Source organism: Solea solea, chromosome 20 (assembly GCF_958295425.1).
Source record: "Solea solea chromosome 20, fSolSol10.1, whole genome shotgun sequence".
NCBI classification, from domain to species: Eukaryota; Metazoa; Chordata; class Actinopteri; order Pleuronectiformes; family Soleidae; genus Solea; species Solea solea.
Window position 1 is genome coordinate 9,462,243 of NC_081153.1, and position 141,831 is coordinate 9,604,073.

At 39.3% G+C, this 141,831-nt stretch overlaps 11 protein-coding genes across 15 annotated transcripts in view; 7 read left to right on the forward strand and 4 right to left on the reverse strand.

The window, feature by feature from the left end:
- Nucleotides 1-8,115: 8,115 nt before the first annotated feature.
- LOC131446919 (major histocompatibility complex class I-related gene protein-like) lies at nt 8,116-22,346 on the forward strand. Its single transcript, XM_058618309.1, has 8 exons — nt 8,116-8,272; nt 9,038-9,298; nt 14,459-14,737; nt 18,859-19,158; nt 19,898-19,999; nt 20,647-20,664; nt 20,899-20,970; nt 21,255-22,346. Exons 1-7 carry the CDS (start codon nt 8,221-8,223, stop codon nt 20,943-20,945), a joined length of 1,059 nt encoding a protein of 352 aa, XP_058474292.1. The 5' UTR covers nt 8,116-8,220; the 3' UTR covers nt 20,946-20,970; nt 21,255-22,346.
- An 18,457-nt stretch (nt 22,347-40,803) lies between these two features.
- LOC131446920 (major histocompatibility complex class I-related gene protein-like) lies at nt 40,804-50,455 on the forward strand. Its single transcript, XM_058618310.1, has 8 exons — nt 40,804-40,980; nt 41,824-42,084; nt 44,912-45,190; nt 46,913-47,212; nt 48,001-48,102; nt 48,758-48,775; nt 49,007-49,078; nt 49,363-50,455. The coding sequence occupies exons 1-7, from the start codon at nt 40,815-40,817 to the stop codon at nt 49,051-49,053; spliced, it is 1,173 nt and encodes a 390-aa protein (XP_058474293.1). The 5' UTR covers nt 40,804-40,814; the 3' UTR covers nt 49,054-49,078; nt 49,363-50,455.
- A 1,938-nt stretch (nt 50,456-52,393) lies between these two features.
- Nucleotides 52,394-56,212, reverse strand: psmb8a (proteasome 20S subunit beta 8A). Its single transcript, XM_058618314.1, has 6 exons — nt 55,847-56,212; nt 55,177-55,318; nt 54,947-55,058; nt 54,409-54,538; nt 53,298-53,502; nt 52,394-52,783 (listed from the first exon to the last, which is right to left on the reverse strand). The coding sequence occupies exons 1-6, from the start codon at nt 55,991-55,993 to the stop codon at nt 52,695-52,697; spliced, it is 825 nt and encodes a 274-aa protein (XP_058474297.1). The 5' UTR covers nt 55,994-56,212; the 3' UTR covers nt 52,394-52,694.
- A 259-nt stretch (nt 56,213-56,471) lies between these two features.
- psmb13a (proteasome 20S subunit beta 13a) lies at nt 56,472-59,437 on the reverse strand. Its single transcript, XM_058618312.1, has 8 exons — nt 59,308-59,437; nt 58,999-59,083; nt 58,134-58,231; nt 57,906-58,046; nt 57,680-57,795; nt 57,399-57,457; nt 57,003-57,154; nt 56,472-56,720 (listed from the first exon to the last, which is right to left on the reverse strand). The coding sequence occupies exons 1-8, from the start codon at nt 59,367-59,369 to the stop codon at nt 56,609-56,611; spliced, it is 825 nt and encodes a 274-aa protein (XP_058474295.1). The 5' UTR covers nt 59,370-59,437; the 3' UTR covers nt 56,472-56,608.
- psmb12 (proteasome 20S subunit beta 12) lies at nt 59,394-63,745 on the forward strand. The gene is made up of 6 exons (XM_058618315.1): nt 59,394-59,534; nt 60,283-60,353; nt 60,722-60,853; nt 62,064-62,193; nt 62,340-62,484; nt 62,895-63,745. The coding sequence occupies exons 1-6, from the start codon at nt 59,487-59,489 to the stop codon at nt 63,020-63,022; spliced, it is 654 nt and encodes a 217-aa protein (XP_058474298.1). The 5' UTR covers nt 59,394-59,486; the 3' UTR covers nt 63,023-63,745.
- A 1,612-nt stretch (nt 63,746-65,357) lies between these two features.
- Nucleotides 65,358-67,551, reverse strand: LOC131447607 (PWWP domain-containing DNA repair factor 3A-like). The gene is made up of 6 exons (XM_058619492.1): nt 67,449-67,551; nt 66,685-66,835; nt 66,131-66,226; nt 65,864-66,049; nt 65,649-65,737; nt 65,358-65,551 (listed from the first exon to the last, which is right to left on the reverse strand). Exons 2-6 carry the CDS (start codon nt 66,739-66,741, stop codon nt 65,425-65,427), a joined length of 555 nt encoding a protein of 184 aa, XP_058475475.1. The 5' UTR covers nt 66,742-66,835; nt 67,449-67,551; the 3' UTR covers nt 65,358-65,424.
- A 294-nt stretch (nt 67,552-67,845) lies between these two features.
- Nucleotides 67,846-70,911, forward strand: psmb9a (proteasome 20S subunit beta 9a). The gene is made up of 6 exons (XM_058619317.1): nt 67,846-68,337; nt 68,636-68,703; nt 68,813-68,944; nt 69,613-69,742; nt 69,935-70,076; nt 70,616-70,911. The coding sequence occupies exons 1-6, from the start codon at nt 68,287-68,289 to the stop codon at nt 70,741-70,743; spliced, it is 651 nt and encodes a 216-aa protein (XP_058475300.1). The 5' UTR covers nt 67,846-68,286; the 3' UTR covers nt 70,744-70,911.
- A 721-nt stretch (nt 70,912-71,632) lies between these two features.
- tap2a (transporter associated with antigen processing, subunit type a) lies at nt 71,633-77,470 on the forward strand. Its single transcript, XM_058618526.1, is given in 11 exon segments — nt 71,633-72,236; nt 73,295-73,499; nt 73,501-73,640; nt 73,845-74,050; nt 74,303-74,500; nt 74,605-74,733; nt 74,984-75,172; nt 75,396-75,569; nt 75,827-75,986; nt 76,298-76,434; nt 76,818-77,470. Coding segments are annotated over 11 exon segments (2,244 nt in total). The 5' UTR covers nt 71,633-71,722; the 3' UTR covers nt 77,010-77,470.
- Nucleotides 77,471-83,911: 6,441 nt separating this feature from the next.
- On the forward strand, nt 83,912-96,241 carry brd2a (bromodomain containing 2a). The gene is made up of 12 exons (XM_058618616.1): nt 83,912-86,010; nt 89,219-89,525; nt 89,974-90,111; nt 90,512-90,653; nt 90,786-90,985; nt 91,075-91,677; nt 91,836-91,964; nt 92,058-92,249; nt 92,340-92,605; nt 92,799-93,118; nt 93,293-93,421; nt 94,245-96,241. The coding sequence occupies exons 1-12, from the start codon at nt 85,979-85,981 to the stop codon at nt 94,370-94,372; spliced, it is 2,586 nt and encodes an 861-aa protein (XP_058474599.1). The 5' UTR covers nt 83,912-85,978; the 3' UTR covers nt 94,373-96,241.
- A 1,296-nt stretch (nt 96,242-97,537) lies between these two features.
- On the forward strand, nt 97,538-102,616 carry hsd17b8 (hydroxysteroid (17-beta) dehydrogenase 8). Its single transcript, XM_058618617.1, has 9 exons — nt 97,538-97,813; nt 99,122-99,324; nt 99,771-99,887; nt 100,227-100,322; nt 100,634-100,719; nt 101,432-101,516; nt 101,890-101,932; nt 102,207-102,281; nt 102,439-102,616. Exons 1-9 carry the CDS (start codon nt 97,705-97,707, stop codon nt 102,456-102,458), a joined length of 834 nt encoding a protein of 277 aa, XP_058474600.1. The 5' UTR covers nt 97,538-97,704; the 3' UTR covers nt 102,459-102,616.
- Nucleotides 102,617-110,318: 7,702 nt separating this feature from the next.
- col11a2 (collagen, type XI, alpha 2) overlaps nt 110,319-141,831 on the reverse strand; it is a 43,363-nt gene continuing 11,850 nt past the window's right edge. The window contains exons 2-65 of one of the 5 annotated variants that reach the window (XM_058618278.1): nt 140,853-141,014; nt 139,015-139,225; nt 138,714-138,876; nt 138,106-138,228; nt 133,296-134,366; nt 131,917-132,036; nt 130,407-130,622; nt 129,307-129,360; nt 128,541-128,582; nt 128,268-128,330; nt 128,084-128,158; nt 127,775-127,861; nt 127,344-127,400; nt 127,131-127,184; nt 126,912-126,965; nt 126,602-126,655; nt 125,683-125,736; nt 125,535-125,588; nt 125,387-125,431; nt 124,685-124,738; nt 123,620-123,664; nt 123,462-123,515; nt 123,302-123,346; nt 122,578-122,631; nt 122,419-122,463; nt 122,178-122,231; nt 122,033-122,077; nt 121,418-121,471; nt 121,182-121,289; nt 120,732-120,785; nt 120,576-120,629; nt 120,385-120,429; nt 120,138-120,191; nt 119,852-119,896; nt 119,705-119,758; nt 119,562-119,615; nt 119,338-119,391; nt 119,015-119,212; nt 118,623-118,676; nt 118,366-118,473; nt 118,180-118,287; nt 118,029-118,082; nt 117,876-117,929; nt 117,679-117,786; nt 117,065-117,118; nt 116,921-116,974; nt 116,658-116,711; nt 116,500-116,553; nt 116,312-116,419; nt 116,157-116,210; nt 115,985-116,038; nt 115,839-115,892; nt 115,632-115,685; nt 115,304-115,411; nt 115,136-115,189; nt 114,761-114,922; nt 114,620-114,673; nt 114,444-114,479; nt 114,292-114,345; nt 113,922-114,207; nt 113,696-113,808; nt 113,343-113,411; nt 113,005-113,241; nt 110,319-112,741 (exon numbers count right to left, since the gene is read on the reverse strand). In XM_058618278.1, the coding sequence (XP_058474261.1) occupies nt 112,595-112,741; nt 113,005-113,241; nt 113,343-113,411; nt 113,696-113,808; nt 113,922-114,207; nt 114,292-114,345; nt 114,444-114,479; nt 114,620-114,673; nt 114,761-114,922; nt 115,136-115,189; nt 115,304-115,411; nt 115,632-115,685; nt 115,839-115,892; nt 115,985-116,038; nt 116,157-116,210; nt 116,312-116,419; nt 116,500-116,553; nt 116,658-116,711; nt 116,921-116,974; nt 117,065-117,118; nt 117,679-117,786; nt 117,876-117,929; nt 118,029-118,082; nt 118,180-118,287; nt 118,366-118,473; nt 118,623-118,676; nt 119,015-119,212; nt 119,338-119,391; nt 119,562-119,615; nt 119,705-119,758; nt 119,852-119,896; nt 120,138-120,191; nt 120,385-120,429; nt 120,576-120,629; nt 120,732-120,785; nt 121,182-121,289; nt 121,418-121,471; nt 122,033-122,077; nt 122,178-122,231; nt 122,419-122,463; nt 122,578-122,631; nt 123,302-123,346; nt 123,462-123,515; nt 123,620-123,664; nt 124,685-124,738; nt 125,387-125,431; nt 125,535-125,588; nt 125,683-125,736; nt 126,602-126,655; nt 126,912-126,965; nt 127,131-127,184; nt 127,344-127,400; nt 127,775-127,861; nt 128,084-128,158; nt 128,268-128,330; nt 128,541-128,582; nt 129,307-129,360; nt 130,407-130,622; nt 131,917-132,036; nt 133,296-134,366; nt 138,106-138,228; nt 138,714-138,876; nt 139,015-139,225; nt 140,853-141,014 (6,275 nt within the window). In that variant the 3' untranslated portion in view covers nt 110,319-112,594. Of the gene's footprint in view, nt 112,742-113,004; nt 113,242-113,342; nt 113,412-113,695; nt 113,809-113,921; nt 114,208-114,291; nt 114,346-114,443; nt 114,480-114,619; nt 114,674-114,760; nt 114,923-115,135; nt 115,190-115,303; nt 115,412-115,631; nt 115,686-115,838; nt 115,893-115,984; nt 116,039-116,156; nt 116,211-116,311; nt 116,420-116,499; nt 116,554-116,657; nt 116,712-116,920; nt 116,975-117,064; nt 117,119-117,678; nt 117,787-117,875; nt 117,930-118,028; nt 118,083-118,179; nt 118,288-118,365; nt 118,474-118,622; nt 118,677-119,014; nt 119,213-119,337; nt 119,392-119,561; nt 119,616-119,704; nt 119,759-119,851; nt 119,897-120,137; nt 120,192-120,384; nt 120,430-120,575; nt 120,630-120,731; nt 120,786-121,181; nt 121,290-121,417; nt 121,472-122,032; nt 122,078-122,177; nt 122,232-122,418; nt 122,464-122,577; nt 122,632-123,301; nt 123,347-123,461; nt 123,516-123,619; nt 123,665-124,684; nt 124,739-125,386; nt 125,432-125,534; nt 125,589-125,682; nt 125,737-126,601; nt 126,656-126,911; nt 126,966-127,130; nt 127,185-127,343; nt 127,401-127,774; nt 127,862-128,083; nt 128,159-128,267; nt 128,331-128,540; nt 128,583-129,306; nt 129,361-130,406; nt 130,623-131,916; nt 132,037-133,295; nt 134,367-136,359; nt 136,474-138,105; nt 138,229-138,713; nt 138,877-139,014; nt 139,226-140,852; nt 141,015-141,831 lie in introns of all 5 variants that reach the window. The other 4 variants (XM_058618280.1, XM_058618279.1, XM_058618281.1 and 1 more) reach the window with 4 other exon arrangements.

Below are 141,831 nucleotides of genomic sequence, written 5' to 3' on the forward strand. Positions count from 1 at the left end.
CTTAGATGTTCTCCCGTCCTTCGCCAACAATTAATAACAATTAAACTATGTAAACTCTCCGTGAAAGTATCGTTAATGTCGTGAACAGTCGGTGTTCCCACACAACCCAAAGTTACACGGAGTTATAAGGTCTGCGGTACAATGAATCAGGGGAAACGAAGTGTACAAACACGCTTGAAGACCTCAGCTACCATGGAAGCTAACCCTGCTAGTCCCCTGCGAAAAAGAGAGAGGGATACGATGGGAGGACTGCACACTCTCCATCTACGAAGATATGACCAAGGAGCGCGCCGATCAGCGAAGGCACTTCTCCCCAATAATGAAGGCTCTGTGGGATAAGCAGGTGAAACAAACGCTGGCACACCCGGCAATCCTGACGTTTACATGGAAGGGGGAGAGACTGAGCTTTACCGACCCGAAGAAGGCTGAGACCTTTGTTCGGGAAAATATCCAAAACACGGAGAACGACTGACTGTGTGATATGAACTTATGGGAGAGTGACACTTTATTTTGAAGATATGGCGGGGACGCGGACTATCGGGGCGCTGCTGTAACCGGACGGTTGGCGAGAGGAGTAGGAGGAACCGTCTACAGGACCTACACGGACCGGAATCACATCAGGCCTAAGGCTTAGTATACTGTCATGTTCTCTTTAAAGTGAGTAAGGCATTAATGTGTATTGAAGGAGTGAGGGGCAGATTTATGTTATGGATGAGGGTAAAAGGAGGCAGGTGTATATACTCTTTGGAAGCAATGGGTAGTGGACATATCAATATAGTAACATGGAATATTAATGGCTGCAGTACACCAATTAAACGTAGGGGGGGTTGTTATCCTTTTTGTTGTGTCAAATCAATTTAAAGACTCTCATGGACGAATTTTAGTTGTGGAAGGACTTATTAATGGAGTTAAAATGGTACTTTGCAACTTATATGCTCCAAGCAAAGAAAACACATCCTTTTTTCATGAGGTCAATAAAATACTAGAAAATGTAGATGGTCAGATTATCTTGGGGGGAGATTTTAATCAAACATTAGATGATCATATGGATCGCAGCCAAATCAGAATAGATATCTGGAGACTCATAAATCAGAAAGGACGGGAATACACATCTTATTCTCATTCTCACACATCTTATTCACAAATGGATTTTTTTCTGTGATAGACTGCAATATAGGAGTTATAGCAATAACAGACCATGCACCTGTTGAATTCCATATAGATTTGCGTTCTGATAAAGGTAAAGTTGGAAGGTGGAAACTAAATACAGGTCTATTACAGGATGAACAATTTGCTGCTAAACTTGGTGGGGATATTAAGGTATTTTTAGACATTAACAGGGGAACAACAGAAAGATTAGCTACTGTTTGGGATGCACTCAAGGCGTTTATCAGGGGGAAATGTATATCTTATAGCTCATGGAAGAAAAAGGACAATAAGAAAAAGGTACAACAATTAGAAGAGGAAATAGGTCAATTAGAGAAGCATCTAGCGGAACAATATGATGAAGAAGGTTTCAGGAAAATCTGTCAACTAAAATTTGAGCTACATGAAATATATTATAAAAAAGCAGAGTATTCACTATTTAGGCTCAAAACAAATTTTTATGAAAATGGGGAAAAAACTGGACGATTGTTGGCAAGACAACTAAAACGCTTGGATTCAAACAATACCGTTACAGCAATTAGAAAAGATGACAAACTATTTACATCAGCTAACAAAATGAGTGATGTTTTCAAAAAGCTTTATGAAGATTTGTATACGTCCACATGTTCGGCTAGTAATGAAGACTTGAACTCCTTCTTCCAAAAGGTGGAGTTACCACAGCTTTCCTCAGAGGAAAAGGATAGTTTGGATACGCCCATAACAGAAGCTGGAGTTAGAACTGCAATTAAGGGCATGAAAACCAGGAAGTCACCTGGTGTAGGTGGCCTCCCCGTGGAGTACTATAAGAAATATGTTGATATTCTTTGTCCGTTTCTCACAGAGGTTTTTCAAGAAGCGTTTCAATATGGTTCACTCCCAGAAAGTTTTAATGAGGCCATTATATCATTAATACCGAAAAAAGACAAGGATTCAATGGACCCAGCCAACTATAGACCCATAAGCCTAATAAATGTTGACTGCAAAATATTATCCAAGACACTAGCAATAAGATTAGATCAGGTTTTTTATTATTCACAAAGATCAAGTGGGATTTATAAAACATAGATCATCAGCTGATAACATGAGGAGATTATTACACTTAATTTGGATGAATAGAACGAACCCCCACCCTGTTTCGGCCATATCACTTGATGCGCAGAAAGCTTTTGATAGGGTGGAATGGGCTTTTTTTATTTGCTACTCTCTTAAAATTTGGGTTTGGGGATAGTTTTTGCAGATGGATAAGAGTCTTATACTCAAACCCTAAAGCTGCTGTCTTTACTAACGCAATAATATCTCAGTTTTTCAGTATTACCAGGTCAACTAGACAGGGGTGCAGCTTAAGTCCACTATTGTTCACAATTTTCTTAGAACCATTAGCTGCATTGATTAGAGCGGAGTCAAGAATTAAGGGAGTCATTGGAGGCGGCAGGGAACACAAATGATTTCTTTATGTTGACGATATTTTGGTACTGAGTCGAGATCCGACCAGTTCCGTGTCAGTCTTACTAGTAATTATTGAAACATATTCTAAGGTCTCTGGTTATTGTTTTAATTGGCACAAATCAGAAGCTATGCCAGTGTCTCAAACATGTTCATGCAGTCAGCTATCTGCCTTCAATTTCAAGTGGTTACCAAAAGGGATGAAATATTTGGGTATAGAATTAGATCTAGACATATGGGAAATTATGACAACTAACATGGAAAAACTATTGGATAAAATTCAAGTTAATTTGGACAACTGGAGTAAACTACGTCTGACTTTATGGGGTAAAGTAAATACAATAAAAATGGGTTGTAGCACCACAAATAAATGACTTAACTGGGATGATACCCACATGCATTTAAAAATTAACGAGATATGACAAAATGATAAAACAATTTCTTTGGGATGGAAAAAAACCTCAAATTTATATACATAAATTATGTGAGTCTAAGAAGAGAGGGGGTCTGTCATTACCGAACATAACATATTATAGTGTTGCCTTTGAGATGTCCAAGCTTACAAAACATTGGGATGAAATTGGTGCTGGTCTGGACTGGGTCCTGATTGAGCGGGAACTCACTTCCCCCTTTAAACCCATTGAGGTACTTGCACAAAAAGTCAAACATGAGAAGAACAAAATGATCAACCCTATTCTAGAGCATTCAAAAATGGTTTGGCAAGAGGTACATAAGAGATGTCAAATTTGTCAGTATACTCAAACATATGCACCCATATGGCATAATCCAAAAATACTATCTATTGGGCTCAGTGGTTAAGAAAAGGTATTAGAATTATAGATGATTTATTTGAAAATGGTAATTTTCTTTCGTATAGCAGATTTAAGGAAAAATTTCCTTTAGAGGGCGGAGGCCACTTTTGGAAATATTTACAAATTAGACACTTTATTAAGGAGGTTGTTCCCGCTGGTCAGGATAAGGGTCCAGTTGAGTGTTATTAGCAGCTACCTAAAATGCATCATAAAGCATCAAAATGGTATGAAATGTGTCCTTGGACTGGCAGTAATGGTTGTAGTAATCTCAAGCGGATATGGGTAAAGGATTTGTCTTGTACTCTGGATGAAAAAACATGGGAAGGGATTCTTTCCAACACTGAAAAATATGCAAGAGAAGCCAGAGGCAAATTTATACAGTATAAAATAATTCACAGATATTATTTTACCCCATCAAGACTAAATAGAGTGGGTTTGCTTAACAATGATCTATGCTGGAAGTGTGGGGAAAAATGTGGCACATTTGTACATGCATTATGGGAATGTTCTAAGATCTTCCCCCTGTGGGAAAATGTTTTAGATTTTTTGGAAAATGGCTGAATTGTGAACTTCCCAGATCGCCAAGACTATGTCTCCTAGGAGACCAAACAATGGTACCACACTTAAACATATTTTTGGAATCTTAGAAACTGACCTAATGACTTGTGCACGGACAATTTTAAGGTGTTGGAAGGAGCCTCAAGCTCCCACACTGAATATGTGGAGAACTCAGATGATGGAAACGGTTGCATATGAGAAAATGTTGGGGAGATTAAACAGTGAAAATGATATGATAAAGAACAGTGGCACAGTTTTGGTAAATGTATATCTAGAGAGACCAGCTAAATCATGTATGGATATTCTTAATTGTTTTGTATTGATATGTTTTACATTAAGGCCATACACTTTGCCTGAATAATGGATCGCCCCTCACATCCAAATGTATGTTATTTATTGAACTGCCTACCTACCTGCCTGTTTTATTCTTTTTGTTTGTTTAACGTTTTCATTTTCCTTCATTTTTTCTGTTTTACTTGTTCATATGTATGGTTGTTTGTTTCATGTTCATAATTGTGTAAAATAATAAAAAATTAAAAATTAAAAAAAGAATGTGAATGAAGCCACACTGCGTCTTTATTGAAGTGTGCAACAAAGGTAAAGTAAGGTTAACAAAACACGCAGGACAAAAGGTCCTGGATCACAAGATAAAACAAATGCTAACACAATAGCCTCAGACCTTGAGTTAAAGAGGCCTGCATCGTTAGAACAACGCAAGAAATGTAATATCAGAGAAAACGTTCCTTAAACTACAAATGGCGACAAGTGGCACACCATGAGGTGTTAACCATTGAATCTCGAGTAACACCAGTACACAGAGTTCAAAGGTCAATCACGTAAAACAACAACAACTCTCAGGTTTTTCTAAAGACGGACAAAGCGCAGCCGCCACCATCTAAAGCCAGCCCCAACTCAAGTCTCCCAGGCGTCTTTATACTGCAAGGCTGGTCATCGTCAGGCGTAGTTTGGCTGATTGCATTCCAGCCATTGATGGCTGAGCGTCCACAGCTGGACAACAGAAGCTGCAGCAAACCTAAACACACACATACACCCAGACACACACGTACATGTACACAACAGCTGGAACACACTGACAAAAGGCTGATGTGCTCAACTGCATCTGTTTAAGTAGATGAACCTGGTTGATTGGACTCAACCACTCTCTGACAGCCAGGGGGGTGTTATGGCAGCCTGCTACACTCCTCCTCAGATGAAGAAGACCATCTGTCCCCTTCAATTATCTATGGACTGGACAGAGAAGTATATAAGATCAGGCAGGAGATGCTTTGAGTGAAGCTTGGCTTGAAATGTTTGTGTTCAATTTAAGTTCTGTTAATGGTTGGGCTCATAAAACTGCAGTGTTTTTATGTTTTTTTCTTGTATTTAGTTTTTGACCTTGACCTGCTCTCATAGTTTACACCTATGGTACGGGGAAGAACTGCACGAGTATGGGCTGGACGTCCCAGGACCAAGATGGAAGACACCAACAAAGGTGGTTGACAATAATGAAGTCAAGACTTTATCCACACGGAAACAGAACTTTACCTACATGATCTTTGTCTTTGTCTTTTTAAAAGGTTTTCTGTCAACACGTCATTGTTTCAAGAAATGTCTTCATCCACATGACTGACTTTGTCCAAAATGACTGTAAATGCTGTCGTACATATGCTAGGCCTGTATGTGGCGCTGTGATGTTGCCACAGAAACACACCAAAAGTAAACATTACAAAGTATACAATTACAGAGACACAATGATCCAAACCAGGGCGACTAAGGAGAGAAAATGAAAGTTCTCATAAAGTCAAAGACCGAACCATTTGCAAACACAATCAGATGAAGATGAAAGCGACAGTGAATATAAGAGCAGGAGAGACGAGGGACGATGACGACGTGGTTGTTTTCCCACAGTAACCCAGTTACTCTGTTGTACTGGTTGTATCGCTCAAACTTCAAGTAACACACTGTAGGATTTGCATTTCTAAACGCATATATAATTATTTCACTTCATTGTTTCGTGGTCCTTGTGCAGCAGGGCATGATAAAATAATTTGATCTATAACTGCAGCTCTTAAGTATGTGATCCACTAGGACTGGGCGACATGGAGCTTTTTTTTGTCACCATTTACTTTGTTCTATCAAACAATATCGATATATATATATATATATATATATATATCACCATTAAATCACATCAATATTTCTGTCAAGCTTAGAGTTTCCCCTTTACTCTGAAGTGAAATGTCAATATAGGAAAAGGTTATTTTGGTTTAAATACGGTTTATTTTTGTACAAGTTGAGCGTGACAACAGTAACACGTTCTGCAGATGAATTTCTATAATAAAACGGGTATATAGTAACTCAAATCTTGATACTTACTTGCTTCAAAGCTTCAAAATGAATTCTTTGATCAGTTCTAAATAAAGTTAAATATCAGGAAGTAGCTTCATGAAAGCTGCACCAATATTCTCTCATGTCCAGCCTCTTCTTCTTTCACTCTTGTAAAGTGTAATGTTGTCGTTGTTTTTGTGGCACGGACCAGAAACCAGAGGTTCCATAGTGTCAATGCAGGTGATGCAGACCTGCTCAGGCTTTGACAGAGGTGACATTCACCCTGCTGTAAGTTCATGTAGCATCAAAATGATCTTGGAGACATTCTTTATTATTACAAGGTTGAAATCTACCTACATTGTGTGCTGCTGCATATCTCCAGTAGCAGGTTTGAACCAGTAGGGGGAGCACTTCATCCCATTTAATCCCCTCTGAAATCAGTGAAACCACATTTGGTTCATTTCTTTTATTTGCTTGTGTGTTTGTTTTTCTATGCTGGTTTGTAAAGAAAGTTATAAATGTGAACAGCAGCCTTGAGGGTTAGAGCAGAGGTGTCAAACAGGCGGCCCACGGGCCATAGGCGGCCCTCCAATCGCTTATATGCGGCCAGTCTTGTATAAAGTACCTAAAAGGGATACTTGAGTAAAAAAGAGCAAAAGTATCTTACCAGAAAATGACTTTGGTAGAAGTTGAAGTCACTTTTTATAATATTACTTAAGTAAAAGTCTTAAAGTATTTGACATTTACTGGACTTAAGTACCAAAAGTAAGTTGCTGATATAAAATGTATTTAAGATTTACAAGTAAAAGTAAAAGTATTAAAAATAAAAGTGAGGAGTTAGGATTGAGTCATGGTAGCTCAGTGGTAGGATGAGTTGTCTTTGAACTGGAAGGTTGTGGGTTTGATTCTTGTCTCTGCTCGTCTGTGTGTCCTTGAGCAAGACACTTAACCCCATGTTGAAGTGTGTGAATGTATGAAAGATGTGTGAATGGGTGAATGTCAAAACTGTAGTGTTTATTATTTTTGTTAGTGAGTAACAAAGATGGGAAATGTAGTGGAGTAAAAGTAACAGTTGCTTGAAATATAAGTAACAAAGTAAAGTACAGATACGTGAATTTTGCACTCAAGTACAGTAACAAAGTATTTGTACTTCATTATATTACAACATGCGGCCCAACACTTAATATCATGTTAGGAAAACATGGCTGAACCTCAGCTGCAGGGAGGCAATAGAATATAATACTAAATATATTCACTAGCAATGTTTTATAATAGTAATAAGACGACATCCAGGTGTAATCAGCAAGTTATTAAATGTATTATATTCAACATTAATATGTACATGAGCTTGTTTTGTGTTTTTATTACAGTTGTCCATATTATTATTGACCTCATTTTCTGTTTTTGATATTTATTCTTTCATTTAGCGTCATAAATATGTTGATATTATGAAGTGTTCATCATTCCATTTGAAAACAGACACTTTTACTTTGAAATAATGTGAAATGAATAACCTAATTGTGATCTCATGATGGAATACTGTGTGATAAATCTAAGCTCTTTTCCCACCCTTGTTGTTCCGCCTCCTCTTGACCAGACTCGACACTCATTGGCCCCCAGGTCATTTTGAGTTTGACACCCCTGGGTTAGAGGAAGGGTCAGGGTTGGGCTTATGAAGGGGGGCGTGTCCTGAGCAACTCCTAAAATAACGTGAGTTTGTAACTTTCACTTTCGTTCATAACCTGAGTGAGTCAGTTTCACCCGGAGTTTAGTGACGTTGAGGCTCATATTGAATTCTCATTGGCTCAGATGGAGGTTGATGTTCACGCCTCTCAGTGTTTTTATCTCAGTGTTTGTCGCTGGAGTCTCAGTTTGTCTTCTTCTGGATAATGACGCAGTTTCACCGTCACTTCAACAAACGGAGAAAATCACTATGAAGATCCTGCTTTTACTGGTTCTGCTGGGAATACACAGCGCGAGCGCACGTGAGCTTCTTTTATGTATAATGTTTGATCGATTGTAACAAATGTTTTATGTGTTTTTATCATGTACTGTTTGTATGAATGTGACGTCATTTGATGGTCCTGGATGTTTTGTTGTAGGACTCCATTCTAGATTCTAACAATGTCAAATATATTTAATTATATGATTTAAATCTTTCTTTCTTTCTTATTGTTTATTATTTTCTTCATCATACAGTCTAATGTGCACATATGCACTTCCACCATTTCACTTTTAGTTATTCATTACCTCATGAAGGTCTATAAAAAGGTGTGAGCTCCAAACGCGGAAAACAACTTTAAAACCTTTTTTAAGTGTATTTATTATCATCTGATATGATGAATAAACTTCATTTAGACGTATCTTACTGATAATTAAATCTTTTTATACAACATTCACAATAAAATATGAATCAGCAGCTAAATTGTGTATATTTTATCATTAAAAGTGACTCTTCTCATAATGATGAAATAAATAACAGATAAATACCTTCTTGTCAAATGAATTTGTGAATGATTTATTTGTACAACACATCATTTGGATAAAAAACTAATTCATAAATAAATAGTTATAAATACACTGCTAAGATATTACTAAAGAAAACATTAAAGACTAAACGTTTATAAATGATTTTTAATGAAGATAATTATTAAATAAAAAATCTTATAAATATACAGTATGTCTACTACAGTGATTTATAAAACTGTCATTCTGAAATCTTAAGTCTTGACGTTCACTGTCTCTCACAGGAATTCACTCTCTGAAGTATTTCTTCACTGGATCATCTGAAGTCCCAAACTTCCCACAGTTTGTGGCTTTTGGTTTGGTTGATGATGTTCAGATTGATCACTATGACAGTAACACAATGAGAGCAGAACCCAAACAGGACTGGATGAGGAAGATCACAGAGCCACATTACTGGGAGAGTCAGACTGGGATGGCTTTGGATTCCCAGCAGCGGTTCAAAGCCAGCATTGAAAATATAAAGCCACGCTTCAACCAAACTGGAGGTTTGTTTGTGTTTCACTTTTTACTGATAATAAGTGTATTAAACTACACACACACACACACTCATATTATTTATACACAGTCTACTTTAACTAATGCCTCTTTCTGAAAGTATTAAATAATATTTTCTTTTTTTAACAAAGACTCAGGAAATGTAAACATGTTTAAATCTTCATTCACAGCCTGAACAGCATTCACACTTTTTCACAGTGAGGCTGTGTCGCTCTGCTGTTACACCACCTGTACACTAGATGTCAGTGTAGTTTCTATGATTGAAAGTGAATGAATCATGTTGGAGAGATGGCGCCGCCGTGTGTTGCTGGCTGCCGTCTGCTCCTACAATGGCTGATATTTCTGTTGTTTATAACACTAAGCACTAATCAGATCGAGTCTCTGCTGGTGTATGATCGCCAGGCTCTTTTGGATCTTTGACATAATGTCGGATAACTATGTTCATTTAAGCGTAGTGGGCAGAAAACTGTGCCCCCGCTACTAGCGGGGATCCCGACTCACCTGTGCCGGGCTCCCGCTCCACTTCCTCGGCGGAAAAACTCGGAGGCTGGCTGGTGAACCTGAAAATCTGGCTGTTACAATCTTCGTCCGTTTCCCGGACAGGACATGGACTAATTCATCCCTTCGCCGTGCCTCGGCGTTTCCTGGATCCCATCGACGCCTAACTTGTACCTGTCACCGGCTCATTTGAGGGACTCCCCCCCGCCCTCCGCGACTTTCTCAGCGTGGCGTGAACCCCCGTCTTCTGAAGACACTGCCACGGGCTTCGCGGTCTGCCGAACCGAAGCCTCCGGCTCCTGCCAGGTTCGGCCTGGTGAACGCCAGATCACTGGTGAACAAAACGTTTATCCTGAGGGATGTCTACAACTCCCGCTGCCTGGACTTCCTCTTTGTGACAGAAACGTGGATCGGCGCTGGTGAGTGCAGCCCTCTGATCGAACTTTTACTGACTGGCTGTTCTTATTTTAACTCCCCAGGGTCGTTGGGTCTTGGAGGAGGAACGGCGACTGTTTATAAAAATTATTTTAACTGTAAGCAGCGCTCTGTCTCACCCTCCTTTTCCAGCTTTGAAGCAAATGTATTTGAGGTGGGTCGCTCTGACCCGGTGCTGTGTGCAGTCATCTACCGACCGCCCAAATACAATAAAGACTTCTTAAATGACTTTTCCGATCTTCTGGCTGAAATTATGCCCAAGTATGATCGTGTCCTCCTTGTAGGGGATTTTAACATTCATGTCTGTTGTCCTGATAAACAGTTGGTGAAGGACTTTTTAAGTCTTATTGACTCTTTTAATTTGGAGCAGTGTGTGTCTGCAAGCGTGAGGGAAGATCTTGAGGGAAGATCTATGTGCATACGCCTTGGTGGCTCTGAGTACTGCTCTGCTCCGCTGTAATATGGGGTTCCACAGGGTTCGATTTTAGGGCCCCTGCTCTTCTCTCTGTATCTGCTTCCCCTGGGTTCCATCCTGAGAAAACACGGCATTTCCTTTCATCTTTACGCTGACAACAGTCAGATTCATGTGCCACTGAAAAAGACAAATGCCTGTCTGAAGTCACTTCTGCTATGTCTTGAAGACATTAAAGACTGGATGTCTCTGAACTTCTTAAAATTCAATGAAAAGAAGACAGAAGTGATGGTGTTTGGTCCGAGCGGCTCTAGTAACCCCCCCCCCCCCGCTGACTTTGGCCCTTTGGCACAATATATGAAGCCAGTAGTCTCCAACTTGGGTTTTAAGATAGACAGTGATTTTAATTTGGACCGGCAAATTGGTGCAACAGTGAAGTCCAGCTTCTTTAACCTGAGGCAGCTGGCAAAGATACGATCTGAACCAATTTAGGGCACTACCACTAATGCCCACAAGGTGCTGCAAGCGTGACAGTAGAATGTTGTGGTAGTTAGGTCCAGCAGGACAATTTACACATACAAGGAATTTGACTTGGTGTTTTGGTACATTTAAATAGAATCAAATAAAATTAGAAAATAAAAATAAAGACCTAAAATGTATACATCATAGAGTTGTCACGATACCAAAATGAGTAACCACGACACTATACCAGACAAAGTATCACGGTTCTAGGGCTGAACGATATGGACAAAATTTCATATCTCGATATTCATGCCAGATATCTCGATATCGATATGATACGATATGACTACGGGTTCGGTTAAAACCAAGCATTTTTCAGAAAAATAAAAACATCATAATACAAAAGACTGTGGAAACTTTCCACATGGAAAGTGCAGTTTTATTGATGAGAACTCACTGTGAGACTGTGTACACGGGTACCATGTCTTTTGCAATGTGGTATGTTATAGCGTCTGTAACACCTTTATGTCTGGTGGACGTCGACTCATACGGTGTAACACTACTGAACGCATCAGTAAACACACTTTGCTTGGGCTTCTTTTGGGATGACTGAGAATTCCCCGGTGTTTCTCTCATTGTAATACACTCTTCGTGCAGCAGGCAATGGTGAAACATGTTTGTTGTGCTTCGTCGCAATTTTCGCCAAGCACGACCTGCATAACACCTCGCTCTGGTTGATATCATCCTTTTTAAATCCAAAATACCTCCAAATAATGGAGGATGATTTATGTTTTGGCACAAAAGCGCCACCGGCCGCATTATCTTCCGCACTCAGTCAGTAACAGAGTTTAATTTCGGGTGGCCAATCAGATCAGGCAGAGGTACAAAAAACGTCAGGCAAAAGGCAAGGTTGAAAAAGGCAGGCAAGGTTCAAAACACGAAAAGACTATGGCTGTGGAAAAAAGTGCTGGGATACTGGTAGTGAGACAAGACACAGAGGGGAATATATGCAGTGCTTGATTGGGAAGTGATTGCACGCAGGTGTGGGAGACAATCAGGGATCAGGTGCACACAGACGAGGAAGGGGGCCGGGCAGACAGGAACCTGAAACAGAGACAGGGATGAGTGATCGCAAAATAAAACAGGAAGACAAGACATGGAACATGAAGGTCAAAAACAGAACAAGATACTTAACAGAAGTGACAAACCATGACAGTCTGTGCTTTGTTTAAAGCCAAAATAGTTCCAAATGTGACTTTTGGAGTTTGGTTTTATGAGCAAAGTTAATGGTGCCACTGACAACGATGCTGCGGCAGCCTCGTGTTTGTGACTGTAAGCCGTGCGCGTGTCTGTGTTGAAGCGAATTTCTATCGAAGCGGAGCCGTCAAATTCACGAACAGCCAATCAGCTAACAGACGGCCGGAAACAACCTATCATATCCCCGGACGTCACAACAGGCAAACAGCCAATCATTCAGCAGCTGTGTAGTTTGGTTGCAGTAGTTGCCATGTGGGTTTGTTTACAAGGGAGTAGCATGCAGTGAGAAGCCGGGAGGCTATGTAGTGAAAACTGGCACCAGTAGTATAGTAATCCACGGTAGTATCGTTATGTAGAATTTCTAGTATAGTAGGAACCGTTACGATTTGGCACTGCGGGGTACCGTGGGTATCGTGCAACTCTAATACAGCAACACAAACCCAAAATATTTACATGAGGTGCAGTGGGTTAAAATAAATTGTTATTATTATTATTTTTAATATGTTTTGCGTTAATATGAGGCATAAATCTACATTTGTTATCATTATTATAATGTTGGCTTAATTGTGGGCTGGATCATGACAGTTTATTTTTATGTGGGGGGGTGTTTAGTCCAGTCTATGGTTCACACCAGTCTTGTTTAGTCCAGTCCGTGGTTCACAGTGAAGTGTTTATGTTGCTGCTGGTGCCGTTTGTTTGTTTGGTGTGAACACAGTCTGAGACCTTTGACCTTTAAAACAAATAACCAGACTCTGGTTCTCTGAAAAGAGTCGATCTCTGGAGCACGTCATCACTGGTTTAACTCCATGTGAAGCAATCACAGCAGCGTCTTGTGTTGTTTATGTTCCACATTTAACAATGTGTTTAACCAAAAGCACAAATGAATAAAGTGATTATTGAACATGAACCAAACTGCTGACCAATGAAAGTGATTCTAACACCAGGTGTGAACCAACTGAGGCTGTGACAAGTAATCTATTCATCAATGATGAATCAGTTACTAAATGAATCAACTGTTTCCATCAATATTCGTTTTTCTTAGTTTTAAAACACATTGTTCAGCTTCTTAAATGTGAATATTTTCTGGTTTCTTGTTACAAAGAAATGATTCAAAAAACGGATACGTTTTATTCTCTGGACAAAAGAGGACATTTGAAAACATCATTTGGAGGTTGATCAATATTTGTTGACGTTGTACAGAACAAACAGCTGATCAGTGATTAATGGAGAGAAGAATGAATAATGAACATAATGGTTAGTTGCAGCCCTGGCACCAACGCAGCAGACTCTCAGGTGTGAACACAGACTAAAGTGACGTGACGTCATCACACAGACTTATTCTGTGGAGTCGTCATGAAAGTGAAAACTGTGTGTTTGTGTTTGATGGAACTGACCTTACTTTCTAGCACATGTCTCTGCAGTGTTGCTCCTGCACATACACACTTTGAGATGACGCTGCTTCACAACAGTATCTTGTACTAACACAATTACAATAAGAAGGAAAACGGAATTCAAACATTGAGTCGAGTGTGACGTCAAAGTCAACTCAGCTCACTGACTCGTCCCACACCAGCGTCACAGGAAAAACTGTCTCACAAAACTCAAGAGAAGTGAGACAGTTGTTTAATGAAACTTAAGAAAAGGTGAATCAACAGTGACCAGTGAACATGACATGAGAGTCAAACCAGAGAAATTCTCTGGACAATTGTCACAGAACATTTTCTGATACATTACAGTTGAAACAGTGATTTAATGACATGATGAAAATGTCTCATCATAAATAATAAGATTTTAAGATAGAAAGTAGAGCAACACATGATATTACATTTATTGGGCAATAATGAACCACATTGTGTAGAACAAATAATAAATGACAGAATGAGACATTAGATTTAGTGTCAGAGCCATAACACTTTTTATTTAATGCTGATTAATATCAATGAATTATTGATCGTCGACAGTTTTGTGTGTGTGTCTGTGTGTCTCTGTGTGTGTGTGTCACTCCATCAAACCTGTGTGTTCTCTGTGGTAAAGAAGAGATGATGTGAACTCTCTCTCTCTCTCTCTCTCTCTCTCTCTCTCTCAGGTGTCCACGTTTTCCAGTTAATATTTGGCTGTGACTGGGATGATGAGACTGGAAAACTTAACAGTTATCAACAGTATGGTTATGATGGAGAAGACTTCATAGTATTTGACCTGAAGACAGAGACATGGATCGCTCCATCATCACAGGCTTTCTTCCTCAAAAACAAATGGGATGCTGATGAAGCTGTACTTGCTGAACAAAAATACTACCACACCCAGTATTGTCCTTATTGGTTGAAGAAGTACGTGGAGTATGGGAAGAGCTCTCTGCAGAGAACAGGTAAAACCCCAGAACCTGAATGAACATAATCTTCATATGTGTCTTTTATTTCTGATGATGTCTTTTACCACCACTGTGTTTCACACTGATGACGTGTCTCTCTCTGTCTCTTCATCTCTCTGTCTCTTTTACCGTCCACAGTCTTTTCTAAGTCTCTGTCCCCCAGTTCACATTTCTTCATTTGTCTCTTATGGCACATTTCCACCGGCTCTACTCGCCTCGCCTTGCGTCCCACACACAAAGCCAAACAGCGCCGAACTGTCGATTAAAACTACTTAATAATCCTAACAACGTGGGTTAATCTCCAACAACTACAGAAGTCTGGTGTAAAGTGACTAGTCACTCGTGTGTGTATGTGTGTGTCGCGTATAAAACGAAGTCACCGCAGTTTCATTCAACCGTGCAGTGATGTCTCCGCCCACGTTAAGTAGGTACTTTTTTGTAGTGGAGATGCAACCTAATCGTGCTGGGTCGGGATCCTATGAAGTCGACAATGATGTCTTTTGTCTTGTCAACATTCTGGAGCAGGTGACATCTGAACCAGTCCACCAGATGTCACACTTCCTCTCTGTAGGCCAGTTCGTTGTTGTCCTGAATGAGGCTCACAACTGTTGTGTCGTCCGCATATTTCAGGATGTGGTTGGTGTTGTACCTGGGACGACATCAGGGTGAACAGCAGGGGGCTCAGGACGCAGCCCTGTAGGGAACCGGTGCTCAGGGAGATGACACTTGAGGTATTGTTACCCACACGGACAGACTGGGTTCTGTCTGTGAGGAAGTCCAGCAGCCAGTTGCACAGGGGGGTGTTGAGGCCCAGGGGGCCCAGTTTGTGTACCAGGTCCTGGGGGATTATCGTGTTGAATGCTGAGCTGAAGTCCAGAAACAGCATCCGCACGTGGGTGTTCTTGTCCTCCAGGTGCTCCAGGCTCAGGTGGAGAGCAGTGGAGATGGCATCCTCAGTGGAGCGGTTAGGTTGGTACGCAAACTGGAACGGGTCGAATGATGGAGGCAGTATGGAGATGATGTGGTCCATAACCACCCGCTCGAAGCACTTCAAGATGGTCGTTGTGAGTGCAACAGGGCGAAAGGCACTAAGGCATGTGATGGTTGGTTTTTTGGGCACTGGGATGATCGTGGCAGACTTAAAGCAAGGGGGGACAACAGCCTGGATCAGTGACGTGTTGAAAATGTCTGTGAGCACGTGGGCCAGCTGGTCTGCGCACTCCTCGATCAGCCGTCCTGGGATGTTATCAGGGCCAGATGCTTTCCGTGCGTTAACTTTTCTCAGGGCTCTTCGTACAGCAGTGGTTTTGAGCCTGAGTGCCTGTTCATCGGGGTGGGAGGTGGCTTTCCTCGCGGGGGTGTTATTCAGAGCTTCAAATCTCCCAAAGAAGTTGTTGAGCTCATTGAGGAAGCTGATGTTGTGGCCTTGTAGTCTGTGACGGTCTTGATGCTCTGCCACAGTTGTCTGGTGTTGCTGGGGTCATGGAAGAAACCTTGGATCTTCTGGCTGTGGGCGCGTTTTGCTGCCTTGATGGCCCGGTTCAGATTGGCCCTCGCTGTTCTGAGTGCCACCGCTTCACCGGATTTAAAGGCAGCATTACGCTCCCTCAGTCTTGTGCGCACCTCCTTTGTCATTCAAGGTTTCTGGTTGGCCCGTGTGACTATTGTCTTTTCTACTGTGACCTCCTCCATGCGCCACTGAATGTAGCCGGTCACAGATGCAGCATACTCCTCCACATCTGTATGTTGATTGTCTGTTGCAGCCTCTCTGAACATGTCCCACTCATTGCACTCAAAACAATCCTATAGTGCAGACATAGCTCCCTCAGGCCACACTCTCATCTCCCAATCACAAACTCAATGTCCACAGAGCAATGACTGGAGACAAATGTAGCATTGTTACACCAGCTGTTATTAGTGTAGATGAAAATGCCACCCCCTCGGGTTTTACCTGTGAGAACGTGACTACTGTTGGCTCTGAATGTTGTTAGCCCGTCCAGGCTAATGGCTGCTTCAGGGACAGATGAGTTTAGCCACGTCTCGGTGAAAATGAGGATGCAGCAGTTTGTTGTTTCCCTTTTGGTGGTTAAGTCCAGCTTCAGGTAGTCCAGTTGGCTTTCCAGGGAGCGTACGTTGGCGAGCAGGATGGAGGGAAGCGGCGATCGGAACGGGTTAGCTTTTAGCTTAGCTGTAAGTCCACAGCAACAACCACGCTTCTGTTTCCTCCCGCACCGCCTCCGGTGTCTCTGTGGGCGGACTGTGCTGGTGGGAGACTCCGCTGCTTTGTAGGCCGCTGGGTCCGACTGGTGTAGCAGACCAAGGCTTTGTAATGTGATCCGCGTCTCTAAAATTACACAGTCAGAAAGACTGAATTTGCGAAAACTAAGCATGACCTGATGGTCCTATACCGTTTGTGCTCTGTTCCGCTGAGCAGACAGTAATGTAGATGGCGAATTAAGCGATGTATTGGCTGTGTTACCGGGAGCCGAAGCAGCCACTGCCGTACAGGGCGCCGCCATCTTGAGATTAGATTTAGTTTAGATTAGTTTTACTGGGTGAGTTACAGTTACAGCATGAAATTCAAACGACTGTGAAGTGAAGTGTGGCAGTGGGTAAAGAGTGAAAGTCCAGTTGGGGTTGATGAGCAGACCTGTCCCGCCACCTTTTCCAGTGGATCTGGGTGTGTGGGAGACTGTGTGGGCAGAGGAGAGAGCTGCAGGGGTGGCTGTGTTGGAGGGTGTTATCCAAGTCTCAGGGAGAGCAAGGAAGTCCAGGCATTGCTCAGTAGCAAAGCCAGAGATGAACTCAGTCTTGCGGGTAGCTAACTGGCAGTTCCACAGGCCCCCTGCAACAAGGTGTTGGATGTGTGTGGAGTGGGTAGGATAGATGAGTGAGGACAGATTACGGTGATGCTGTGAGTGAATGTGAGGTTTGTAATATCTACAAGAAGAAACATGAACAGGAATGGAAAAAGTGCACATATGTGAAAGGTAGAAAAACAATTGCAGACAGGTACTTAGCCTCATTAGCCTCATGTTAGACTCCGGTTTAGACTCCTTTGTCTTTGTCTTCCTGAGTCTGCCGCTGAAGCTGCCGCTTCAAAGTGAGTGCTGCTTTTTAAAAGACACCTGATTAGGGGCTGATTGGTTGCAGCTGTGTTGGCCACTCCCCTGTAGCCAATGAAACTTAATAGAACTCTATAGAAACTAGGTAAAAACAGCAATAGACAACAGCATTGTCTATTGTCTCCAGGGTGTGGTCTCACTGTCTTACAGCGATATGGCCTAAAAGTAAAATCCCCGATTTTTGTTTTTTCTTAATCCGATTTTCGATTTTAATCGATTTTCTTCTTTTTTTTTAAACAAACAAAAAACTACTTAAGGCAAAAATAATTATTTCAAATGTTTTTATTTAAATGGAAGAACAAACATGAATTTCCCTACAAGGAATAAAGTGATAAAAAAATAATAAACTTTCAGTTTCACCAGACTTCATTTGTAATATAAATAAATAAATAAATAAATTAAGGGTTGTGTGCAAATGAAGCGGCTAATGTTACCTGCCTCTGTGATGTTTGGGGCTACAATAAATCTAAGTATTAGATTAATATTAATAAAAAAGAAAACACATCTATTCAATTGAAATTCAATATATGTGAAAAAATTACACATTTTATATTTTATCTGACAAAACACAATAAATAGATTACAAAAATAAAGTAAAACATAAAATAATATAATTTTGCACTGCTACAACATCCATGTTCCAGTTTAAGATCAATAAATGAATTCAAAGTGTTCATCCATCATCAAAATAGAAACCATTTTAAAAGGTTTACAACATGAAGACAACAAATCATGTGAAATGAAGTCAATCAGTGAAAGAAAGAAAGAAACTTGTAACAATAAGTTGTTTCAGAGGATTTAAAAGAAGTATTTAAAGATAGTGAGTTAGTCAGTCTGATCTCATCAGAAAAAAGGTCCAGACTGAAAAAGTCCAGTCCTCAGATGTGTGAAAACCTCAATTTACAGCCAGACTCAGAAACGAATGCAGGATCAATGACAGCAAACAGGAATGTGAGTTATAATAAAGTGTCAACGTTTGTTTTCCTTCTCCAGAGCTTCCCTCAGTGTCTCTCCTCCAGAAGTCTCCCTCCTCTCCAGTGACCTGCCACGCTACAGGTTTCTACCCAAACAAAGCCGTGTTGTCCTGGAGGAAAGACGGAGAGGATCATCATGAGGACGTGGACCACGGAGAGACTCTGCCCAACCATGACGGAACCTTCCAGATGAGCACTGACCTGCGAGTGTCATCAATCCCACCTGAGGACTGGAGGAAGTATGACTGCGTGTTCCAGCTCTCTGGTGTGGAAGACGTTGTCAAAGTACTGGACAAAGACGCCGTCCAATCCAACAGAGGTAAAACTCCTAAACACTCCTTTAATTCACTGTAATAGTTCTGCAGGTCATGCTTGTTGCTTTTCATTGATTCATCAACACTTTCATTGTAGGTCTGTATTCAGTCCATGCTTGTGCTGCATCATGACATCATCATGTGACAAATCCATCAAAGAAAAGTTTTCTTTCACTACTTGTCTTCATGTTATGGTTTTATTTTATAAAACCTTTGATAAAGTTGATCTCCAGCTTAAATCATGGTCAAAACTTCAGTTCTTCAGTGATCCACAGATAAAATGTACATTCTTTCTTTTGTCGTGATGAATAATTACACCATGTGACCACTAGAGACAGTTTTTTATTCATGTCACTAATGACGAGTAGATTCACATGTACATAAATCAATAAAGGTCAAATTGATCGGTCAGATAAGTTCACAGTTAAAATGACATTTGGACACAATATTAGGATTTGAATGTAGATATATTTACTTATATACATATTTGGAAATAATGTAATTATGAGTCAAAATGATTTGATTTCCTCATAAATAACCACAAATAAATAATAAATATCATCAAATAAAGAGGTTATTTATGCCAAATTTAATCCTACGTGCATTTAAAATATGTTACATATATTAATGACTGATACAGTAAAAGATTGAACTACATATATTGTGTGTGTGTGTGTGTGTGTGTGTCAGCTGCTTCATGTGCACAGGTTGTGACTGTTTGTTTTTTGTGTTTTTGCTGAACAGAGAAGCCCATGGACACGACCATCATCATCATCGTTGCAGTGGTTGTTCTTATCGTCATCATCTTCGCTGCCGCTGCTTTCCTCTTGTACAGAAGATTCAGTGGTGAGAGCAACACACACACACACACACACACACACACACACACACTGACACTGTTGTCACTTGTTTTATTTCACACTTTGAGTTGATGCTTTAAAGTCACAAAGGTGAGATTTCTTCACACATGGATCATATTTGTAAACCTGTATCATCAACATCAACAATCCAATGATACTAAACCACTTTTGCTCCATTTATTTCTTCAGACCAGGTTGATTTTTGTTTTTTCAAAGGTTCACTTCTGACAGAGACACTCACACAAACATTTAGGCCAAATATTTACATGTATGCGTTTCATTTGCATAGAAACGTAGAAACTTCAAGTGACTTTTTTCAGTCAAACATGAAGGAAACAATTGAAAATGACATTTCTAATGTAATGTTTGTACATTGTGACTGATGAAATAGGAATGTTTTCACACTCAACAGATTTCTGCTTTGATTCCAATTTAAATAGACGTCAGTGTCACCATGACATCATCACTACAGCGTGATGATGTCATGGAGCAGGTTTAGAAAAAGAAATGATTTTTAATGTGGAAACTGAAGCTGGAAGTGATTTCTGTTTCACTTTGTGTGAGTTGAAGAGAAACAAATCACTGGTGACAAAATGATGTTTGGAATGATTTTCATTTTCTTTCCTTTTTCAGCCAAATCCGCCCCATCTCGTAAGTAAAGATTTGTATTTCCACGATTCATATTTAGAATTTAGAATTCTAACTTAGGTTGAAATGGACGTGGTATTGACACAGCTGTTATTCTACATGTTTACAGAACATGTCCAGGTTTATATGTGTTCATACAGACATATGAGAGCTTTGCTTTTCATGCAAAGACTTGAAAAAAGAAGGAAAGAAAAGAAAAGTGTGATCTTTGTTAACAATGTGTTTCTGACCCCACAGCTGCGAGCAGCACTGAGGTGCAGCAGCTGAACACTGAGAGAGAATAAATGACAAATACATCACCGTTCCTTTGTAAGTAAAACAAAATCACTGAATAAAAATAACTTGAAATGTTTCACCTCAGATTTATGAAACACTACAAGGAGTTTTCTGTCCATAAAGAAGATCAAATGAACGGCTTTCTTAAAGTGACATGAACATTTTTGTCACCATAAACATTTTGGTCATAATACCCAGCTCTAACTGTCTCACCAGTCTGAATCATCGCAGTTTCACGTCTCAATGACAATGTGTATTTATGAAATCTGTCTTTTTTCAAATATTCATCATCATTTAATGTTGTTTTCTTTCTGTAGGTTCACGGAATCATTTCATCCACTGGAACAAGGAGTGATGTCACCAAAGGGAAATATTGATTCTCAGTCTCATCAGAAATCACTGATTACTGATTGATCAACAAACAAACAACACTTATTCACAAAGTGGCAACATTTGAAAACATCAATGACAAATCTTCATCATTGTCAACACTTATTTCACAGTAAACACAAAGGAATCTGGTGAAATGTTGGCATTAAATCTGTCAATCAAATCAGGAGTTTTTCTCAAGTCAAACACAATGTTGACAACAATGAAAGCATCACAACTCTGTTTGCACACAAACACATTCTTGAAATCTTTGTGTGATCGTCCAAAACAAATCCACACATAGTTCCACTTTCATATTCCTGGTGTTGGGTATCGTCATGGAAACCATGAGAAATAACACAACTCTAAATACACATTGACTATATAGACTTTCTTTTCATTCTCTGGTTGTGTAAAATCACTGGGGACAACAGTGTAAGTCCATCAGCGTCGTTCAATCACACATTTACAACGTGGTATAGAGACTGTAGATTAGCTGCAGGTGTCATTGTGCTTTTATTTGTGGCACAATGTTTTGCCTCTTTACTCAACAAGAGAGAAAATGATTGGACACATTTCCACCTGGTTTGTGTTGCATCTCTAAACTCACTGTTAGTTCCATTTGCAGAAAATCTCTTTCTTCACTATATACACGATGCCACATGTTAATAATAATAATCACATATTCAGTGATGTATCGGCTGTAGATCCAAGACACAAACACACATTAAACAATAAGCATCAGTGCTCATCTGATTTTCCACTTGTGTAAATATGTAAATATTTCAGGCTCAGAGTTATTAATGTTTCTTTCTTTCATGATGTTTTGATTATATATCACTTAATATGAAACAAGCTTGTTCATGAAATGAGATTTGTGGGAGTTTTGAAGCTCGTCTACACACTGATGTTTCAGCTTTGGCTTCTTAAACATTTTGAAGATGTGTTTAAAGAAATGAAGTTGCACTGTTGTTTCTTTCCTTTTGTACTTCTACCTTGCTTTTCAAAATTCAATAAAGGCCCTGATTTGTTCAAATGTCTACACTCTGTGTTTTTGCTCATGTACAAAGACTTTGTGTAGCCACAGTTCTACATCACACTCTTGGAGCAGGCTCTGTAAACTCTGCTGCTCCTCTGCAGTGGCTCCTTGTAGCTTTGGAAAGAAGGAAATTCATTCTGTTATTTCTGTGTCATTTTAGTTCTACATTCACAGGAAACTCTTCATTTGCTTTATTTTTTTCCCCCCCAAATCATTTATTAACTGTTTTTACTGCCACACAGTGTTTCCCAAACTTTCTATATTAGAATCTAAATCAGGACAAGAAGCAGCAACTCATTTACGCCTAATATCAAACTTGAACTCAGATGTGTGGTAAATGAATTTCCCCTTCATTTTGTACACGTTATTGTAAATCGTGTACGCATAAATCCTAATGAACATGTCGGGAAATAGTTTGATCTAAAAGAATCACTGTGCTCTAGTTTGTGCAATCAGGCAATACAGGGGTGTAGTGGCGCCTTTACGCCACAAGAGGGAGTGTCCCCTCAAATGAGCAACTGTGTCAAGGGTAAACACAGCCGATGCACACAGTGTGTAACCTGCATCCGGCTGGACAGAAGCGTAACAATGCGTATTGCCATGTGTATTTTCAGACTGTCCAGTAAAGAATGTGCGTCTTTATTGAAGTGTGCAACAACATTTGGTGTCAGAAGTGGGATCAGCGGTGCTACGGAGAAGCAGTGTGAGATCGCAGACCAAACGCAACTATGGAGCTGGAGCGACTGCAAGATCAACTGAATGAGATCCTGGTGCAGTTCAAATTTGAGCAGCTACAAGAGGTGTGTTTGCAAGCTAAGATTTCCACTGAAAAACAGACCAAAAAGCACACGCTGATCAGAGCAATACATGAAGCCTTGGATAGAGAAGCTATCGTTTGTTTGTTTGTTTGTTTGTTTGTTTGTTTGTTCCATTGATTGTCCACAATGTGGAAATGTGTCTTTTGGTCTCATACAAACAACAAGCAGGACGGCAACAACAACACTTACACTCAAACATCTTCAGGGCAAAAAGCAGGACAGCAGTGGCAGTTACATTAAAAAGGCATCAACGGGACATGGTGTTCAGTGCTCCAATGGCATTGGGGATGAAGGGATTTTTAAAGATATTACGATTTGCCCTTGGTACTTTACAACGTCTACCAGAGGGAAGAAGTTCAAACTCCCTATTAAGTGGATGAGAGGGATCGTTTGCTATTTTGACAGCTTTTTTCCTCAGCACTTCCTCATACACACAACTTAATGGTTTCTGTCTCATACCTATGATTTTTCAGGCTATATTTACTATTCTCTGCAGCTTGCTTCTTCCTTTTATGTTTAGATTAGCGTACCACATTGCCATGTTCAAAGTTAAGATGCCCTCCATCAGGTTCTTCTAAACTGTTTCCATAATATGCTTGCTCACTCTAAAGGAGTTGAGCTTGCGTAGTAAGTGGAGACGCTGATTACAGGTTTAAAGAATGTAGTCAGTGTTTTCACTGACATTTAGGTTGCAATCAATATATGTACCTAAATATTTGAACTTGTTTACTACCTCTACAATTTGTCCCTTCATTATAAGGAGGCTGCACAGGGATCTTCTCATGAAAGACAAGTTCCTGTGTTTTTGTTACATTGATCTCTAAGAAGCTTTCATGGCACCACTTCAGGAGAGATGACACATGTGCTCTGTATACGTCCTCTCCCACTATGTCCCCCTTCTCCAATAAGGCAACCAGGGCCATATCATCCGCATACTTTAACAAACCAAACTTTTCCAGATCTAATTGGAATTTGTTTGTGTTTATGGAGAAAAGTCATGGGGATAAAATAGTCCCCTGCGGGGCACCAGTGTTAAGCACAATGATGTCGGACCGAGTGTTATTGACCAGAACCTGTTGAGGGCGGTCAGAGAGGAAGTCCCTAACAAGGTGGATGATACCACCGTTTACTCCTATATCAGTAAGTCTCTGCAGCAGGATGTCAATCTGCATGCTGTTAAAAGCAGAAGTGAAATCGATAAACAGGGCCCTAGCAAGATGGGAGGGGACTTGAAGGTGCTTTGACAGGGTGTGGAACATACTGACAGTTGCGTCATCAGTTCCTCTCTGACATTTATAAGCAAACTGGAGATGATCGAAGCTGTTAGAGACCGACGCTGTCATTTGTCTGCTTATAACTCTCTCAAAACATTTCCCCAAGATAGAAGTAAGAGCAATGGGCCTGAAATCTTTTAATAGGGTAGCTCCAGGCTTTTTGGGGAGAGGCATGATATAAGACATTTTCCACAATTTGGGAAGTTGTTAGAGAATTGAGCAAATACTGGAATAACTCCAACACAATACCTTTAAGTTCATGAACATTTTCGTTTATAACTCTACCTCTCAGGCCATCGGGCCCCGGGGCCAAGTTGGGCTTGATACTAGACAGGCTGGCTACGATCTCATGTTCATTGAGTGTAATAGGGGCATATCCCAAAATGGGTCCCAGGGTCCGAGCCCCAAACGAGCTATTTCATGTGCAACTCAGCCACCTGAAGTAGCCACACGACAGCAACATGTCGACTGTCCTACACGTTTAAATCGGACGCTTGATCGTTGCTATGGCAACGTCCCCGAGGCTTATAAAGCGGTATGTAGACCGCCTCTTGGAAAATCTGACCACAATGTAATTCATCTTTTGCCTAAACACAAGGCTGTGGTCAAAAGAATGAAAATTGTTCCGAAGCAAATACAGGTGTGGTCTGACAAAAGTAAAGAGCAACTAAGAGATTGCTTCGATGATACAGATTGGGACATCTTCTCTGAATCCTGTCAGGATGGAGATGAACTTACTGACACCATCACATCCCACATTAAATTTTGTGACGACGTTGTCTCAGAAAGCAAGACTGTGAACATATTCCCAAACAACAAACCCTGGGTATCTAAGCAACTGAAAATCTGTCTTAATGAAAAGAAGGCTGCTTTCTGTTCTGGTGATCTGCAATTAATGCAGGGACAAAGGAGACAGCTTAGAGGGAATATATCCAAGGCAAAAATTGAGTACAAGAACAAAGTAGAAAGTAAATATTTTGGTGGCAACATAAAACAAGCCTGGGAGGGTCTAAATACACTAATGGGTAAAACCAATAAGAAATGTGATACTCCTCCAAGCATCAATCAGTGTTTTGTTGATGAGTTAAAGCACTTTTTCTGTAGATTTGATAAAGTGGATGACAAACAGGAATGTGATGAGATCTGTAAAAATGTCCCTACAGGAGCACCCACAGCCATCACTGTGGATGCTGTGGCTCAAAGTCTTTTTCAGCTGAAGCCAAACAAGGCCACTGAAGGCCCGTCTACTTAAGGACTGTGCTCCTCAACTGAAAGGAGTCCTCTCAAAACTGTTCAATTCCCTCCTTGTTACAGGCGCGCCCAGATCGTGGAAACTATCCATTATAAGGCCTATACCAAAAAAGCTAGGGGCAAGTAAACCTGAAGATTTTAACCTTTAAATATCTAGGCACAGGCCTTGACAGTCATTTTAGCTTCTCTGAAAACACAGATTTTATCTTCAAGAAATGCTCACAGCGACTCCGTCTGCTTAGAAGATTAAGCTGCCTTGGAGTCCGTCCGCACATTTTAGAGCTTGTGTATACTGCACATATTGAGAGTGTTAAGTGTAAGGTCAAGCTAAATAGAATTGTAAAAATGGCTGGTAAAATTGTGGCAAAACCCCAGAACATACCAACACTTGCACTGAAAGGACAAGGAGCAAACAAAGAAGAATCCTGGCAGATAGCTCTCACCCTCTGTCCTGTCAGTTTGAGCTTCTGAAGTCTGGGAGGCGCTACAGAGTTCCTCTGGCCAAAGGTCCTTTTAAAAAATCTTTTATCCCAAATGCCATTGCCATCTTGAACTTGACAAAGTGATCAATTCACATTATGACCTGAACTGCTTTACCGTTGTGCTTTATTTATCTTATTAGATCTTATTTTACCTCTACTTTTGTTCCTATTTACACTGTATCTTATCTTTGTTTTTATTGTGTCTATTGTATGTTTTTTATGCATGACAATGTTTTTACCTTACTGTCGTCTGTTTACTGTGCTGGTGAGCCAAAGAAAACAATCAAGACTTATTCTATTCTATTCTATTCTATTTGTGAGGTTAATGTATGTGTGGTATATGGTAAAAGTGTGCACACTGCCAGCTCAGGAAAATGGGAAACAGGCAAAGTAAGAAGGCTGAAGTGTCCGAGCCTGAGGGGCCAGTGGTAGATGATGCAAAATTGTATTTAAGTGTCCTAAAGATGAAATGTTTAGTTTTTCAATTATACTCATGGATGGTGTTGTGTCTCAGGGCTCTTTGGATCACTGAAATCAATCTCAGACACCTGTGATAATCAGTTTGCCAGGTGAGCCCAATTCAAGGAAAAACTAGTCCAGAAGGACGTTCCACATTATTAAGCAGAGCGCCATTTTCAAGCAATATGGGAAAGAAAAAGGATCTCTCTGCTGCTGAAAAGCATGAAATAGTTGAATGCCTTGGACAAGGTATGAAAACCTCAGATATTTTAAGAAAACTTAAGCGCGATCATCGTACTGTGAAGAGGTTTGTGGCTGATTCGGAGCACACGCGGGTTCGTGCAGATAAAGGCACAATGAGGAAGGTTTCTGCCAGACAAATACATGGGATTAAGAGAGCAGCTTCTAAAATGCCATTACAAAGCAGCAAACAGGTATTTGAAGCTGCTGGTGCCTCTGGAGTCCCGCCAACATCAAGGTGTAGGATCCTCCAGAGGCTTGCAGTTATGCGTAAACCTTATGTTCGGCCACCCCTAAACAATGCTCACAAGCAGAAACGGCTGCAGTGGGCCCAGAAATACATGAAGACTCCTTTTCAAACAGTCTTGTTCACTGATGAGTGCCGTGCAACCCTGGATGGTCCAGATGGACGGAGTAGTGGATGGTTAGTGGACGGCGTGAAGTCATGTTTTGGGCCGGAATCATGGGGAGAGAGCTGGTCGGCCCCTTTAGGGTCCCCGCAGGTTTGAAAATGACCTCTGAAAAGTATGTGGAGTTTCTGACTGAGCACTTTCTTCCATGGTACAAAAAGAAGAACCGTGCTTTCCGTAACAAAATCCTCTTCATGCATGACAATGCACCATGTCATGCTGCAAGGAATACCTCTGCATCATTGGCTGCTATGGGCATAAAAGGAGAGAAACTCATGGTGTGGCCCCCATCCTCCCCTGACCTCAACCCTATGGAGAACTTCTGGAGCATCCTCAAGCAAAAGATCTATGAGGGTGGGAGGCAGTTCACATCCAAACAGCAGCTCTGGGAGGCTATACTGACATTCTGCAAAGAAATTCAAGCAGAAACTCTCCAAAAACTCATACGTTCAATGGATGCGAGAATCGTGAAGCTGCTATCAAATAAGGGGTCCTATGTTAAAATGGAACTTGACCTGTTGAGATGTTTTTCATTGAAATAGCTTTTGATTTCAATAAATATGACCTCCTAATGCTGCAAATTCAACAAAGGGCCATTTTCAGTTCTTTACAACCTAGAAAATGTTTTGAAACTGTTGTGCATCATAATTTGGAACAGTGCATTTGAAGTTTTTTATTTTTGATCATTGGAAGGTTTGTTCAATCCAATCCAATCCACTTTATTTATATAGCACAAGTTTAAACAAACACAAGGTTTCCAAAGTGCTGTACAAAGAATAAAACAGGGATAAAATAAATATAAAATATGCATGTGTACACATAAAACAAATACAGTCACGTAAAATCAACACTACGTGGTGTTAAAAGCCAAAGAAAAGAAGTGAGTTTTAAGAAGAGTTTTAAAATGAGCCAGAGAGGAAGCCTGTCTAATGTGCAGCGGCAGACCATTCCAAAGCTTTGAAGCTGCAATGGCAAATGCTCGGTCCCCTCTGAGCTTAAGCCTGACTTTAGGCACTGTCAGGAGCATTTGGTCAGCTGACCTGAGAAATCGGCTGGGCATGTAGGGGTGCAGCAGCTCAGAGAGGTACAGTGGGGCATAGCCATTTAAGGCTTTAAAAGCAAATAAAATAATTTTAAAATGAATCCTTAAATGAACAGGCAGCCAGTGGAGTGAAGCTAAAATAGGTGAGATGTGCTCATAATTGCTTGTGCCAGTTAAAAGACGTGCAGCAGCGTTTTGTACAAGTTGAAGGCGCGCAATGGAGGACCCGCTAACCCCCATATAAAGTGCATTACAGTAATCCAGCCTAGTGGTCACAAAGGCGTGGATTACTGTTTCAAATTGCTGTCTTTGAAGGACTGGCTGGATTTTTGCCAGCTGCCTTAAATGGAAAAAGCTACATTTCCCTACAGCTTTAATCTGGCTGTCAAATTTAAGGCCCGAGTCAATTTTTACACCCAGATTATTCACAATTGGCTTGTGATACTGTGCCAGAGAAGACAAATCAACTTGGGGACGGGTCACAGAAGTGCCACCAAAGACCATGACTTCTGTCTTTTCTTCATTAAAATTCAGGAAATTTAAAGACATCCAAGCTTTAATTTCATGTAAGCATTTTAGCAGTGGGTCAACAGAGTAGGAATCAGCCTTTTTCAATAACATTCAAATTATACTCTGACGGTTAATGACTTGAAAATAATGCTGACTGTCATTTGCATCGACTATTTAGAAACATTAGAGAAAAATATCACTGGCATAATCATTTGGAACGCGGTGTATAAAACAAAAAACATAGAAAGATACTCAGTATGTGGAAAACCAAAGTTGAAACAAGGGAAATGAGAGAATTAGCAAATAGAGAAAATGTCAAAATGAAAAAGAGGAAAAGGGAAAAATAGATAAAGAAAAAGAGGTTGCAAATGCATTGCCTGATAAGAATGATGCACTGTTTGAGAACACACACTCGCAGCCTGTCTCTTCTTTTCTTTATCCCCAGCTTTCACTGCTGACTGCTCAAACACTGGATCCCGAACTGGACGCCCGTCCGCCCGACGTCGTCTGCCCGGCCCCATCCCAGCACCTCAAATAGCATCCGCCATTACATGTCATTCATGTCCAACTTCCAATGATGGAGGTGGCGGGACCGGATGGTGAATCTATACTGGTTTATAGGCCTTGGACTCAGAAAGACATTGAAACTGCTGTTAAGAACAAGAACAGAAAAAGCGTCTCCAAGAAGAAGAAGAAGAAGAAGAAGAAAAGCGTCTCAAAGAAAAGAAAGATGATAAAAGAGAGGGAGAGAAAAGAATGGAAGACATGTTCCTCCTCCTGTTTGTTACAGAAAGAAGAAGCCTCCAAGCGGAGAGGTTATCAGTACAAACAACGAGACACATATTCTGAGCGGAAAAACGTTGACTATGAGACATGTTTCACATGCGGTGAAAAAGGACACTGGAGCAAAGACTGCCCTAAGCGGAGAAACAGAGGAGGGGGCCAAAGAAGGGGCGGCAACTATCGTCACAGCGGAGACTACGGCCGCCCACCTTACAACGGCATGACGTCACAGTGACTACAGGGGGTGGACGGCGGAGAGGGAGGCCCAGTGGATGACCTGACAGCTGACACTTCTGAGACAGGTTTTGCACCCACACACTCATTCACACGCTCATGCAAAGAGGAACTGCTTGCTACTGATACTGATTGTGACACACATACACTGATACAACACACTATACTATTAAGATTCGCCTCGGTGACCCCACCCCTGTCAAACACACATACATATCTGTCCCAAAACCACTTCACAAAGAAGTAAAAGAGTATTTGGAAGACCTGTTAAACAGAGGGTGGATAGCTAACTCAAAATCCCCCTATTCCAGCCCAATTGTGTGTGTGTGTGTGTGTGTGTGTGTGTGCAAAAAGGATGGGAGCCTCCGCCTGTGCCCTGACTACCGTGAGCTAAATAAAAAGTCGATCCCTGACCGCCATCCGATACCACGGATACGAGATATGTCAAACACTTGAAAGGGAAGTTCCCGGTTTTCGGTATTGGACCAAGGAAAGGCCTACCACCAGGGAAGAGTCCTGGAAGAGTCGAGTCGTCCCTTCACGGCATTTATTACATCATGGGGATTGTACGAGTGGGTGAGAACTCCCTTTGGCTTGTCATCAGCTCCTGAAGAGTTCCAGAGATCGATGGAGGAGTGTCTGGTGGGACTGCGTGATGAGGTTTGCTTGCCCTATTTGGACGACAACTTGGTTGACTCTCAGACATTTGAGGACCACTTGAATGATCTGAGGACGGTCATGCAGCGTTACCAGAGTCACGGAGTGAAATGAACTGCAAGAAAATGTGAGCTCTTCAAAAATCAGGTGAGATTCCTGGGAAGGCTTGTTACAGACAACGGTCATACAATGGACCCTGCAGACATTGCTCCTGTCCAAGCATTCAAACAACAACGGACCTCCACCACAATTGGGGAAGTGAGGAAGCTGCTGGGATTCATCTCTTTCTACCGCAACTATATTTATAACTTTTCACGTATAGCAAAGCCTCTCTATGACCTGCTGTGCACAGAAAATACGGTAAGAGAAAAGCCCAAACACAAGAAATATGGCAGAAAAACACAACACAAAGCCCTTTGTGTTGTGTTTTCACCAAAGTTAGACAAGCTAGTCTTCCTGGGGTCCACACACACACACACACTCACAAAAAAGAAACATCTAAAATAGAATCTAAAAGCAGTAAAACATTGTAGCCATCATTATAAACATCATCAGAAAATATTCAGAATAAGTTCTTACAGCATTACATTCATTATTACATTCATACAGTAAATACAGTACGTCCAGACCCAATCACAAAGTTAAACAGTACATTCTCAGATGGTACTTGAAAGATACTTTGCTATTCAGTTTACGTATATTCAGTGGACAATTATTCCAGTGATTGATGCCACGATAAATGACAGTTCTCTTTAAAGCATTTGGGCGTTTTGGGCGTGGTAACATCAACTGGTCGTTAGCAGCTGCCCTAGTCAAATGGGAATGAACCTGATCACATCTGCACATTTGGTTATGTAAGAAAACGGGTTGAGAAGAAAAAAAAACAGTGTTTCTGAAAAATGTTGTTGTGTCCAAAACCAACCTGTTATCTACTGTTAACCGTGAGAGTCGACGATGCATACTGACAGTGTTTGTTCTCATGGAACAGTGTCATACTAACCTGGCAGCTCTGTTCTGGGCAGTTTGTCATTTCTTTACCTTTTCTTTAGTACCGACCTGGAAGGGCAAACAGGGACGCCGATGGCCTCTCGCGCATGCCCTTGGACATGGAGCAGTACATGGAAACCTGCACACCAACAAGTAGTGGCACCTGAGGTAATGAACAGTGTGACTCAAGCTCTCACAGTTCAGCTGGAAAGCAGTGAGCCGTGGCTGTGTCCTATGACCATTTCAACAGTGCTGGCTGAGGAAAGTGACGTGACGTGGCAGTGGCAGAGATCTGAGAGACAGTTCTGAGAGATGCACAGAAAGAAGACCCTGTGATAGGAGAAGTGCTGAAGTATGTCATCTCTAATCACTGGCCTAAAGGTGGAAAACAGGGCCCAAACAAGGAAGTAGCTGCGCTGGTGAGAGAAAGACAGACACTACACACTGATGATGAGGGTTCACTGTACAGGAAGACCGCCAGCCGGTCACAACTAATCCTGCCAAAGAAGTTCCATGAGCTAGTGTATAAAGAACTGCACGAAGAGGTGGGTCACCTAGGTGTTGAGAGAGTTTTGACACTCATCAGAGACCGCTTTTATTGGCCTCATATGCAGAGGGATGTCGAGCATTACATAACACGGGTGTGCAGCTGTCTGAAAAACAAACGTCCCAATAAGCCAACCAGAGCTCCCCTCACCAGCATCGTCACCACTTACCCATTTGAGCTGCTTTCCATCGATTTCTTACATTTGGAGAAATGTAAGGGAGGGTTTGAATATGTCCTTGTGGTAATGGACCACTTCACCCGATTTGCTCAGGCCGACCCCTGCAGAAATAAAATGGCTAAAACCGTGCCCGAAAAGACATTTGGAGATTTTCTATTGAGATTCGGTTTTCCCACAAGACTCCACCATGACCAGGGAAAGGAATTTGAACATAAACTGTCTAACTGCTAAGCTTCAGGAATTCAGTGGAGTTAAGGGGTCCAAGACCACCCCATACCACCCACAGGGGAATGGCCAGGTGGAGAGGTTCAACAGGACTCTGCTGAGCATGCTCAGAAACCTCCCGGACACAGCTAAGGCAGATGGAAAGCTTCCCTGGCCAAGGTCGTTCATGCTTTCAACTGCACGCGTAGCGAGGCTACAGGCTATGCACCATATTATCTCCCCATTAACCTGATGTTGGGTCTCACAGTGAAGGACCAGACCTCATCACATTAAGGACTATGCTGAGACGTGGAAGGCTCGCATGAATGATGCTTACAGGGTGGCCTCAGAGACGGCCAGTGAGGAGAGCAGACGAGGGAAAGACCTCTATGACAGAGAGGCTTATGGTGCAGAATTATATACTGGGTGCAGAGTTCTGGTCCCGAACCTCAATGAAAAGGGGGGACATATCAGGACAGTCCAGTGTATGAGCTCAGGCCAGAAAACGGGAAAGGACGCATTCGAGTCATGCATAGAAACTTCCTGCTTCCGTGTGACCTTCTGCCCGTGGAGGAGATCAACATGTCCACAGAATCCAGGGGGAAAAAAAAAAAGGAAAAGAGCAAGTGGCAATATGAGCAACAGGAACGAGAAGACAGTTCAGACGAAGAGGATGAATGGAGAGGAATCATTGGATTGCAAGCGGAAGGCAGGGATTCAGTGGCCGAAGATCTGGGAGAGGATACTGCAGAGCATCAGGAGGACCAACAGGAAGAAGATACAGGCGTACAAGAGGAGGACGATGTCACACAAAGAGCTGAGGGAGAACATCAGTCTGCTGAGTCTGCATGCAGTGACGAGGAAGATGACCACCAGTTACCTACCAGAGCGAAAAAGTATCCTTTGAGACAGAGAAGACCGAGAGCAATATTTACTTACAATAAGTCAGGACTGCCTACCATGTCCTATGTATAGGTAACCATGGCAGTTAGATAGGTTGTATATGTGAGTCCAGATAAAAGACAGTTAAAGTCAAGCTGATGTTACTGTTCATTTGAAGAATTTAGAGTTCTTAGAGTTAAGTCAAGCTATAATACAGATGTGACTAGTGAATAGGAATAAGGTTATCTTTGAGTGAATATGGACTAATGTAACCCACTGTGACCACTCTCCAGCACACTTTGAAGTAGATAGGAAGTTATGTCTATGTTAAAGGGCCTTACTCAGAAAAGATGCAGACACCCGTGCTAGTGATGGAAGTTGCAGTGGACTGTTATCGTGCACAATAACGCCTGCTGCAAACATATGGCATCAACGGGAGATAAGTGCTATATGGTTTACTGAAACAGTATCGCATCTTCAGGGACTTTCTGACTCCTACTGGGACATAACCTTTCTAAATGCAGGGTTGTACTGCAACACGGGACTGTATGTGTGTCAGCATGTCGGGATGACATTGAATTTTTGACGGGAGAGTGTGAGGACAATAAGTTCAGATTGTTATAAAAAGGGACACCCATATATTTGTGTTAATTAATATTTCATGTTATTAATATTTTTGTTATTTCATATTTCATGTTATTAATATTTTGTCAATTTATGCTATTAATATTTTTGTTATTTCATGTTATTGATATTTTGTTATTTCATATTTCATGTTATTAATATTTTGTTGTTTTATGTTATTAATATTTTGTTATTTCATATTTCATGTTATTAATATTTTGTTATTTCATATTTCATGTTATTAATATTTTTGTTGTTTTGTGTTAATATATTTGTTATTTCATATTTCATGTTATTAATATTTTGTTATTTCATATTTCATGCTATTAATATTTTCTGTTTGAACTAAAAGAATCCCTGTGCTCTAGTTGTAATCAGGCAATACAGGGGTGTAGTGGCGCCTTTACGCCACAAGAGGGAGTGTCCCCTCAAATGAGCAACTGTGTCAAGGGTAAACACAGCCGATGCACACAGTGTGTAACCTGCATCCGGCTGGACAGAAGCGTAACAATGCGTATTGCCATGTGTATTTTCAGACTGTCCAGTAAAGAATGTGTGTCTTTATTGAAGTGTGCAACAAAGGTAAAGTAAGGTTAACAAAACACGCAGGACAAAAGGTCCTGGATCACGAGATAAAACAAATGCTAACACAATAGCCTCAGACCTTGAGTTAAAGAGGCCTGCATCGTTAGAACAACGCAAGAAATGTAATATCAGAGAAAACGTTACTTAAACTACAAATGGCGACAAGTGGCACACCATGAGGTGTTAACCATTGAATCTCGAGTAACACCAGTACACAGAGTTCAAAGGTCAATCACGTAAAACAACAACAACTCTCAGGTTTTTCTAAAGACGGACAAAGCGCAGCCGCCACCATCTAAAGCCAGCCCCAACTCAAGTCTCCCAGGCGTCTTTATACTGCAAGGCTGGTCATCGTCAGGCGTAGTTTGGCTGATTGCATTCCAGCCATTGATGGCTGAGCGTCCACAGCTGGACAACAGAAGCTGCAGCAAACCCGAACACACACATACACCCAGACACACACGTACATGTACACAACAGCTGGAACACACTGACAAAAGGCTGATGTGCTCAACTGCATCTGTTTAAGTAGATGAACCTGGTTGATTGGACTCAACCACTCTCTGACAGCCAGGGGGGTGTTATGGCAGCCTGCTACACTCCTCCTCAGATGAAGAAGACCATCTGTCCCCTTCAATTATCTATGGACTGGACAGAGAAGTATATAAGATCAGGCAGGAGATGCTTTGAGTGAAGCTTGGCTTGAAATGTTTGTGTTCAATTTAAGTTCTGTTAATGGTTGGGCTCATAAAACTGCAGTGTTTTTATGTTTTTTTCTTGTATTTAGTTTTTGACCTTGAGCTGCTCTCATAGTTTACACCTATGGTACGGGGAAGAACTGCACGAGTATGGGCTGGACGTCCCAGGACCAAGATGGAAGACACCAACAAAGGTGGTTGACAATAATGAAGTCAAGACTTTATCCACACGGAAACAGAACTTTACCTACATGATCTTTGTCTTTGTCTTTTTAAAAGGTTTTCTGTCAACACGTCATTGTTTCAAGAAATGTCTTCATCCACATGACTGACTTTGTCCAAAATGACTGTAAATGCTGTCGTACATATGCTCGGCCTGTATGTGGCGCTGTGATGTTGCCACAGAAACACACCAAAAGTAAACATTACAAAGTATACAATTACAGAGACACAATGATCCAAACCAGGGCGACTAAGGAGAGAAAATGAAAGTTCTCATAAAGTCAAAGACCGAACCATTTGCAAACACAATCAGATGAAGATGAAAGCGACAGTGAATATAAGAGCAGGAGAGACGAGGGACGATGACGACGTGGTTGTTTTCCCACAGTAACCCAGTTACTCTGTTGTACTGGTTGTATCGCTCAAACTTCAAGTAACACACTGTAGGATTTGCTCTCAGGGTCCCCCTACAGTTGGTAAACAGTATTGTTTGTTCCATTCATCCATGCAGTGTTTCCTGCTTTATCCTGACACAGGGTGAAAGGCGGGGGACATCCTGGACAGGTCACCAGTCCATCACAGAGACAAACATTCACAGGTGGGTGAGTGTTCAATTCACCTGTGGGTCTTTCTGCTACAAGGCAACAGTGCTGACCACTGCTCCTCCGCGTGGACATTGTTTGTCTGTTACGACTGTGGTCAAATATATGATGGACGATCAATGATAGCAGTGAACTCTGAAGCAGGACTTCTAATGTACAAACATCCCTGTCTTCAGAGCAGGTACAGTCGCCTATGTTATAGCACTTTATACAAATATGATGACATTGTTTTATTTTTCAGTCCAACACAAACAAACATGGTGCTTTAGTTTGTGTAGTCTATAAACAAACAACAAATAAATCCACAATTAATTACATATGTCATTCGTTTATTAAAACATGAATGCATTTGATCTAAACGCATATATAATTATTTCACTTCATTGTTTCATGGTCCTTGTGCAGCAGTGCATGATAAAATAATTTGATCTATAACTGCAGCTCTTAAGTATGTGATCCACTAGGACTGGGCGACATGGAGCTTTTTTTCATATACTTTGTTCTATCAAACAATATCGATATATATATATATATATATCTATTCACCATTAAATCACATCAATATTTCTGTCAAGCTTAGAGTTTCCCCTTTACTCTGAAGTGAAATGTCAATATAGGAAAAGGTTATTTTGGTTTAAATACGGTTTATTTTTGTACAAGTTGAGCGTGACAACAGAAACACGTTCTGCATAAATAAATAAAAATAAAGTTAAATATCAGGAAGTAGCTTCATGAAAGCTGCACCAATATTCTCTCATGTCCAGCCTCTTCTTCTTTCACTCTTGTAAAGTGTAATGTTGTCGTTGTTTTTGTGGCACGGACCAGAAACCAGAGGTTCCATAGTATCAATGCAGGTGATGCAGACCTGCTCAGGCTTTGACAGAGGTGACATTCACCCTGCTGTAAGTTCATGTAGCATCAAAATGATCTTGGAGACATTCTTTATTATTACAAGGTTGAAATCTACCTACATTGTGTGCTGCTGCATATCTCCAGTAGCAGGTTTGAACCAGTAGGGGGAGCACTTCATCCCATTTAATCCCCTGTGAAATCAGTGAAACCACATTTGGTTCATTTCTTTTATTTGCTTGTGTGTTTGTTTTTCTATGCTGGTTTGTAAAGAAAGTTATAAATGTGAACAGCAGCCTTTAGGGTTAGAGCAGAGGTGTCAAACAGGCGGCCCACGGGCCATAGGCGGCCCTCCAATCGCTTATATGCGGCCAGTCTTGTATAAAGTACCTAAAAGGGATACTTGAGTAAAAAAGCAAAAGTATCTTACCAGAAAATTACTTTGGTAGAAGTTGAAGTCACTTTTTTATAATATTACTTAAGTAAAAGTCTTAAAGTATTTGACATTTACTGGACTTAAGTACCAAAAGTAAGTTGCTGATATAAAATGTACTTAAGATTTACAAGTAAAAGTAAAAGTATTAAAAATAAAAGTGAGGAGTTAAGATTGAGTCATGGTAGCTCAGTGGTAGGATGAGTTGTCTTTGAACTGGAAGGTTGTGGGTTTGATTCTTGTCTCTGCTCGTCTGTGTGTCCTTGAGCAAGACACTTAACCCCATGTTGAAGTGTGTGAATGTATAAAAGATGTGTGAATGGGTGAATGTCAAAACTGTAGTGTAATTATTATTTTTGTTAGTGAGTAACAAAGATGGGAAACTTTTTGAAGTACAAAAAGTATTTGTACTTCATTATATTACAACATGCGGCCCAACACTTAATATCATGTTATGAAAACATGGCTGAACCTCAGCTGCAGGGAGGCGATAGAATATAATACTAAATATATTCACTAGCAATGTTTTATAATAGTAATAAGACGACATCCAGGTGTAATCAGCACGTTATTAAATGTAGTATATTCAACATTAATATGTGGGTCATTCCTACAATTCGGTGCCATTTCAGCATTGCGACTTTCTTTAAAAAAAATTTAACCATGCAAGAATTTATTATTTCATCTGAACAAGGAATTATTAAACTACAAGAAAATGCTATTGGTCCAGCTCAGGATATTGAATTATAATACTTTCGACCAAATTCTTGACATACAACATGGGCCAAATGTCCACCCTGTTATGGGACATTCTCATCTTTATTAATAAGTGTTTTGAATGCACAGTCATTGTGATATTTACATTTTCTACGAAGAAAAATGTTCCTCATTTGCTCAGTGAAAGTATTTAAAAAAAATATCCATATATAAGCATTATCGTGAAAAAAAACAAAATTTGGTTTCAACATATTTCTTTTGCAATAAAAAAAGAAATGAATTGAATTTTGCGCCATTTTTAGACAATTTGAGTTTTTCAATTCATTCACCACATTAGTAACCACAAAAACAAGCAAAAAAATGATTCCATTTTAATTTATTATCATAAAAATACAAGGGTAACAGGGTGGACAACATGTAACAGGGTGGACATTACAACAGTTTATAACAATATATTTCATTTTAACAAGGCAATTAATTTATTTTATCCCACCATATCATAGAACATGGTGATTTCTTCTCCCCTGCCATGCGCTGGCACCTCTTCTTGTATTTTTCTTTTTTTCTCTTTTCTCTCTTCAATGAGGTCTTCAGTTGTTGGATTTCATTCTGTAGCCTCCTTCTGCCCTGTCTGGCATTCCTCTGCCCAACAACATATTGCCTAAAACACAAGAATGTTGTTACAATTTACAATGACTAGTGGATACATGTTCTGTATACAACAATAAAAGGATAGACGGTCATATAGTCACATTAAAATAAATTGTATGGTCACACACATAGTAAGGGCAAAACCATCAGATAAGACAACTTTAGATTTTACTTCTCTTATCATTAAACTATCAACTTTCGTCTAACCTTGAGGGCCCTGGTTTGGGGGTGTTTTCGTTATGTGGGGGACTTTCGGGTGTTGAAGGAGGCGTTAGCTGCAAAGTTGTTGTGGATCTTTCCCTCTGCATTCTCTTCTTTTCTCTCCATTTCTTTCTCTGTGCTCTCTTCTCTCTTTCACTGAGGTCTGACACTTTCCTTTTTCTTCCTTCTTCTCTGTCACTTCTCCACCTCTCTTTCTCTTTTTTTAGGTATTGAGCCCGTTTTTCAGGGTCTGCATCACGCCGTGCCCTGTAACGCCGTTGCTTTTCTGCAGCAGACAGCGGTGCCATTCACTGACAAAAAGATGCATGTTGTTTAATCAGACATTTTGAAAGTGTGTAAAAAAAAAACAACAAATGTATAAAAAAATTATATAAAAAAGAAAAAATACAAACAAATGCTGGAAATAATTATTCGTTAGCCTTCTTAAGTCCACCCTGTTATTATGAGTCCACCCTGTTACTGTGCAAAATGGTAACAGGGTGGACAGTAACAGGGGGGACATTTTTGGCTAAAGTCAGCCATAGCTGCTAATGGGATGAACAACATGCTAGCACGAGGTGTCCACAGAGGAGGATTTATAACATATTTATTAATCATAGTTTAATATTTGCAAAAAAATATAAATTACAACAATAAAACGGAGTAACAGAATGGACGTGTTAAGCTTTGCCGAGTCAGTGAGCCATTCTAAAAGGCTAAAAAACAGTAGATTGAAGAGTGATACTTACTCTGCTTCTTGTTGAAAAGTTCCCTCATGGTTAAAAACCTCCTAGTCGCTGCAAACAAGCCGATCAAAATATCTCCTCACTGACGCTCTCGCAGCCGCGCTGTTTCAGACCAAAACCACACCCCCAGAACGTGGACTGTGTTGTGATTGGCCAGCCAACGAGAGCTTTCCCACTGTCCTGTGATTGGACAGGTACCTGGAAGTGACGTAATAGATAGGCCAGCTCTCAGATAAACAGCTCCCCCTCTGGCACGGTGGATGCTCTGCATCTCAGCAGCTACAACAAGAGTAGTTCTTCTTCTTCTGCGGTTGAATGTACGCAACCGGATGTGCCCGGACTAGTGCCCGCACCAGGAGGCGCTACGGTGGTGAGAGGAGTGGTGAGGATTTCTGATGACGACATCAAATTAAGGAAGTGCCGATCCGCTTCGCAGAGCCCAGGAAAACAATACAACACTATTTTCTCAGCAGTGGCTGAACTGTTGTTCTGAAACTTTAGGGTTTCATAAACGAGGTAATGACGCAGATACACACACAAACGCAGCAGTAATTGGAGCTTCCCGTCTATGTCGCCTTTAAAATGTGATTTTCTAAATGAATATTAGCATAATTTTAAACAAAATATACCATATAATGTCATGGGGACTGAAATGGCACCGAATGGTAGGAATGACCCATGTACATGAGCTTGTTTTGTGTTTTTATCACAGTTGTCCATATTATTATTGACCTCATTTTCTGTATTTGATATTTATACTTTCATTTAGCGTCATAAATATGTTGATATTGTGAAGTGTTGATCATTCCATTTGAAAACAGACACTTTTACTTTGAAATAATGTGAAATGAATAACCTAATTGTGATCTCATGATGGAATACTGTGTGATAAATCTAAGCTCTTTTCCCACCCTTGTTGTTCCGCCTCCTCTTGACCAGACTCGACACTCATTGGCCCCCAGGTCATTTTGAGTTTGACACCCCTGAGTTAGAGGAAGGCTCAGGGTTGGGCTTATGAAGGGGGGCGTGTCCTGAGCGCTACAGGCTGCAGCCTGAGCCAACTCCTAAAATAACGTGAGTTTGTAAGTTTCACTTTCGTTCATAACCTGAGTGAGTCAGTTTCACCCGGAGTTTAGTGACGTTGAGGCTCATATTGAATTCTCATTGGCTCAGATGGAGGTTGATGTTCACGCCTCTCAGTGTTTTTATCTCAGTGTTTGTCGCTGGAGTCTCAGTTTGTCTTCTTGTGGATAAAGACGCAGTTTCACCGTCACTTCAACAAACGGAGAAAATCACTATGAAGATCCTGCTTTTACTGGTTCTGCTGGGAATACACAGCGCGAGCGCAGGTGAGCTTCTTTTATGTATAATGTTTGATCGATTGTAACAAATGTTTCATGTGTTTTTATCTTGTACTGTTTGTATAAATGTGACGTCATTTGATGGTCCTGGATGTTTAGTTGTAGGACTCCATTCTAGATTCTAACAATGTGAAATATATTTAATTATATGATTTAAATCTTTCTTTCTTTCTTATTGTTTATTATTTTCTTCATCATACAGTCTAATGTGCACATATGCACTTCCACCATTTCACTTTTAGTTATTCATGACCTCATGAAGGTCTATAAAAAGGTGTGAGCTCCAAACGCGGAAAACAACTTTAAAACTTTTTTTAAGTGTATTTATTATCATCTGATATGATTAATAAACTTCATTTAGACGTATCTTACTGATAATTAAACCCTTTTATACAACATTTCACAATTAAATATGAATCAGCAGCTAAATCGTGTATATTTTATCATTAAAAGTGACTCTTCTCATAATGATGAAATAAATAAATAACAGATAAATACCTTCTTGTGAAATGAATTTGTGAATGATTTATTTGTACAACACATTTGGATCAAAAACAAATTCATAAATAAATAGTTATAAATACATTGATAAGATATTACTAAAGAAAACATTAAAAAGACTAAAGGTTTATAAGTTATTTCTTAATGAAGAGAATTATTAAATGAAATAATACAATCTTATAAATATACAGTATGTCTAGATAAATATTTGTCACTGAGGAGGAGTGAAATGTGTTTGAATGTATTTGATGTCGTCTTGACTCTGAGTACAGTGATTTATAAAACTGTCATTCTGAAATCTTAAGTCTTGACGTTCACTGTCTCTCACAGGAACTCACTCTCTGAAGTATTTCTACACTTCATCATCTGAAGTCCCAAACTTCCCACAGTTTGTGGTTGTTGGTTTGGTTGATGATGTTCAGATGGTTCACTATGACAGCAACACAATGAAAGCAGAACCCAAACAGGACTGGATGAGGAAGAACACAGATCCACAGTACTGGGAGAGAGAGACTGGGAACTTTTTGGGTGCCCAGCAGACCTTCAAAGCCAGCATTGAAAATGTAAAGCCACGCTTCAACCAAACTGGAGGTTTGTTTGTGTTTCACTTTTTACTCATAAAATGTGTATTAATCACCTCACACACACACACACACACTCATATTATTTATACACAGTCTACTTTAACTAACGTCTCTTTCTGAAAGTATTAAATAATATTTTCTTTTTTAACAAAGACTCAGGAAATGTAAACATGTTTAAATCTTCATTCACAGCCTGAACAGCATTCACACTTTTTCACAGTGAGACTGTGTCGCTCTGCTGTTACACCACCTGTACACTAGATGTCAGTGTAGTTTCTATGATTGAAAGTGAATGAATCATGTTGGAGTTCTAAAGTTGAACAACAATGATCCTTATTGATATTATTATGATTATTTATTTATTTTAAAGTGAATCAGTGAAGATGATGTTTGCAACCAGTGAACTTATCAATGTGACTGAGAGTCATGGAGCAGACATGCTGCTAATCTGACCAATCACAGTTTAGAGCTGCAACAATTCATCAATTACAATCACAATCAGTTTTTATTGTGAAGTACATTTACACATACAAGGAATTTGACTTGGTGTTTTGGTGCATTTAAATAGAAGAAAATACAATTAGGAAATAAAAATAAAGACCTAAGATATAAATAAATGTATACAGCAACACAAACACAAAATATTTACATGAGGTGCAGTGGGTTAAAATAAATTATTATCATTATTTTTATATGTTTTGTGTTAATATGACGCATAAATCTACATTTGTTATCATTAATATAATGTTGGCTGAATTGTGGGCTGGATCATGACAGTTTGTTTTTATGTGGGGGGGGTGGGGCCAATTATTTACTGTTTATGAATAAAATGTGAATGGTTAAAAGTTAAAAGATAAAAAGGTGTTCTTTTAAAAAGATTGTTCACATTTTATGACCAAACAAAACTGAATTTCTAAAAGAATCAACAGTTGAATGGATCATTAAAACAAAGCCCTGTCAGTTGTTGCTGTGTTGTCGATGACTTCAGCACAGAATCTTCAACTCTAAATGAATATTACTATTATCCATGAAATGAAAATGTTAACAATTATCATTACCTTATACTCTATTACTCTTCACACCTTCATGTTCTCTTCATCGTCTTTGTCCATGTAAATCATCCACTCTATCACCGTTTGCATTTCTAAACAGTTAATATTGGGTTAAAGCAGAGGAGGTCAGTGATTGTGTGATGATGATGATGATGATGCAGAGGTCAGGGGTCATCTGCAGAAATAACAGTTGTAGAATAAGCTCCAGGTCAGTGTGTTCTAGTGATGATTCATCAAAACTCTGATCTGATACAGGTGAGGTTAAAGAGGGTCCACACACAAATATTCAGGTCTAAGTTTGAACTCGTTGTGGGCGACATGGACAAAAGATAATATCTCCACGATAACGATAATGAGTGGATATCCTTTAAAACTCTGAGATATAACTCATTGATTGTTGCTTACAGATGATATCAAAGGGACACAGTGTTTAAGGAAAACAGTTTAGACGTCACCTGCAACCAGGCTCCTATTGGACGATACCAGCTGTCAATCACTGGTTTAACTCCATGTGAAGCAATCACAGCAGCGTCTTGTGTTGTTTAGGTTCCACATTTAACAATGTGTTTAACCAAAAGCACAAATGAATAAAGTGATTATTGAACATGAACCAAACTGCTGACCAATGAAAGTGATTCTAACACCAGGTGTGAACCAACTGAGGCTGTGACAAGTAATCTATTCATCAATGATGAATCAGTTACTAAATGAATCAACTGTTTCCATCAATATTCTTTTTTCTTAGTTTTAAAACACATTGTTCAGCTTCTTAAATGTGAATATTTTCTGGTTTCTTGTTACAAAGAAATGATTCAAAAAACAGATTAGTTTTATTCTCCGGACAAAAGAGGACATTTGAAAACATCATTTGGAGGTTGATCAATATTTGTTGACGTTGTACAGAACAAACAGCTGATCAGTGATTAATGGAGAGAAGAATGAATAATGAACATAATGGTTAGTTGCAGCCCTGGCACCAACGCAGCAGACTCTCAGGTGTGAACACAGACTAAAGTGACGTGACGTCATCACACAGACTTATTCTGTGGAGTCGTCATGAAAGTGAAAACTGTGTGTTTGTGTTTGATGGAACTGACCTTACTTTCTAGCACATGTCTCTGCAGTGTTGCTCCTGCACATACACACTTTGAGATGACGCTGCTTCACAACAGTATCTTGTACTAACACAATTACAATAAGAAGGAAAACAGAATTCAAACATTGAGTCGAGTGTGACGTCAAAGTCAACTCAGCTCACTGACTCGTCCCACACCAGCGTCACAGGAAAAACTGTCTCACAAAACTCAAGAGAAGTGAGACAGTTGTTTAATGAAACTTAAGAAAAGGTGAATCAACAGTGACCAGTGAACATGACATGAGAGTCAAACCAGAGAAATTCTCTGGACAATTGTCACAGAACATTTTCTGATGCATTACAGTTGAAACAGTGATTTAATGACATGATGAAAATGTCTCATCATAAATAATAAGATTTTAAGATAGAAAGTAGAGCAACACATGATATTACATTTATTGTGCAATAATGAACCACATTGTGTAGAACAAATAATAAATAAATGACAGAATGAGACATTAGATTTGATCATAGTGTCAGAGCCATAACACTTTTTATTTAATGCTGATTAATGATGTCACTCCATCAAACCTGTGTGTTGTTCTCTGTGGTAAAGAGATGATGTGAACTCTCTCTCTCTCTCTCTCTCTCTCTCTCTCTCTCTCTCTCTCTCTCTCTCTCTCTCTCTCTCTCTCTCTCTCTCTCAGGTGTCCACATTGTCCAGTTAATGTATGGCTGTGACTGGGATGATGAGACTGGAGAAGTTAACGGTTATCATCAGTATGGTTATGATGGAGAAGACTTCATAGCTTTGGACCTGAAGACAGAGACATGGATCGCTCCATCATCACAGGCTTTCATCACCAAAAACAAATGGGATGCTGATAAAGCTCTACTTGCTTATTGGAAAAACTACCACACCCAGTTGTGTCCTGAGTGGGTGAAGAAGTACGTGGAGTATGGGAAGAGCTCTCTGCAGAGAACAGGTAAAACCCCAGAACCTGAATGAACATAATCTTCATACGTGTCTTTTATTTCTGATGATGTCTTTTACCACCACTGTGTCTCACACTGATGACGTGTCTCTCTCTCTCTCTCTGTCTCTTCATCTCTCTGTCTCACTCTCTTTTCCCCCCTCCATTTTGTCACTGTCTCTCTTTCACACACACATTTATAATCACTCTTTTTTTTCTTCTCCTCGTGTTTTCCTTTTTTGTTTGTTTATGTCCACAACAGTTTCACTCTCTGTCTCTTTTAGCGTCCACAGTCTTTTCTAAGTCTCTGTCTCCCATTTCACATTTCTTCATCTGTCTCTTAGAGCTCGACTAAATAATAAAGAACAAATGAGTTATTTGGTCCATAAAATATGTTTATCTGTGTTTCTGAAACCTGGAAATTATGATGATGTTCTCAAATGTCTTGTTTTGTCCATAAACCAAAATTATTCACTTTTAGTTAGGGCCCGAGCCACGAATGGCGGGGGCCGGGACGGCGAGGAACCTCCTATTGTAATCCTTCAGATTATTATTATATCCGTGGCTTTCCGGTCGTTTTTGAGGGGGTTAACGTGCATGAAAACTCCTGAAACTTGGCATGGAGGTCAGGTCGGGTGAAAATGCGATATTGGCATAGGTCCCAAACTCGTGTGTTGCTCAAGGGCTCTATAGCGCCCCCTAAGTGAAAATAGAGGCAAAATTGAGTTTCACCAAATTTCCCGAAAACTTGGTGGAAAGATGTTATAGACCAAGATGAACAAAAAAGTCGACTGTAACCATGGCCTCAACTCAACAGGAAGTCAGCCATTTTGAATTCTGGCCTCCATTTTGGTGATTTGCATCCTACGTAATTGAGCAAACTCGTCCAAGCGTGTTTGTCATAAAAATGCGCTACTTTGTATGAGACACATCAAAGATGAAATGTTGAAAGGGTTTGGGGATTCAAAACGTTGTTGCCACGGCAACCCTCATTATTTCTTTGTTATTTGGAGCAAAGAAACCAGAAAATATTCACATTTAAAAAGCTGAAAAGTCAGAAATCTTGCATTAATCATTTTAAAAAAAACTTGAAATTGCTAATCAAAATAGATGGTGATTAATTTAGTAATCGAATAATAAACAATTCATCATTGCAGCCATATTTTAACTATAGCTTATGCTGCAGATATTGTGACAATAAAGCTTAGGGTTAGATTAATATTAATAAAAAAGAACACACATCTATTAAATTGAAATTCAATATATGTGAAAAAATTACACATTTTATATTTTATCTGACAAAAAACAATAAATATTACATTATAAAAAATAAAGTAAAACATAAAATAATATAATTTTGCACTGCTGCAACATTGATGTTCCAGTTTAAGATCAATAAAGGAATTCAAAGTGTTCATCTATCATCAAAATAGAAACCATTTTAAAAGGTTTACAACATGAAGACAACAAATGATGTGAAATGAAGTCAATCAGTGAAAGAAAGAAAGAAACTTGTAACAATAAGTTGTTGAAGAGGATTTAAAAGAAGTATTTAAAGATAGTGAGTTAGTCAGTCTGATCTCATCAGAAAAAAGGTCCAGACTGAAAAAGTCCAGTCCTCAGATGTGTGAAAACCTCAATTTACAGCCAGACTCAGAAACGAATGCAGGATCAATGACAGCAAACAGGAATGTGAGTTATAATAAAGTGTCAACGTTTGTTTTCCTTCTCCAGAGCTTCCCTCAGTGTCTCTCCTCCAGAAGTCTCCCTCCTCTCCAGTGACCTGCCACGCTACAGGTTTCTACCCAAACAAAGCCGTGTTGTCCTGGAGGAAAGACGGAGAGGATCATCATGAGGACGTGGACCACGGAGAGACTCTGCCCAACCATGACGGAACCTTCCAGATGAGCACTGACCTGCGAGTGTCATCAATCCCACCTGAGGACTGGAGGAAGTATGACTGCGTGTTCCAGCTCTCTGGTGTGGAAGACGTTGTCAAAGTACTGGACAAAGACGCCGTCCAATCCAACAGAGGTAAAACTCCGAAACACTCCTTTAATTCACTGTAATAGTTCTGCAGGTCATGCTTGTTGCTTTTCATTGATTCATCAACACTTTCATTGTAGGTCTGTATTCAGTCCATGCTTGTGCTGCATCATGACATCATCATGTGACAAATCCATCAAAGAAAAGTTTTCTTTCACTACTTGTCTTCATGTTATGGTTTTATTTTATAAAACCTTTGATAAAGTTGATCTCCAGCTTAAATCATGGTCAAAAGTTCAGTTCTTCAGTGATCCACAGATAAAATGTACATTCTTTCTTTGTCGTGATGAATAATTACACCATGTGACCACTAGAGACAGTTTTGTATTCATGTCACTAATGACGAGTAGATTCACATGTGCATAAATCAATAAAGGTCAAATTGATCGGTCAGATAAGTTCACAGTTAAAATGACATTTGGACACAATATTAGGATTTGAATGTAGACATATTTGCTTATATACATATTTGGAGATAATGTAATTATGAGTCAAAATGATTTGATTTCCTCATAAATAACCACAAATAAATAATAAATATCATCAAATAAAAAGGTTATTTATGCCAAATTTAATGAATTAATTGAAGTGTAAACATGTAAAACATGTACATATATATATATATATATATATATATATATATATATATATATATATATGTTAATTAATGATACAGTAAAAGATTGAACTACATATATTGTGTGTGTGTGTGTGTGTGTCAGCTGCTTCATGTGCACAGGTTGTGACTGTTTGTTTTTTGTGTTTTTGCTGAACAGAGAAGCCCATGGACACGACCATCATCATCATCGTTGCAGTGGTTGTTCTTGTCGTCATCATCTTCGCTGCCGCTGCTTTCCTCTTGTACAGAAGATTCAGTGGTGAGAGCAACACACACACACACACACACACACACACACACACACACACACACTGACACTGTTGTCACTTGTTTTATTTCACACTTTGAGTTGATGCTTTAAAGTCACAAAGGTGAGATTTCTTCACACATGGATCATATTTGTAAACCTGTATCATCAACATCAACAATCCAATGATACTAAACCACTTTTGCTCCATTTATTTCTTCAGAGCAGGTTGATTTTTGTTTTTTCAAAGGTTCACTTCTGACAGAGACACTCACACAAACATTTAGGCCAAATATTTACATGTATGCGTTTCATTTGCATAGAAACGTAGAAACTTCAAGTGACTTTTTTCAGTCAAACATGAAGGAAACAATTGAAAATGACATTTCTAATGTAATGTTTGTACATTGTGACTGATGAAATAGGAATGTTTTCACACTCAACAGATTTCTGCTTTGATTCCAATTTAAATAGACGTCAGTGTCACCATGACATCATCACTACAGCGTGATGATGTCATGGAGCAGGTTTAGAAAAAGAAATGATTTTTAATGTGGAAACTGAAGCTGGAAGTGATTTCTGTTTCACTTTGTGTGAGTTGAAGAGAAACAAATCACTGGTGACAAAATGATGTTTGGAATGATTTTCATTTTCTTTCCTTTTTCAGCCAAATCCGCCCCATCTCGTAAGTAAAGATTTGTATTTCCACGATTCCTATTTATTTACAATTCTAACTTAGGTTGAAATGGACGTGGTATTGACACAGCTGTTATTCTACATGTTTACAGAACATGTCCAGGTTTATATGTGTTCATACAGACATATGAGAGCTTTGCTTTTCATGCAAAGACTTGAAAAAAGAAGGAAAGAAAAGAAAAGTGTGATCTTTGTTAACAATGTGTTTCTGACCCCACAGCTGCGAGCAGCACTGAGGTGCAGCAGCTGAACACTGAGAGAGAATAAATGACAAATACATCACCGTTCCTTTGTAAGTAAAACAAAATCACTGAAGAAAAATAACTTGAAATGTTTCACCTCAGATTTATGAAACACTACAAGGAGTTTTCTGTCCATAAAGAAGATCAAATGAACGGCTTTCTTAAAGTGACATGAACATTTTTGTCACCATAAACATTTTGGTCATAATACCCAGCTCTAACTGTCTCACCAGTCTGAATCATCGCAGTTTCACGTCTCAATGACAATGTGTATTTATGAAATCTGTCTTTTTTCAAATATTCATCATCATTTAATGTTGTTTTCTTTCTGTAGGTTCACGGAATCATTTCATCCACTGGAACAAGGAGGGATGTCACCAAAGGAAAATATTGATTCTCAGTCTAATCAGAAATCACTGATTACTGATTGATCAGAAAACTACTGATTGATCATTTTAAATTATCAATGACAAATCTTCATCATTGTCAACACTTATTTCACAGTAAACACAAAGGAATCTGGTGAAATGTTGGCATTAAATCTGTCAATCAAATCAGGAGTTTTTCTCAAGTCAAACACAATGTTGACAACAATGAAAGCATCACAACTCTGTTTGCACACAAACACATTCTTGAAATCTTTGTGTGATCATCCAAAACAAATCCACACATAGTTCCACTTTCATATTCCTGGTGTTGGGTATCGTCATGGAAACCATGAGAAATAACACAACTTTAAATACACATTGACTATATAGACTTTCTTTTCATTCTCTGGTTGTGTAAAATCACTGGGGACAACAGTGTAAGTCCATCAGCGTCGTTCAATCACACATTTACAACGTGGTATAGAGACTGTAGATTAGCTGCAGGTGTCATTGTGCTTTTATTTGTGGCACAATGTTTTGCCTCTTTACTCAACAAGATAGAAAATGATTGGACACATTTCCACCTGGTTTGTGTTGCATCTCTAAACTCACTGTTAGTTCCATTTGCAGAAAATCTCTTTCTTCACTATATACACGATGCCACATGTTAATAATAATAATCACATATTCAGTGATGTATCGGCTGTAGATCCAAGACACAAACACACATTAAACAATAATGATTTTCCAGTTAAATATTTGACTTGCATATTTCTTTCGAAACTTTAAATGTTAAAAAAAAAAATTATTTTTAGGATCTGAGTGATAATTATCAATAACATGTTTATTATTGCTGTTATAATATGTTTTGGTGTGTTGATTGAATTTTAATCCAATGAGTTAATAAAATAAGTGTTGGTTTTTAAATTGAATTATTATTTGTATGTGTTTTGGTTAAATGAATTAACGTTAAAATAAGTTGCACTGTTATTTCTTTCCTTTTTTTAACTTGTATCTTGCTTTTCAACATTCAATAAATCCCCTGATTTTCCAAATTTATACCGTCTCTGTTTTGTTTTTCCTTATGAACAAAGACTTTGTGTTGCCACAGTTCTGTGTTAGACCTTTCACACTCTTAGAGCAGTGGCTCCTTGTAGCTTTGGAAAAAAGTCAAAAATGAGGGAAGATGTCTTATTTTGGAGATCAAAATGAGTTATGTCAAGTTATTTTAACTCCAGTATCTGCTGCTCCTCCTGCAGCTTGTCTGCATTTACTGGAGTATGTCAGTCAGATCTTGAAAGTGAACTGGCTGACGAGGCTAATAAAGATTCATGGGTGTCCAAGTCCAAAAGCCGCATAGCTGATCCTGAAGTTGTCGCTTGACAGGAGGCAAATCTTTCTCAGAAACACAAATGGAGTAATGGTCATAAACTCCATTGATTGTGAAACGATTTTCTGTCTTAAAAGAACATGAATTATGTCTTTGGAGTGCATTTTTAAACTTTCAGGAGACATCTAATTTTTAGTTATATCAAAATTGGCTCCTCTTTATTTCATTAGTTTTCCACAAATCTCATCCCAGTGTTTATTTTTCTTCATCACAAGAGTTTTTTCTATGTTATATGTAAATAAAAAACGCAATAAAAATCTCTTTTTGTAGTTCTATATTTTCATAAATCCAGTGAACTATGGTTTTATATAAAATTCTGGGCAGAAGTCTTAGACCACCGCCAGCTTTTTTTGTTATTATATATAACAAATCTCATGGTGAAAATGTTTCTTGCAGCACTGTATAGAGTAAAACTGTAGTAGAAATACATCTCCAGGTGAATTAAACCTGGAGAGAGAGAGGCCATACATGGCTCTTTTGATAGTAAAAATCACAGACCTAAAACAAAAAAGTGTGACTCTACAGAAAAATGAAAAAGAAACTACACTTTTTTTGTTATTTATTAGCTCATCATAGGTGGTTTACATTTTGTCTGAGAGAAAATAGAATCGATACTAATGTGACACGTACAACACGAACACATCTGCTGCTACAGGCTCTCGTTAAAACCTGCAGCACTGAAGTCTACCTGGTAACTGATGACATTACAGCTGTCATCAAGTTCTGTGGCTCCTTCAAGTTAACTCTGGACATGTATAAAATTATGAAAGAAAGAATGTGTGACCATTTTACACTGGTGCTGGCTTCTCAACTCAAAATACATTTTAAGATTTCTTTTTTTTAGATGTTTTAATGGGCAGCTCCTCTTCTGTGGAGCAGTTGAAATTCATTGAATATCTCACATATGAAACCAAACATTTTTTAACACTGGCTCTTGCGTTGAGACCTTATTTTATCTATAATTTTAATCATTTGAAATATATGTTGTTTATGTTTTTATTGCTTTTATCTTTTTCCTTTCCCGCATTTTTATATATTTAATATTTTTTTTTAAAACAAACTCACTGTTCAGCACTTGGGTCTTTAACATGCTCGATATACGTATCAAGACATAATGTTTTTAGTTAATGCTGTTTTGTGTTTTAAAGTCATGACCAGAAATGTGTGAACACAAACACATCTGACTCGATCTCCAACCTGTGGAGCTGAGTTCTGCATGGAAACAAGTGACATCACTGCTGATCTTTTTTTTCTGCGCATTACTAACCCATGTGATATTTTATTATATAAATTATGAGATAAATGTGTGGAAACATGTAACACGGCTTCTTCAGTATTAATATCAGTTACTGCTTTGAGATAAAATGACAGGTATTTTGGGAGAATCTGAACAAGACATCATCACATTTCACCTTTTTTCTGATAAACTTTATCTAAAATATATATTATTTATTAGATTTACCTATCTATACTATTTATATCATGTAAAAAAACAAACAGTCAAATTCTTCTCATTTTCATCAACACAATACTTTTTGTTCCTTTCACTTCGTACGATATGGCAACATAATTTAACCACACGGGTTAATTATTACAGGACAAAGGAGTGGGTAGAATAATAATAATCTTTATTCAGAGCTGTATGAATACCACACTGAAACTTGGACTTAGTGTATCAACATGGACAAGTCACACATGAAAATAACTGAATAAAGATCTTAACAATTAATTAATGAGGACAGTAATGTTTACCTACATGTGTAAAGTAAGAAACGGTTCCATTTTTGTTTTTTTTACACATTTATCCAAAATCAGCAATGGACCATTACACACAACATTACACACTGACTGCAACAATACAGTTTTTATTTCTTTTGATGAAGGTTGGCCTGGGTGTCAGCGTCAAACTCAGAACATTCCCTTCTTGTAGCGATGGATCAGCTCTGATACGTCTTCCTTACACACTTTAATCCAGCCGTCTTCCTGCATGTGGTACACTGGAGAAACACAAACACGGAACAGAAAGTAGTTGTTCAGTTTTAGTCTACACACTTTCAATTTCTTTTTCCCACATTCCATTTAGCATGTTCATTTTGACCTGAATCGACTGTGAACAGTTGGTCCTTGAGTCTATGGGAATATTTGTGGCAGAACTGAGAGATTTCTCTCGTCTTTTAAGATAACTCAAGCCAAATTAGAATCAGGTCATCCGTGAATCGAAAGGAATGTTTGAGGCAAATTAAATGATATATTGTATGAGGGAGGTCACACTGATGTTATACTGATGTTGCTGCCAAAAGCTTTTCAGTAACAATCAAAGTAAACAGAAATTTCCTTAAAGGTGTTTGTGTGGTGCTGAGTGTTGTCCAGATAGATTTTTAGGGGCCATTTACATGCAGTGTCTAAAAAGAAGATATCATATCAGAGGTGTTTTTGAAGCAGAGCGCTCTAAACTGTTGTGTCTTGTTGTTTACAATAAATGTTTTACATTTATTCTCAGAGCATACTCACTGTTGACCACTCCACCGGAGTAGGCGTCCCTGTGCGTTGCATGAACGATGCCACGGCGACCTAGTTCGTACGCCTCCTCTACCGTCATGTCTTCTCTGTAACCACTGTCCACCACGCCATAGGCGTAACTGTTTCCACAGCCAGTGGAGAACATCGAGCCAGACAGACGTGTCCCATTATCGTTCACATAGTACAAACCAGGTCCCTGGTGAGAACACAGTCATTACAGGGTCTGCAGGAAATATGATCTCTGAGATTTTGCAAGCTTAATATCAGTATTGCTTTATATGTATTAGGAGCCGAAGTATGCCAAGTAGCAAGTATTGAGCTTTCGAAGGATCACCATTATTACCAAGATTTAAAACTTAAAGGCTTGGTCTCACTGGCTGTTTTTAGGAGAATGCTGGACGACTCTGAGGCAGACACTTCTGTCTGTACTTGCTGATTTATGGGGGTTTTATGATTAAGATGGTGATCCTGAAAATGATATTATATTTGTAGAGCTGAAACGATGAATTGATGAATCGATTATTAATCGATTACTAAATTAATCGACAACTATTTTGATAATCGATTAATCGGTTTGAAGCTTTTTTCATGATTAAAACAAGATTTTTGATTGTTTAAGCTTCTTAAATATGAATATTTTCTCAGTTTCTTTGCTCTGGATGACAAAGAAATTATAAAAGTCAATCATTTTGGTTTGTGGACAAAACAAGACATTTGAGAACATCATCCTTTCCAGGTTTGACGAACACCAATCAACAATTTTTAAGGTTTTCTGATATTTAATGGATCAAACGATTAATCGATTAATCGAGAAAATAATCGACCGATTAATCGATTATGAAAATAATCGTTAGTTGCAGCTCTATATATTTGTGTATAGTATGAATGGCTGCTGACTGTTTGCCTGTAACCATGTTGTACTTTGTTTGTTTGTAACTGTGCTGCTGCCTGTCTTGGCCAGGACACACTTGAAAAAGAGATTTTTCCCTGTTCAATAAAGGTTACATAGAAATAAATAAACCAAAACTACCACAATAAAAAGGACTGAAAATTGCTATAACCTGTGATGCTCAGTGAAAGTATAAGCACAACCTGAGTTTACCTTTTTGTCCCACCCACAGATCATGCTGCCCATGGAGAGGCCCATGCCTCTGTAACCCACCATCATGTTCGACAGCAGTTTGGAGGCAGCAGCAACAGAGATCCTGTGGTTGTTCCTCAGCCTGTACAGCCTGAGAGACATAAAATCAATATTAAATGAATCAGTTACTGTATTAAGACAAATCAATTGGCAAATCAGTCACCTGCTCATGTCCCCAACTTAATAATGGATGTGTCAATCATTAATACTCCAGACTGAGACAGACCGGTTCACTCTCACTGACAACACCATGTAGTTTGGTTCAACATGGTGTGGACTTTGGTCCAGGAGAGTGACCAGTTCAGTGGATGTTTATCGGTGCGATAAGCAGCCTTAAGATGGCATAGACTTTTAAATTGACATTTATCTTTTATTTATTTTTGAATATTTTGTAGTTACTGGTGCTTCCTGGACAAGCTATCAATTAAACAGGGGCATGTTGATAAATGGGCACAGATGGAACATTAAATAAAAAAAAACCCCAACACTCATGACAGACCTGCATTCTTTAGCCAGGAGTCTTTCCCAGTACTGACAGTCTGCAGCACTGCCTGACATGGTGCCCAGCAGGTAGGGGTTGATCTCTATGACCTTGTTGACATCGTTGGATGCTGTGACAAATTTGGAAAAAAAAGGAATAATTAAATGAAAGCAGGACAAAGCTTCCTGGTTACACTTGTAATTGTACTATAAGAGAGGTGTAAAGTAATTTCCAAACTTTGTACTTACCTAAGTAACGGCCAGCTGAGGCCCTGGAGTCCACAGCCACGATGACTCCATGTTTGAACTTGAAGGCCAGTGTGGTTGTGCCATGGTTCAGGTCAATACACACTCCTCCTTCACTGTTGCAGGACTTGAGAAACCCTGATGGCTGTGATGGAACCAAAGCACATTGACACGCATAAAAAATAATGACAAACAACAGGATGGCCGGGGCAGATTTTTTAGTATTTGGCATTTTAAGATTTATTTTACAGCATTTTATTCACAATTAGTGTGTTTATTATTTAAATAACAGCCATTAACTGAAGCTAATTTATGAGGCTCTGGTTGAGGTTAGGATTAAATATTTAATGAATAATGGTTAGGTTAGTTAGGGAAAACAATGAGGTTTTGGTTAGGCTGTAGAAATGAATGAAAATCAATGCAGATCCTTATAGCGTGCACACGAGACAATAAAGTCAATTTGACCTCATTTATCTTGTTTCAATAACTAACGATACTTAAACGCAGACACTGAGAACAAGTGACGCGTAAAAGTGTCCAGAGACGCGTAAAATAAGTCGGCGTCCGACGCTTCGTGCCTTCGTGACAGGTTTACATGATATTTATGCATCGTGTCATAAATTCACTGACATGATTCACATCAGAAAGCTGCCACAGAACTCTTCATACTCACGTCTACACCCAAAGGCAGCGCAAATTCTTGCGTTTTGGTCCCAAAACTGTAGTGGTTGACTCGGTCGACGAGATGCGACTTAGCTGGAAATATCTGCCCTCGGAGTTCAGCGCTGGGCTTAAAACCACCTACGTCGAAAAGAGCCATAATCTGTTAAAGTGACGGAAACTAAAACGATATGAAAATGTACCTTTTTTGTGTATTTGTATCAAAATGACGAGAGGCGTCGGACAAGGCGTCAATAATAGTTTCCTTGTGCGTAACAAAGATTCGAAAGTGAAAGTTTTTTTAAAGAGGTTTCACTTGTTTCCTCTTAAAAAAGGATTTAAAGTGGTCAACAAGATAAAACATTTATACGACTATCAATAAACACGTTAAATTATTTTGTTATGAAAATGGGTTGTGGATCAGTCGAAAACTCCATGATACAATTTAATGTTAAATAAAAAATGGGATAAACCAATAGGATTTCAGTATTTCCTCGTCATCTGTCTCTAAGTGGATAAGCAGCACTCAGGTTAAGAGACGCTAGGAGAGGTCGATGGCGTCATTGTACAACGTGGGTACATACAGCACAGTCACTAATAATGTTTATTTTTTCATGAAAGCACAACAAGAAATCAGATCAAGTTATTTCATTCATTTATTTATTTGTGTTTATGATTCATTGTTGCATACAGTGAATAACAAGTACAAGCAACAAGTACAAAATAACAAGATCAACAATAAGATGATCATATGTTCATATGATGTGTTTGTGGATTAGGCTGTTTCCATCTGCTGCACTGTCTCCTGCACAAGCTCCAGCTTTAACGGGACGACTTTCTCTGTCAGAATGGTTGTTGTGCCTGGACGGTACCTATAGTTCACTTTCCTTGAGAAGAGAAAAAAAGGAGCTTTAATTTACTTATTTACCTATACACTGAATAATAACCTATGTGATTCACTCTCATCCTGGCCTTGTATTACAAAAGTGGCCCATGTCCGTTTTCCAAACAATATTTAAGGGTCAGTGGGAAAGAACCTCCGATTTTTTTAAGTTCCACTTTTTAAAACCTTAATTTACTAGTATGGTATCAAAACTACCCGATGACGGTCATTGTTACACTCTTGTCACACTATCGGGACATACAGAGACAGTTACATAGATAGTAACCTGTTGTCTTTATACTCTGACTCCTGGTACGGTCTGTTGTGGTCCACCCCTTGTCTGGTGATGACACAGATGTCGATGTTGTGGCCTGAGCCGAGGTCATTCATGATGCCTGCGTGGATGGCTACACGCACCAGCTGCTTGGCCTCCTCCAACTGAGAAAGGTGGGAGAAATCATGGGAAGTGATGGAGAAAGGGAGGCTTTGCATCTCAGCCTGTTCTGTTTCTTAACAGACATCATGTGATAAAGAGGGAAATCAACGTGTTTTGAATGTGTTTTCAGAATTCATTTGGTCTGGTGTACTGGTGTATCCAATTTAGTGCATACTTTGTATGTCTGGTATTGTATGCTAACAGGTCTAGCCTTGTTGAGCTCAAGAAAGTATCTACTGTATGTACCTCCAGATTAGGTTTGAACCCATCCTCTAAAATCCCAAGAGCAGCCAGATCACCAGATCCTGCATGAACACAAAGTAAAGCCAGATCAAACACAGACTGGATGTAGACCGAGGGGGGGGGGCTTCCATATAAAACACTGACACTGGCAGGTTATCAGTCTGTATAATCACATGCAACATGATTTTATGCACCAAATGACAGTTTAAAAATAAAGAACAAAACCTGAGCAGCATGACTAAAACACAGCAGAAATTAGTTCTACAAATGCTTACATCACATACCCATTGAAAGGTAAGGCATCGTATTTACACTTCCATATGGCCCCACTGTGTACAGGTGGTTCCCAGTGCAATCTACTCCTCCCAGTATAAGATTGGCACCAATTTGGCCGCGATACCTAAAGACCACAGAGATCCAACAACATTTTTTAAAGAATACAACTTCAACTTCAAAATCTTTTTTCAGTGTGTAACCCATCCACACACAGTTCCAGGGACATGAGCACACCTGTATAGCATATCCTGTAGTATGTTGACGGCCATGATAATGCGAGGATTCCTCCCGCTGTTCAGTGAGAAGATAGCAAGGTTGGAGGCTACAAGATCTGTGGTCTTCCCTGTGTCTGCTGCAGTACCTGCTCCACAACAGCTAATGAGAGGAAAGAAAGTGTGTGAGAAAAGAAGAAAAAATGTAAATGACAACACTTCACTGCAAAACAAGACCAAATAGACTTACTATATATTTGGGGCAATGTAATGGATCTTGTCACACATCTTGTCTGCCACTACTTCACCGGATGTAGCTCTTGTATCAGCTCCCAATATCACACCATCCTGCACGAGGAAGGTTATGAGTCAACTTTCATAAATGTCTTTTACATTTTTAAATTTCTAAATTATTATTCTTTTTTAATTTGTTCCTTTAAAGATCCAGTGTGTAAGATTTGTTAGAGCCCCTCGAGCATAGGCCATTGACAATTGCCCTCCAGTGCTGTCTGTTCTGTGTCGCTATCACCAGCTGTCCCCATCTCAGTCCTGTCAGCTTGACGTCTGTGTCCAGGTCCTGGCACCAGGTGTTCCGGGGCGTCCCCTCTTTTTTTTTCCATGTGGGATCCACGTCAAAGACGTTTTTTAGTGTGTGTATCTAATGGTCTCTCTCTCTCTCTTTTAAGTATGTCAGGGAACTGCAGTGGCCTTTATACACCAGAAATATTTTTTGGTTTGTGTCGTAAGCTTCCACTTTAAGACACGCAATGCATGCGCAGCTGGTTTGTCTGTTGGGACTGCTGTAGAAACGCAACCCAAGATGGTGACCTCTGTAAAGACCCTTGCCTCAAGTACATATAGAAGGCTGCAAAAACCAAATTATTTTATTTTAAGGCAAATGTACAGTTTTATTTTTTAAGTATTATTTATTTATGAGTATATTCAATGTACGTTACTAATGTAACACACTGGGCCTTCAATAAACCTTAACAAATAAGATCAGTATTGATTTAGCTTTGAAGTGATTCCTTTGTTGATTTTAATGTATTTAAGTGTATACCTCCATTGCCAACAACTTATAAGTTATATTTTCGTTTACACAAAGTTATACTTGCCTTGAACACCACTCCTGCTATGGTGGTGCCTGTTTTCATAGGTTTGGGTTTCTGTCCTTCAAAAAGACCCTCTAATGCAGCATTTCTACAGAGAGGGGAGGGCAAGTGAAGTGGTGAACTTATACAAACACATAAATACAATATATAATATACTGTTGCACTGATAAAACAGACTCAACAAGTAGGGGGGGAAAAAAAGTTACTTTCACTTTTGGTCTACACGAAAGCTCAGTGTAAGCAGCAGTTTCATCATATTATGCTCGACGCTGACACGTTTGCTGCTCATAATTCACCAGAATAAGCTCTTACCTAGTGGCGTTGTCGAAATTAAAGCCAGCCGCAGGAATTTCCAGGAGATTTGATAGCGCCATTCCCGATCCCACTGCGGCGTCACTGGTGCGTCTGTGCGCGTCGCTCGTCGAGTGTGAGCCTGAGGTCGCTGTTGAGAGCGTCTCTTTTCCGTCCTCTCTTTCGATTTAGGAGTGAAAATGGAGAAACGCTGTTTGGACTCGGGAGTCAAAGGAGTCAGCACAGGGGTGAGTAAACCCGGATCCACACTCGCTGATGTTTCTTTGTACTGATGCAGCACCAAAACATGATCATCCTAAAGTAAACGATAACAGATAATAGGGTGTAGCAACAGCCTCAGGTGATGCTGTCGGTGACCGCGTGACAAAGTCCAGTTACAGCGACTTTGTATTTTCCAGCTGTTTTACAATGAGAAATATTCACATGTGTTTTTATCTGAACAACTTTATTATTGACACTGACACAAGGACAGCGACAGGCTACACTTTCATTTTCAAAGAACTCCAAATCCCAGAATTCATAGCCTTGTTCTTTCCGAATGAATGAGTCCTGAAGATCAAGCAGAGCCGGTCCCAGACGCTATGAGGCCCAAATCCGAATTTTATTTGATCCTCCTTACCACCATCAACAATACCACTGGTCCCTATTTCATCTTTTAATTTAATTTTTCAAAATGTATTTCACACACATTAATACAATATTTTAAAAAAAACATTTTAAGTCTCTTATGTAACTCATTCAAAGAGTGAGAGGTGCACTGCAGGGGAAAACAGCTTTAGCAGCAACACTTTGTTAAGATAACTTGGAAAAATAGTTTCCCATTTGACATTACACGCTGTCACATATGGATATATTAACAATGACAAAATGTAATGTGGTGAAAACCACATACTTCACTTGATGATGATGTGTTTTATACACTCTTACAAAGCTGGCGAGCCACACCTGACCAAGCTTCTCACTGTCCTTCCTCAGACAACCATCTTGGCTGCCATCTTTGATGGAGGGGTCGTGATTGGTTCAGACTCCAGAGCTTCAATGGGAGGGTGAGGATGAAGGTGTTGTGACAACATAGCGAGTGACAGATATGATACTATGTTAAAACAAAAAAAATCCACATACACATGAACCAATTTCTGTGCATCACACATAAACTTCAAACTCCATTTGGGAGTGTTATAAAGTGATAGTACTTGACTTATTTTCACTTAGTATTCTACTTCATTCTAGATATATATATAAATGCTACTAAAACTTGTATACTCTACTCTGTTTGACCATAAACCTTATCATATAATAAATGAATTAATTACAATAAAACACAACAAAAAAAAAAAAGATCTCGTTCTTACATCGAGATACAATATCATGTGTCACTGAGTTTTGTCTTTGTTTATTTTCCCCTCCTCTTCAGTGAATATGTGTCGTCAAAAACCATCAACAAGGTGATTCAGGTTCACGACCGGATCTTCTGCTGCATGGCTGGCTCACTCGCAGACGCTCAGGCCGTCACCAAAGCTGCTAAATTCCACCTGTCCCTCCACAGGTGCCACACACAAATGCATCCGTTTGCTCCTTCATACTTACACAGTGCATTATGTAAAAAGGAATTGATTGTTCTTTTGCAATTGGTTGCCTAGTTACAGAAAAGACTGTAATCAAGAAAAGCACAAAAATACTGGCGTATTTCCAATGGCTGTACTCGCCTCGCCTCGGCTTGGCACGCCACGGCACGATTAGGTTGCATCTCCACTACAAAAAAAGTACCTACTTAACGTGGGCGGAGTCATCACTGCATGGCTCGTTTTATATGCGAGATTAACCCACGTTTTTAGGATTGTTAAGTAGTTTTAATTTATCTACAATTCGGCACTGTTCGGCTTGATTACTGTCCACACGTCTCTGGAGCACAGCCTCCTACTCCACAGACTACAGTGTACTGTGATGCCGCTCGCGATCACCAGCGCTGTCCCTAAATACACCAGACTCCTCTGTTAAATATAGAGATTTCCCTGGTAGTTGTTGGAGATTAATCCACGTTTTTAGGATTGTTAAGTAGTTTTAAGAGATCTACAGTTCGGTGCTGTTCAGCTTGATTTGTGTGTGGGACGTCTCTTCCTGTGACGGGCCGGCAGTCTGACCAATCATTGCATAGTACCTACTCAGCACGCTTTTGGAACCTCGCCTGAGCAGGTACTAAAAATAGTACCTTGTACCAGGTACTATGCTAGTAGAAACGCTACGTAAACCGTGGTGAGGCGAGTAGAGCTGGTGGAAATGCGCAATAAGAGCGGGACTTTTTTGGACCAATGAGGAGGTGGCACAGAAGCCATTTTGACTTGTGTCATTTGACAGGGATGATCCATAAAAACATGGTTCTATCTTAATAGAATGTAACCAGTACCATGAATATAGGATGTCTAGCCTTAGCTAACTCACAGCTCTTGTTGCTGGTTAGGTTTTGAAAGACTAAGACATATTAAACAAGCAGAGGGGTTAATAATAAAACAGACATTGAAAAATGCCCTCAAAATCACAATGAACATATACTGATGATGATGTGATTATGATCGTGATTTAAAACGATGACAGAAAAAAGAAAACCCGGACAGAAACGTACTCATCACAATAATGACGGCTCAGTTCAGCAAAGTGAAACAGCATGCGCCATTAAACTGAGGAAGCTGAATTCCTCTTTCGGGTCCTTTACTGTTATGGACCCCCGCTGATGTTTGTTGATCCTCCCTATCCCATAGTATCCAGATGGAGACGCCTCCCCTGGTGATTTCAGCAGCATCGGTGCTGAAGGATCTTTGTTATAAAAACAAGGAGGAGCTGCAGGCCGGCTTTATCACAGCAGGCTGGGACACGAAGAAAGGACCACAGGTTGGTAGAGGTCATGAAGAAAGTAAGTCGCTTTGGATAAAAGCGTCTGCTAAATGACATGTAATGTAATGTAATGTAATGAAGACATGTCAGTGAAACAGTAATGACAGTGTTCACTCAGTCGTATACCATCCGTGGTTCTGCAGGTGTACGTCGTATCACTGGGTGGGATGTTACACAGTCAGCCTGTGACCATCGGAGGCTCAGGCAGCACTTACATCTACGGCTACGTTGACGCCAAGTACAAACCCAAAATGAGCAGAGAAGAATGCCTGCAGTTTGCCACTAATGGTACTATCATATTTTAACCCACTCAGACATGTGTGAACTTGTTTTTCTGTGTCAAGAAACTGGCATTTAATTCCAAGAAAATGTATGAAAATTAAAAATACACTGATGGTTTTTATACAAGTAAGGAAAAGTACAAATGAACAAGTGAGAAGATGCTACTTAGCAGAACACTTTGGTTTAACAACTTTGTTAAACCAAAGTGCTGTACAAGCTTAAATAAAGTTTTAAAAAAGTAACAATAAAAATGCAATTAGGCTAAAACAAATATCAACAAATAAAATGGATAAAACACTGCAACAGAAACATGACACACAGGACTTGCTAATCCTCTGCTGCCTCCATTAATAAATTCAGCTGTGTTATTTTGGATTTACCTAATTCCTTAAAAAAATACTCTCTCGTCCTCACAGCTCTTGCTTTGGCCATGGGTAGAGACAACGTCAGCGGGGGCGTGGCTCACCTGGTGGTGATCACGGAAACAGGGGTGGAGCATGTGGTTGTTCCTGGAAACAAGCTGCCCAAGTTCCACGATGAATGACAACAACCATCACAGTTTAAATGTTGAATTTCCTAAATCACAGGTTTGTTTCTATTTCTGTGCAATGTAACAACACAACACACAATCCGAGGAACAAGAAAACAGGAAACATGGGGGGAAAGGTTTAGTCTGTACATGAAACACTGATCATAAAGGGAAAGAGTGGTGTGACTTGCTGAGTGTGTATTTATACACTCTCTATAGATCAGGGGTGTCAAACTCATATTAGTTAGTGGGCTCAAGTGTGCCAGACCAGTAAAATAATAGAATAATAAGCTATAAACAACAGCAAGGACTCCAAATGTTCCCTTTGTTTTACATTTAATGAAGTATCTTTTTACAAAATATATTATGAACAACCTGGAAATTCTTGAGAAAAATAAGTGCAATTTCAACAATATTATGCCTAAATTTACTATTTACACACAACTTACAGATGGTACAGAGGTATCTGGAATATAGTATTTCACATTATGATTAGATTCTAATCATAGTGTGAACTTTTTCACAAATTAATTAAGAAGAAAATCAGTAATTGAGCCAGTTCTGGCCCGCGGGCCGTAAGTTTGACGCCCCTGCTCTAGATCAAACCTCGAAATTCTTTCACTGAAACCAAACAATTTCCTTTAAAAAATATCAAGTTTCTTTTTTGTCTTTAATGCTTTTTGTTGATTTTTTTTAAACATGTATGTGAAATTAAAATAAATGTAAATGTTTTCTAAACCTCTCTTGCTTTCTTTTTATTGTGTGTGTCAAATGTTTTTCTAATGTGGTCTGCATTATTTTATTCTTGATGCTGTAGCCTTATATCTCACTTTAATTGTATTTTCTTACTATAATTATTTAACATTGTGGTGTAGCTGTAGTCACTACAAAGTCAAACACAACACTTAATAAATAACAGGAAAAGAATATTTGTCACGAAGCGTCAAGTCTGTTAGTGTTTTGGTTTTGCTTACTTTAGTTATTGCGTTAGTTTAGGTTTAAAGTCACGTTAAGTTCATGTCACTTTCGGTGTGGGTTTGATATTCACTTCCCCTTTTATTTTGGTAAATGTCATGTCTTCCTGTCGTGGTTTCATCAGTTGTTTTGACACATCTCCCCTAATTCCAAGTAGGTCCAGCTGCAGACCCGCAGACCACTCAACGAAACGCCCCTTTACTCAACGAAACGCCCCTTCACTCAACGAAACGCCCCTTTACTCAACGAAACGCCCCTTCACACTACACGACACTCTGATTGGCTCTCAAGAGACTGCGTCTGAAACGTGATGACGTTTACTAACGTGATGACGTTTACTAACGTGATAACGTCTTCTTTTATTGAAACTTTATTTACACACGCGTATTTCACAGACACTTGTTGACAAGAGACTTTTATCCCGGTGTGCGACAGGAATAGAGAAGAATAAATACTCGTGTTGACTTTTATGAACACAGAAATGTACTTTCTGTGAAATTTGTGAATAATTAATGTCACTTTGTAAAGTATGAAATGTTATAGCCAAACTGCTAAAATATATAAATGCCGATTGGAAAAGTTCTTTGAACATCACGTTTACACAATATAGTATCACGTTTTTGTGATATAATTATCACGTTTATACAATATAATATCACGTTTATGTGATATAATTATCACGTTTATACAATATAATTATCACGTTTATACAATATAATATCACGTTTATACAATATAATTATCACGTTTATACAATATAATATCACGTTTATACAATATAATTATCACGTTTATACAATATAATTATCACGTTTATACAATATAATATCACGTTTATACAATGTTTATACAATATAATATCACGTTTATACAATATAATATCACGTTTATACAATATAATATCACAAATTCCACTTTGAACACACACTTTGAATAATTTCATTTGTTTTTGCAAACTTCCAACATCATGGCAACCTGTATGTTACAAAAAGGTGTGTTTAATATAGGCCTACATTTATTGAATGTCTTATTAGTCTGTAGTTTGACATGTTGTTCAACTGGACAGAACAACAATTAGAACTAATAAAAGTCTACTTGATCAGGTTTTTAACCTGAAAGAAACCCTCCTAAAATTCTGTGCTGGTGTGGTCCAGGTGGTGGTAGACAGAAGTTAAGTAGACAAGATCTGCTGAGTATGTCATTAAGGAGATGTTACCTATTTCCAGGAAGATATGTGAAACATTGGTATCTGAATCACACCCAGCCAGTTGGACATCAGTAGGTCTTTTGATGAAAGTAAAACAAATGCACTGAAACCCTTGATTCTGCACAGAAAGTTGTATAACTTTCAAATCCATGTAATGAATACAAGTGATAAATGATATATTTTCTTTATTTTATACACAACAGACTATCCAGCAGACACATTCACTACCCAGGGATTACAGGCGCCTGAGGAATTCCTCAGACTCCAAGGCTTTCTTGTAATTGCTCAGGAAGCTATCCAGTTTCTGCTTCGCTTTTGAGGAAATGTGGCTCTGAAGCTGTTCCCCAAGCTGGGTTATCTCGCTGACAAGACAAAATGATATAGCAAAATAATTAAGTCGTTAAAGACACTCAAATACATAATAAGATATAAACTGAAAACCTAAACTATCCGGCTTACCTTGAGTCAAACTCTGTGCCACGCATGTACATCTCCTTGGCTTTGTCCAGGGAGATGGAGTGAACAGCTCCGAGGGCGTATACTGTTGCCTGTGGCATGAAGATTAAGATTTAAGATTGTGTTAGACAGTGACCATGTGTTAGGGTTAGGGTTAGACATATGCAGTCACATAAAACATGTAGTCTACAAATCAGTGTCAGTGTCTGAGATCTCACCTCTGGCAAAAGTACATCCATTACGAATGCCACTGGATCTGCAAACCTCTTGTCTGTCTCAGTACGTTCGAGTACTTCAGACAAGAAGTGCATGACTTTGTCCACTTGTTCATCATCTTCAAAAAGAAGGATGACCCTGTCCTGTTTCTTGGCCCAAGGAGACACCGTGTTGCCTGTGATGATGTTCTATAAAAATTGTATAGGATTTTAGTTTGGGTATTCATATACAAATACACAAACACCACATTAAATGCCATTGTCACTCACTTTAAGGTGTTGCAGCATGCCCTGATCCTCTGTGATTACACTGGTTAACAGACAACATGCCTCGCGTCGCTTCTGTTGGGCTTGTTGGACCCTTTCCTAAAATTAAATTACACATAATATGCAACACTGAATACATGTGATTAAGAACTTTGAATAAGACATTTTCTTTCCCTGATATATTAGGCAAATTGTTACATTACTTCTGAGAACAATCATTATTATTAGGGGCATCTATAAAAATGCAGGAATCTTGAAACTTTTTCTCAATATCTAAATTCTCAACAAGAGTGAAAATAAAATACACATTGACTTAAGATTCTACACACATGAAGTACAGTACACATAGATGAAATGGCTCCAGCATTAGTTTACGTTACTTTACTTATTTTGAGTTTCTGATACTCAAATGGATGAGTTGAATAGTTTGATGGTCACAGTTATCCATGGTCAGGACAAACAGAAATAACATCACATTTAATAATACATAAGGCTCATGGGGAAATTAAAGCCTTTCAGCGTTGAAATGAAAAAATATTTGATAATTTAGGACTTACCACCGTACTCCACCATTGACCTTTGGTGTCCCTGCAGATGGGACACAAGCTTTGCATAGCTCCCCTTTTTTGTGCAGATCGGACACTGATAAGTGTCCGAGTCGCATCTCCTCAGCTCAGGGTCTGCTCCTTCACTGAACGTAGTGTTGCTCTATAAGAGAAAATGTAAATTAAAATTGTATTTTGTATTTTTAACATGGAAACATTTTTAATCCAGAATCAAGTAGTAATGAACTGGACTGCATTTGCCTTTAAGACTTTCCCTGTCCTAAAATATATGCAGGCTAACTGAAATAAATCAAATCAAATGACACTGTTGACTGTGATTCAACAGAACTTCTAATTTCTAAACATGAAAAATATTATTCATCATCAAATCTTTTATCTTAACAATTGTAGAACTGAGGTCACACGTTTTCAAATGAGCAAAGCTGTGTGCAACTTATCAGAGTCATTTAAAGATTAAAAAACAGATAAATACTAATATATAGAGATCATATAGTTTATCTTATACGTTTCTTGGTTGAAAATGAGACAATGTTATATTGTCAATGTTATAACCTGTACATATAAATAAAAGAAAAAAAGGAAAAAAAAGAAAAAAAGGGAGAAAATTGCTGCGTCTTGCTTGCTGTTACAATCGCTATCGTTACAGCATGCAGACATAACTGGTTAATAAACCGCACTTAATTGATATAATGGATACAAATAATGACTATTCATCCAGTGTTCAATATCTAAATGTGTTTTTTATCTATTCTTACCTTTTCCTCCGTTATTTTCCCGTGTTTTAACCGTGTTACTTTTTCGGGTTCTCTCTTCATACTCGGTCAACGTAAACTTCATCACGTTTCAGACGCAGTCTCTTTAGAGCCAATCAGAGTGTCGGGTAGTGTGAGGGGGTGTTTCGTTGAGTGTGAGGAGGCGTTTCGTTGAGTAAAGGGGCGTTTCGTTGAGTGAAGGGGCGTTTCGTTGAGTAAAGGGGCGTTTCGTTGAGTGGTCTGCGGGTCTGCAGCTAGACCCTTCTCCCTAATTCCCTCACGCACATCACCTGGTGATCCTTAAGTAATCACTCGCACCTGCCCTTGATTCCCTCTCCCTAGTGTCCCCAGTTCCCTTGTCATTTGCCAGTGCTTCGTTTATTTAAGAAGCGATTTTGATTTCGTCAAGAATAGTCTAGTGTTGTTTCTCCGTCTACGAAGAAGTGCTTTTGATTTGCCTGTTTTTCTCAAGAGGAAAATAAATACTCTTGAATCATTCATCGTGCCTCTTGTCTCGTGCATTTGGGTCCAAGCAGCGTAATCTCCGTTCCTAACAATCTCACACAAAAAACTTGGTCCTGCACTTCTTGCAGAGGAGGGATTATGGGGTATGCGACTATTTAACTTTCAATTTCGGTTTGACTCGGGGAAACGCGAGTCCGTCTGTCTGATGAGTGTTGGTTTCTTAAAATCAATCTATCATACATTAATCACAGCAGGTTTTCTACGGCAAAGAGAAGAACTGCGAAGCTGATAGTTTCAGTTTGGTTCTGGTCTTTTCCAGCTCGTCAGTCAGATACAGGCGCTGTCGTCGTGACCGGAAACTCTGCAGGACATCAACATGTCGGGAGACATGGGGCCTGAGTGGTTGTCTGAGGAGGTGAAAACCGGAGTGAGTAAAACATTTTTAATGACTTTTGTTTCCCACTTGAATGTTTTCTCTGTTCTTCTCTTCAATGTGCGTAATTACGCGTTGTCTACCTCTCACTAAAAAGAGCGCACACTTCATTTCTTTGTATGTAAACATTTCCATCGTGACAAAAGAAATGGTGATGTAAAACAAATATTAAAAGCATTACGCTCTACCTCTGCGTTGTAACTCCAGTGTATTTGTTTGAACCTGCATTAATAGTTTTTTTTTTTTTTTTTTTTTTTATTCATACTCTGTATTTTTTTCCCCTTGTTTGTAGACAACTATTATTGCCATTGAGTTCAATGGTGGTGTTGTGCTGGGCTCTGATTCCAGGGTGTCAGCAGGGTAAGTCAGTGCATGTGTCCAGTTTAATCCTTCTGTCACTTCCTGTTGTGCACAACACGTCCTCCCTCTGTATGAACATCTTCACACTCTACCTCCTCCCTCCATCCAGAGAGTCTGTGGTGAACAGGGTAATGAACAAACTGTCTCCACTCCATGACAAGATCTACTGTGCTCTGTCGGGATCTGCAGCAGATGCTCAGACCATTGCAGAGATTGTCAACTACCAGCTAGATGTCCACAGGTGCGATCATTTTTCACACCTTATGCTTCCACTGTTCACATTCATCACCATGATTTGATTTGTGGCAGCTTGACTGTAAAGATATCAGTCACTAGATATTGCTGTCTTTATGGTAGTCTCTGTATGTGGCTCTGTCTATTTCATCAGAAAAGGGCCTCTTAAATTTTTAACACCAACTTGTTGCATTCCTTTAAATACAAAATAGAGAATGTTAAGAAATACACAAGAAAAACAAGGACTGCTGGTGACAAACTAGTGTTCTCTCCATAGCTTTAAACCTTTTAACCAGCACAGGCAGCATGATAAACCATCAACATCATCAGAAGCCAGAGCTGGCTGCAGTCTTAAGTATCAAGTGGCAATGAAGCTATGGAACTGCTCATCCTCAAATTAAATCAGTCGGAATGTTAATCACTATTTCACAAATGGCTCCAACAAATATTTATTGGTCTGCTATATAGACTGCACTCTGCACCCTTCTGTTACTAAGAAACAGCCGGGGGTTGGCGTACACCCTCGTAACAACTTAAAAAAAAAAGAGACCAGCTGGCACAGAACTACATTAGCTTTATAAAGATTTCACTGCTTTGCCTTGTGTTTAGACAGCGTTTTATGACAGGAACAACCCTACACAAGTCTTAAACTATCCCTTTAATGTCTTCTGTCAGTATTGAGATAGGAGAGGACCCCCAGGTTCGCTCAGCTGCCACCCTGGTGCGGAACATCTCGTACAAGTACAAGGAGGAGCTATCGGCACATCTCATTGTGGCCGGTTGGGACAGGAGAGAGGGAGGGCAGGTCAGTGAATGCATGTAGCTGGAAATCAGGGTTACATTTAGTGGTATAAAAAAAACAATGTGTTTAGTTTTGCAAAACCAGGTAGAGCAGCTGCTACTTTTTGTCTAATTGATCTTATCTATCTGAATTAGGCACCTGTATAGAATTGCAGTCAGCCTCATTTCTCTATCTCTGCCTCTTTACTTCTCCCAGGTGTTTGCAACCCTCAATGGGCTCCTGACAAGGCAGCCATTTGCAGTTGGTGGCTCTGGTAGCTTCTATGTTTATGGGTTTGTTGATGCTGAATATCGCAAAGGCATGAACAAGGAGGAGTGCCAGCATTTTGTTGTCAACAGTAAGATTTTTTTTCTTTCAGCTTTTGGTTTTTTGCCAAACAGTTGGAAGGTGAAAGCTCATTCATTCAACTATATAAAGTTTGACTTCCTATAAAGTTTTAGTTTAGGCTTTTTTTCAAATTATGGTTTTATAAGGTACTGAGTCATTGTCAGCACTACTCAGTAAACTGCTTAGTAAAAACATGGTTCCCAGTGGGGACATAATATTTTAGCCACTTAACAAGAGTTCCTTGTCTGCTTCAGTGCCCATAGAAAAATCTGTAATCTTACATCACAACACACAGGAGTTGTTGATCCACTGTTTCCTCTGTCAGCAAGTTCAAATGTGTTATTTTGTGACTTCAGTGTTTTGAAATCATTTGTTTAGATTTACCCTCAGCAGCACAAACAGACCACACGGGGCAGCTCCTGTGTCCCTCATTAGTGTCATGTGCGTTCTAGGGGCAGGGGTTGCACACAGTGCAGTCGGTGCCCCTGAAAACCTAGTCTCCTCACCTGTCTCAGCCTGATTGTCTTTTGTTATTTTTTTTTTTTTAAGCTCTGTCTTTGGCGATGAGCCGCGATGGCTCCAGTGGCGGTGTGGCCTACATCGTCACCATTGATGAACACAGCACGGAGGAGAAAGTCATTCTAGCTAATGACCTACCCAAATTCCCTGACCAGTGATCAGAAGATGATGCATGTGTTTGTAATTAGGTATATTTTTGGCTGACAAAGCCATGTCTCTTTTTCTTTTTTTCAGACCAGTCTGTCAAATTTCAAATAGTCGACCAAATCAGATTTTCAGCTGAAATATACTGGATATGTATAATTTTAATAAACGGGGAAAACACATTCAACTTTGTTCTCCCAGTGATTTTATGTCTGATAACAAGATGTTTTATGTCTCCACACCCATTTCCCTTGTGAAACTATCTTGATTTCATGAGATGATCCTTTCAAAGCACACATTTTCACAGACAGTTGGTCTCACAAATCAGCTTTTGGCCTATTGAACATTACATTGAGTAAATGTGCACATTAGAGTCTTGAAAATAATTATGAAACTGCATGAGAGAGAGAGAGTTTTTCATGGTTCATGTCGGGCTTATTTGCTGTTTTAGCAAGTGAACATACATAAACCACCTTATTTTTTTTCAACCTGCTCACTTATTCTGTGTGTGTCACTAAGTTTCAAAGTAATAGGCCTAGTGAAAGTCACATATGTAGTGGATGAACCCACAATTGGGTAGTACTTGACTAAAATAGCTGTTTTTACTTGCCAATATCACTGAAAGTCATTAATGAATACCAAACACTAAAGTGTTCCGCTACAGCTGTGTTGTAGGAAGCCTGCTCCATTTAATGTGCTTTTAACTTTGAAACAGTGCTCTAATGTTACACCGCTTTTCTGAAGATGGAGCATATTCCATATCAGTGAACAATTATAAAATCATTTCCCTTTGTTCTAAGTTGAAGCTCAAACACTGACAGTGGATTTTCCATCCAGTGTTGATAATAAGGTGCTCAGTTGAAGTAGGAAGATGGTTTGTTTGGGTTTCAGGGAAGCCCCTGGTCCAGCCTAAAATCGAAACCAAAAGCAGATGAAAGGTAACATGCATATCGCTCGACACAGCAGTCACACTAGGACGGATCTGGATGGAAAATGGCAAAAAACAAAATGACAGTCGTTTACAAAGTCGCTGCTTTGGGTTGCGCCGTCTGCGTCGATCTGTCCGTGTTCTACACACATGGATCATTCGTGACGCACAGTGTCTCTGCACATTTCGCTCGCCTCTGGGTGTTCGCGGTTCTCCGGTGCTTGGCTCTAACTGCAGTACTTCAGCTCACTGTCGGACACATCAAACCGTTACTGTTTCGAGTTATAACGGCGCACAGTCTACTCCCTGCGGTGTTTGAGACAGGGTCCAGGGTGCTGTACCATGAGGAGAACCAGTGTGGCCGGCAGGCGGATGTACGCTGCTGGCTACTGTGCACCGCTGCATCCCTGGCTGCTGCACTGTTCTGGGAGGTCATCGTCCCGGACACGGACGAGGCTGCGGCCGGGAGAGAGAAGAAGCAGAAGGCGAGAGTTCTGTTTGTGAGAGTGCTGCGTCTGTACAGACCCGACTACCCGCTGATGCTCGGAGGGTTTGTCTTCTTGTCCTTGGCGGTTCTGTGTAAGTATATACTGGTGGCAGTGAAGTGAGAACAATCTTCAGACTGATAATGATGATCATGATAATGTCCAGTTTTCAGTTGTGACTATTTGTGTAAAGCATGTGCGCTTCAAAGGACTTTGGGGTCCCTTGGCAAAAAGGAACCTGGGGGGCCTTACATCAAACAGACTTCCTGAAGTTATTGTGCACTCTATGGTTCATATGTTGCCACTCTGTATTTATGAACCTAGTGGCTTCACATTACTCATTGGCCCACCCAGTCATCTCCAGTCAAAGAAACATTTTGTTATAAAACTGAAATGCTAGAAAGAGATAAATATAAACATGATTTATTAACTTGTTCTGTGTTTAATTAAAACAGAACCATTTGAGTGGTTGGACACTTGGGGAATGTAATTGCTGTTGCTTTGGTTCACAGGCATGCGAGTTGGCTTTTCAGGGTTAATGTTACAACGATGGCTAAACAAAGTTCCTTAACGCGTTACTTCAAAAGAGTTGAGGAAAAAGATACACGGCCACCCCCAGAGCCTCCATCATCTGTACCGACCCAGCCCGGTTTAGACACATTAGCTCACAAGAAGGCGTCCGGCGGCCCAGGCCACTTGCTCCTCTTTGGTCAGGCTCACACGGGTTTACCTGCCGATTTATCCGCAATTGATCAACTACCATCAAAGCAGCTGCGTGTGCATTTGCTGTTATTGCCTTTGCAGTGCATGATATCCATCCATGATATTAAAAGTATGGCTGTTTTTCCAGTCTGTTTATGTTTGCCCCTTTTCTACTTCTACTTTGACTTTTTCTGCAACAAGACGGTCCGCCCACTTTTATACTGGCCCACCCAAAAACATTTCTGCCTACACTGCTGGATGATAGTCTGTATTTGGTTTGTTAAACACTTTTAATCTTATTTGTTGAAATCAACATATTGGTTTGAGGATTATGAGCACACTCATGTCCTAGGACAATAGTTTCCGGGATAAATTATAATACATGAGGAAGAGGGTTTTGTTGCCTCTGCATGTTTGTGATTATTCCTGTGTTTATGCATCTCCTCTCAGGTGAGATGTCCATCCCATTCTACACTGGGAAAGTCATTGACATCTTAGGTGGTCAGTACCAGCAGATGGAATTTGGATCTGCCCTTTTCTATATGGGCCTGTACTCCCTTGGAAGGTATGGGAGATTAATGATTTCTCTCCTCCACTGTGTGCAAAAGCTTGTATTTCTCTGCAGGTCACACCTAACCATAACAACTCTCTATGTGACTTATCAGTTCTGTGAGTGCAGGCTGCAGAGGGGGTCTTTTAGTCTGTGCCATCAGTGCATTCACGTGCAGAATAAAAGTCATGCTTTTTGGGGCTTTGACCAAACAGGAAATTGGATTCTTTGAGACCACTAAGACAGGTAAGTAATGTGCATTATGAATCAAGTGCTCATTTGTGACAGAATCAACAAATAAATAAATAAAGACAGGGTAAAATAAGATGGAATTAGGCAGTGCGGGACAGGATGAGACATATTGGTCAAGAAATACATTGTTTGATCATATAAAGTAGGACAAGACTAATGAAATAATTAATTTGTATTTTTTTTTCATTTTCTGTGAAGGTGAACTGACACACAGGTTGTCCAAAGACACTAAACTGATGGCACAAACAGTGTGCTTGAACGTCAATGTGCTGCTGAGGACATTCATTAAGACGATCGGCATGATTTTCCTGATGTTGAGCCTTTCATGGAAGCTCACGTTGATCATACTGATGGAGACGCCCATCACTGGCCTCATTCAGAACATCTATGACACACACTACCAGGTAAATGAAGGTTAATAGCAAATTAAGTCTAAAACACACACATACAGTATATACACATATATATATACTATATAATGTTCTTTCCATGAGATGGGGGTATGAATTAATGCATTACATTGTGTATTTTGTATGAATAAAGATTTTGTTTTGACAAGAATACATTGCTACATTACTTAATATGAAATCATTTACTTTATCTCTAATCCTGGTTCTTAGTTACTGATTTCTCCTTCCATGTCATTGCTTCCTCAGAGGCTGACTTTGGCAATGCAGGACTCTATGGCTTTGGCAAATGAAGCAGTGAGCGAGGTAGTGTCCAATGTCCGTGTGGTTCGCAGCTTTAATGCAGAAAAACATGAAGCATGTCGCTATGATGTCCGCCTGATGGAAGCACATGCTCTCAAGACCCGGCGAGGCACAGTCAGAGCAGTTTACCTGCTTGTACAGAGGGTGAGAAGCTGGTTGTCAAACTGTTTTGTTTCATTTTTCATTTAATCCTTTGGCGATCATAGAGTGTTAAATTTTTTATGTGTGTGTGTGTGTGTGACCCTCAGTTGATCGGGCTGAGCATTCAGGTCCTAATGATGTACTTCGGCAGACAGTTCATCCAGAGTGGACAGATGACCACTGGCAGCCTCTTATCGTTCATCCTCTACCAGTCTGACATTGGACGCAGCATCAGGGTATCCCATAATGCTTTTTGGTTTGATTTCAGTTAGGGCTAAGGAGTGCAATCATCTAAAAGGCAGTGGCTTGGAGGGTAAACAGTTAAGCAGTAAGGCAAAGAAAATATTAATAGCAATTTATAATTGCTTGCAAAACGATTTGTATTTAACATGTTGTAAGTGTGACCTTGTAAGCATTCTGTAAATGAAAGCATCTGTTATTAAGTGATCACTTTTCCAGCTTGGTCCCTTGACTGTCATCTTTCAGACACTCGCTTACAGCATTGGGGACATGCTGAACTCGGTAGGGGCTGCTGGGAAAGTCTTTGAGTACATTGACCGAAAACCTCTGGTCACCACACATGGAACACTCAAACCAGATGTGCTGAGAGGACACGTCAATTTCCACAATCTGAGCTTCGCCTATCCTTTAAACCCTGACAAGAATGTGCTGCAGGTGAGATGTTAGCAGCAGGTTGACTGATGTACATTCTGTAAATAGACAGGCTGGTACCTCAGGGAAAGGCAATTACTAACAGTATGTACTGGTACCTACAAATGTATGACACATAACAGATGAATTATGAATCAAGATTTTTGGATTCATTCCTTCCTTTAAGTAAGTGTCAGACTATATGGTCATATTGTGTCTTTACAGCCACTTTGTCTCTTGAATTCAGGATATTTCTCTGGAGCTGAAGCCGGGTCAGATGACGGCACTAGTTGGTCCGTCTGGAGAGGGAAAAAGCACCTGTGTGAGTTTGCTGCAGCGATTGTACGACCCGCAAGCTGGAGAAATCCTTTTGGACAATGAGCCATTGGAATTGTATGACCACAGCTTCCTCCACAATAAGGTAATAAATCATTGGCAGCCAGAGGACATAAGGTTTCTTTGTCCGTCTATTTCATTCTTCTACACAGAGTATCTTAAGAATGCCTTGAGGGATTTTTTAATTTGTTGCAAATCTTCAATTGGTCAAGGTCACCGTTACCTCCTAAAAATACTGTTTCCCTTAACACAATATCATGATATATACTATTTGAGTGTAGTGTTTACTTTTCTAACGTGTTTTGTTCAATGAATGCAGCTGATGAACGGTGTGTTTAACAGGTTACCGTAGTGAGCCAGGACCCTGTGCTCTTCTCTGGCTCGATTAGAGACAACATCGCCTATGGACTTGCTGAGTGCACTTTGGATGAGATTCAGGAAGCAGCACGCAAAGCCAACGCCCATGACTTTATCAAGCAGCTGGCGAAAAGCTACGATACAGGTAACTGTTGTGCTGTCAAACTCTTTTACCCGGCTGACTGAAGACCTACTTTATTCTTAAGAAAAAGGCTGTGAATAGAGAAAATATCTTGCAAGATTGATGGAAAATGTATTCATTTATTTTGAACAGTATTTTAAACAGCCATATTTCAGTTTATGTAAGATAAAACCTAAATAGATACAGCACATACAGTATTTTGGTCGCTAGTGAATACCTTATCTCTTGGAATTGAATTTAGAAATCCTCTTCTTGTATGTGCTCTTTTTGATCCTTTATAATAAAATGAATGCCATATTGTTCTTACACCTCAGAGGTTGGTGAGGGTGGCAGCCAGCTGTCCAAGAGTGAGAAGCAGCGAATTGCCATTGCTCGTGCTCTCGTCAGGAGGCCACAGGTCCTCATTCTAGATGAAATAACAAGTTCTCTGGATGCTGAGAGCGAAAATGAGGTACAGTGATTACAATTTAATCTATAAGCTGTTGAACGCAAGTGTTTATCTCTGACATGAAGTTAGTTTAATGGATTTTGTAAGAATATAGATACACCGACATATGCTGTTAGTTAAAGTGGTAGATTTGTTTTGTGCCAAGATGTAACCATTGTCATATTCATTGTCAATGATTATGTAGTGCTTCACTTGTCATTCATTCTTAAATTATCCTCCATCAGTTCTTCAGTAATGACATGTTTTGATGAGCTATGTCTATATAGTGTTATATTTTATTGTTATGTTAGTTATTTCAATGTAAAAATGAAAACAATTCTGCATTATCCTATAACTTTGTTTTCATTTAAAAAGTATGAACTCATTTGGTCTTGGACTGTGCACAGGTTCACCAGACCCTGACTGGCTGCCCCAACCAGACCCTTCTGGTGATTGCTCACAAGCTGCAGACAATTGAGAAGGCAGATCAGATTATTGTGATCAGTGGTGGCAAAGTGGAGGAGCGAGGGACTCACTGTGAACTGATGCACAATAAAGGGAGCTACTACAAATTGGTGGAAAAGCTCTTTGCTGAGTGAAGACTTACACGGTAGTTCTGAAAATGCTGTGTTTATAGTGTGCTGTGCTTACTGTGTTCACATGTTCAGAATGTTGTGTATAAATGCTGAATCCATCCATCGCTATATTTATGTTTGTATATTTAGTAACATAGAGTGTGTTCCATATTCAAGGAGGGTATGTTTTCACATGTCTTTTATTTTGCATTAAATATGGCAGAAGGCTGGGGTCTGGAGGAACCCATCAAATGTTGCTATGGATGTGGATTAAGGGGAAGATCTGGGTATTTCATGTTTTTATGAAAAATAAATAATTTACTGTGAGTTACCAGGCATAGTCCTTTTTTATTTTCACTATAAGAAAGATACAATATGTGGAGATTTGTGTATGATTTTTCCATTTCATTGCCTTGTGTCTTTTTAAAATTGTATGAGTGACTACACTTTCCCAAATACAATTCTAATAAACGTTAGACATCTTGGATCATCAGTAGTGGCCTCAATTGACTTATTTGTCTCCAAAAATGTTGAAATACAGTATATGTAACATATTTATAAAGCCCTAAGACCAGTTGTATCCACACACAACATTACAATGCGAATAAACAGAACAAAGGCTTTCAGCAACAGTAGATAATGATGGTCAGGAAATCATTTTAGAAATGTCACCACATGGATGTAATGTTAATAAAATTCATTAAGTGAAGAGCAGTGCACAAACATAAAAGAAGAGCAATCACTTCATTAAAAGAAAAACAGGTCATTTATTAATGATTCAAATATCATTTGATATCATCAGAGGAAATATGCTGTACTGGTTTGTTGTCCTAGGGTTTTTACATCTACTTTATGGCTGGTTTTAAACCACATGATTGCATTCTGATGCATGAATGACAGTAAAAGGTTGGGCTCTATTGTTTGAGTGATACTGGGAAGTCCCTGACTTTCTTTCCTGGCTGTGTGGCAGTTTGGCCTGTTGCCTGGTGAATTGAGTCTTAAACGTCAGAGCCTCCGTGTTTGCAACCTTTGTCGCCATTTTATCAAGACTTCACTCCGTCAACAAAATGGTGGCTAAGATCACGTGTCTTGTCTAGGTCATTCATTTTGTTTTCCCCAGATTAATGACAGGGGGATTTTCGGTGCTGGAGCCTTGTCTTTATATATCTTTTAAATTGTCGCCTCTTTACAACTGTGCTGAATTACATTTTTTTTGTTAAACCTGATCCATTTTAAACCATTAATTTAATTTCCTGTATGAACTGAAACGATCACATTGGGCCTGGTGAATCATCAGTAATCATGTGCCGCCTGCTGGTTGCAAAGACGTACACAGTCACTGCCATCTTAGGTTAAGCCAGCACACAAAATGGCGGGTAGGAAAATATGGCAAAAAGACGACCTTGTGAATCTGTTGTTGTAATGTGATACAACCTGTTCTGCATCATATCTCCTTACCAAACAGCCAAGCTGGAAAGTCCCCTCTCTTGGTTTTTAATTTCACTTTCTGTCTTTGTTGTGCTGTGTGTGATCAGTAATTTCCTGACTCCACAGCCAAACCACAGCCAAGCCCAAAAGGTCTGACTGAAAGCATTCTGGTGTACCTTTTGGTTTGTACTGTGTGCTGACTTTGTCAGCAGCTGACACTAAATGTGATGAAGGCATTTGAATTAAAGAAAAACAACAAGAAATAAACCAGTTTCCTCTACTAGCCTCAAAGCAGCTGTGGGCATTATCACTAGAAAGATTGTTGATTTGTTTATTGTCAGGCCCTCTTTCAGATCACTTGATTTACGTAATGGTGTAAAGTTGTTATGGAATGTAAAATGTTTAAAAAGCAATGTTAAAGAAAACTCAGTGTACTAACTGTAATATCTCCTACAGTTGCTTAGGTCGTAGGAGTTATTGAAGCATACATCCCACGATTAGGTCAAAATAAAATCTTATATGTATATATATATATATATATATATCCTCGTTAAATGATACTTTCTTCTCTTGTCAGTAATTCTGATGCAGCTGAACACACAACAACTTCTTACATTGTTTCATCTCTTTTACACTTTAAAAAAATGGGTGAATTAAATAAATGGGGAATACATTTCTAAAGTTTAAATTATAGACAACATTTGTTTTTATACATCCAAATATATTACTTAGGTACACAGTATATATATTGTTTTACCTGAGGTAACTGTAACTACATATATACACTGTGGAGTCACTTTTTGTATTGTTTTATATCCAGGTAAACCCCCAGTGCTGTTTTGTGACTCCCCTAATTTACCCTGGGGAATTAAGCAATTTGAAGACTTATGCAGCAGCCGAGGTTAACAGCGGTTAGAACGTTGTGGTTTATTTAAAAAAAGAAACAAAAAAACCCCCAAAAAAAACATTATCAGCAGATTGTAAAAACTGACACAAGTCTTCTATCTTTTAACAACCCTTATCTGCCATAAAGACTTATGACAGTGTAATAGCACCGCCTGGTTGTATTAGGCACTTTTACCAATAACCATGTGATTTCCTGGAAACCACCAGGCTGGCAGACTGGTCAGAGCTACACAAGCAGAAGATTAAAATCCCTGCTCTTGACTGACATCTACTGGATAATTATCCCAAACTGCAAAGGCTTGGAAAGCAGTTTTGTAATGAAGCAGTTTTTTGGACATTTCGTGTGGGGAATGTTGTGATATGACAAATCTAGTTGTGCAAGCAGGCACATTGCAACGTGGATGCAAATCCCCTTAGTCCATGAGTATGCAAAAGTGACCAGACATTTTGTAAGCTCTGCATATTTTATCAGAGTGCATAAAATAAACAACTTTTCAGTATTTATTTCTACTCTTCAAAGAGGATTGCAAAATGGCAGACTATCCCATTATTATAGGCAACTTTGTGATCAGTCAGAGGTTACGGTTACACAGGGTCACCCAGATAGCAGAAAGACATCGGGAACATGATGTAATTTGTCTGAAACAGAGCTGAGACAAAGTTTGTTGGGTAGAACAACAGCACCTCGGTTGTTCCTCTCAGACATTATCACCATAAAACCAAACCATCAGGTGATTTCCTTGAAGTATGGTGAGCCGAGTCATTCAAAGGTTTACGACAGATCTCGAGTGCCCCCAAGTGATAAAAATCAAGAGATGTTCATTTCATCTTCAAAACAGTTTGCTGTAACACAGGCAAGTAATTACAAACCATTTCCTGTAAGATATAGGATGGAAGATATTTTCTTTTCTTTTAAAAACTAAAATTAGACAAAGACACATACAGTGGAGCAACAGTGGCACTTTGAATAAAAGTGTTCAAGGCAGGCCATAGTTGGAAATAAGTACATCAGACATTTCAAATATGTTGATTTCATGTGCTGCATATCAATAATATAATTAATAATTTGCAATGAAAATTATTAATTATATGAGTGACATTTTGATTGTATTGTCTAAGCATTGCAGATACCAAATATATGTTTGACATCATTAAAAAATGCTTTTTAAACATAAACAGTAACACTTCAACGCACAGTTTACGTGTGTGTGTGTGTGTGTGTAATCCACAGTTTCACATATACTGTATATAAATCTCAAATTGCACTCAGGGCCTGATTGTCAAGACTCATGAGTCCGATTGATTTCAGATGGACTCGAAAACTTGACAATGACTTGTCTTAAACTGTTTGTAACAAGCATCATTTGGCAGATTACAACATGTTTTAGAATAGAAAATGCTATAGTGACTTCAAACAGTGGGGTAACGTTTTTATTCTTATATCTTCTTCGAATTACAAACTGCCTCATGCTAAAAAAAAAGTATTATGACCAAATATGCTTTTACATTATTTGGATTAAATGAGAGTAAAATTTTGCCTCCACTCTAATATTTATACTGAACTCATGTGACTTCTTTTTTAAATACAATGGCCACTAGATGGCAACATACCACAATATATTTCCTGCAAAGTGGTGAATAATTGGAGAACTCATTCCAGCTGCTTTTAAATATTGAGAATTTAATATTTTCATTTTGTTCTTAAATGACCATGGTAGTCACTACATATTTTTGCCATCAAGTTAGGCGATGTTTTCTCATGCTGTGCCTAATTAAGACTAATCCCCAAACACAAGATCAATTGCCGTTGATACTAATGTTAATTCCTTTTAAAGTTTTCAGATAATCTTTGTTTTCTGATCATCAGCATTGACAACATACATGTAGCCTTTAATTAGATATAAAAGCATTCATGCCAAGAAACACAAAACAACAACACTACAGTGACAATGAAAGAATATAATCTTCGTTTACCTTGTACATTTTTATTGATGTACTAACACTTCAAAGGATTTGAGAAAGGGGTTGATTTGATGCAACTTATTCTTTTCGCTTTTTGTTTCCACTTGAAATATGAAATATGAAATATGAATGAAATATGCAGTATAATTAAAGTTGGGTCCATCAAGCTTTAAACTATTTTTGACTTTTGAAAACACAAACAGTCTTCTACAACCCTCATAATGCTATCAACTAGATTATTTTTTACCGGATTATGCATGTATATCTTACTCCATATCAGTGATTCTATCTGCTGATTTTATTTGTATCTGCATGGCCTGTCGAGTTGCTGGATTATGTTGCTGTTATACAAACGTATACAAACGTATACAAATATCTCTATGGAGATCAGTGTCGTCATCTTCTTTGCTTAGTCTTTTGAGAGTATAATCGAGTGTGCCTTTGCAACTTATTTTGCATAACTACATCATTAAGCAGTTGCTGTTGTCATTGCTTTGGAAAGTTATCTTTCACAGACTGTGTGCACCATAATAGACAAAAAATAAAAAATCTGTAGTTTAATTTATATTTTCATATAATATAATCATACCATAAAAACACACATGTCCTGTCACCATTATTTTTATTCACTTGCAAAACAAATTAATCTGAGCGTTACACGGAATACTCTGATAAGAATAAGAAACATAATAAAAAAAAAATGAAATACATGCAATTGTTTATTTGGGTTGTTTGTGTCATAAAAGCACACACAACACAAAAGTAAATAAAACAGCGTCTTTGTGTGTTAAGAAAAGCGCTATAAAAATATGATGTATTATTATTATTATTATTATTATTATTATTATTAATAATAATAAATGTACATTTTTATTCAGAACTGAATTTGTATTTGGAAATGTGGGTTTCATCAGGAAATAATATCACATGGCTATGTTTGCGAGATGGTACAATAAAGATTACAGCAACATTGCCACAACACAACAGAAAACATACTTTACTATGCAAAGCAATATAACACATTAAAATGCAAATGAAAAACAGAGTCCATGCACAAAACAAATTCAAGAAAATTGCTTGCACCAGTTTTCAAAGGGCGTTTTTATGCAAACAGCATTAAAACAATCTTTGATATGAGTTGGGTATGTCTGTACTGAATGTTTAGTGAAACATTCACAAGCTGACTCAGTACAGCGGTGTTGTGGAGAGAGCTTCCTTGGCAACCATTTCTGGGCCGATTGGCATCATGTGACAAGCTGACCCCAAGCTCTGAGAAAAACAAAAAGGTCAACAGAAGTGGAGAATGTGTGTGTGTGTGTGTGTGTGTGTGTGTGTGTGTGTGTGTGTATAGACACAAGTACTGTTTATCACCTCTCAAAATGAATGGTTTTAATGTTAATAGGTATTGGTAAATTTTGATATAGGGTTAAGGTTAGAATCAGTTTGTTGTGGTGTTAAATGTTAGGCGAAGAAGCTTCAGAACGCATTATGTCAATAAGTTTCCTCACAACTCACAATGCAAGACTAGTATCTGTGTTGGAGAGAGAGCGAGAGGGAGAGAGGGAGGGAGGGAGAGAGAGGGAGAGAGGGAGAGCGGGAGGGAGAGAGAGAGAGGGAGAGAGGGAGGGAGAGAGAGCTCTGCTGATGATTCAGAGAAGCATGATTCTGACATAATCCACACGCCCCTCCCTCCTTCCAGTAACCCCCACCAAAATGGCTTTTCCTGCAGGTCAGAACCTGGTTCTCCACAAACACATGTAGAAACAAAACAAAACTAAACTAAACTAAACTAAAAAAAGAAAGACGACACAATGTATATTTTTATGTTTTATCTCAGGGAACAATAACTATTCTTATTCAACATTTTTCCACATGTGATCAGTAACAGAATCATATAAGGTATGACTCAAACAATGTAGTGTAATCTAAGCAAGACTAATTTGTCAAGAACCTTTGTAAATAAAATCAAAAGACTTCAAACAGATACAATATTTTCAATAAATACATAAATGAATAACAAATATCATATAATAAAAAAAGTCAAATATCCCAAAGTTCTGTTATACGGGCAACTTGGATTAAATTGGTCCTTTACTAAAAAGTCAAATTCAGTAGTTAAATAAAAAGAACACAGACAACTCATTTTTTACAGATCATAAAAGATCTGAAGAAAAGAAATGGAAAAAATAACAGAAAAAGTGCAAATACTTACATTACAAGAACATACTGAACCTATGCAGGGAATATAAAGGAAATATTGGAATAAAATATATGAAATAAAAGGACCTACAGAGCATCATGCATAAAATATCCGATTGAAACTTTATCAAATCCACAATGAACATATGCACTGTGCAATTCAGTTTTAAGCCATGGTGCCATTTGGTCTGAGGCAGCTGTACACTGAAATTATATGAGTCACGCATGACAACACAGAATAACAGATATTGGTCTTGGTCATATATTTTTATATTTGATTACTGAATTTAGATGTCTGTTATCTGCAACAGTTTTTTTTTTATTAAATCGTTAATTAATTTATTTGGGAGCCATTTCCACTTAAATGCAGTTTTTCGGAGGGTGGGGTGGGGGGTACTTTTAGCTCAACCTCTTGCACTACTATTGAGGCTCGATTAGGACGCATGCGCCCACCTTGCGATGAAAAAGAGAGACACTGAGCCCGACAGCGATGATCATCTTGACGGAGAAGCGTAAAGTGTCACTTTTGAGACTACTTGTGGAGCAATGTTAGCCATGGAGGATTATACTGATCGATTATGGGGAAACGTTTTTAATGAAGAAACACCATTGATAATACTAAAAGTGTCTCTGTCATGTGATCAAGCCTGGCCAATCACAGCGAACCAAAGGAAGAGGACGTTTGGCTCTTTGTTCGGATATTTTTTCAACTCTATTCTTAAATCCGAGCATGAAACTCGAAGGATACCGAATCGAGTGGACACGGGGATGTGTGGATGTGCTTAAATGAGTGTTTGCTTTGCGTAATGCCACGTGTTCAAGTGTGATTAACTGTGCGCTTGGGCGTATTTCGTCACATGACTCCCCTCCCCCACCCTGTGCTGGGAATCGTGGAAGAAGGCGGACATATTGGAGGGAAATGTGTTGGTTAAAGAGTATCGAGATGGAAGACAAGAAGATTATTTGAAGAAAAGGTTTCGCTTTGATTTGGGATTTACCAGTCGTTATTTGATATTAACTCTTACTTTGAGATTTTAATATTTTTTTTAAAATATATTAATTTATTTTTCCTTTGGATTTTTTCCTCAAACTTTTTGACACAGTTTCTTGGTGGTTTCAGTGAATTAAGTTGTACACACTTGTGCTAATGCAAAATTGTTTTAAGGATACAAGTGTTACTTTCAACGTTTATTTGAGTGACATTGCAGAGCAGCTGTAACCTTGGCGTGGGGGATGGGCGCATGTGATTAGGTAACCTCTTTGTATGGTCGTGGAATTTTGAGTTTCAGTCGTTTTTGCTTCAAATACATTTCGTATAAAGGTTTGTTATCTTGGTAATGCTAATCTTTGTCAGTGTTTATAGTTTTGTGTTTGAATTACTCATTTACAGTCTCAAACGCCAAGTTTGGTTTGAACAGTTTAAATTGTATTTAATCATATTTCAAATTTCCTTCAGCTGTAGTGTGTTTTGTGTATTTGGTAGAAAACAACTGTGTACTTTGATAAACGTGGCTTCAGATCAGTGGTAGAAACTGCTGCGTCATTCAGTGGATAGTTAGTATGGTAGCATGTATGGTTAGTTATTGTATATGTTGGATGATGTAAATAGCGTCTTGTTCCTCATTGTTGTATATTAAGTTGAATAAGTGAGATTTGTGTTCTTTGTTAATCATGTCCATGCTGGAAACGTAGAGGCCTTTGACTGACTGTGTTCTGAATCACAGGCTCTCTTTTATCAGCGATTTGGATGTTTATTATAGGTATATGTTGACGGAATTTAGTTAATTGTGGTTTGTGTGACCTTTTGTCCGGCATATTATAAGTATTTCGACTTCATACTTTAGTTTCACTGTACTTCAAGATGGCGACCGAGCGCCTGTTGTGTTACAGAAATGCGGATATTCTGGTAAGAAGCGATCTCTTGGGGAGAGGCCTGTAGCGCCTGAGGATTACACGTGACCCAGTAGAAGAACCAATTGGATTCTTGGCATTTGCTTCGGAAGCCCGCGTTACAGTTGGTTCGACCAATCACCGCCGCCGCTTTGCACACGTTGACGTAATGTAATACGATAAGTAGAAGGGCGGTTTTGGTGTTCCTCCATTTTGTACACTATCCAATGAAGAGCCAGTTTGAGGCAACGTCTCTGTTGTGTTGGGTCGACTCAACCAACAGCGTCGCTGATCTCGATTGATTGACAGTCAAACCTTGCGAATAGGTTGGGTCGAAAGCCTGTCAGTGGAACTCCAGCGTGCAGGGGTGTGGAGACTTTGACGGACATCTCCGGTAGCCAATAGAAACGCAGAGGGCGCGGACATATTGAGGAGGTCTATCCAATAGAGTGAGCTGTTGGTCTATAAAAGAACGGGTGTAGTCGCAGAGTCGCCATTTCAACGAAGCGCATTGGAAGGTGGTCGTCGTGGCGGGGAACGGAATCATTGACGAACCGTGACGGATCCTGGTTTGAGTCTAGGGTTAAACACAATCCGGATCCATCCTCATGGATATGGCTGTTAACCCGCCTCATGACAGGTATCTACCGGTAAAATTGACTCTCAGCTTTCCACCAGACGGAGTATTTATTAAACATTTTCGTGATTGTTTTTTTCCCCGAGTGTCGATGCTGGCAGCCCGTGTTTTGTTATTGCGGGTGGAGGATAAAGTGGACTTTAAATAAATTGTGCTGCAGGAGGAAGCCTGTCACGTCGTAAACGCTGGGGGTATTTTCGACTAGTATGTGGAGAATTCATAAATGTCCGTCGGTTATAAGTGGGACTATGTCGGCGCCATCTTCGGAGCGCCTCTGCCGCTTGCCGCTCTATCGCTGCCTGCAGTAGGTGTTAGCATTGGTAGCATTAGCTTCAAACCTTCCGGTGCGAGGCTGCGTCTCTGTCGTGAAAGTAGTGGATTGGTTGCAATGCATGGCGTTAGGGTTTAATGCCGCTTTAATGCTACTTTGATACATATCATGGTCATTTGAATACGTGTGAATTGAATCATTGCATTTCAACCCACTCGCCGTGTTGTTATTGTAGTCATGTGACGTTCAGGGGTTGATATGATGGTCGTTAGCCGCCTGGACAAAGTATCTTGCAGGGATCTTTACTAATTTTGCGAACACAACACACTGGTTATGTGTTTATGACCCAATAGGACACATAAGTAAATGTTACGGCTTGGGTTGTCTGTGTGTGCTGGGTGTTCGGTTGCCAGGTTACAGCGCTCATTGTCACTCAAACTCAAGCGTGTGCAGCAGCTTTAATTGCGTTAAAGGTATCTTTTTATTGTAGCAATCTTGATTTATCCGTTGCATTATTCAAATGATGTGTGAAGTTTTTCTTTTATCCAAGAAATAAGTGCTCCATTTGTCCACTACAACATTTTGTTTGTTTAGTTGTATTATGTGATGTACATGATAATTCATTTTTTAATAATAAAGTATACTAACTCTAATGTGTTTCCAAAAGTTGCATCATTGAAAATGGCTTGCTCAAACTACAAATTAAGAGTTGAGGCTTTCTGTCCTGTCAATGTACAGATAAATGCAGTCTAAAAATGCACTGACTTAAAAGTGATAATGCCCCAGAGGATTTGTTATTCACACTATGACGTTTTATCATAATATGTACTCATAGATTTGTACTCAATTGCATTATGGCAAATGTCAGACAGTGGACATTTTACTGTTCAGACAGTAAAATATCCAAAGTAAATTTTGGTTGAGTTTTGCAATTGCTTTCTGCATGCCATTGACCTCAAGATCTCCAGATTCTAAAGTTAACTTATTTATGAACTTATCATATCCCCTTAGTGCTTGAGGCTGTCACACACTGAATTAAGCATGTGTAGGGGGGTGGGGTGGGGTGTTAAAATATGTTCCTTACACCTGTGGACATGAGACTGGAGGTGTCTAGTAGACTAAACAGTAGCTGGTATAAAACTAAAGGTAAGTCAGGTCAACTTAGAGCATTGCAGATTCTCAAACATCGAATTTTAACAAAACAGTTAAACTTTTTAATACAACATCCTCGATATAACTTTTTTCCAGGTGGAAAATGTTGCCAGACTAAAGAATGACATAGCCCAGTTTAATTCTGAAGGTCTTGTATGACCCCGACCCAGCACACATTAACTAGATCTAGATCCAATTATAAGAGATGATGGGGGGGGGGGGGGGGGTATGATGTGTTGATATTTGTACCAGATCTACGGATCAGATTAAAGTAGAACTATTGAAGTACTACACCATGTGTTGCTCAGACATATAATACACTTTTTGAAGCCTGGTTACAGAACTCAATATTTATTTTTCCTCAATATTTGTATGACCTAACAGGCTGACAGCAGGCTCTCTGGAAACTAAGTGTACTCCTTAAGTTGCAGTGGTAAACTGAGGGCTGGTAACATTGATTATTCTGCATAACACAGTTGAGTGTACATTTCTGCCATGCAAAGCAGCTGGTTGAAAACAGTTCGGGGTGGTGTCAGTAGCATTTCATTTGAAAAACTATAATATAGCCCAGTCACTACTGTAATAAAGCAATTGAAGTGCTGCCCATTATCGTTTGGAAGAATACTTTTGTCTGTTGTGATGTAGGTTGAGCTTCTCCCTGTGCAGTGAACACAGGAGGAAGTAGTTGCAATGCCCATCCTCCCAGTACTATCTTTGTCAGTTTGGCAGTTGTGCATTTGAGGCCAGACTGATATATGCTTGTTGAGTAATGTAAAGAATGTGTGACTTGTGCTTGTCTTGTGAAGGGGATTTGCATGGTAAGTGTATGACTGCGAGTATGTAGTTGGGTTAGCAGAGTTAATCATTGTTGGTAGGAAAAAAGCCAGTGAATGTTACGATGACACAATAAGATAAATAATTAAAATACATATTGAACATTAATGTTTCTAGACTGGAAATGTCAATTGTTTGTCCACGTCAAATGTATGTAAATGTCAATGTGGTAAAAAAAAAACCTGTTTCCAAACCTCTCAATAATAGCATCTGCTTGTTTTGTCCACAAACAGAAGTTTTTCTATTTAATAAAACATTTAATTTTGACATTTAAGAAGTGGAAAATGATTGACTGATTAACAAAAAACGTCAATTTAGAAAACAGTAACAATTTAGTTAGTCACTATACCCCCAGTGTTCCCTTTTTAAAGAAAAAGATTACCCAGATTAAAAAATGAGAAAAGGAATTGAGAACTGAAAATGATAATTATTATATATGGGTATTCATCTGGTTTAACCTCAGTGCACATGGCTTTATTAAAATGACTGTGTTCTATGAAATCTCTATGTTCTACTTACTATGTCAGTTCTAATAGCATAAATAAACATCTTATACTAAAGTCCCATAGCTTGCGTGGACATGCGTTGCTGTAGGAGTGGACGCACCGGGGGGTGGTTTAACTGTCCTAAGCAAAATTGGTTTCTGTGGGCTTTAATGACTTTGAAGATGTTTGACCTCAGAAGGGCAAAGCAATATCAATATCTTGCATACATTTTTTATCTTGACCGAACCCTAATCCCATACAGCCTGACCAAAAATTAGGAGTTGCATGTGAACTCCTCGTTTTATAACTTAATTGCCTTTAAGGCTGATTCTCTGACAGAATAATTTGTTCTATACTTGTCTGACCCAAAGTGGTGTGTTTGCAAGGTCAACAACCTCACACATCCCATAACCTTGTTTGTTGGTTTGTTAGTTTGTTTGATTGCTTGTATTTGTTCAATTCTCTGCAGCTCCCGCATTGGGGTTGAGATGGGCATAATGGGAGTCACACCGGTGGACCAGGGCTCTGGTATGGCTGGAAAACGCATCCGAAAACCATCACTGCTCTACGAGGGCTTTGAGAGTCCTGGAATGCCCCCCATCAGTCATGTGACCCTGCTGGGACCCCCACAACCCCCTGTGAAAGACCCCAACCGCCTGGGGAAGATGACCAACCAACTTCAATTTCTGCAGAAAGTCCTGCTTAAGTCTCTGTGGAGGCATCACTTTGCTTGGCCATTCCATGAACCTGTCGATGCATCCAAGCTCAACCTGCCAGTGAGTGTGGATGTAGAGAGCATTAGTCAAACAAAACAAAATGCCTTATTATCAACAATGATGCTTCACAGTTACTGCTTGCAGTTAGAGAGGGAGACAAAAAGCTTTTGCAGACTTTATCCCGTTGTGTTGAACTAATATTTTAGTGCTGGTTTGAAAAACATTCTCTATAGGTTTAACTCTGAATTTCATCATCATTATTGTGGAGATGCATCATCATGTGTAACCTTCTGTTATATACCCTACCTTACTATGTCAAATGAAGTATTGCCATACAAACAAATATGCTGATAATAAGTATAACAGACACTAGTTCAGCTGCCTCAAGTTAATAGTTTTCATGTTTGTATGATAGAGCCACACAAGATGGTTTATCAATAAGTACATATGAGCTATTATGACATGACTGGCCTTGTTTTCTGACCTGAAAATATTTGTTTTCCCCTAGGACTATCACAAGATCATTAAAACCCCCATGGACATGGGCACAATTAAGAAGAGACTTGAAAATAACTACTACCGCAGTGCCAGTGAGTGTATGCAGGATTTCAACACGATGTTTACCAACTGCTACATTTATAATAAGGTAAGAGTGTGTGTATTGGATCTAAGAGTGTTATGTGCCAGTAGGGCTCGGCAAAGTGTGAAGCATTATCACACAATTTTCTTTCAGAGTGGCCAATTTCTATAATGAAAGTAAAAGTTGAAGCAATCAATTGTGCCTTAAAATCTCCTCAACAGTCAACAAAAATTCAATTTCACCATGTTCCTCACTCATGTGAGGAAAAACATGTCTGTGATTCTGTGTATGTCTTAGTTCCTCCAGGAATCAGCAAAAATTAGGATCAGAAAGTGCAGCCATAGTTTCAAAATGAAGAAATGGTTTGTTTGTTGTTATTTTAGCTAGGTTTATAAGTGACCCCTTTTTCCGGGAAAATTTGACCTATATGCTCTTGTTACTCCTTTCCCAAAATTCTACTCTGCAGCCGACAGACGACATTGTCCTGATGGCTCAGTCCCTAGAGAAGGCATTCTTGCAGAAAGTGGCCCAGATGCCCCAGGAGGAGTTGGAGCTACCTCCACCGCCTCCACGGAGCAAACCAGCCAAACTTGGCAGAAAAGGCAGAGGTAATGCAGGGGAGCACTGGCTGCAAGCAAAGAACAACCAAAAAAACCCACATGTAGTATAATAACACGTGCATGAATCAATTTTACAGATTGTTTATTTATTCTGAATCTGCCCCCTCCCCTTTCTTTCAGTCACTGGAGGAGTGACGACAGCTCATCAGGTCCCAGCTGTCTCTCAGTCTGCATACTCACCTCCCACTCCAGAAACCCCTGACTCCATTGTCTCTACCCCTCCACAAACACTTGTGAGCAAGAGCTTGCTGCCCATGCTTCCAGCTGAACAAAGCATCCCCACCATCACGAGTTTGCCTCCTACACAGCCCACTGCCAAGGTAAATGGTTTGTGTTTTATTTTTATAAGACAGACATTTGTTTCCGAGAACCCCTCTTTGATCTGCCATTTCCTTCTCTGCAATCACAGAAAAAAGGAGTAAAGAGGAAAGCAGACACAACCACTCCCACCACTGTAGCCATGCCGATTATGAGCACAATGGGCGTAAGCGGCATCAGCCTGGGGATGGGCGATGGACACAACTCGCCACTCACCCTAACATCTCTTGGGATGGACCACAACTCTGCCCTTGGGATGAACCAAGGTCTCAGCCTCAGCCATGGGATGGGAATGGGTATGGGCATGGGCATGGGAATGGGTATGGGCATGGGAATGGGCATGGGAATGGGGATGGGGATGGGGCTCGGGATGGACATGGACATGGACATGGGAATGGGCCATGGTACAGTCATGATGGATTCCAAAGCAGCAGCAAACAGTAGAAGAGGAGTGAGCGGCCGCCCCATCAAGCCTCCAAAAAAGGACTTGCCAGACTCTATTGTGCCTCCACCAGTGCGCCGCAGCAAGCTGAGTCCACAGCTTCGCTACTCCAGTGGCGTCCTGAAGGAGCTGTTGTCGAAAAAGCATGCAGCGTACGCGTGGCCGTTCTACAAGCCCGTCGATGCCACGTCACTTGGTCTTCACGACTACCATGACATCATCAAACAACCCATGGACCTCAACACCATCAAGGTAACTCAAACTCAATTATCTAAATAGCTCTTCCTCCCCTTCAGTTATGTTAATTTCTCTGATGAATTGTTTGCTGTCATGGTTTGAAAATCTGACACGTTCTTTGTTTTGTTATTCTGAAATGTCTACTTTGGCTAAAATCACTCCTCATCTCTTAGCAAAAGATGGACAGCAGAGAGTATCGTGATGCCCAGCAGTTTTCAGCTGATGTCCGACTGATGTTCTCAAACTGCTACAAGTACAACCCTCCTGACCATGATGTGGTGGCCATGGCCAGAAAACTCCAGGTACTGTTTCTGTTTCAGTTGAGTGCCTCATCAAATCGTTCTTTTTTTTCATGTCAGCTGATCCTCTTACATCCTATTTTTCTTTATATTTAGGACGTCTTTGAGTTCTGTTTTGCTAAGATGCCGGATGAGCCACCAGCACCGCCCAGCTCCTCTTCTTCTTCCTCCTCTTCTTCATCCTCATCAGAAAGTGAGGTCAGCAGTGAAAGTGAGGACAGTGAGAGCAGCCCTAGCTCCGACTCAGAGGAAGAGAGAGCAAACCGTTTGGCAGAACTGCAGGAACAGGTATCTATTGACTAACGTGGTGCTTTAAGTTAGCCATTTGATTCCCATCCTGGGATTTGATTCATGACTCATCCATCTGTTTCCGATCAGCTAAAAGCTGTGCACGAGCAGCTCACAGCTCTCTCCCAGGGCCCCATTGTCAAGCCCAAGAAAAAGAAGGAGAAGAAAGACAAGAAAAAGAAGAAGAAGGTAGAAAAGGAGAAGCATCGGAGGATAGAGGAAGAGCTACTGCCTATTAAACCAGTGAAGACGCCAAAAATAACCAAGACTCCAAAAACAAAAAGCAGCCGAGCAGGAGTGGGCTGTCCAGTGATACCGATGAAGAAAGCACCAAGCAAGAAAAACAACAAGAGCAAGTGAGTACTGACACCTAGTGGGTAGTTTTGGTAACTGAAAGTATGTGGTGCATGCTGCGTTAGTTGCAGCATTTGAAACATACCTCACAGACTTTTTATGAGTGGCATGAAAGTGCCCAACTCTGACCAAGTCAAACACACTGTATCATGTTCCTTAAAAATGACCATGCTTTTATCTTTTCTCTCTTCCAAGAACCAAAAAGAGCAGCGTGATATTTAGCGCGCCGCCGCCGCTCCAGACCGCCATCGTGAGTCATTTTGACTCGGACGAAGAGGAGGAGACGACGCCCATGTCATATGACGAGAAGCGTCAGCTCAGCCTGGACATCAACAAGCTGCCCGGTGAGAAGCTGGGCCGTGTTGTTTACATCATCCAGTCCCGCGAGCCCTCGCTCAGAGACACCAACCCTGAGGAGATTGAGATTGACTTTGAAACACTGAAGCCATCTACGCTGCGGGAGCTGGAGAGATACGTCATGACGTGCCTGAGGAAAAAACCCCGAAAACCATATGGTATGTAGAACAAAGGCTACCTGATCATTGTATGTGTATTACTTTTAAGAGTTTTGTAAGTAATTATGAGATCATATGTAAAATCTAGATTATTATTATCAAGTGTTAGGGGGGAAATTATAAAAATATTTTAAACATTGCTCTTAAGTTATGTTTTTGTCTGTTTGCATGTAGCAAGTAGTAAGAACAGTGCTGGAAAATCACGTGAAGAGCTCGCTCTTGAGAAGCAGCTGGAGCTGGAGAGAAGGCTGATGGACGTCAGTGGTCAGCTGAACTCTGGAAAGAAGCCTCCAAAGACCAAACGTAAGTCTCTCATATACACGTTTCTCAAAGAGCACAGTGAGTAACGGTTTGATATTAACATGGCACTGATAACACAGTAGTAGCTACTAGGATCCACTGATGATACTCTCAGTCTGATTTTGTGTTAATATAAATTCAACACGTTGGTTACACACGTGTGTTGATGCATTTACCACCATTGTATTGATTACTGCAGTGTGGCAGACGTGTCACGTGTGCTGCGTGAAGTGTTTGTCATTAAAAGATCCAATTAAACTAAACAAATGTCATTCAAAGGGTTTTGCAGGCAAATTTAGAGCTGCAACTAACGATTATTTTCATAATCGATTAATCTGTCCATTATTTTCTTGATTAATCGAGTAATCGATTCAGTTTAAATTATTTCTTTGTTATCCGGAGCAAAGAAATGAAGAAAACATTCACATACGAAGCTGAAACAATCAGAAATTTTGTTTTAATAATGAAAGAAGCTGCAAAACGATTAATCGATTATCAAAATAGTTGACGATTCAGTGATCGATTAATCGAGTAATTGCTTCAGCTCTAGACAAATTATTAAACTAAATCAACTATAACTAATAAAATAATTAAATTTTGCAAAAAAATTATGAAATAGAGTAAAAGATTATAACAGTTTAATCATAATACCTTTTCTCCTCATATTCATAATAAGGTGGAAGATAAAGCTAGTTTTTGCCGTTGACTTAAAGAAAAACATTTTCTACTTTTCTGATGTACTTTCTTAAAATGAATGGTTTTATGTTATTTATTTGATGTGTGTTTGTTCTAAATCACGTATTCTTGACTGTTTTCTCTGGTGCAGCAGATAAACCTGCAGCTGAAACCCACACCCAGCCGTCACGCCTCAGTGCCAGCAGCTCCTCCTCAGACTCTTCCTCGTCATCATCTTCCTCCTCATCCTCGGACACGAGCGACTCAGACTCCGGCTGAGAAGCAGTGACGGGTCTGAGGAATTGTGTGACGGACATTCGCTTCCCACTGAGAGGACTGACTCTGTAGTAGAGCTACTTACGTCGGAGCTGTTGAGGAGGAATTCAACAAAACCATCATGAAGCGTCTAATCTAAAAAGCGAGGGGGCAGAGCTTTCTCTGCACTCAGCTCATTCATCCAGTCCTGGACACACTAGTGGAGGATGGATGGATGAATGAATGAGTGGATCATAGAAGAATTGTGTTAAGCCCCATCCATTCTCTGGAGAACTGGTCTTGTTGGGCAGAGTGAGGGATGTTCCTTCTCCCACAGATAAAGGAGAAGAGCACCGCATAGGCTGGAGGGATTAAGGTGCTAGAGCCAGAATTTTGTCTTATTTCTGGAGATAATTTCCCTTCTTACCGTGCTCCCTGTCCTTGTGCTGTATAGATGACGTGTACAGTTGTATAAATATCTATTTTTCTTTTATAAAGAAGCATTTTATGGAGCGACTTATCCCTCATTCTGGGAACGATGAACTGGTGTGTGGGCGGAGCTGTGGTTGTTTAGTTTTTTGTTTTGTTTTTGTTTTTGTTTTGAGTGACAGGGGAAAGTGTGTGTGTGTGTGTGTGTGTGTGTGTGTGTGTGTGTGTGTGTGTGTGTGTGTGTGTGTGTGTGTGTGTGTGTGTGTGTGTGTGTGTGTGTGTGTGTGTGTGTGTGTGTGTGTGTGTGTGTGTGTGTGTGTGTGAATGTGTATGACGCAGCCTTGTGAAGTCCCTCATAGTTTTGACGCAGGCGTTGAAAAATCAGTCTGCACGCAGAAGCACCTTGGTTCAGAAGAAAACAATGCATGCAATACAGAGGAGCTGACAAACACCTGCATAACTTATGTACTACTTTCCTGCATCCTTGTGTTCTCATGTACTTGTCTGAAAGGCTTGGCCATTGTACAGAAATGTGACATCATTACACATGAGTTTGTTAGTAAATATTTCTGTTCCCGTGTCAGCTGTTTCTGTTTCCCCCTTCATTTCTCTGTAAAAGTGTTGCTTTTTCTCTTCCTGTGACCAATCTGCTAATAAATTGTGAGGACGCATCTTGTCCACTTACCCCTGCCCATAAAACGTCCTGGTCTTCTTTTTTTTTTTCTTCTTGGTGTTCAGATATGAACAGATTAGTGAGACAAAAACTTACCAGTGGACCATCACAGTGTCACAAAAATGAAAACTGAGTAAGATTTATGACAGCTGAAAGAAAAAAATTCTATACTATTCTATTGAAGAGAAAGTCAAGTTTTTATTAATGGGATAAAAATACTTAGTAATGCAATGTTAGTAAGGTCTTAACTGTGAATTCAATGAGACAATGGCAGGTTAACAAGTGGATGGTTGAAAACTTTTTATTTTATTTTATTTTAAAAAAACCCCACAAAGAAACAGCATCATTGGGTGGAAAAGGTTGGTTTAATGTTGAGAATTAATGCACTGTTTGTTTTGGTGGTAGTACTAAAAAAAGTGATTTAGTTATTGGTGTGTATCAGATTTTTTTTTTCTTTTGAAACTTTATGGCTTGAGTTTGGACTATTCTGTGTTTGATTATTTATTTAGGATAATTTTGAATGGAGATTATTTTGTTTTCATAGTTTTGAAAATGGTGATGCTTTTAAGTTGAAGTCTATGAAATAAACAGATTAGCTGTGTAGATTGAAGGATTCAAAATTTGAGCTCATTTTTAGTTTCATCGCTAAGTTAAAAAATTATGTTTCCTTCTATGTTTTTTTCTTGGCTCCTGTTCCAGAACACAAATCTACTCCAGTTTAAATAACTCTACCTGACTCCCAGTATCTCACCTGAACATCTGTACATAAATAAACTGAGATTTCCATCGTTTCACTGACTTGGTTTTATTCATTTAGTTTAGTTAAGTTTAGTTAATAGCTAATTTGCATCTGTGGTCCCTGGGCAGAGAGTTAAAAGACAACAACAGCAACAACAACATTACAAGAAAAAAAACAATGTATCGATGTCAGTACTGTCAATATCGCGTAACTGGCCATTCAAATAACAAAACTACTTTTATTCTGAAATTGTTCAGCAGAAGAAATCACAGGCTACTCTACCCGTACACCTGACTACTACCTGAAGACTCTTCTACCGATATCCATCCATCCATCTCTCCAGTACTTCTTAGACATTTAATCGAAAATCATTAAGCGTTTTCCTTCCCAATCCATAACATGCCATTCAAAAGTGGGCAAAAGTTTTATTATTTATTCTGTTAACCGGAAATGTTTGTCAGACGTGACATTGCTGGAGATTAGAAAAAACTTAATTTTAATTTTAACTAATGATCTTTGAACTAACACTCACTTTTAATACAAATCAGCAACTTGACATTAAAAAAATGAATGAACGTTTTGACCGGAAATACTTCTATATCTTATAGCAGTAGTTGTATTAAATACACTGCCCTCCGGTGGCCATAGCGCGTCATTACATCTACATTTTTACGTTAACGTCAACACGTATAGTGTGATGTTGGATTTCTGCCCTCTCGTGGTCACAGCGTGAAATTGCAGCACCAGTATGAAGCTAGATATATTTGTTCAACTCCGGCCATAGATTTCAAAATAAAACGTTTGTACCCGACAGTGTAATTACGAGAAAACCTTGATGCTGATGACGTTTTCGGCAAATGGCCATTTTAACGTAACCTTCAACGTTAGGTAAAGCATTTTATATGCTTGAACACGAACCATTTGCATTATCAGTCCCAGTCTACAACGAGCTATTTTATTGAGATCAAGAAAGTCTTTTTAACCGAGATTATTGCATAGCTATAGTCAGTGGACAGTCAGTTTTTCCTTCTCGTGGTCCTATAGGAAGCAGCTACACCACTAAATATATTCGTCAAACGTGACCGCAGTGTGACCGCAGTGTCACGTCTGACAAATATATTTAGTGGTTCGTAATCGTAAGTATGATTATAACTCCCTTATGTTTTGAATAAACAGGTCACTCTGTTCAACATTGTTTAAAGACAATTTTCGACGCTTTAAAACAAAAACGTAGCATTTTGAGTCCCAGACCAAAACTTCTCAGTCGTAACGTCATACACTTTTAATTTGATAGTTTTAATCGGAAATGCTTGACTATATACACTGCCTTCCGGTGACCACATGCCGTTACTACATGTACGTGTATGTCACATGTACAGTACGATAGTGTAGTTTCTGTCAGATTAAACTGTGACTGTAACCCGACCAATATTTTGAATCAGACAAGTGTATATTTATAAAATGCAATGATACTGGTTTTTGCAACCCACATAAAATAAAACCAGCCTAAAATACATGGTGTTTTGGCGCTCTCAAGTGGAGCAATCGAAAATTACAACAACACGGAAGAAAAGCAACATGGCCGCGGCCAAGAGACTCATATCAAGGTTGACACTAGTTACCGGTATGTTTACACTTTAACAAATAGTCACAGTGCTTAGATAAATACATCTTGACACTATGTCTTTTTCGTTGTTTATTCAATTATATTTTTAACTTTATACGCGCCAACACTGTCCGTTTTCCATTTAAACAGTGTTATAATACAACGAACTTCAAATACTTCGTTACTTTACTTAAGTACAAAATTCACGTATCTTAACTATATTTTGTTATTTATTGTTCGAGCAACTTTTACTCCACTACACCTAAATAAATTGTGTACCCTAGCTATCTTCGTTACTCGTTGCTACCAGTTGAAATCTGAAGAGTTGGTAATGGTCTGTATTTATATAGAGCTGCTTTACACTACAGTTGTACACTACAGTTGTACACTACAGTTGTACACTACAGTTGTACACTACAGTTGTACACTACAGTTTTACACTACAGTTTTACACTACAGTTTTGCCATTCACACATCTTTCATCCCCATTCACACGCTGCAACATCCGTGTCTTGCTCAAGGACACATGTAAACTAGCAGAGCCAGGAATTGAACCCATACCACTGAGCTACCATGGCTCGATTCTAACTCCTCACTATCACAATTACTTTTGCTACTTAAGTACAGTGAATGTCATCTACTTTAAGACTTTTACTTAGGTAATATTATAAAAAGTAAGTTCAACTCCTACTAAAGATACTTGTACTTTTACTCAAGTATTCCTTTAGGGTCCTTTATACAAGACTGCATTTAAACCAAGTCATCTGACTATCATCTGAAGTTTAAAATACATTTTAGGGTTTGTTGCTAAAGTTTAGTGCATTTTACAGCTTCATTTTGATCCTAACATTTTGCGTCATTGTATTATTGTTATTTATGTAACTAATGGTTTTGTAATCAAAGGAGTCTGGGCATATGAAGTTCAATGGACGTTTATTTTGTGTATTTCATTGTGCAAAATTAGTTAAAAAAAAGTTAAAAGTTATTTTTTAACTATTCACATTTACAACACAAGCATATTAACTTCACAATGGACACATATAGAATTACATTGTTATTAATGGCTTCATTAGATGATGATGATGAGATAAAACAAGTAAAATCCAGTTCTGTTTTTTAGGAATAAATAAACAAACACATAATTAATAAGAGAAATCAGTTTTCCAGTGTCACTACACTTTGTCTTGCAAGATTAAGAGACAGACAGATGAGCAAAAGTAGCTAAAGTCATAATCTCTTTGTCTAAAGTACACATTTAGTGTACATGAATGTAAGATGGAGGCCTGAGCCTCTGTGCTGACAGTCTTTAATTGTTCTCTCATGCAGGAGGAGGCAGTGGGATTGGACGGGCCGTGTGCCAGCGCTTCGCCTCTGAGGGCGCCTCCGTGGTGGTCGCTGACATCAATGAGGAGTCGGCCAATGAGACGTTGGGTAGCCTGCAGAGTGACCTCAAAGGTCAGGGTCACATGGCAACTGTGGTGGACGTTTCGTCAAAGGAAAGCATCACCAAGCTGGTCACAAGTATTCAGGTGTGTGTGTGTGTGTGTGTGTGTGTGTTACACTGTGTTCCTGTTAGAACTATAGAGTGTAAAATGTCAGTAACATTTAAACTTGAGTGAAATTAGTTCACACAATGCTAAACTCTATCAGCTCCACATGACTCTCTGAGTTCAGATCTCATGTTGCCTGGCGACATTCTGGCACTGCACACAGGAAGTGATACGTTTAAAGTCATGGCAGACACAGGCAACAGCAGCACTGAGCGACTGCAGACAGGTCGGAGTTTGACTGGAAACACAAAGAAGTGTCCACGAAAAGTTTCAGTAGTGAATTCTACTGCCCAAAAAACCTGGTCATTCAGCAGTATGATGGGATAAATGCTTCTTGTCTCCGCCTGTTCCCTGCTCTACTGCTGTATATACACAAGTGCTCCTTCAGTCAGGTCTAATAGTTCTTTCTTTTACTGGCTCTGCAGACTTGTTACTTCCAGCCTCCGTCAGTGTGTGTGAACACAGCAGGCATCACTCAGGACAACTTCCTGCTCAGTATGACGGAGGAGCAGTTTGACAAAGTCATCCAGATCAACCTGAAGGTCGGTGACACTGACAAAACCTATGTCCACAATGTTCAACAGCAAAACACACATCTGGTTTCTTTGTGGAAAAAAAATTCACGGCCGTGCTTCCTCCTCCCATCTGTCTGTCTGTCTGTCTGTCTGTGTATAGAACTTTTCTAGTGTTGATGACCACTCAAAGCTAGAAAGGCACATTTTCCATCACACATCTTTCATACTCATTCACACGCACAGCCATCAGGAGCAACGTGGAGCCAGGAATCCAACCCACAACCTTCCTGTCATGTCTGTCTGACACTGTTGGTTACTGTGTATTGACTAACTGAACAAGCTGAGGTGATATTTGTTTCTCTCCAGGGTTCATTCTTGGTGACACAGGCTGTTGCTCAGGCCCTGGTGTCCTGTGGAGCGTCCAGAGGATCCATCATTAGTGTGGGCAGCATTGTGGGGAAGGTGAGACACCAGCATGTCTGACAGTCTCAGCTCTGCTCTTCAGCGTTAACATGTGAACATTGACAGCGTTAACATTGTTTTAAAGTGTGTCAAGCGCCTCACACAAGTGAAGTCTCTTTACTGATTCTTGCTTTAGCTGTTTTTTCTCTCTATCATATTGTAAAGTTGTGGACATTAGAAGCAAGCCACCTCATCATAATGTGATTTGTCCTTGATTTTAATCATGTTACTGCTAAACTGATGTTGAAGTAAGACTGCTGATATAAAAAAGAATCACCGTACAGTGATTCAGCTTGCATGTGTGTGTGTAGGTGGGAAACATTGGACAGGTGAATTATTCCTCCTCTAAAGCTGGAGTGGAGGGTTTAACCAGAACTGCTGCCAAAGAGCTGAGCAGGTGAGCAGAATCTGACTGAGGAGGGGACACACACACACACACACACACACACACACACACACACACACACAACATTCATGACTTGAGGGGACATTGCATTGACTTACATTCATTTCTTGGAGACTTACTCTAACCTTAACCACAATTACTACTGGCCTAATCCTAATCCTAACCCTAACCCTAACCATAACCCTAACCTCAACCTAACCATGAAACATATCTTCACCTTAAAATGTAGTAATTTACGTTATGGGGACTTGCTTTTTGTCCCCACGAGGAGGACAAGTCCCCATAATGTGACTGTGTAAACAGGTTTTGGTCCCCACAACATTAGTAATACCTGGTACACACATACACACACACACACACACACACACATGTTCGACATTCATGACTTGAGGGGACATTGCATTGACTTACATTCATTTCTTGGAGACTTACTCTAACCTTAACCACAATTCCTACTGGCCTAATCCTAATCCTAACCCTAACCCTAACCTCAACCTAACCATGAAACATATCTTCACCTTAAAATGTAGTAATTTACGTTATGGGGACTTGCTTTTTGTCCCCACAAGGAGGACAAGTCCCCATAATGTGACTGTGTAAACAGGTTTTGGTCCCCACAACATTAGTAATACCTGGTACACACACACACACACACACACACGCACATACACATACATAAATCCAACACTGCTCCTGCCTCCAGGTTTGGGATTCGGTGTAACTGCATCCTGCCAGGATTCATATCGACTCCTATGACGGACAAAGTTCCAGAGAAGGTCATAACCAAGGTACAGCACACACACAAAATAGTTGATGATTAATTGAGTAATTGTTAATTGAAGCCCTAAATGTTTCTTGTGCATTTTACTTGATAAGTAAGGACATTTTAATAAATTAAAGAGCTAATGTGACATATGAGAAAAAAGAGAAAAAAGCTTTCCATTTGCTATTAAATAACAAATAATTTGCAATAACAAGTTTGTATTGTTTACTAATAGTAAACAATAATAAAATATAACAACAACAATAATAGCACAAACACATAATATTATCAGCACCATATTCATGTTTTATTGTCTTAGCAGTGGAAATAGTCTTTTAAAGGTGTGAGGATTTATTTTAATTCTGAATATTCTCATAATATGACATGCTGTGTTTCAGATGAAATCCTTGATACCGATGGGAAGAATGGGTGAACCTGCAGGTTAGTTAATACACACAACTGATCAACGTTCACTGCAACAATGACAACAGCGTCCAAAATGTCTGCCTCTATTTAACATTTAGTTCAATTATTTTCCCTAACTATTACAAAACTCAAAAATCTGTTTTAAAATTGTCATAAAACACACAAAAAAAACACTCCTCCTTCCCTTTCATGTAATAATGGACATGGATTTACCTGGTTTATCATTCCAATGATTGTTTCCATGACATTATCACGTTGTTGACATGTTCTTCTCCCTGTTCTCCTCTAGAGGTCGCTGATGTTTGTGCCTTTTTAGCCTCAGATGACTCTCGGTACATCACAGGAGTGAGTATTGAAGTGTCAGGTACGGTGTGATTCACTGCTTCTCTAGTTTTGCCTTTCTATTGAGGATAATTAATAAAAAAGTTATGTTTCTAAACTTGATTTAGAAGTTTACAAATCACAATCACAAGGTTTACCATTTTAAAGGCTTGGTGTTACAACTTACCTTTTTGCTGCAGGTGGACTTTTCATTGGTTAAGTCAAAAAGCCTGTCATACCGAAGAAGAGGCAAGCTTCTTCATAATCCTTTGGTCATTGGGGACATTCATGATTAGTGTTGATTGCATTTTATGAATCTGACTGTGAACTTGTACTGAACAAGTGTAAATATGTTTTAATAAATACCTCAGTAATGATGTTAAGTGTTTTTCTTTATTCCCCATTATATGTTCCCCTTTTTCACGATCTGTTTTCATGCAGCCACTGCTTACATTACATTACATGTTATTTAGCAGATGCTTTTATCCAAAGCAACTTACAATGGGTATGAGCACAATCAGCCAGGCGTGGAATCGAACTTGCGACTTTCGCACACAGGGTACTGGTCTAAACCACTGAGCTACTCCACCCCACTGCTGCTACAGAGGCTTTAAAATGATTTGATTTTGAAACAAATGATGTAAACTGTTAGGTTACTGCAACTGCTGACTTTTTTGGCTGATTTTGGACGACATACTATACTATCACTTTTTTGAGTGATTTTGGAGGCCATACTATACATTCACTTTTTTGAGTGATTTTGGACAACATACTATAGTATGACTTTTTTGAGTGATTTTGGACGACATACTATAGTATGACTTTTTTGACCGATTTTGGACTACATACTATACTATAACTTTTTTGACTGATTTTGACGGATTTTGGATGACATACTATACTATGACTTTTTTGACCGATTTTGGACGACATACTATACTATGACTTTTTTGACCGATTTTGGACGACATACTATACTATAACTTTTTTGAGTGATTTTGGACGCCATACTGTACTATCACTTTTTTGAGTGATTTTGGACTACATACTATAGAATGACGTTTCTAGGTGATTTTGGACGACATACTATAGTATGACATTTTTGAGTAATTTTGGACCACATACTATGGTATAACTTTTTTGAGTGATTTTGGACAACATACTATACTATGACTTTTTTGATCGATTTTGGACCACATACTACACTATGATTTTTTTGACCGATTTTGGACCACATACAATACTATGACTTTTTTGACTGATTTTGGGCAATTTTGGACGTCATACTGTACTATGACTTTTTTGACCGATTTTGGACCACATACCATAGTATGAGGGCCACACGGTGGAGTAGTGGTTAGCACTCTCGCCATACTATAGTATGACTTTTTTGAGTGATTTTGGACCACATACTATACTATGACTTTTTTGATAGATTTTGGACCACATACTATACAATGACTTTTTTGACTGATTTTGGACGACATACTATACAATGACTTTTTTGACCGATATTGGACCACATACTATACTATGACTTTTTTGATCGATTTTGGGCAATTTTGGACGACATACTATACTATGACTTTTTTGACCCATTTTGGACGACATACTATACTATGACTTTTTTGACCGATTTTGGACCACATACTGTACTATGACTTTTTTTTTAAAATATTGGTTGTTGTGTATCTACGAAAGCTGCTGAACTATTTCTACAGTTTAGCCTAGCGGTCTATGACTCAGTCGTTTCTAGCTGCCAGCCTTCCCTACGGGGCAACGGTTCTAATCCCACTCTTGACAACAAAAATCCTGTTTCTGGTGTAACTTTGGACGACATACTGTACTTTGACTTTTTTGGACGACATACTATACTATGACTTTTTTGACTGATTATGGACGACATACTATACTATGACTTTTTTGACTGATTTTGGACGACGTACTATACTATGACTTTTTTGATCGAGTTTGGGCAATTTTGGAAGACATACTATACTATGACTTTTTTGACTGATTTTGGACGACGTACTATACTATGACTTTTTTGATCGAGTTTGGGCAATTTTGGAAGACATACTATACTATGACTTTTTTGACCGATTGTGGACGACGTACTATACTATGACTTTTTTGAGTGATTTTGGACGACATGACTTTTTTGGCTGATTTTGGACGACATACTATAGTATGACTTTTTTGGGTGATTTTGGACAACATACTATAGTATGACTTTTTTGAGTGATATTGGACGACATACTATAGTATGACTTTTTTGACTGATTTTGGGCAATTTTGACTGATTTTGGACGACATACTATACTATGACTTTTTTGACCGATTTTGGACGACATACTATACTATGACTTTTTTGATCGATTTTGGGCAATTTTGGACGACATACTATACTATGACTTTTTTGACCCATTTTGGACGACATACTATACTATGACTTTTTTGACCGATTTTGGACCACATACTGTACTATGACTTTTTTTTTTAAAATATTGGTTGTTGTGTATCTACGAAAGCTACAGACCTATTTGTACAGTTTAGCCTAGTGGTCTATGACTCAGTCGTTTCTAGCTGCCAGCTTTCCCTTTTTGACTCACTTTGGACAACTTACTATTCTATGACTTTTTTGACTAATTTTGGACGACATAGTATACTATGACTTTTTTGACTGATTTTGGACGACATACTATAATATGACTTCTTTGACTGATTTTGGGCAATTTTGGACGACATACTATACTATGACTTTTTTGACCGATTTTGGACGACATACTATACTATGAATTTTTTGACCGATTTTGGGCAACATACTATACTATGACTTTTTTGACCGATTTTGGACGACATACCATACTATGACTTTTTTGACTGATTTTGGACGACATACTATAGTATGACTTTTTTGAGTGATTTTGGACGCCATACTGTACTATCACTTTTTTGAGTGATTTTGGACGACATACTATAGAATGACGTTTTTAGGTGATTTTGGACGACATACTATAGTATGACATTTTTGAGTAATTTTGGACCACATACTATGGTATAACTTTTTTGAGTGATTTTGAACAACATACTATACTATGACTTTTTTGATCGATTTTGGACCACATACTATACTATGATTTTTTTGACTGATTTTGGACCACATACAATACTATGACTTTTTTGACTGATTTTGGGCAATTTTGGACGTCATACTGTACTATGACTTTTTTGACCGATTTTGGACCACATACCATAGTATGAGGGGCCACACGGTGGTGTAGTGGTTAGCACTCTCGCCATACTATAGTATGACTTTTTTGAGTGATTTTGGACCACATACTATAGTATGACTTTTTGATGTGATTTTGGACGACATACTATACTATGACTTTTTTGATAGATTTTGGACCACATACTATACAATGACTTTTTTGACTGATTTTGGACGACATACTATACTATGACTTTTTTGACCGATATTGGACCACATACTATAATATGACTTTTTTGACTGATTTTGGGCAATTTTGGACGACATACTATACTATGACTTTTTTGACCGATTTTGGACGACATACTATACTATGACTTTTTTGATAGATTTTGGACCACATACTATTCTATGACTTTTTTGACTAATTTTGGACGACATAGTATACTATGACTTTTTTGACTGATTTTGGACGACATACTATAATATGACTTTTTTGGGCAATTTTGGACGACATACTATACTATGACTTTTTTGACCGATTTTGGACGACATACTATACTATGAATTTTTTGACCGATTTTGGACAACATACTATACTATGACTTTTTTGACCGATTTTGGACGACATACCATACTATGACTTTTTTGACTGATTTTGGACGACATACTATAGTATGACTTTTTTGAGTGATTTTGGACGCCATACTGTACTATCACTTTTTTGAGTGATTTTGGACGACATACTATAGAATGACGTTTATAGGTGATTTTGGACGACATACTATAGTATGACATTTTTGAGTAATTTTGGACCACATACTATGGTATAACTTTTTTGAGTGATTTTGGACAACATACTATACTATGACTTTTTTGATCGATTTTGGACCACATACTATACTATGATTTTTTTGACCGATTTTGGACCACATACAATACTATGACTTTTTTGACTGATTTTGGGCAATTTTGGACGTCATACTGTACTATGACTTTTTTGACCGATTTTGGACCACATACCATAGTATGAGGGCCACACGGTGGTGTAGTGGTTAGCACTCTCGCCATACTATAGTATGACTTTTTTGAGTGATTTTGGACCACATACTATAGTATGACTTTTTGATGTGATTTTGGACGACATACTATACTATGACTTTTTTGATAGATTTTGGACCACATACTATACAATGACTTTTTTGACTGATTTTGGACGACATATTATACTATGACTTTTTTGACCTATATTGGACCACATACTATACTATGATTTTTTTGATCGATTTTGGGCAATTTTGGACGACATACTATACTATGACTTTTTTGACCCATTTTGGACGACATACTATACTATGACTTTTTTGACCGATTTTGGACCACATACTGTACTATGACTTTTTAAAAAAAATATTGGTTGTTGTGTATCTACGAAAGCTGCTGAATTATTTCTACAGTTTAGCCTAGCGGTCTATGACTCAGTCGTTTCTAGCTGCCAGCCTTCCCTACGGGGCAACGGTTCTAGTCTCACTCTTGACAACAAAAATCCTGTTTCTGGTGTAACTTTGGACGACATACTGTACTTTGACTTTTTTGGACGACATACTATACTATGACTTTTTTGATCGAGTTTGGGCAATTTTGGACGACATACTATACTATGACTTTTTTGACTGATTTTGGACGACGTACTATACTATGACTTTTTTGATCGAGTTTGGGCAATTTTGGAAGACATACTATACTATGACTTTTTTGACTGATTTTGGACGACATACTTATACTATGACTTTTTTGACCGATTGTGGACGACGTACTATACTATGACTTTTTTGAGTGATTTTGGACGACATGACTTTTTTGGCTGATTTTGGACGACATACTATAGTATGACTTTTTTGAGTGATTTTGGACGACATACTATAGTATGACTTTTTTGGGTGATTTTGGACAACATACTATAGTATGACTTTTTTGAGTGATATTGGACGACATACTATAGTATGACTTTTTTGACTGATTTTGGGCAATTTTGACTGATTTTGGACGACATATTATACTATGACTTTTTTGACCGATTTTGGACGACATACTATACTATGACTTTTTTGATCGATTTTGGGCAATTTTGGACGACATACTATACTATGACTTTTTTGACCCATTTTGGACGACATACTATACTATGACTTTTTTGACCGATTTTGGACCACATACTGTACTATGACTTTTTTTTTTTAAATATTCGTTGTTGTGTATCTACGAAAGCTACAGACCTATTTGTACAGTTTAGCCTAGTGGTCTATGACTCAGTCGTTTCTAGCTGCCAGCTTTCCCTTTTTGACTCACTTTGGACAACTTACTATTCTATGACTTTTTTGACTAATTTTGGACGACATAGTATACTATGACTTTTTTGACTCATTTTGGACAACATACTATACTATGACTTTTTTTTCAAATTTTGGACGACATACTAACCTATAACTTTTTTGTCATATTTTGGACGACATACTATTACTATGACTTTTTTGAGTGATTTTGGGCAATTTTGGACGACATACTATACTATGACTTTTTTGACCGATTTTGGACGACATATTATACTATGACTTTTTTGACCGATTTTGGACGACGTACCATACTATGACTTTTTTGACTGATTTTGGGCAATTTTGACTGATTTTGGACAACATACTATAATATGACCTTTTTGACTGATTTTGGACGACATACTATACGATGACCTTTTTGACCGATTTTGGACCACATACTATACTATGACTTTTTTGATCGATTTTGGACAACATATTATAGTATGACTTTTTGAAGTGATTTTGGACCACATACTATAGTATAACTTTTTTGGCTGATTTAGGACGACATACTATAGTATGACTTTTTTGAGTGATTTTGGACGACATACTATAGTATGACTTTTTTGGGTGATTTTGGACAACATACTATAGTATGACTTTTTTGACTGATTTTGGACCACATACTATACTATGACTTTTTTGATCGATTTTGGACCACATACTATACTATGACTTTTTTGAGTGATTTTGGACGACATACTATAGTATGACTTCTTTGAGTGATTTTGGACGACATACTATAGTATGACGTTTTTGGGTGATTTTGCTCAGTGTAACAATGGACGTGGATAGTACCTTGTTTATTGTTCAAAGTAAAGTTTTTTTAACTTTATTTACAACTTTACAAATCACAATTACAACTTTTACCATTTTAAAGGTTTGGTGTTACAACTAACCTTTTTGCTGCAGGTAGACTTTTCATTGGTTAAGTCAAAAGCCTGTCATACTGAAGAAGATCACCAGGAGTCGAGCTTCTTCATAATCCTTTGGTCATTAAAGGGATATTCTGCTTTTTTTCTGGGTCTTTGTTCATGATTACTGTTGATTGCATTTCATGAATCGGACTGTGTACTTGTACTGAACAAGTGTAAATACATTTTAATAAATACCTCAGTTATGATGTTAAGGGTTTTTATTTATTCCCTTATATATTCCCCTTTTTAGGACCTGTAACTTTGTTTGGAGGGCAGTTGTATTTTAAACTGGCAAATCCAGTTTTACAGACCAGATCTTTTCTCGAGTTTAACGTTGTTGTTGCTGTCACTACACTGTCAAAACTCCTCACTTTTCATTGTTTTTCCTGAGCCTTTTGCTTTTGGTTTGCAGGCCATTTATGATCTCATCTGACATTTAAAAACAAATTTTTTAAAACATCTGTATTCATGCGACCACAGGCTGCTACAGAGGCTTTAAAATTATTTGATTTGCAGAGCTTTCCATACGGCAGAAGTTGTTACTTTTTTTAATAAAGAAAAAAAAAAGGAAGGGCACTTCACTTGCATCAACTAACCTTGAAGTAAGAGCTGGCAAATGGTTCTGTTTGTACAAGGACTGATGGACTAGATTGACAGGTTTTGGATTTTGTTCTGACAAGTTCAGATTTTAAAGTAAAGAATTGAACTGGTCATAAGATCTTGCTCACTTATAATAGAAATGTCTGTTTCACTTCAAATTTTTTAAGACAAGTCAAGAAACAACACATTTTGCTGTTCTGTGCATGTCCTTCTGAAGAAGACTTAAAATTAGTGATTGAGATGATAAACTCCTTTGGAAAATATCCACTGATGTTATATAATTAGAAGCTCAGTCTGTCACAGGGTTACATACAAACCAGTGTAGTCGCTCCCTGATGGACATTCATGAAAACACAGGTTTCAGAACCTCACACTGGCTTCACTTTCCACCATCGGTGGTTACAGCATTTTCTCTCCAATTGTAAACCACTGAAACAGCACCATCTAGTGGCAGTAAAGTAGTATTTAAGAGGGCGGCTTGAAGAAATACAAGAGTCAGGCAGCTCTTTTCAGAAAGATTATATTACATAAACTTTTTTGATTACTTACACACAGTTTTAAACAGTTTTTTCTCTTTTCACTTTTTTGTGACACAAACAAAAGACGAGGTCACTCTCTGTGGAGAATCTCCAGGACATGTTTTTATTTATTTTTTTATTATTTTGAGGTTTTGACCATCCCACCCCATTTTCCCCTATATTAAAAAAAGGAGCAAATAAAATAAACAAACAACAAAAAAGATTGACCCCTATGATATCACCCCATTGCCACTTTTTATTACAAACATCTTTTGATCAGTTTGAATCGTCCCCTCCCCCTCATGATCTGACATGGAATATTAAAAATCTGAGAGTTATGTGGCTGCGTGCATGTGTGTGTACTTATAAAATAATAAACAGAATTTCCTTTCAAAGCCAGGTGACACAAAGGAGCAAACAAAGGCCAAAGTCAAACAGTATCAACGACAAGGGAAGTGTGACAGAAATGGAGAGTCACCATTTAATCATTACAGTGGAGGCAAAATTTAAACAGCACAGTACAGTTGATGAAAACACTAAAAGAAGGGATATTACAATAAAAATATGGCCACAGATTATTTGGTTTGGAAAGGGCGTGAATAGAAGCACCATAACTCAGGCTGGCAGTGAGTTCAACATGCAAGTCACTCGCTTCACTCGACCTTCAAGTGTCAGCTGCAGGAAATAAATACAAATGAAACATACCACATTTGACTGGAAGATTTGGTGGTTCTTCTTTTTCCTCTTTAAATCTTTAAGCACCCTGTTTGTTTTAAATAAATACAATAGAATATCACTATTTCTGTACAAATGGAATGTAATGCACATTTTCCCCAGTAAAAAGCATTATGAAATTATGTTTATAAAAAAAATAGTCTAAAGAAAATGGAGGACTAAGACATTTATGCTTTGGTATAATTAGCACCTTTCAGTAAAGCCTGCACTTTATTCACTGCTGCAAAAATAAAAAGAGAAAGAGGAAACTTTGACTGTGATTTTACATATTTAAACCCCCATGTTGACGACAATGATAATGATGATGATGTTTTGTACTGGGATGCAAAAACAATAATCAAAGAACCCTGAAAGTGACCCGGGAAGTGTGGTAGTGACCCATGATTGACAGACAATGAAGAATCAGGCACCGTTAACATGTTCAGCACAGTTTATAAAAATAATGGCTTTAAAATTCACTTATTTATGGTGAGGACACGTCTCCTGGCCCGACTCACTGCACGCAGCAGGTTTGCTTCGATGGAAAAAAAAACAATACAATTTTTGAGGCTGAGGAAAGCTCGTCCAGTTTAAAGAAAAAAAATTGGAAGCACTTTAACCTCACTGAATCACATTACTATCAAAAATGAATCATCAGTTTTATTGACACTGCGAGGTGGCCATGAGGAGAAAACCAGTCAGATATCAGTTTGAGTGAAATAAAAACTGATCAGTCCAACGAGCAGGACGCCGCTGAAATGGAAACAGGCAGAGTTTATTCTTTGGTCTTTTGATGTAACAACCTAAGAGATTTACAGAGGTGGCACTGAGGTTTGTTAACATCTAAGATCTTGGGTCGTCAACTGTTTGATGTTGGTTCTTCATGAGACGTTTTGTCAGATGAAAAGTTGATTAAAAAAAGCTCTCAATTCTCAGCAACTTTCTATCTGAATGATCAGCAAGGGGCTGGGTAATGATCAGAACATTTGATACAGCATTGATAACGTTATCTGGACTTTGATACCGATTCCTGAATGATACTTTTGATATCAATTTTATTAAATCGGTTTTAACAAAAAAAAATTACATGGCACATTATGGTAAATTTATTTGTGTTCTAGCCATAAGATCTCAGTCAAACAACATGCTGCATGCTTATTGGCTCACAATCCCTGTTTAAATGAACACCACTGCTACCAAAATATTACAACACGTTTGTGATATTAGGTGATACAGAGAAAGTTCGATACCCAGTCCATTCCACTGAAGTATTGACATTTGATACCCAGCCCTATGAACGACTGAAAGAATAAACCACAACACAAAGCCACTGTTTGGAACATTGTGGAAGCGGACAGCAATTACAGGAGCCTCGAGCACCTTTGGTCATTAAGGAGTGAAACTGTCAATCAAGCTGCTCGCAGTGTGAAGGTGGAGTCACAGAAGAAGGGGAGGTAGAGCAGGTGAGATGAGTGGGGTCAAAGAAAGAGACACAGCGGGGAGGAGAGAGGAGTGAGAGGGGGATCAGAGGGAGACAGAGGGGTGGAGGTGATGAGGCCTTAAGGCCTCGAGTTGCCAGCTTACTCTCTTTTCTCTCTCATTTGCTGCTGGTAGAGAAAAACACTTTCTCTGAAGAAAACTCCGGCTTTTTTCTTCCTTCCTCGCTGACGTGCCACCGAGCGTTGGTCTCTTTTTTTTTCTCTTCCCAAGTTTTTTTTAAATTATTATTTCTCTCCTCTTTGCTTTTATTTTGACGTCCATTAATTGTTGGGAGGATGTCACTTTTCCCAGGCACGTACTTAAGTGTGAGTGCTTTGTGTGTTTGTCTCACAACAGCATCTGTGTATGTGTGTGTATGTGTGTGTGTGTGTGTGTGTGTGTCTGTGTGTTTGTTTCATATCATTTACAAGATAATTTACAAATTACTGGGCATGTATGTTTATGATGTATAAGTGTGTCTCTAAGTGCATGTGTGTGCATGTTGTTTTCTGGATATGTATGCGTTTGTGTGTATGTTTTTAGCCTTGGAAACAGACAGGTCCCACTTCAAAGCCAAACTGCTGGTTGCTCTCCCCAAAGTCTGACACCTTGATATCCAGCAGAGGGAGATGCTCCACCTGCGGCGTGTTGATCTCCAGGACTGTCCTGTCAAAGCCCTTTCGATACTGCAGAGAGAAAACACAGAAAACAGACACACGTCAGACACTGTTAAAAACCTTGCTAACGATCAGTTTATCAATTACTGATTTTTGTTTTGATTTATTTTTTAAGCCACTAAATTGAGTCAAATCCGTGAGTAACAAATAATAAAAAAAAAAGTCTGCTCTCTGGTCCTCAGACTTTAAAGAGGAAGCAGAAAAGCAAGTTTCAATGATCCAGTTAACAAGTAAAGCTATTTAAAAGAGGAAAAAAAACCGACTATACTCACAGAGCAGCCGTCGACCAAGGCTTTAATGTAAGGGTTGGTCTCGTAGCTCAGCTCCTCCTCGTTGGCGCTCTGCAGGTGCAGCGCCCTGTTGTAGTTGTTCTTGGCACTTTGGTCGGCCCAGGCCACAGAACGGTGGCAGTGGTAGGTGATTTTCTGATGGGCCTGGATGCTTAGGAGACGCAGGAAGCCCAGTTGGACCACGCCCACTAGCTCGCCATTAGAGTCCACATAGGAGAACTGGGATGAGGAAGAGGAAAAAGGAGATGACAGAGACACAAAGTGAGGACAAAATATACTTCAACAGACAAACTAAAAGTCTCACAATCAGGTTTACTAACCTTGCTACCAGTCTTGAATTGACTGTACCAGGATCCTGGGGTCTCTTTGTCCCAGGAGCTCATCTTCACCTGCCATTGGACATGTCCACAACGTTTAGTTTGATAAATTGATTTTTGAATAAACAAATAAATAAATAAATACAGCTCAAGTGAGAAAAAGGACAGTTTGGATCAAATTGTCTGAACTGCTACAACACTCCAGTTTCCTTTTAGATTCAAATTCAACAAGTAATTTCTAAAAGGTGGGAAATAGACAAGACTGCAAACTATAATTATATACACTAACATGCTTCAAAGCTTTAACATGCTTCAAAGCTTTTTGATAAACAGTGTTGCTGATTGTGTGGACTGACCGAGTTGATGTTCTTGCTGGGATACAGGCATGTCTCTGCTCCATTCGTGAAATTACAGAAGACCTTGAAGGAGTCTCTAGAGCAGCCCTGGTTGGGGTCAATCCAGTACTCTCCTGCAGAAGGTGACAAAGAGATAAGGCAAGGTGAAAACGACAGGATAGAGACAGATGCAGGGATCATTACTCAGGGGTCATAAGCTGGTAAATGTCTCTTTTAAGCCTCTCACCGTCTTTGAGGTCTGGCTGACTGAGGTACAGGTCCTGGCAGGTGCGGGCAGGACTGTCCTGGGTGCCCAGAGGGAACCGCATGGTCTCAATCTCCTGGCGAAGTGAGTTGAGAGAGCCAAAGATCTCCTCCATGCCTTCGCTGCCCATCAGGAACTCGGTGCCAGTGGCATCAGACGCAGGCATGTCAGCGTCGGACTCTGGGAGCAACTGGCTGGCGTCAATGGAGCGCTTGGACTTGGGACTCCTCTGGATTGGCAAGGGCTGAATGACTTCACCTGGTGGGCCCTGAGAAACAAATCCACATCAGCAATGAGGGGCAAAGAGTGAGAGAAATAGAATTTAATGGTAAATCTTTAATGAATCACTCACAGGAGGTCCAGCAGTTCCTTGAACACCCTTTTCTCCCTTCGGACCAGCTCCTCCCTAAACACACAAGAAAGAGGAGATTTGAGAAGTATGAGAGTATGAAATAAACATCAATGTGAACAATTTCACTCAAATCATGGTACAATTATACTCACAGAAGAACCTTTAGCTCCTTTGATACCTTGGGGACCCTGGAAACAACACAATGGCTTAATTTTACAATAGTGTTTCATTGTTTATTATTTACTACAAAACTCAGAAACATTAAAGAAGCAGTGGTGGAGGAAAGTGAAATGACATGTCAATGGGATTAAGCACTGAAAACACTCACAGGCAGACCAGGGGGACCAGCAGGGCCAAGTGGTCCGGTTCCTCCAGACATTCCCTGTAATCACATGTGAATCGTGACGTGAAAATTCACCAATATGAATGTGAATTATAGTGCCTGGGCTGTGATGGAGGTCAGGCTTACAGGCTCTCCTTTGGGTCCAGAAGATCCCTGAGGCCCGGATAGACCACGGTCTCCCTTCTCTCCCTGCTCTCCTGGGGGTCCGATAAGCCCAATAAGACCTGGGTGTCCCTTCTCTCCCTTGGCACCTGGGTCTCCACGCAGACCAGGCAAACCAGGAGGTCCCTGCAGAAGGAAAGAGGAATACATTTTCTTTCTAATAGTTAAAGACTTATTTCATGTTACAGTGGCGGGAGTAGGGATTTGATTTTTCTTTCTCTACCTTTCACTCACACAAAAACATGCCCGAAACCATTGTACTGTCAGGTCTTAACTGGGCCTTATAGATGGAGGACGGGAAGTGGAAAGGTAAAAAACACAATGGTTTTGTTCACTTACAAGAGGTCCAGGTGGTCCTTTCTGCCCAGCAAGTCCTGGAGATCCTTGCTCACCCTGAAACACAGACACTATGGCAGGTGACTCTCTGATATGTCACACAAGTTATGCAGTCTAGTTGCTGCAAAAACAAATGCAAAAACAATCTAACAATCTAAAGGTTTTGCTGACCACTGGTCCTGGAAGTCCCCTGAGACCTTCTGTTCCTGGTTTTCCTGGTTGGCCCTGGGGGCCGACAGGGCCAGTTTTTCCTGGTGGGCCAACAGCTCCTGAGTCTCCCTGTAAATGATAGTGATAATAAGAAAACAAGACTGAGATAAGGTAATCCACTCCTTATACAATAGTATATGTGATGTAGCAGAACTTAAGTAGAAGTAGAAGAAGAAGAATTAATGAAAATTATTACTAGAATTTCACCATCTCCAAGATCATTATTGTTTTAAAAATCAATATAGAACCACAGGGAGATAAATAAATGTACTACAAGGTCTGAACTCACCTTGGTTCCCTTCTCTCCCTGACGTCCCTCTGGTCCTCTTGTTCCAGCAGGACCCTAAAAAAAAGGACATAAAACTCAAATCAAATTCCTTCAATTAATTATGGCAAAAACAAGAAGTAACACAACACATTCGAGGCTGATCGGGGGACTTTTCTAAGGCTGTGCTGTTGATATGGAAGTGGCACCAAATAAAGATGGTGACCTTACCCTCTTTCCTGGGGGGCCAGGAGGTCCGTTCTCACCAGAAGGTCCAGGGGAGCCCTGCAGTAACAGGCATAGAGAAGATTAAGGTGAGTGAGATGTTGGATAAAACTTTAATTATTCATGTGCCTGCATTCTGTTTTTCAACGTACAGATTCTCCTTGTTCACCATCTTCTCCTCGCTCTCCCTTTGCACCATCTTGACCCTGATGAAAAGCAAGTCAAGATTAGTAACAACAGCTACGGATAACATGATAGGAATTATTTCTTACATATTATAGAATATCTTGAATGTGTTGTGATTAAATAGGAAATGATACTCACTCTGGGTCCAACTTCACCATGTGGACCAGGATCACCAGGGAAACCAACAGGACCCTGATGTTAAAATAAAAGATAAATAACGTGTTCATCCAGCAGAGGAGTGTAACCGTATTGATGTGTGTGTGTTTGTGAGTGCTTCATTGTGGGTGTCATACCGGGTTTCCTTTGGGTCCGTCATCTCCTGGTCGACCTCGTCCACCGGCAGGTCCAGCAGTTCCAGGTTGTCCAGCTTCTCCCTTCTCTCCGAGTTCTCCGCGAGGACCCTGGTGGCAGGATGACATGTTAACACACGGGCGATACTGACCAATCAGCAAAGGCACAGGCTCCTGTGTGAAACACTCACCTTCTTTCCAGGCTCTCCAACAATTCCAGGCGGTCCAGACTCACCAGGCTCTCCCTGTGAAACAAACAGTGCTCCTGTTAGTTATCGAGACAACTTAAAATAAATTCAGTTTCTTTTTCTTTTAATTGATTTCAAGTTTTATATCTTAATGTCCACACCTTCTCTCCAGCAGGTCCAGGATTACCCAAACCACCAGGAGGACCTTGAGTACCCTGCAAAAAATTCAGACAGAAAGATTAAATAATTCATGTTATAGTTACTCAACTTTTTTTCTACTTTTTCCGCTAGGAACTTGCTACATTCCAAGTCAAACCTGTCAAATTTGACTTCATATTATGCTGTAGATGTTACATTAGAGGAGTAAGAGTTGTATAGCCGCACTTTGTTTAGATGTTAAAGAGAAAAGCTGTAAAACACTCACATCAGCACCGTTGGGTCCGGCAGGTCCACGGGGTCCTGGAGGTCCAGGAGGTCCCTGGAAAAATAAAGAAGGTTGCACTTTCATCATCCTTTACAAGTTGTATTGTGGTACACGAAGTCACTCGGTGTCATCAGGGAAACTCACCAGAGGTCCAACATCTCCCGTCTCTCCCTTCTCACCTGGCGGCCCTGGCAGCCCCTGCAGGACAAAGGTGACAGTCACATGAAAAACTAGATTAGCTTAGCAATTTAGCAAAAGAGTGTAGCTCAAAACGTCATGATATTATTTGGCCCAGTCCTAGTGTCCACTCTAAATATTTAAACCCTGAACCCTCATGAATTCTGATGACATCCACTGCTCAGTGTGTGTGAAAGGCTGCAAGGGTTCAAATTATAATAACAGGAAAGGACAACTTCATACTCCATATTACTTTACTTTGATGACACCAAAACTTTCAAGCTTTTTATTTTATGTTGTTTATTACATTTATATGATGGCTTTGTCTGTTACCCTCAGGTTGCTGATTGGTTTGTTTCCACCACAGTATGAACTGTGAGTCATTCCTTAAGGCAAAGTCTGCAAAAATGTCAACTTATGGAAGGTTGACATAAAGTGCTCAAATGATTTCACAATGGGACAGACCTACACCCTGACTGACTTACCAAAGTCTGAGACTGTAAGAGTGGATACTGGGACTAAGCCTTGATATCTGAAGATTTGATAAAGATTTGAATCTCCCTCTTTAGTGTAGTTTTTACCTGCAGTCCAATTGGTCCTGGAGCTCCAGGGAATCCTCTGATTCCTTCATCACCTTTAGTTCCAAAATGCCCCTGCTGGCCTCTGGGACCAAGCTCTCCATCAGCACCCTGCAGCAACGCCCCAAAATTAAGGAACAAGTTCAACCAACAATCAATGCAAACTGTTTTAATTGCAAGACGTTGTGGTTTAAACTTACAGCAGGACCAGGCTGACCGACGGGACCCATTGGCCCGGGTGGACCAGGAGGACCCTGTCAACAAATAAAAACAGTGAGAAAAATAAAAATGCAGCAGACTTGGTGTTCGAGAGACAGTCAGATCATTTCCATCAGAAACAAAATTTTGCTCACATGTTCTCCTTTTCCTCCCTTGGCGCCCTTCTGACCATGTTCTCCGACCTCACCCTGCAATGTCAATGTGTAACATTACTACATTACAAATAATGATCGTCAGCTGCACTGACCCAGTGGACTCAATGACACATCATGGTGTGTCTCTGACCTTGTCTCCATCCTCTCCAGGTACTCCAGGTGATCCAGCGGGGCCAGGCAGACCCACGGGTCCCTGAACGCCATCACGACCTGCCGGGCCAAGCGGGCCTTTCTCTCCCTTCAAAGGAGAAACACAGAGGAGAATCAGATGTTGATTTTTTTGGCAATTTTCCACATGGACAATCTGAATACTCACAGGAACTCCCTTCTCTCCAGCGGGTCCTGGAGGCCCCTGAGGACCAGGTCTGCCAGGTGGTCCAACAGGTCCAGCAGTACCAGGTTGTCCCCTCTCACCAGAAGAGCCCTGGACAATCACATCAGGTAGTTGTTTGAAACTCACACTTTATACAGTGACTTCACACTGACAAGTGATAATGAAATATTGTGATGACAGTGAGGTTTATTAGAGCTGTTTCTCTGGTAAACACATTTTTAATATGATTTAACACGTACAGCAGGTCCAGGAGGTCCAGCAGGTCCTTCACTTCCCTTCAGCCCTCCACCTCCCTGGAAAAAAGAGAACAAAGGTGATTAATCAGTAGATTTTATGTTTGGTTTTCTGAACTACTTAGAAATAATTTGCTTAAAAACTTCAAAAGGAAACACACAGCAAACAGGTAGTAGTAGTGGCAGTGATCAATCATGGTGATTGATTAACACAATTCTAACAATTCTATGACAAATCTTGGATCAACCGGGCTGCTTTGCCTTGCAGTTAAGGAAATTACTTTATTAGTGCAAATTTTCAGTTCTCATGTAGGGAATACTCATATGCACAGTTAAAGATAAATACTGCAGTTGATAATGTATACAGTGAACTGACACTATGTCCAGGTCATACTCACAGGAGTTCCAGGCAGTCCTCTCTCTCCAGGGAAGCCTCTCAAACCTGCGGGCCCATCTTTACCGGGGCCTCCAGGGGGACCAGGGTCTCCCTTGGTGCCCTCCTTCCCGGATGGACCAGAAAGGCCTTGCTCTCCAGGTGGACCTGGGGGTCCAGGGTGGCCACGCTCACCCATGGGTCCAGTCTCTCCTGATGGACCCTGGGTGTAGAGATATGGCAGAGATAAGCAGAGGAAAGAGGACATGCAAAAAAGATGAGAGTGTGTACAGAAAAGTTGAATCACAGATATAGTGTGTCATTAAGCACAAGGTTAAAGAAACTCACCTGAGGTCCGACAACTCCAGGAGGCCCAGGTGGACCCAACTTTCCTTGGAAACCCTGAAGGACATAAACTTAGTTCAGTCAGACAGTTCATGTCTGAAACTTTTACTCTGCAGTTAAGAGTGTGTGCTTAGATGGAGATTAAACCCTTAAATTATTATATCACTAACTGCTGATATATTTATTTAATATCCCAATCAATTACAACAACCTCAAACCAAACTTACAACTTCTCCTCTCTGTCCTGGGTGTCCAGGCAGTCCATCCTTTCCTGGTGGTCCCTGTAAGGAAACCAATATTTAATCAATATGTGAAGGGGCAAATGAAGATGTTCAGACTGTAAGAATCTGGAATCCAAACACTTTCTTACGGGAGGTCCCTTTGGTCCGGGGAAACCGTTGGCTCCCTGAGGCCCAGGCAATCCCTGCAGACACACAAACAACATATAATATATTCAGAGGATATAATATAGATATTATGAGGTACACCAAGCTCTCTAAATTAACCATAACCTTACCCTCTCTCCAAGAGGACCAGAAGGACCATCACTGCCCGAAGTTCCCTGGCAAGAAACAAACAAAAAACACAGTAAATTAAAATTGGATACACAGACACGAAAGATAAAAATATGTACTGTATGTGTGTACATAAATCAATGAAAATAGAAAACATAAAATTGTAAGATTGAGTTAATAAATGAAATAAATAAATAAATAATAATAATAATTAAAGTACATAATGAATATGATATGATAAATGACTAGTAACTAACAATGACAGGGAACAATATGGTGAGGACAAACCTTGGCCCCTGATTTGCCGGTGGCACCCCGTGGTCCTCTCTGTCCTCTGGGGCCCTGAAGGTCACAGACAGTGAAGAAAGCAACACAATTGTAATGCTTCACATTTTAAACATACTGGATGATGAATAAAACACATGGTAAACAGAAATCAAATCAAAATCCATCTGTGTTTAACAGAGTAAGAAAGACCATAAAGACTTATACTACAGTACTATACTACTACTGATTAAAGAAAGTCAAATGGTACCGTTGGTCCTCTCTGGCCTCTAGGACCTGATTTGCCTGCGAGACCCTAAAACACAAAAGAAATGATTAGGGGTTCAATCACATGAACAGCACATTAGAATAAATAACTAATAACTCACCAAAATCTATTTTTTATAGTTTTAAAAAGCAAAATCATCTGCAGCAAAAACCTCCACAGAACTATTCACTTACCCTTGTTCCCTTCTCGCCGTTTGAACCAGGGAATCCAGGGAATCCAAGAGAGCCCTGAAAAACAAAATCAACATCAGCATCTGTTTCCAAAGAAGATTGCAGATTAATCATGATGTCACCACGGCGAGAGACAGCTACTCTCTGTGTGTCTCTTACTTTTGGTCCTTGTCTTCCAGGATATCCAGGAAGTCCAGGAACACCAAGTTTACCCTGGAACCACATAATAACATCATAATTCACAATAACTTTAATCAGTCACAGTCATTATAATTGTATATGTTTAATTATGAATATATGTTATAACATCAAAGATGGAAAACAAGGAACAAACTCAAATGAATAGTATAAAATAGACAGTTATTTAAAATATACTGTAGTATAATTCGAAAAATGTATCAGTGTCACATCTGTTTCCCTCAAGCGTACAAGCAACACAAGAGGGCAGCACAGTGAAGATGCCTTGCCTAATTATTTATCAAGAAGGTGTCCATCCCTTAACTTTTAAGGAAATTAGTTTCAGTCCAAAAGAAGATACTAAATAATGCTCCTGATCTATCTAAATCTAATTTTAATATCATACTGTGTTACAAACAGCCTCCACTGTACCTTCTCTCCAACTAATCCAAGGGGTCCAATCTCGCCAGGGGGTCCAAAACGACCCTTTGGCCCCTCTGGTCCGTCCTCTCCTCTGGGCCCTGGTACTCCAATCTCACCCTGTAAGTATCAGAATTAATCAATATGATGTACAAAGAATAATAATTACATTAAAAATGTAATCCGTTAATCAGTGACGACAGTCCATCATCTGTCCATTTTGTCACCAATCAATTTTTCCAGCTTACCCTCTCTCCCTTGGCACCAAAATCTCCTTTAATACCAGGGAAACCATCTTCTCCCTACAAACGCAAACACAAACAAACAAGAAAAAAAGAAAGAAGTATATATATGTATACTGCACATACATCAGAATCAGAATCAGCATACTTTATCAATCTCCACCGGGAAATTGGTAATTAAGAAACTGACATATGCAGCAAAATTGCATTGATTAAGAATGAATTCAGGGGAAACATATTTAGACAAGGACCTGAACATGTCCCTGTTTTATCATATTCATATGAGCACAGTAAGTGGTGCAGTTGTTTATTTAAATTTTTTGTTGGAGTGAGGGGGACAAATGATATATACTAATGAAATAACCTTAGAGCCTTTTATCCTCTTATCTCAAATACATTTAGTTTAACAGATTTGTTTTCATGATAGCCCACTGAATTTGATGATAAATGATAACAGTAAGAAGGTGAACACTGTTTTACAGACTTTTAAGCCTCTTATTCAGCAGATTTTTTAATTTTCTGATCAATACAGTCAATAAGGTCAAAATCATCTAATAACAATATACAGGTGCATCCTTATTGTTAAATATTACTTTGTAATATTTTTATTTTGTCACTTACCTTCTCTCCCTTGTGACCCTTCAGACCACGGATTCCTTGAGTTCCCTGCAATCAAGATGACTTTATAGTAAGTAAATAATTACTTCGAACATGCAATAAGTAACTATCTCACAATGATGATTTGTGATAAATGAACCGTACTAACCTTGATGCCACGAGGACCAGGATAACCGATGGGTCCTTGAGGACCTGAGGGACCCTGGAGTAAGTCAAAGATAGAAGGACAAGTTGACAACCAACAAGTAAAAATGTTGACAGTCATTTTTACATTGACGAATACTACTACGATGACATTTTTACATTTACTGCACCATTGTTAAAACTTGCTGCTGCTATGAGTCATGTTTTTTTGGTGAATGGGTGATGGGGTTATGAATTACACCCACCTGGTTTCCTTTTGTGCCACCAGGCCCCTCCTTTCCTGGGTGACCCTGAGGAGAGAAGAGAGAGAGGGTTTCAGGAGAAACATCCTGTACTGTTGGATTCATATCACTTCCATTTTAATGATAAAACAATAATAGAAAAACAGGATCAAACAAACATACGGGAGGACCGTCAGCTCCTGGCATTCCAGGCAGACCTGGTTTTCCTGTGGGACCCTGAGGGAGAGGAGGATGTGGTGGTAATGATGAGTGATATAAATAAACACAACAAATCAAATAAAGTCTTTATTTCCAATGTCTCATAAATTATATCTATTATCCATTTGAAGATGCACCTGTCAGTAGAGTCTACTCCAGTCCACTGGGTGGTGCTATTCTACAGTAAAATCTAAGAACAACTCTTACCAAGCACCAGGTACACACAGAGAAATACAGACAAATGTGTTGCTTGTCTTGAGATTGAGTATGATGGCATGATTCTGATTCTGATTCAGATTCTGATGCATCAGTGATCAGATATGTAATAATTCTTCATATTATTTAAGATCAAGTGAGTTGAAAATACGAACACTGCTTTTTTCCTTTAGATTTTATGTGACAGAAAGAAAGAAATATTCTCAGCATTTCTTCACCTGCCATAATTACATGGTAATGTCTAGTAGAATCTCACTGAATTTTAATTTTAAAAATCAGTCTGAATATTCATCGAGCAGTGATGCTCCTTATCCCATTATGTAGTGAAATCCAAAATATTAATCAATTGTGAAGTTATACTGAGTCAAATTAAATCATCCAACTGCATCTGATCATAATTTACAAACCACTGGAATAAATACTACAAAATTAACTACTCTCTAACTATGCAGTTCTTTAGCGACTTTCTTACTTTCTCTCCTGGTGGTCCTGTGGCTCCCTGAGGTCCTGACATTCCCTGCAAAACAGATAAACAAATGCATTAAATAAACATCTGATACAGGCTTAGTGTATCACTGTCTCCTTTTGTCTTTGTACACAGGTTACTATAATAAGTATGACCAGTGTCTCACCTGAGTTCCTGGAGTTCCCTGCTGACCTGGAGGTCCTGGTTCACCTTGAGGACCCTTGAGGAAGAGAGAATCGCTCATTATGTGGTGCTACTAATTATCTTCTGATACAGAGGTACAGGGTTATTATGGTGGATATTGCAGGTTAAATTGACACTGACCAAGTTTCCTTTGGGACCGTGGGGCCCGTCATTTCCTCGTACACCCTGAGAAGAAAAAATCACAACAACACTGTCATGTCACACAGTCACCAGTACTAACAGAACGTCATTGAAGTGCAGCCTTTTCTTTAAAGTATCAATAGTTATACATAATTCTATTTATACAGTACCAAGTGCTAAACAATGACAACATTTATAATTGATATAATAAAACACGAGTGGAGATTCTGCAGACACTTAAACACCTTCAAAGGGCCAAAGATAACGTTTGTGTCCCGTGTGATTCCACTGACGTGAAGACACATGTAAGACCACAGATAATTTTCCTCAGAGCTGTTGATGTGTTGTGTGTTAATAAACATCCCTGTATGTAGATGAATGCAGTGTTTTGAACGTCTGCAAGTCCCAGTTGCAACAGGCAAGAGAAAATTGTAAAAACCATAAATAAAGCTAATCATTTTTACCATCATAATGACAAGTTTAAGCAAAAAAATAAAAAAAAACGTTTAAAGGAGAACTCAGGGGAGATTCCTATAACTGTTTTGTGAAAAAGATGTTTGATAAATCATTTCATTTCATTTAATAAATCAGTGACATCTCTTGAATTGTGCTGCTACAATTTTGTGATAAAAAAAAGAGTAAATACTGGTCTGGAGTCATAACACACTTTAAGCTACAGTGTTTGATGCAGATGCAGATTTTGACGGGTAGGTAATAATGCAATGGTGGAGTCATACATTTTTTTTTAATTCACCTCTTCAACCAACTCTATTGCCATAAATATAATGCATGAATGTCAAAAGGACACTGTGGAGACGGTGACAGTGGTGTTGTTTTGAAGTAACCGTGGGAATGCTACATGGTTTTTTTTGGGTTTTTTTAGATGACTGGACATTCCCATGTGTGTTCAGGTCACAGGCTGTTTCGGGAGGCGCTGCGGGCGTTCAGTGGTCACAGAGGGATTTTTTTTTAAAAAGAAGAAGAAGAAAAAAAAGAAAAACTGATGCATAAACAGCAGCAGCGGCGGCAACAACAACAATGTAGTTTCTGACTGTTTATACTCACAGGAGGTCCAGAGATTCCAGGAGGACCTTTGGGTCCGAGCAAACCACGAGGTCCCTAAACACACACAAACACGTGAGGACACATTAGTTATCAATGAAAGCTCATGTTGAAGAAGGCGGGGTCTAACATCAACCACCCAGAATGTATAATTTTAATTTGTAAGACTAACTACCAATAGTACTATTAGAAAATATTTAAAGATAATCAGTCCTCTTGGTTATTTTTCCATGATGGCATGACTGTGTCACGGATGGTAATAATAGTAAATAAAAAAATGATTTATATGATATAATTAATATGATAATGCAAATATTTAGTACAAAATGTACAAAATATACAGTAAGTTAATGATGTAAAATGTAGACTGTTGCATGAAGATACTCAGCAAGTACCTTTAATTCTAAAACTTAAAGTAAAAGGTTTGAGTGCTTCCTCCACCACTGGTGAACAAACAATAGTCATGAATGACTTATTCACACACTGGATTCTAATATAAAACTATAATCTAAATGTAGATAAACCGTAATGGGAGATCAAAGGTCAGCAGCTATATATACTGTACATATGAGGTCAAGTACCTGACTGCATGCATAATCACATAGTTTTACTGCTATGGTCAGAAACAACATCAGTGAAGGGAATGGAGGGATAGGGTTAAATAAAATTCAGGATTATAATCAGCTGAGTTATGGAAACACTCACTGGTTCACCTGGGAGACCCCTGGGTCCAATGTCTCCATCGTCTCCCTGGAAAACACACAGAAAACAACACGTCAAGGACAAACGATGCTGATAATGAAAGGATATAAAGCAACATATTTCTGTTTATTGTCTTCTCATAGCTTCATACCCTCTCTCCGTCCTCTCCTTGGGATCCTAGGGGTCCCATTGGTCCAGGGTCGCCCTGAAGAAATGAGGAACCAAAAAACTGTTTAGCACTAGAACTGTTTGCTGTGTGATGAAGAAGTGGTAGTAAGATCATCTTGGTGATGACTCACCCTGTGTCCTTTGTCTCCAGGCAAACCAGGAAGACCATCAAAACCACGATCACCCTGAGAGACACGCACAAACACACGGATATATAAGGTGCTATTGTATCATCACATAAACGTCTGCATTCATTAAAGCAATCAGAAATCAGTTTAAAATATTAATTGTAAATTTTAAAGCTAACGCACTTTACATTGCCAACCACCTTCTCCCTATAAACCCAATCTGCCTGGTCAAAACTTACTTGCTGTTCCCAAGAATAATCACAAAACTGGAGGTAACTGAGTGCTACTACATGCTGTTGCCACCATATTCTGGAATTTTGCTACTTAAATTTGTGATCCATTCCATTGTTTTATAAAACAGCTATTAATGTTCTTCATCACAATAGGCCTTTGGCTAACGTTTGTCTACATCTGTTTTCTTATGTGTTGTGTATCTGTTTGACCGAAATCTGACTCATGATTGGCTGTCTGAAGACGTGCAGGAAGTTACGTGTAGAGTTAGATTGGAGCTTGTTCCTCAAACAAGAAGAAAAAGACAGGGCTGAACATGTGTGTGAGTGTGTCTGTGTTTTGTTTTGAGAGGCTGGATATTGTTTAATGAACAAAGATGTCAAAAAGATATAAAGTGCACATAATCAATGTGAGAGCAGAAAGACAGTAAGAAGATGACCAGGCAGCTAAAACTAAAGTAATTTAACATAATGTATAATGTCATTTTTTTTGTTAAAACATATTTAATAGAATTGGCAAAGAAAAAAAGAATAATTTAGGGATCAGTTTCTGGAATCAGTCCAGGTATCAATATTGATACTGTATCTTAAAATGCTAGTTAAAACAGCCAGAAAAAAAAAATGCCAACTACAGTGTGTACAAACATTTAATTCTTCATATGTGGAAAAATCAGACTAACGCAAGAGTTTACCTTAGATCCAATCTCTCCAGGCATTCCTCTGGCACCATCAGCTCCAGCACGGCCCTGTTAGGATATGAGCAGAGGGAGAAAAAGCTCAAACGCCCCTCTATTTGAAATACAGTTTTTGACAGGGTGTGCTTGAATGGCAAGAATTTAAAATGGATTCTAAGATAACATCTGAGTTGTCAACACCCTTCTTAAGACTTTCTGACAAAAAACTTTTGTCATAAATATTTAAAAGGGGCAAAAATTTATTTTGACCAGTAGGTGCCTCCTTTAAACAGGTACGCTTTGAGAAATCTCCTTTTTTTATACTCACTCTTCTTCCTGCTTTGCCTGGAGGTCCCATCAATCCCTGGGTTCCCCTGGGGCCCTGTCACATAAATTGATTAATCACAGTGATTAATGCCTGTCTCACAAGCAGATTTATATACAGTAAAATGAGTGTGGTGCAAGTTCTGTAATATCATAAACAATACTTATGTAAAAGGGTGGGTTTTTAAAAATTACATGACTCTGATTTCAGATAGTGTTTTACCTGAGGACCAGGGTCTCCACTTTCTCCCTTTAGACCAGTACTTCCAGGACTTCCCTGAAACAGACACCATCATTATCATCACCACCATCACTAAAACTACTCACCCTTACATTAGAAAACAAAAGAGATTTAACCACAAAAGGCCTAAGGAGAAAAACTGTTTGCAATACCAACAACAAACTTGATGTGAACAGGTGAGGACAGGTAACATACCAGGGGTCCAGGACGTCCGGTGAATCCCATTGGTCCAGGAGGTCCCTTCAGAGCCATCTATAGACAGCAACACCTCATAATCAATTATCATGGAGGAACATGGTTGCTCACTTTTCGTAGATGTCTTTGGATGAGCACATATTGTAAATGTCTAAAAGCATTCTGCTGGGTTTGTCTAACATGGAGCTCATTTCTGTTTTGGTGAGTGTGACATTTCGTTTTGTTTTTTTCACTTGACAGAGCAGATGATAGTTCTCTTAATAATGTCACTATATTCATGTAAAGAATTATATTTAAACTTTTCAATTTTGCACCACATTGTACGGTGTGCAGTTAGGTCACCAGCATATTTAGCAAATGTATGAAGACAACATCTGGAAAAAGGAATGTTTCCAACACAGTGGAAAGGATGATTCAAAGTGATGACTGACCCTGGCCTGAGACAATATGGCTGCTGCATGAGCTTCCTGTGCAGAAACAACAGGACCCTTATCTCCTCCACTCTGACCAAAACGGAACTGTGAAAAGAAACAGAAAAGGTCAATTCAGCGTAAAAACACAAAAAACTGCATCAAACCATTTCAGTGCATATCAGAGCATTACTGAAAAGATTCCAGATTTTGTATCACTATATATGTACGTATATATGTATATATACTATATATATGTAAATATATATATATACATATATAGCTGCCAAAACAAAATAAATCAAAACGAACTGTTCAGGAGTCACTCACGGGCAACATGATTGAGCTTCCAGGAGGTCCAGGGATGCCATCAGCTCCAGGTAGACCAGGTTTACCAGAAGGTCCCTGAATCAAGGAAACAGATGTAATATGTGATTTTTTTTCATATTCAAAACATATGTGCTCTGATCAGAATTGTCTGCACACATTCAAACAATCACCCTCTCATACTCACTCTCTCGCCTGGGTCACCAACAGACCCTGGAGGTCCTGAAGAGCCAGGGGGGCCGGTGGGACCCTAAAAGAGGTCAGGGACTCAATATCAGGTGCAGTTCATTTGGTTTCATACGTTTTTTTTCATAAGAACATTACACTCCACAAACAAGGTTAACCTAACGTAGGACTGGCAAAATGCAAATAACTCTAGTACTGTAAATAATCCAAAGCCAAATGAGGACAACAAACTAAAGAGCAATGATTCAGTAGTATGGAGCCAACATCTACTTACAGCAGGTCCCTCAGGTCCTGGAGGTCCTTCAATCAGCATACCCTGGAAAAAAGTCAACATGATGTTAAAAATGCAATGCAGGAGGGAAACAGACAACACAATATTATGGTGTTAGTCCATTTTTAGATTAAGTTAGTTTTACTGCTTTGTGAAGGACGAAAAAACATTCTTGACAGCCCTGTTCCTCTCCAAGTTAAATAAAATAAAATAAAATAAAATAAAATAAATTAGCACCTCCTAGAAATGTGACTGCATGTTTTGTGTCCAATCTAATACATTTCAACTTCGGATATGCTGTAATGGTGTTCTTATGCTTAAAATACAGCAAAATGTGTTAATCAAACAAATCAGTAAGGCTTGCTAAAATTGGCTAGTCAGAAAACCTAACTAACTTAAGCTAATGACAACATTAACCACTGATTTAGAAGTTGTTAATCTGTGTTCTGTGAAAACCCATGCACATAATTCAGGTGTGAATTCATTCCCAGTTCTGACTCATTGCAACTGGGATGTACTATTAGTTATTTTAGGTGATTGACAGTCTGACATTTTTAAAACCCTCATATACCCTGTGACTGGATTCTGTCCTGCATATTACTGCACATTTTGAATGATTAATTTTAATGCAGAAATGAACACAGCTAAATGATATTGTGATTGCCTTTGATTTGGAAAATAAAGAAAGGTCACCAGGAGGCTGCAGAGGTCACAGAACAAATCTACACCTACTCAGGTACAAACACCTTAAAGACAATAAGTAACTTACAGGCTCCAAGACAGCAGGGTCACCTTTCTCTCCTTTCTGGCCTCTGATGGCAGCCTGAGGAAAACACACGTGGCCAACAACACAGCACAGTCAGTACAGAGGCATGTACACACTCCCACTGTACAACTACGATGACAGTCAGTCACAGAACTGCACATGGCAGACAACACACGCTTACAAAGACACTTTTATGTCAGTGTAAAAAACAAAATTATAAAAATTAAAAACCTGTTTTCTTGTGATAAAAGCATGAGGTTTAGTTCCCCATACTTTTGGTTGATTCATTTTTTTTCTGCATGAATAAAGAAAATCATCTGAGCTCAGCAGCTCGAAATGAAGCGGTATCTACAATGATGCCGCTTATCTCTTACTTACAAGATGCAGCAAGCAGTGGCCTGGTGCGCTTCATAAAACCTCTTTATGCAGTGTAAGTAGCTTGTACCATGGTAATAACTCCTGTGTTATACAACATAAATAATAAAACCAATTTCAACCAAGCTGTATTTGAAAAGCATTCAAATACAGCTTTCTCTGTGATTGATTGAGTTTGCCTGGAGTGAATTTGAAGCTATACTTGCATGGTGGCCAAGCTGATGTAATTTACATCTTACAATGGTTGGTAAACTAAACCAAATCAAATAATACATAAATCAAATTCATAAATCAATGAAACGAATACAGCTGCATTAGTTAATTGCTTTGTTTCCTAAACCAAATGTCTTGTTTTTCCACAGACTGAAGATATTTTAAAATTTGTATGTATTTTTTTTTTGTAGAAGAATTAGAATATCATTTATTAAAGAAAAACACTTAAATTGCTAATTTGATTATTACAAATGTTGCAGCCCAACTAAAAATTAGGTGGAATTGGCCAATGTATGTTTAAATTAGCCACCATGAGTAAGAAGGTGAACTGGTCCCGGAGCTTAAAAAGAATATTAAAAAGTGCAAAAAGTAATAAATATATTACTCTATTTAATGTTGATCTCAAAATATATTTAAAGGATGGCAAACTCAAACATTTTGAGTTGAGTGGGACTCAAAGTTGGTTGAAATTGATTGATTGTTTTTTTTTTGCCTCTAAAGCAAAAACAACTTACGCCTCCCTCATCTGTCACAGCGGACAGGGCAGGGCCCATGTGGGCATCGATCTCTCCAGTCTCCACTAATGGCTCACTGTAGTCCCTGTAGGAATAGTCGTATTCCTTGAGGCCCACGTCCCCGGTCACATACTCCTCAGTGAAGACCTCCTCTCCTGCACCGCCAGCCTTGGTGGCATCTACCTCCTCTCCCACTAAATGTGGCTCCACCTGGGGCTGTTTTGGGTATATCAAAGGCGCGATGGTGTGGATGGAGGGTGAAGAGAGGATGAATCAAGGAAAGGGAGGAAGGAGGAGGGTGAAGTATGTATGAAGAGAAAGTGTTAGTAAAGTATAGAGAAATAAATGTGGGGAGTGGAAGAGATATGTAGATAGAAGTGAGTCTTACCTTAGAAAAAATAAACAATGATATACGGACAAAAAACAAAAAGACATCTAACAAACTGAGGAGACTACATTAGTCCCTTTTACTGTAATATCAGTAAAAGGTAAAGCAGTTCTATCCTCTGACTTCACATCTTATTCTTATAACCATCTTTAGTTGAGCTGATAATTGTATGTGTTTCCATCAAAGTATATCACCATCAGCTTGTGTGTAATGACCTGTAACTAAATAGTTTCTCCAAATCTGCCAGTGCTGTAAAAATTGGGTTTTCAAAGCACACAGCCGACATGAAACACTTAGTGAAAACAAGCTGCTGCTATGATCTAAGCTATGCAAAGCAAAGACTATGTTATTGCTAATTTACTTACCATGGTTAAGAATGATTGAATCCAGCGGAATTACACTGTGCAGTAATCTCTTATGGAACAACAATAATACACAAAAACATGTGGATCAACCAATAATAAATAAATAATGAGTATATTTGTTACTGAAATGCACCATAAGGCCTGAGTGGCATACAATACATGTTATGACTCCATAGTAGTGGAAACAAAACCAGTCATCAAAGTCAGCTAATGTACTTTAAATGGTGATTATGACAATACATGTTATTGCCAAAATAAGTGAACTGTGAGTTGAATCAGAATTGTGAGAATCCAGTTCTTTATGCTCCAGTTCATTTATTTACATTGTTATTCTCAAATGACAGTGCATTACATTCACCTACAGTTGTTGCCGTGGTTAAAACTGTACATCAAATATTCCCATGTGAATTCACCCCTTTCTCTCAAGATTTTTGTTCTTATGAACAGATCCAAACTCAGGATCTGGCCATACGAACAAAAGAAGAATCTTGTTGTTAGGAAAAAAAGGGGGGGCCACATAAAAATGTTTGACAGTGTTGTAAATGCAGATGAATGTGGTGCATTCTCTTTTGATAGAGGGTTCATCTTGTCATGTGGCGTCGGTGCCAACAAAACAGTGATGTGTGTTTAGAACAGAGACAGAACTAAGACTACTTGGTGAAAGCAAAGACTGGGCTCACCACCACATACATATAACTGTTGGTCTTCTCTGACTATGTCACCTGTGTCACTGCTCAGTGTGTAATTTTCTTTTTACCTGCACAGGGATCTCTTCATGTCCAATCACCTCACCCTCTGGCAGTGGGACCGTCTCCTCATAGTAATAATCAGTCTCTGTAGCGGTGTGGCCAGCCTCGGTATATTCAGTGTCTACATCCTGATTGGTCAAGTTGACAGGAAGTGGGGAGCAGGGAGGAAGTAAGCAGATTTGATTGGAAGAGTGTGGTTAGTTCAAAGTCTGCTTGTGGGCAATGACGAGTTAAAAGAAGAAAATGGAACACTTTGTAAAACTGTGGTTGCCAGACGCAGAAAGACGTTGACTGGCAACTCACATTTTTAAAGTTGCAAAGATCCATTTTAAAAGAAAAGAAATTTCAGTTACAGAATCTCTGAGACTATAAATCTCACTACCTTATGCAAGATTTAGGGAGTCGTTAAGATTACATACACATCACTGAGATTTCTTTTCTGTGTTGTTGAATCATTTCTTAAAAAGGCCAAGAATAATGGAAGGGTGAAGTTGGCTTTTATATAAGTCTCTATCCATCCCTTTAAGGTTAAAACCATTACATCATGACATGATGTTTTGGGATGTCTAGTTTCACCCAAGACCAGGAAACAGACAAACAACCCAAATCAACAGCCTCACAGAACCTAATTCTGTTCATTCATTTAAAAGATCAGTATATACTGTTATAAACTGAAGTTAATTATTAGTTTCTGTGAGGCTGATTTCTTTTCATATTTGAAGCATAAATACAACAGGGTGACAGGTGTCAGAGAGAAAACACAGGTACTTAAAAATAAAAATAAAACAAAGAGAGAGACAATGACAGAGTGACAGGGGAGTGCTGTTGTTTCGCACATGTGTACAATGTGATAGTATTTGCATTTCTGTGCCATAGCAGTCCATGCTCATTCCTTTGACTGGTTCTTGCCCCAAAAAGAAAGATGGAGCACAATGGGAGTATGGAATTCTGGTTTGGAGATCCAGTTTCATCAGCTTGAAGTAGGAATGTGAAGTGAAATAAAGAACAGCAAAACTGTACAATTAGCCATGCTGCTGTATCATATCATATGGAGCAGTTGGAGTGATCATGAAGATCATATGATATATGAACAGAGGAGAAGTTGTCCAGCTTGGTATGAATCAGCCTCCATTCTGAAGACCAGATTGTCCACCACTGAGGAACTGCATCAAAAATGTGCACCACCGGCCACAGTTTGAAAGACCAAACTATAGTTTTCATCAAAAGATCCCCCTTCAAATTATTAATGAAATGAAATTAAAAACAATGACTTCTACACAAACATTGTTGCAGACATTCGATGGTGGAAAGAGCTGGAAACCAGATGGAACTGATGGGACATACTGATCCGGACATTCTGACTCAAATATGAGCCCTCCTGATGTACCTGTTGATAACCGTTGGTAATTTTCTTCGCTGGGACGACGGTTCCACTCAGCACCGACTTGCCAAATGGTGGGAAGGGTTTGTGCTGGGATTTGACATTAATGTCCAACATCACCTTGGATTTCGTGGGTCTGGGTGGAGTGGGTCGGACAGGGGCAGGACTCGTGGCTGCCTTCTTAGTGATGGTAAACTTTTCGACCACATTTTTCACAACTTTGCTTGTTGTGGATTTGACCAGAGGGACTTTTGTGACCACTGTTTTAACCTTCGCTGCTTGAGCTTTGGTAGCCACAGCCTTTGCCGCTTTTGTGGGTTCAGGTTTTGATGCCTTTGTGGGTTTAGGTGCTTTGGTAGCCCCTGCTTTGGCAGCTGCTTTGGTTGCACTGACCACAGTCTTTTCTATCTTTTCTACCTTGAAAACGGTCTCAGTCTTTGATTTAGGAGTGGTTTCAGTTTTTGCCTGATTTGCAGCACCATTACTAATGCCTTTCTTCTCTACCACAGAGATAACCTTTCCGTTGCCTTTGTCAGCTTTGCCGTTAACTTTAATCTCCCCATTAGCTTTCTTCTCAGCTGTGGCTTTTCCATTTCCATTTCCTTTAGTCTTAGACACAGCAGTTGCTTTTCCATTTCCATTGGCTTTCTTTTCTGCTGAGGATTTTCCAATACTAATAAGCTTCTTCTCAATGACAACCTTGGCATTGCCATTAACCTTGACCTGAGCTGTAGGTTTAGCTTCAGCTTTGCCATTGCCATTGCCATTAGCTTTTCCATTGCCATTGGCTTTAGCGGAAACGTTAGCTTTCTTCTCAGCAGCTGCTTTACCATTACCATTCTTAGCTGGGGCCTTGGATTTAGCTGCTGCAGTTGGTTTGATCTTCGACAAGAGGATCTCTACTGCAGTGGGCTTTGTTTTAGATAACTTAGCTGCGGTGGACTTTGAGGCTTTGGTAGGCATTGGTGGCTTGACCACAAGTTTGTACGATCCAGTCTTGGCCGGCCTAGGTGGAGTGGATTTAGGTTTGACAGGTGTGGCTTTAGTGGGGGCAGCTTTTCCATTGAGTGGCTTCTTCTAATATCCATGATTATTGATCGGTTGACATGTTGTTTAGTATGTTAAAGTGCATATTGACAAAGACAGAGAGAGAGAGTGGAGGGAAACATAGATATACACAGAGGGGTTGGGAGGGGGATGAGAAGCACAAACAAGGGATGGACAGAAGGAGAGAGAAAGACAAGAGTGGATGTTTTGAGAAACAATGACATAAAGATGGCCAAGGCTTGGATGATTATCTGAGACTGTACAGGCATTACTGGATACAGCAAATGATTAATGTAGCTTTTACAAAAATACCACCAAAAATACTTGTGCAAGTATAATTCAAAATAAAATGTATACATATTTAAGATCACATAATTTGGAGTATTGCTGATCTCTCCAGTAATGCCATTCCCACTATTAAATGACAAAGCAGCATCTTTGTGCTAAGTAGAACTGGAGGCTGTGGTTTGGCAGAGGCACTGAGGGTGTGACTGGTCAGGTGAAGCTGGTGCTGAACTCACACACACGCACACACACACACACACACACTATACAGATGAACAAACACACAGTTGATAATGTAGTGATCGCTCCAAGTACAAGACATGAGGATGTTTGCAGTTATTAAGCCATGCATAAGAGAGGCCAGGCTTGTTTGCAAATGCAAGTTAGTCACATAAAATCACAAAGGGAATAATAACTGTTCTTGATAATAGTTACAATGCATACTGCATACAGTGAAAATACGTGCAAACAAAAAACAGCACCCTTATAACATAGTTTGAAGGGAAACAGACAAGTAATATAGATACAAAACATATAAGATATAAATGAAGAGGAACTCCTCACTAAGGAGACAGAATGTGTATATAAATGTATGTCACATATGCCATACAAAGGTCAGATGCACAACCATGAATGCATTTACCAACACAAAAACATGTGCAGTGATATTCGCATGTTGACAGGAAAACTGGTGACGCATGCGGAGACGTTCTCCGAGACATTTAGGAAAACATGCAAGTAACAAAACAAGACACATGCCCTGGTCAGAAAGTATCACAAATGTATCTGTGGTTTTATGAAACCAAAAGTTTGGCATCTGTTATAAATGACCATGCAGTGAGTGTGAGTGTTTGGTGAATTATGTTGTTTGGTGTTCATGTGACTAAAAGTGTAAATTAAAACAAGATTAAAAAAGAAAAATGAAAAAAAAGAGAGGCTAATTTGCACTTTGTTAAATGTTTCCCATGCTCACGTGTATTTGCATATTCTCTGTACTGAATCATCATTTTAATTATGATGTTGATATTAAAGCTGGAGTAGGGAGAATACTTTTGACGTTAGTGGTCAATAATTTCATAATCATCTGCTGTTGTAAGGTTAATCAAGTGAAGACTTTTTGCTCCTCCTCTGCACTCTGTTTTCAGTCATGACAGCAGACTTCAGGGTATTTCAGATAATTCAGATATTTCCTATTGGCTATTCCACTCAGTACCTGCACATACACATACTTTTGGTAGAAAATGTCCTATTTCTGATTTGACACATAAAGTAAGAATAAATATTGGGAAACTGAGTTGATCGGAATGTGGGAAGAAAAATAAATGTGCATGTTTGTGTGTCACCACAGCTGCACCTACACCCACCCTAGTGCCCCCACTTGGCCACATCTGAACACACATACACACAGTGGACAACATGTAAATGACAAAAATCACAAGGAGCACAGTTAATCCTGTGTGACGGAGGTGTAGGAAACACAGTGGACCAATGTGGATTAAAGAAATGGTGATTAAAATGAGGGAGATATGGAGTGATGAGGGATGAGAGAGGAATATGTGGCTTTCACACACATATTGGAAAAAATATGCAATGTAAATTTAGTTGACAATCAAATTTTATGTCTAAAGTGTAAATTAAGTTATTGCTGTGATACCTCTCTCTCTCTCTCTCTCTCTCATTCTCCATTCCTCCAAAAAAAACCCAGCTCGTGTTTTCCCTTTCTCTCTTCCCTCTTTACCTGCAGATTGGGGGCCCCAGGTTGGGGAGAGGGGGACGCAGAAGGGGAGGGAACGCCAGTTGTTTCCTCATAATTATAGGGGTATTCAAGGTCATCCTGCTCCTCATCAAAGTACTGAGAGAGGTGGAGGGATGGAGGAATTGAAAGATAGGAAGGATGGAAGGAGTCATGGTTTGGCAGAGAGAAGAAGAGGCAGAGGGGGAATATTGAAAGGGGAGGGGAGGAGAGTGACAGAGGCCACAGGGGGATGAATTCAGGTCAAGAAGAGAAGGGGTGAATGTAGGGCAAAGCAGCAAGAGGGTGACAAAATGCAAAGGTTTTATTTGTTTTCCATTCATTAGAAGGAGTCTGTGCTGCTGGTTAAAATGTGTTGTTATTTAAATGTTTAAATGTCCACACACAGACAACCTTGATGAATGAGAAAAGTAAGCATAAAGTAAAAGGATAAAGCTAATGAATAAAACCACACTGATTTATATTCATTCAGAAAGGAATCATCTCAACAGCATCAACATGACAGGGTTTGGGACGCAAGGTGATGGATCTCTGTGCAGCATCTTGACAATTTGTATGGACTGAAACTCTGACATGATCATTGAAACAGAGATCATGTACTTTGAATGAATGAATGAATGAATGCTGATGAGAATCACTCGCTGCTGTAACTGTTAGTGTTGCAACTTCCAAATGCCACTACTGAGAGAAAACGGGAATGAGAGAGAGCTTGCAAAGCTTATAATACACATAATGTGCATAAACCAGTCTCAGTAAGCAAAGAGGCTCCACCTTCAGCCATCTTCATGCCAATATCTCATTATATTTCTCAATTTAAAACCAGAAAACCAATCAGAATTTATGAGTTTTATGCAATGAACAAATTCTCTTTCTTCCATCCTTGGGAAGAATCGGGTAGGACACTGATGTTGGCTTGTATCATCCGCTTTCCCCTACCTTTCTGTGTTCCATTGCAGGAGAGCAGAAAAAAACAACTAATCCACTGCTATTTACAATTCAGGCTTATGTGATGGTAATTGAAATAATGTTTGTCTGTAAAAGTGTAGTTATAGGAGGATATTACCCGAGGGACACACAGACTGAGGAGGAAAGTGGATGGATACAAACTGTTGCTGATGATGGGGATGTTCGAGGAAGACAGAGAGGGAGAGCAGCACTTTGATGACTATAGATGACGTTTGTTAAAAAACTGAACCCGTGGACCTTCCTGTGATTAATGTGGCCTTTCATTGCCATTTTTTTTAAAATACATAGAAATCATACTCATGTAAGTTACACTATCCTTGCTTGAATAAACTTTTTGGGATACAAATCTGAAGCAAACATGGCAATATAAAGGACCTTTATCCTCAAAGACAACTGTGACTATCCACAAAATCATTAAAAATAATTTTAAGTTTTAAAGGTATTGTGATCATTTAAAGGACATAAATCTATTCTGTAATGTCCATTCTCGATATATTTTCTTGATATCATGACCATTTAAAAACAACAACAAAATTATTAGTCGTACAAATGTTTGCCAAAAGTGCCACAGAAAAGGAAAATAAAGTCCACTGATTCAGTTTGTGTCTGCTTTACTGGAGCTGCACATGAGTCTACACCTGAGTTAGCATATGCCGACAGTCTGTATTTAATTAATTTCAGTGAAAACTGATAATAAAGTTGTATCGTAACATATTGTATTTTGTACGTCTGTGTATGAACTCGTGTTGTGGTGAGGTTACTCACGTATGTGTTGGGGTCCTGAGCCTGGGTCTTGGGCAGAGGGGAGTCACAGTCTGGGCTGTAGTGTTCACAGAAGTCATAAGCAGCCTGGGGGTTGGAGGCGATCAGCAGTTGCTGGATATCTCCCTGTGAAAGAAACAACATCAGGTTGTTCTGGTGCTGAATTATTCTGGTGCTGAGTGGGAAATCATACATAACAGAGCTGATATTTTGAAGTGGCAGACATCTACAGCAGAGGCAGGAGCCCCACAACAGGGTGGGCAGAGCATGCAACTGGCTGGGGCCATGAGCTGAGAGGTGATTATTACTTTGAGCAGTTTTTTTTACCCTGTCCTTGTAGCTTTCTGCTTCATAACGTCAATGTACAAAAATCATGTGTACTATGAAGCACACTTCTTCTTTAGGGAGACAAATAAGAATGCAAATGCAAGAGGCAGAAAAGAGAAAAATATAAGGTAGAATCTTTTTGATGCAGATCTCCTCAGGTCCCTTTTGTCTGGAGCCATCAAAGTGGCTTGAGACGCCGCTGAGCAGAAGGTACGAACACTTCAACTCTTCAGTTTTCACGCCACAGTTTGTCATGTGGTTGTTCTGTTCTTCAAATTCCTCACCTGGAAAACCTCCTCATCAAGCAGACGGGCTCCGAACACTGTTATGCCGTTGGTGTCGACTACAGCGTTGTTGCCTCGGGGAAGAGGGCGAGTCATCTTCTTCTTGCAGTCGAGCAGCAGTGTCACGTTTTTCTTGGAAACAGAGAAGGCGATGCGATGCCACCTAGAGACAGGGAGGAGGAAGCGAAGGCGAATAAATGTATAAAGTGACCACAGACCTCATTTAAAAATGTCAAAACAACCTTGACCCCAAAATGTGTTATCTCAACCAGTCACAAACTGGTTGTCGCTGGTTACTGACTTGCCATCAGCCAGGTTGACGCCTTTGAACAGTGGGTAGTCCTCGGGAGCTGGTTTGCCGTTCTGATCCTCGTACAGGAAAACAGGTGAGCGTCCCAGTTCAATGCCCAGCTGCTGGATGCCCTGCTCACTGTAGATGGAGAGGAGGAAGGTCTGCAGACCTGCCTGGGCCTTAACCAGAGCCATGAGGGAGAAATTCTCTGGGAAACGACCTGTGGTGTGGATGAGGAGCGAGAGAGACAATCTCTGTCAGTTTCAGAAAAAGGAGGAGGGTGCTTCCTCCAGAACATTTATTTATCAGTGGAAATCAGGGAAGCAAAAGATCGATGGTGAAGGTGAAGACAGGACATGTTAACAAGTGGTGGCAGGTGAAGGAGAACATGACAAAAATTAAAAAAAAAATGTCACTGGTGATGTTATTAAAGTGATAGTTTTACACAAGAACTGCTGCTCTACAGCTGCCTTGCTTATTAGGTTTGAGTCACTGTGGTAAATCTGAATGATTACATCCACCATAGTCAGAAAATAAGCTGTGAATCAACATATCCTCTATGCCATGATGTAAAATCAGTGATTTTTGTCTGTGGACTTTGGTGTGGGGAGCGTGAGCTTTGCAAAGCAACATAAACTTCAGTTTCCATTCAGAAAAGACTGTCTCACCCTGAAACAAAGCAGTGGACATACTGTATTATGGTGTCTGTACAGTATATAAGACACCATATAGTGATGCAGGTGTAGATTTTACAAGGTTATTATTTTACTATTTTAACAGTCTTTTCCCTCACTGGTACAATTCAAACAAGTCACACTTCTGTAAAGTGTTTAAAGTGAGAGATCAGTGTCAGGATTAAGTGATTATAGGATATCTAGACTATAGTGTCCTGGGAAGCTGGTATACAGACACATAATAACAGGTGGGCACAGCTATAGAGGGAAGACTAACCTCAGAAAATGAGCTAAAAATCAGCTTTGACTTTTGAGGATTTCTTCTCAACCACATAAGTGCTATGTTCTCATTTCTCACCTCACACAAGGGTGTCGCACACAGTATCGTAAACTTAATTTGTTATGGCTCTCCCATAGTTTAACTCTGCTGCTGCTGCGCAACACACATAATTATACTTTATATCCACAATCTATCTAGCATAGCACCCACAAGCTTCACTTAACTCCAGAGAGCTCCGTTTAAAATACACCCAAACATAAACAGAAACCTGTAGTCATAATTATATGTTTCTGCACTATGGAATTAATCATAATCATTAGATATTAAGTACTTTTATTAAGGCTGTTGATGCAATGTATGAACGTGTCCATCCTAAAAAAACTTTTTAAGTTACATCATAGCTTATAAAGCAGATAGTACTGTTGCTATGGATACAACTGCACAGTGCTAAGAGAATAACAAAACTAATACCAAGAGAATACCAAAACCAGAAATTCTGGTTTCACACACAATATATAAAATTTCACCAAAATAAAAGTCTTGGCTATGACCTACGTTAATAATTTGTGGGGAAAAATGAAATATGATCCTTGCAGGTTAATACTAAAGAGTTAAAAAAAATAATTGAATATGCTGTAGAATGAAGGATGTATATATCCCACTGTTTGTTTTCCTTGTTTACTCATTTTAAATTATGAATCTAAAACATGATTGATGGCTCTAGGCCAAATGAACAAAACAAAACCAATTGGTCTCTTATCAGATCTACAGCAGTTATGAGTGCAATAACAAATCACTAGTTTGATTACACTTTATAATAACTTATGGAAAATTAAAGAACAAATCTCTCCAAAAGCTAAATGAGCGGGATGTCAGGTCCAGTTGAAACGTACCTGAGAAGAGCTGCTTGGTGGGGGCAGAGATCTGGGCCTTCTTGGAGATGCGGTAAGCATGATCGGGGCTGCTGGAGCGGCGGGATGTGCAGAAGCCGGGAACTTTCTTCACGCCCTCAGGGAGAGACGGAACCTGAAGAGCCCGCAACACATCCACTGGGTCTGAAGAGACGGGAGGCAAGAGAGGAGATATTTATCTAAAACAAGGAAATGATTAGGATAAATGAGATGCAAGTGAAATATTGTAAAGTATGCACATTTATATGCATTTAAATGATGGAAACCTGAGGTACAATATCTCAGTGTGAGTCCTGCTTTAATGGACAGAGTATTTTGCTCTGTGACAGTTTATATTTGTCAGAAGAAATGTGAAGAAAATAAGTAATTCATTGAACTGCAACAACCGATCATCTATGATCCTGAATATCTTGCACTTCAGTCATATCCTTTGTTGCTGCAAATGACCAAACTTTACAAAATATTTACCTTAAATGTTCTCAGCACTGAAGTGACATGAAGCAGGTATGATGGATGATGTCCACAATGGCTACACTGTACATTTAGGTATGGTCTAAGAAAGCAGCACTGTGCCAGAGCGAGCGGGCGTCAGGCCAAGCCACATATGAGCTGCAACAGTGCAGGTACAGTAAGTCTCAGTTTGAATTGGAGCCCAGACAGTGGACGCTTTTCTGCTCACATTTATCAAGCTGCTGAAACAAGTGGCCGTTGACATGATAGTGCTGAGGTGGGCGAATGTTTGAAGGCACGCGATCATTTCACAGTTTAACCTGACACACACACACAAAAGCAGGAATCCAAACACACCGTATTTACACGGTATCTACAGATATGGACACTGCGACACATGTCTCTCACATCATGCGTCTAGTTTCACGCACTCAGGTCAACAATTGTGTTCCTCCTCCAGCCTCAGTCTGCTCTGAGGTTTCTTTATTCTCTAATTACTGGAGATGGATTC

Bases quoted from the DNA above. Each gene is read 5' to 3' on its own strand.
- LOC131446920 (XM_058618310.1), top strand. From the start codon at position 40,815: ATGTTCACGCCTCTCAGTGTTTTTATCTCAGTGTTTGTCGCTGGAGTC. The intron at 45,191-46,912 runs GTAAAACCCCAG...TTCCTTCTCCAG, and splicing joins GAGCTCTCTGCAGAGAACAG to AGCTTCCCTCAGTGTCTCTC. The intron at 47,213-48,000 runs GTAAAACTCCGA...TTTGCTGAACAG, and splicing joins CGCCGTCCAATCCAACAGAG to AGAAGCCCATGGACACGACC.
- hsd17b8 (XM_058618617.1), top strand. From the start codon at position 97,705: ATGGTGTTTTGGCGCTCTCAAGTGGAGCAATCGAAAATTACAACAACA. The intron at 99,325-99,770 runs GTGTGTGTGTGT...CTGGCTCTGCAG, and splicing joins AGCTGGTCACAAGTATTCAG to ACTTGTTACTTCCAGCCTCC. The intron at 101,933-102,206 runs GTTAGTTAATAC...GTTCTCCTCTAG, and splicing joins AAGAATGGGTGAACCTGCAG to AGGTCGCTGATGTTTGTGCC.
- psmb12 (XM_058618315.1), top strand. From the start codon at position 59,487: ATGGAGAAACGCTGTTTGGACTCGGGAGTCAAAGGAGTCAGCACAGGG. The intron at 60,854-62,063 runs GTGCCACACACA...CCTATCCCATAG, and splicing joins TTCCACCTGTCCCTCCACAG to TATCCAGATGGAGACGCCTC. The intron at 62,485-62,894 runs GTACTATCATAT...TCGTCCTCACAG, and splicing joins CCTGCAGTTTGCCACTAATG to CTCTTGCTTTGGCCATGGGT.
- psmb8a (XM_058618314.1), bottom strand. From the start codon at position 55,993: ATGGCTCTTTTCGACGTAGGTGGTTTTAAGCCCAGCGCTGAACTCCGA. The intron at 55,059-55,176 runs GTAAGTACAAAG...AATTTGTCACAG, and splicing joins CTCAGCTGGCCGTTACTTAG to CATCCAACGATGTCAACAAG. The intron at 53,503-54,408 runs GTAAACTCAGGT...TGTTCTCACCAG, and splicing joins TCTGTGGGTGGGACAAAAAG to GGACCTGGTTTGTACTATGT.
- brd2a (XM_058618616.1), top strand. From the start codon at position 85,979: ATGGATATGGCTGTTAACCCGCCTCATGACAG. The intron at 90,986-91,074 runs GTAAATGGTTTG...CTGCAATCACAG, and splicing joins CTACACAGCCCACTGCCAAG to AAAAAAGGAGTAAAGAGGAA. The intron at 91,678-91,835 runs GTAACTCAAACT...CTCATCTCTTAG, and splicing joins TGGACCTCAACACCATCAAG to CAAAAGATGGACAGCAGAGA.
- psmb13a (XM_058618312.1), bottom strand. From the start codon at position 59,369: ATGGCGCTATCAAATCTCCTGGAAATTCCTGCGGCTGGCTTTAATTTC. The intron at 59,084-59,307 runs GTAAGAGCTTAT...CCCTCTCTGTAG, and splicing joins AATTTCGACAACGCCACTAG to AAATGCTGCATTAGAGGGTC. The intron at 58,232-58,998 runs GCAAGTATAACT...TTCCTCGTGCAG, and splicing joins TAGCAGGAGTGGTGTTCAAG to GATGGTGTGATATTGGGAGC.
- psmb9a (XM_058619317.1), top strand. From the start codon at position 68,287: ATGTCGGGAGACATGGGGCCTGAGTGGTTGTCTGAGGAGGTGAAAACC. The intron at 68,945-69,612 runs GTGCGATCATTT...GTCTTCTGTCAG, and splicing joins TACCAGCTAGATGTCCACAG to TATTGAGATAGGAGAGGACC. The intron at 70,077-70,615 runs GTAAGATTTTTT...TTTTTTTTTAAG, and splicing joins CCAGCATTTTGTTGTCAACA to CTCTGTCTTTGGCGATGAGC.
- LOC131447607 (XM_058619492.1), bottom strand. From the start codon at position 66,741: ATGCAAAGCTTGTGTCCCATCTGCAGGGACACCAAAGGTCAATGGTGG. The intron at 66,227-66,684 runs GTAAGTCCTAAA...ATTTAATTTTAG, and splicing joins GTCAATGGTGGAGTACGGTG to GAAAGGGTCCAACAAGCCCA. The intron at 66,050-66,130 runs GTGAGTGACAAT...CAATTTTTATAG, and splicing joins GCATGCTGCAACACCTTAAA to AACATCATCACAGGCAACAC.
- LOC131446919 (XM_058618309.1), top strand. From the start codon at position 8,221: ATGAAGATCCTGCTTTTACTGGTTCTGCTGGGAATACACAGCGCGAGC. The intron at 8,273-9,037 runs GTGAGCTTCTTT...TGTCTCTCACAG, and splicing joins AATACACAGCGCGAGCGCAC to GAATTCACTCTCTGAAGTAT. The intron at 14,738-18,858 runs GTAAAACCCCAG...TTCCTTCTCCAG, and splicing joins GAGCTCTCTGCAGAGAACAG to AGCTTCCCTCAGTGTCTCTC.